The sequence below is a fragment of the Pongo pygmaeus genome, chromosome 3, assembly GCF_028885625.2.
Source record: "Pongo pygmaeus isolate AG05252 chromosome 3, NHGRI_mPonPyg2-v2.0_pri, whole genome shotgun sequence".
NCBI lineage: Eukaryota > Metazoa > Chordata > Mammalia > Primates > Hominidae > Pongo > Pongo pygmaeus.
Window position 1 is genome coordinate 140,030,245 of NC_072376.2, and position 144,179 is coordinate 140,174,423.

Here is a 144,179-nt window from a genome sequence, read left to right on the forward strand (position 1 = left end):
AAATGAGAGTAAGTTTAGATTACCTTCTCAATAAGCTAGAATATTAAAAAGAGGCAATAGCAAAATGGAAAACAGGTTTTAGAGAGAAGTTTATAATATAAAATAGTGAGTGTATAGTAAAGGGGTGGGACCCTAAGCTCTAAGGTTTATGAAACAAGACCACAAAAGAGCCAGGAGCCTCCACTGGAAAGAAGTAAGGAGAAAGGAATATAACTGATATTTGTTGATTTTGGGCTGGGTTCTGAGCACTCTGCTTTGTACCTAAATGTATTATCTTATGTAATCATCCCCATCAGACTGGTAGTATGCTCACTTTTCACATGAGGACACTTATACTGTAATAATTCAATGACCATGGCCTTCAACTACTAAGTACCAGGGCCATGATTCAAATTCTGTCTCCATGATATAAAAACACGTGGTCTACACTGCATTACCCCTTCCTCTAAAACAGAAGAAAAGTATCAAGACAGACGTATGTGAAAATGTGATATTTAGGAAGGAGGAGTGGTGACACTGGCACTGTGAACCTCTGATAATCACAATGTTCTCTGAGAAACCTACCAAAAGGGACTGGAGTAGTGGTGGAATGGGGATTCATGAAAGCTGGAATACTGCCTCTAGTTTTCCGAGTTCAGACCAAAGGACAAAGCAGTTTAGAATGTGGCTAAGAGAAATGGGGAATTTGTATTGACTCTAAACCTCATCATTTCAAAATGTTTTCCCCTAGTATTCAGAAACTCAGATGTGGGGGCTAAAAAGGTGAAATATCATGTACCAAAATACCTCAATAAAATTTGAAAATAAATCACCTGTTGGAGACAGAGAGATAATGCTTGAAGGGAGGTTGCTGTAGACAAAGGAAGAGCTGGTGACCCAGGCATGAAATATTATTTGAGCAACATTCAATAAGTAAGTCAGAGGCATGGCTGGTAATGCACAGCTACTGGAGAGTGAAGAGCTAAATGAGGAACAGAGGGTAATTAGTGTGATACTCCCAGTGGTTTCCCTCTTTTAACCAGCAGAAGAAGGAACTTGCATATTGCCAGGAGAGCTGAGTAGCTGACCCATTAGAAAGTGGCCTCCTGACCATTTTGCCAGGCTGAGAGAAGCAGCTAAGAGGGTGAGACTCCTTCAAGGTTGAGGGATCTTGGGATATACCTAGAGGAAAAATAAATGAGTAAAAGGAAGGGGTAGGGCTCACGCCTGTTATCCCAGCACTTTGGGAGGCCAAGGCAGGTGGATCACTTGAGTCCAAGAGTTTGAGACCAGCCTGGCCAACATGGCGAAACCCCACCTCTACTAAAAATACAAAAATTAGCCAGGTGGTGCTCACCTGTAGTCCCAGCTACTTGGGAGGCTGAGGCAAGAGAATCACTTGAACCCGAGAGGCAGAGGTTGCCGTGAGCCAAGATCATACCACTGTACTCTGGCCTGGGTGACAGAGTGAGACTCTGTCTCAAATACATACATATATATTGTACGTATATATATTCAGCAGAAATGAACATGATATTTGCTAGTATTTCAAGTAGCATATACGAGCTTTAAGGGAAGACTCATAGTCTTTCATTCCAGGATTCTCCTACAGGCAACTTTCCCCAGTGTCTGGTTTGTTTCAATAGTGACTTTCTGTTTTTAAAAAATTCCAAATTGAATGTCAAAAAATAAAAATTCAAAAATAATTTTTAAAAAAAGGAGGGGTAGAAGGAAGAAGAAATGCTGGAAAAAATCAGAGTTGACAATTCAGGCAAATTGGGAAGGAGAGAATACAGACCATAAGGTCATGAAAAACTGAAGAAGTTTATGAGTGTGGTTCTATATCAAAGTTTCTAAACTTTCCTAAGAGCTTTGTTGATTTTCTTAATACCATATTCCTGCTCTTTCAGAGTACCTGGCCTCTGGGGATCTTCAGATCCCTAATATTTAAAGGGTATCCCAGTTTTCCCTTCCATGCCCAGTTGCTTTTCTCAAAATTGCTTAAGACAGAAGTCCAAAGGATAAGACAGAACTCAACAGAAACAAAATAGACAACAGGAGCATTGCTGGGAGTAGGGAGTATGGTTAGTCTTTGACAAGACAGAATGAAAGATGTTGACAGGCCTATGAGAAGATATAACTGAACGTGTATCCATATTACATAACAAATTTAAATAGATAAACATGTGCCCCAGGGCCTAGGTTAAATATAGAATAAAGAAGAGACTATAACAGCTATATGCAAAAGGGTTGCTAGTAATGGGGTACCTACATAGATCAAAGGAAGATCAATTATGTGGGGAAGATTAAAATATATACTCACCAATCTCTGCAGCTTGAAACTTTGTGCTTAAATACAGCTCTACTTTCACCAAATTACAAACTATATCAAATACTATCACAAGTGCATTAGACTCTATCAAGCTTGGTACTAAAATTGTGCACTCTTTCAAAGTATCAGAGTGGTTATAAAGCAAAAAAACTTGCTTTAAATGGGAAGATTAATAACCAATTTATGTTGCAAACAAGATATAGGCAAAAAAGGTTCTGTAACCACAATCAATTTGGCACTCTCCAACAATGACATATTAGGAAAAAGGGGCCAGATCCTATGCAGATAAATGCAGGTGCACCACACATGCCAAAACCCAACAGGCTGAAAAGTCTTAACTACAGTAATTTAGAGCTATGTTAATATGAAGAGGAAAGTGATTGGACTGGAACAGTGACAGCCCTAAGATTTTTATATACAATGGGCTTAAAATAATCCAGAATATTGAAGTGGAGTATATATAACAAATACTCTGTACTTAGATGATATGTTTATATGAGTTGGCTTGTTGGGCAAGGGCTAATAGAATTCAGAAGAGTTAAAGCCCTTTTCCTAGCACCATTTGATACAACCACAAAACTAAAACTAGTATTAGCAGAATACTGTTATCCAATATATGTAATAATTTTTAACTTTTAATCATCAACATTCACTTTCCCTTCTGAATAAAACAAAGATTTCAAGCCTCAAGCCCCAAATACTTATTGGCTACATCACTATGCTGAGATGGGATGTGGAGGATGCTTACATTATTGAGTATTAAATGGTTCATTGCCTCAATGCTTGAAACTCACATTAAAGCTACAAACAATATGGGCCAATCTACACAAGTGGCTAATTATCAAGCCTCTAAGGAAAGAAGTTCCCACTTGGAGCCCCATAATAATGTCTAAGCAACACTATTAGAAATAATACTTTATTTTGTAATCTCCATGTTTAACAGCAAACACTGTTTTTCTGTGGTGGTGTCTGAAACCTATTAACTGCCAATGACACCACCAGGATTAATTTCTCAGTAGTACTGCATTAAGAAACAATTGTATCCAGTGTTTCCCTAATATCTTGTTATTCCATATGACTCAAGGAAGAGCAATAGTAATATATGAAACTTTATAATATATGAAATTCAAAGGCCCACATCATCAGTGGTAGTTGCCAAGGCCCACGTGAGTTAAAGTTTTTGGGACTAGCAGTGAATCAGAGATACTAAACAGCCCTGAAGATTGGTGTGAGCACCAGCCCCCAAGATGCCTCCAGTGTACTGACCTCCTGGTAGTCACACCAGTTTGTAGTCCCTACCACATTTAATCATGGCTAGCCTAAGTAACCAATAGAATACCTACAGAAGTGCAGGTGTAATACTTTCAAATCCAGGTCATAAAAGATATTAGGGTTTCTGCTTTGGCCTCTTCTAGAACACTAACTTTGTGAGAAGCCAGTGTCCATGTCATGGAAACACTCAAGCAGTCCTGTGACAAGACCTTGGTGGGAAGGAATTGAGGTCTCCCACCAACAAACAAAACATACTTAAAAGCTGTGTGAGTGAACCACCTCGATAGCAGATTCTTGGGCTCCAGTCAAATCTCCAAAAGGCAGTAGCCTGGGCTGGCATCTCAACTGCTACCTCATGAGAGACATCTGAGCTATAAATACCCAGCTAAACATTCCCAAATTCCTGAAGCGGAGAAATGGTGAGAAAAGGGGAAAAATGCTTATTATCGTCTTAAGCCATTTTGTTTTATAATAATTTGTGACATAGTAATAGATCACTAGTACAAGTGGGTTCTATCCTTTTCATTTTGACATCCTAGAATCTGAGTTAGGTAATCCTCTTCTGTGTTTCAACAATATCCCAGACTTATGTCTGTTTTGTCATTTATCATCCTTTATTGTAAATGTTTCCTTATCTGCCCCCTCTAGATTAAAGGCACTTTGAAGGTAAGCACTGTGTTTCCTCAGAGCGTTTCAGGGGTACAATAAATGTTTGGTGAAAGTATTTATTATCTACAACATGCTAGTTTTGTGGGGCTGAGTATGTAAAGGTAGTGAACAACACATGGTAGCACATTAGCTATTAAATGTCAAGGAAGACATAAATATTGACAAACCAGTGAGACCTAGTAAAATCAAACACTTCAAGCTGGTCACAAGTTTCAGGAGCAGTCTCACAACAGCAGTAGCCTTTCCAGAGATCAATTACAGGACAAATTTGGTTCCAATCCAAAGGAAAGTGCCTAGCACTTAAAAAATAGGCTCAAAATAAAGGTTACTTTAATGAACATTTACTGGACAAATCAAATAAGTTGATCTTAGATGGTTTTGGGGGAACCACCTCAGATTCCAGTCACTGTTGAAGCATAGCATTCTAAAATGAAGAACAATATATAAAATGGTTATTATTCACATGAAATAATAATTTTATTAAAAACAACAATCACTCAGAAGGGCGGCTGCTTACTGTAGCAGGCATACCAATAGTGTCTGTCTATTGAACCACCATATCCCCAAAACCAGGTATAGCCCTGATGCAGAATAGGTGCAGAGTCAGGTTTTGTAGAAGGACTCAAAGAATCTGAAAATGTTTTCAGTTTCCTTCACTAAGTTTTTTCCATGTGATTGGAATGAAATTTTATCCAGGCTTCCAGAACAATCACTAGGTTAATTCCATAAGTAGTGCAGTAACAGACCTGGACCACAGGATTGTCGTTGACACATTCTGATCACAGTCCTGTCTGAATATTCATTCTAATGACAACCTAATATTACCCCTGCTATAATCATACCTTGGTTTGGGAATCTACGAGATCTCTGATTTCCAACAGGCAAAAGCGGATTTTACACCTCTCAAAAATGACCCTATTTCCAAAAGGCTACATGCAATCCTCAGACCAGTAAAGAAAGGGTTAGAGATAGCACTTCAGTGTCTGATTCTAGGCATCCAGGCCTGACATGTCTGACACTGTGAAGCCCAGTGCCACCTCAGGGCCTTCCCCGGTCCTTCTCCCAGAATCAGATACATCTAAAGCAGGATGTCCATGAAGGGAGACATTTTAAATGATAATTGCATTTTATTTAAGTATCTTTTAATCCTTCATTGGGGATAAAAGCTGAAAAATCACCACATGCTCATCATTGTTTTAAGCCATTTTGTACAATCAAAGATTATTTTTGGCTTTAATTGCCAGGCCACTGAGGAGCCTCATTCATTTCTCTCTGCAGCACCTAGTCTCTACAAAAACGAATGTTTTGTCATCATTCAGAGCTGTTGCAATGGTTAAGAATCATAAAAACTGAACATGCTCACTTAATCCCCAAATCCATTATAATTTTATTGTGCCAAATTCTAGTTCTATGTAATGCTCTCAAAATTTCCCCTGAGGATTGTATAAAATGAGAATCAAGTCTGATACTCTGTCTGAAACATAGGAACTTTCATCTAAGGATTTCAAAGCATTTTATAACTGAGGTTAAGTGAGTTACTGAAGACCACCCAACAAATCGGCAGATTAGGCCCAAATTACCTAACTCTAAATTCTACCACTTTTTTTAAGCATAATACTCTGAGACTTGATATGTCAGTGCTAGAGGAACTGTATGCTGTACTCATAGGTCAGATATTTGTTCTTATCCGTTCTTATTAAAAGAATGACCACATACAATCTAACCTCTCCACCAGAAGTAAACAAATACAAATATTTTTTTCTTTTAGGAAAAAAAAGGCAACAGGATTAGTCTAAACCTACTGCATAGCAAATACCATCTCAAACAAAATTGACAGGAACATGTTAAAGTAGAAAAATAAATTCTTTACTTGAAACCCAATCTAAGTAGATTTGTTTCCTTTCATACTGAGAGAGTTGCTGTATTTGAGTTCATTGATACTCATAAGTAGGGCTGTCTGGTGCTCTCAGTTTGATATACAGCTACCTGATAGCTGCCTTGACATAAAGCTAAACGATTTAATTTTAAATTGCTATCAATAAAACTTGGAGGAAGGTATTAGACATGAAATTTCACTCATTACATATAATTTTCTCCAAAATAATAACTTGTAGCATTAATTATATCTTCTCTTTGAAAATGCAAAGTTGTCACTAATCCAGATGGGTAACTCTTCCAGATTCCAGATTGCAGTTTTTAAAACTTATTTTCTAACAGAGTAATATAGAGCCAGCTGGTTCCAAAGAGCTGGATCATCTGGTAAAACATGTATTTAAAAGAATAGATTGCAACTCTGAACATCTTGGAAAAAAAAATGGTGCTGGGAAAACTGGCTAGCAATATGTAGAAAGCTGAAACTGGATCCTTTCCTTACACCTTATACAAAAATTAATTCAAGATGGATTAAAGACTTAAATGTTAGACCTAAAACCATAAAAACCCTAGAAGAAAACCTAGGCATTACCGTTCAGGACATAGGCATGGGCAAGGACTTCATGTCTAAAACACCAAAAGCAATGGCAACAAAAGCCAAAATTCACAAACGGGATCTAATTAAACTAAAGAGCTTCTGCACAGCAAAAGAAACTACCATCAGAGTGAACAGGCAACCTACAAAATGGGAGAAAATTTTCATAACCTACTCATCTGACAAAGGGCTAATATCCAGAATCTACAATGAACTCAAACAAATTTACAAGAAAAAAACAAACAACCCCATCAAAAAGTGGGTGAAGGATATGAACAGACACTTCTCAAAAGAAGACATTTATGCAGCCAAAAACACATGAAAAAATGTTCATCATCACTGGCCATCAGAGAAATGCAAATCAAAACCACAATGAGATACCATCTCACACCAGTTAGAATGGCAATCATTAAAAAGTCAGGAAACAACAGGTGCTGGAGAGGCTGTGGAGAAATAGGAACACTTTGACACTGTTGGTGGGACTGTAAATTAGTTCAACCATTGTGGAAGACAGTGTGGCAATGCCTCAGGGATATAGAACTAGAAATACCATTTGACCCAGCCATCCCATTACTGGGTATATACCCAAAGGATTATAAATCATGCTGCTATAAAGACACATGCACACGTATGTTTATTGTGGCACTATTCACAATAGCAAAGACTTGGAACCAACCCAAATGTCCAACAACGATAGACTGGATTAAGAAAATGTGGCACATGTATACCATGGAATACTATGCAGCCATAAAAAATGATGAGTTCATGTCCTTTGTAGGGACATGGATGAAATTGGAAATCATCATCCTCAGTAAACTATCGCAAGGACAAAAAACCAAACACCGCATGTTCTCACTCATAGGTGGCAATTGAACAATGAGAACACATGGACACAGGAAGGGGAACATCACACTCTGGGGACTGTTGTGGGGTGGGGGGAGGGGGGAGGGATAGCATTAGGAGATATACCTAATGCTAAATGACGAGTTAATGGGTGCAGCACACCAGCATGACACATGTATACATATGTAACCAACCTGCACATTGTGCACATGCACCTAAAACTTAAAGTATAATAATAATAATAATAATAAAAAGAAAAACTATTCTGTCCATCCCTGGAATTTGAGCTTTCAAATCAACCTATCCAAAAGGACTTCAGTACATGTATCAATCAAAATGTCAAGACAAAATTATAACAATAGGCAAGACAACCCTAGAATAAGATGAATGCTCACAATTTCTAAGCCCTGAAATTTCTTGAATTCACCAACAGTTTCACACTCAGTCAACAACCTATATCAATCAATTTTTTAAAAATAGAGAGCAGGCCGGGCGCCGTGGCTCACGCCTGTAATCCCAGCACTTTGGGAGGCCGAGGCGGGCAGATCACGAGGTCAGGAAATTGAGACCATCATGGCTAACACGGTGAAACCCCATCTCTACTAAAAATACAAAAAATTAGCTGGGCGTGGTGGCATGTGCCTGTAATCCCAGCTACTCGGGAGGCTGCGGCAGGAGAATGGCGTGAACCCAGGAGGCAGAGCTTGCAGTGAGCCGAGATCGCGCCACTGCACTCTAGCCTGGGTGACAGAGCAAGACTCCGTCTCAAGAAAAATAAAATAGAGATCAGGCCAGGTGTGGTGGCTCACACCTGCAATCCCAGCACTTTGGAAGGCCAAGACGGGTGGATCATCTAAGGTCAGGAATTCAAGACCAGCCTGGCCAACATGGCGAAACCCCATCTCTACTAAAAATACAAAAAATAAGCTGTGCATGGTGGCCGGTGCCTATAATCCCAGCAACTTGGGAGGCTGAGGCAGGAGAATCACTTGAACCCCGCAGGCGAAGGTTGCAGTGAGCCGAGATCACACCATTGCACTCCAGCCTGGGCAACAAGAGCAAAACTCTGTCTCAAAAAAAAAAAAGAGAGAGAGAGAGCATATATTCAAATATAAATGGATTTTTGTCATCCAGATATTCCTCAATAGATAGAACGAAGATGTGTTCTATACATGCATCTGTTATATAATTCTTATTGACAGTAAATACAGCAAAGTCTTTCTCAGATAGTTTTGAGAATTTGGTGCCAGTTCCAATGGGAATGTAAAAAAATGTGTTACTGCTAATGTTTCTTACATCTATGATGTGTCACATTAAATTCGCAATAGCTAATGTGTTTGGTTCTCAAATGTTCACATAAAAAGTAATGGTTTAAAAACATATAGGCAAAATTGAAATGAAAAGCCTAATAATTTAAAAAGTGATGGTATCTTGACAGATTATTGCAACCAGATCTTACAAAGTTTATGGAGGCACCCAGGAATTAAAGAGAAAAGTATAGTTTTCAACTAGAATGACTCAAGTCATTGAATCTTTACAGACCAGGCTACCCATGCTACACTGAGTTCATGAAACTAAAACCATCTTTTCCGCTGAAGTACCTTTTCAATAATAGAAATAAAAGCACTTAAAACAGAAATTTGGTGAGACAATATTTTTCATCCAAAACAAATGTTCCAGTTTTATATTTGTTTCAATTAGCTTTTACTTGTATACCAAATAGTCCCAAAACTTAATGACTTAAAATAACACTCATGTTTATCTCCTGTAAGTCTGTGAATTGACTGAGCAGATCTTCTGGTCCTCACCAACTTGGCTGGGACTGAATAATCTACTATGGTCCCACTCACATGTCTGAGGGTTGGCAGGCATGTTGGTTTAGAGAGACCTGAGCTAGGTCATATGTGTTCCATATGTTCTCTTGTCCTCTAGTACAGCAGTGTCCAATCTTTGGGCTTCCCAGAGCCACACTGGAAGAATTGTATTGGACCATACACATAAAATACACTAACGATAGCTGGTTTTTTAAAATCGCAAAAGAATCTCATAATGTATTCAGAAAGTTTACAAATTGGTGTTGGGCTGCATTCAAAGTTGTCCTGGGCTGCCTGTGGCCTACAGGCCGTGGGTTGGACAACCTTGCTCTAGTGGGACTTTCAGAGTTTCTTTACACAGAAGTCTCAGGGTTCCAAAGAATACCAAGATAGGGTAAGCTCCAACATGTAAGTGTTCATCACACTGGCCTCTGCCAGTGTCCAATTAATCAAAGTAAGTCACATTGTCAAATTCAGTTGCAAGGGTAAAGAAAATGGACTCTATCATTGGGGGATGGTTAATGGATACAAAAAAATAGTTAGAATAAGACTTACTATTTGATAGTACAACAGGGTGACTATAGTCAATAATAACTTAATTGTACATTTTAAAATAACTTAAAGAGTGCAATTGGATTGTTTGTAAGACAAATGATAAATTCTTGAGGCAATGAATATCCCATTCTCCACGATGTGATTATTTCATATTGCATGCCCATATCAAAACATCTAATGTACCTCATAAATATATATACCTACTATGTACCCCAAAAAATGGAAATAAAATAATGTTTAAGAAATAGACTCCATCGAGGGCAGCCAAGATGGCCGAATAGGAACAGCTCCGGTCTACAGCTCCCAGCGTGAGTGATGCAGAAGACGGGTGATTTCTGCATTTCCATCTGAGGTACTGGGTTCATCTCACTAGGGAGTGCCAGACAGTGGGCGCAGGACAGTGGGTGCAGTGCACCGTGCGCGAGCCGAAGCAGGGCGAGGCATTGCCTCACTCGGGAAGCGCAAGGGGTCAGGGAGTTCCGTTTCCTAGTCAAAGAAAGGGGTGACAGACGGCACCTGGAAAATCAGGTCACTCCCACCCTAATACTGCACTTTTCCGACGGGCTTAAAAAACGGTGCACCAGGAGATTATATCATGCACCTGGCTCGGAGGGTCCTACGCCCACGGAGTCTCGCTGACTGCTAGCACAGCAGTCTGAGATCAAACTGCAAGGCGGCAGCGAGGCTGGGGGAGGGGCACCCGCCATTGCCCAGGATTGCTTAGGTAAACAAAGCAGCCTGGAAGCTCGAACTGGGTGGAGCCCACCACAGCTCAAGGAGGCCTGCCTGCCTCTGTAGGCTCCACCTCTGGGGGCAGGGCACAGACAAACAACAAGATAGAAGTAACCTCTGCAGACTTAAATGTCCCTGTCTGACAGCTTTGAAGAGAGCAGTGGTTCTCCCAGCACACAGCTGGAGATCTGAGAATGGGCAGACTGCCTCCTCAAGTGGGTCCCTGACCCCTGACCCCTGAGCAGCCTAACTGGGAGGCACCCCTCAGTAGGGGCAGACTGACACCTCACACGGTCGGGTACTCCTCTGAGACAAAACTTCCAGAGGTACGATAAGACAGCAGCATTCGTGGTTCACGAAAATGCACTGTTCTGCAGCCACCGCTGCTGATACCCAGGCAAACAGGGTCTGGAGTGGACCTCTAGCAAACTCCAACAGACCTGCAGCTGAGGGTCCTGAATGTTAGAAGGAAAACTAACAAACAGAAAGGACATCCACACCAAAAACCCATCTGTACATCACCATCATCAAAGACCCAAAGTAGATAAAACAACAAAGATGGGGAAAAAACAGAGCAGAAAAACTGGAAACTCTAAAAAGCAGAGCGCCTCTCCTCCTCCAAAGGAACGCGGTTCCTCACCAGCAACGGAACAAAGCTGGACGGGGAATGACTTTGACGAGTTGAGAGAAGAAGGCTTCAGATGATCAAACTACTCCGAGCTACAGGAAGAAATTCAAACCAAAGGCAAAGAAGTTAAAAACTTTGAAAAAAACTTAGATGAATGTAGAACTAGAATAACCAATACGGAGAAGTGCTTAAAGGATCTGATGGAGCTGAAAGCCAAGACTCAAGAACTACCTGAAGAATGCAGAAGCCTCAGGAGCCGATGCGATCAACTGGAAGAAAGGGTGTCAGCGATGGAAGATGAAATGAATGAAATGAAGTGAGAAGGGAAGTTTAGAGAAAAAAGAATAAAAAGAAACGAACAAAGCCTCCAACAAATATGGGACTATGTGAAAAGACCAAATCTACATCTGATTGGTGTACCTGAAAGTGACGGGGAGAATGGAACCAAGTTGGAAAACACTCTGCAGGATATTATCCAAGAGAACTTCCCCAATCTAGCAAGGCAGGCCAACATTCAGATTCAGGAAATACAAAGAACGCCACAAAGATACTCCTCGAGAAGAGCAACTCCAAGACACATAATTGTCAGATTCACCAAAGTTGAAATGAAAGAAAAAATGTTAAGGGCAGCCAGAGAGAAAGGTCGGGTTACCCACAAAAGAAAGCCCATAAGACTAACAGCGGATCTCTCGGCAGAAACTCTACAAGCCAGAAGAGAGTGGGGGCCGATATTCAACATTCTTAAAGAGAAAAATTTTCAGCCCAGAATTTCATATCCAGCCAAACTAAGCTTCATAAGTGAAGGAGAAATAAAATCCTTTACAGACAAGCAAATGCTGAGAGATTTTGTCACCACCAGGCCTGCCCTAAAAGAGCTCCTGAAGGAAGCGCTAAACATGGAAAGGAACAACCAGTACCAGCCACTGCAAAATCATGCCAAATTGTAAAGACCATCGAGGCTAGGAAGAAACTGCATCAACTAATGAGCAAAATAACCAGCTAACATCATAATGACAGGATCAAATTCACACATAACAATATTAACCTTAAATGTAAATGGGCTAAATGCTCCAATTAAAAGACACAGACTGGCAAATTGGATAAAGACTCAAGACCCATCAGTGTGCTGTATTCAGGAAACCCATCTCACGTGCAGAGACAAACATAGGCTCAAAATAAAAGGATGGAGGAGGATCTACCAAGCAAATGGAAAACAAAAAAAGGCAGGGGTTGCAATCCTAGTCTCTGATAAAACAGACTTTAAACCAACAAAGATCAAAAGAGACAAAGAAGGCCATTACATAATGGTAAAGGGATCAATTCAACAAGAAGACCTAACTATCCTAAATATATATGCACCCAATACAGGAGCACTCAGATTCACAAAACAAGTCCTGAGTGACCTACAAAGAGACTTAAACTCCCACACAATAATAATGGGAGACTTTAACACCCAACTGTCAACATCAGACAGATCAACAAGACAGAAAGTTAACAAGGATACCCAGGAACTGAACTCAGCTCTGCACCAAGCGGACCTAATAGACATCTACAGAACTCTCCACCCCAAATCAACAGAATATACATTTTTTTCAGCACCACACCACACCTATTCCAAAATTGACCACATAGTTGGAAGTCAAGCTCTCCTTAGAAAATGTAAAAGATCAGACATTATAACAAACTGTCTCTCAGACCACAGTGCAATCAAACTAGAACTGAGGATTCAGAAACTCACTCAAAACCGCTCAACTACATGGAAACTGAACAACCTGATCCTGAATGACTACTGGGTACATAACGAAATGAAGGCAGAAATAAAGATGTTCTTGGAAACCAACGAGAACAAAGACACAACATACCAGAATCTCTGGGACACATTCAAAGCAGTATGTAGAGGGAAATTTATAGCACTAAATGCCCACAAGAGAAAGCAGGAAAGATCCAAAATTGACACCCTAACATCACAATTAAAAGAAATAGAGAAGCAAGAGCAAACACATTCAAAAGCTAGCAGAAGGCAAGAAATAACTAAAATCAGAGCAGAACTGAAGGAAATAGAGACACAAAAAACCCTTCAAAAAATCAATGAATCCAGGAGCTGGTTTTTTGAAAGGATCAACAAAATTCATAGACTGCTAGCAAGAATAATAAAGAAGAAAAGAGAGAAGAATCAAATAGACACAATAAAAAATGATAAAGGGGATATCACCACCGATCCCACAGAAATACAAATTACCATCAGAGAATACTACAAACACCTCCACGCAAATAAACTAGAAAATCTAGAAGAAATGGATAAATTCCTCGACACATACACCCTCCCAAGACTAAACCAGGAAGAAGTGGAATCTCTGAATAGACCAATAACAGCCTCTGAAATTGTGGCAATAATCAGTAGCTTACCAACCAAAAGAGTCCAGGACCAGATGGATTCACAGCCGAATTCTACCAGAGGTACAAGGAGGAACCGGTACCATTCCTTCTGAAACTATTCCAATCAATAGAAAAAGAGGGAATCCTCCCTAACTCATTTTATGAGGCCAGCATCATCCTGATACCAAAGCCTGGCAGAGACACAACCAAAAAAGAGAATTTTAGAGCAATATCCTTGATGAACACTGATGCAAAAATCCTCAATAAAATACTGGCAAACCAAATCCAGCAGCAAGTCAAAAAGCTTATCCACCATGATCAAGTGGGCTTCATCCCTGGGATGCAAGGCTGGTTCAATATATGCAAATCAATAAATGTAATCCACCATATAAACAGAACCAAAGACAAAAACCACATGATTATCTCAATAGATGCAGAAAAGGCCTTTGACAAAATTCAACAACACTTCATGATAAAAACTCTCAATTAATTAGGTATTGATGGGATGTATCTCAAAATAACAAGAGCTATCTATGACAAACCCACAGCCAATATCATACTGAATGGGCAAAAACTGGAAGCATTCCCTTTGAAAACTGGCACAAGACAGGGATGCCCTCTCTCACCACTCCTATTCAACACAGTGTTGGAAGTTCTGGCCAAAGCAGTTAGGCAGGAGAAGGAAATAAAGGGTATTCAATTAGGAAAAGAGGAAGTCAAATTGTCCCTGTTTGCAGATGACATGATTGTATATCTAGAAAACCCCATTGTCTCAGCCCAAAATCTCCTTAAGCTGATAAGCAACTTCAGCAAAGTCTCAGGATACAAAATCAATGTACAAAAATTACAAGCATTCTTATACACCAATAACAGACAAACAGAGAGCCAAATCATGAGTGAAATCCCATTCACAATTGCTTCAAAGAGAATAAAATACCTAGGAACGCAACTTACAAGGGATGTGAAGGACCTCTTCAAGGAGAACTACAAACCACTGCTCAATGAAATAAAAGAGGATACAAACAAATGGAAGAACATTCCATGCTCATGGGTAGGAAGAATCAATATCATGAAAATGGCCATACTGCCTAAGGTAATTTATAGATTCAATGCCATCCCCATCAAGCTACCAATGACTTTCTTCACAGAATTGGAAAAAACTACTTTAAAGTTCATATGGAACCAAAAAAGAGCCTGCATCGCCAAGTCAATCCTAAGCCAAAAGAACAAAGCTGGAGGCATCACGCTACCTGACTTCAAACTATACTACAAGGCTACAGTAACCAAAACAGCATGTTACTGGTACCAAAACAGAGATATAGATGAACAGAACAGAACAGAGCCCTCAGAAATAACACTGCATATCTACAACTATCTGATCTTTGACAAACCTGAGAAAAACAAGCAATGGGGAAAGGATTCCCTATTTAATAAATGGTGCTGGGAAAACTGGCTAGCCATATGTAGAAAACTGAAACTGGATCCCTTCCTTACACCTTATACAAGAATTAATTCAAGATGGATTAAAGACTTAAACGTTAGACCTAAAACCATAAAAACCCTAGAAGAAAACCTAGGCATTACCGTTCAGGACATAGGCATGGGCAAGGACTTCATGTCTAAAACACCAAAAGCAATGGCAACAAAAGCCAAAATTCACAAACGGGATCTAATTAAACTAAAGAGCTTCTGCACAGCAAAAGAAACTACCATCAGAGTGAACAGGCAACCTACAAAATGGGAGAAAATTTTCATAACCTACTCATCTGACAAAGGGCTAATATCCAGAATCTACAATGAACTCAAACAAATTTACAAGAAAAAAACAAACAACCCCATCAAAAAGTGGGCGAAGGACATGAACAGACACTTCTCAAAAGAAGACATTTATACAGCCAAAAAACACATGAAAAAATGCTCACCATCACTGGCCATCAGAGAAATGCAAATCAAAACCACAATGAGATACCATCTCACACCAGTTAGAATGGCAATCATTAAAAAGTCAGGAAACAACAGGTGCTGGAGAGGACGTGGAGAAATAGGAACACTTTGACATTGTTGGTGGGACTGTAAACTAGTTCAACCATTGTGGAAGTCAGTGTGGTGATTCCTCAGGGATCTAGAACTAGAAATACCATTTGACCCAGCCATCCCATTACTGGGTATATACCCAAAGGATTATAAATCATGCTGCTATAAAGACACATGCACACGTATATTTATTGTGGCACTATTCACAATAGCAAAGTCTTGGAACCAACCCAAATATCCAACAATGATAGATTAGACTAAGAAAATGTGGCACATATATACCATGGAATACTATGCAGCCATAAAAAATGATGAGTTCATATCCTTTGTAGGGACATGGATAAAACTGGAAATCATCATTCTCAGTAAACTATCGCAAGGACAAAAAACCAAACACCGCATGTTCTCACTCATAGGTGGGAATTGAACAATGAGAACACATGGACACAGGAAGGGGAACATCACACTCTGGGGACTGTTGTGGGGTGGGGGGAGGGGGGAGGGATAGCATTAGGAGATATACCTAATGCTAAATGACGAGTTAATGGGTGCAGCACACCAGCATGGCACATGTATACATATGTAACTAACCTGCACATTGTGCACATGTACCCTAAAACTTAAAGTATAATAATAATAAAATTTAAAAAAAGAATAAATAAAAAAATAGACTCCATCATTGATGTTTTTTCCAACTAACCATACTATCATCAACTTTCAGTTAAAGATCAATAGCCTTGTTTAGGGTTTGAGATATAGGGAAATCTTTCTTATGCCAGTGATAATATTGCTTCTCTACTTCTGAACTGATGCTATAAGCTCTCTTCCTGTTTTATAGTCTTTGTTTATTTTCTTCTCTTCCAGCCCTTCCTAGAAGGTGGACAAGTAAAGAAAGCTGTTAATCAGGTAACAGAAAATATCAAGATTAATGTGAGAGAAGAGAGGACTATTATGTATTCCTTAATATCTCAAGCCAAGAAAAAAAATCCAGAAATTTTTAATTTGCTTTATGTCCCATGGATGTGACTTAAGCATAGCTCCAGACTTCAGGAAAAAAAAATGATAGTGGTAGTTAAAATTAATAAGACAGAGGCAATTTGAGATCTAGAATGGGTGATTTATTTTTATCTCAAGTAATGGAAAAATGAGGTTTTTCTCAATATTGCAAAAAAAAAAAGGTAAGTTATCCTTAGTATGGAAAACTAAGGTAGTTTAATTTTTATAATACTATTTAGAGGTAATAATTCAAGAGCTAATGCCAAACATAATTCAGCTTGCTTTGCTAACATTATTAAAGCAATGAAAATCTAGTTTTTAGAAAGGGCAATAATATAATGGCAGTCATTTTTTCACACAATCTGATCAAGAACACTTCATCAGGTGTAAGTGACAAGAAAGAGTTTCATTACCATCTTAATGGCAATTAAATAACCACTGACATCATTGGTAGGAAATGTCTTTCATCACCATTTCAGATTTCTTGAAATAGCAGGAAACGTGATTTTGTTATTGTAGTGTTATGCAGTTAGGGGGTATAATGGTCCCATAAAAGTAAAAACAGAGCATGAGTTTTAATGACAACCACCATCACTTTCTTGTTTAAGACAAAGTGAACTCTACGCATTTGATCGAAACCCCAACTAGACTTATAAGGCATCTTTTTCTTGTCAGTGAAATCATTTTTACTCCATTATAGAATTGGTTATTCCAACCTAATAATATAGGCAGTGAGCTGTGGGATTTAAAGTAGAGCTATGCATGTGGAAGTCAGAATAATCCAAACATTTTTCCACTGCTATCTTAAGATATCACATTTCTTACTTTTGCCTTTAAACCCACTCCTAACCATTCTTCTTTTATTTGGTCAATATATAATAGAATCTTCATGAAATGTTTTTACCTTAAAAACTCAAAATGCAAAATAACATATAATTTTGTGATATTTCATTCAACTCAATAATTGTTTCCATATTTTTTGGCTCTCTCTGGCCAGTGTCAAACTGTTTTGATTATTAGCTGATGAAAATGAGAATTTTTCCCCCTGTACACTGCTATTCAGCTTTCATTTAATAGCAGTTATTTCCTCTGATATCACAGCTTGCAAGCACTGCTTAACCATTTAATTCATGTGCTTCAGATTTCTGACTTTCCTGCAAAGTAATCCTGTATGGAAGTCTATCTGTACTCCCAGAAGAAATTTTATCCATTGGCAGCGATGGTATCCTTCAGAATTTAAAGAAAAAGAGACCACCATGATTGCAAAAATATTATGTGCTCTTGTTCTCTTGAAAATATAAAAATTCACAGACAAAAGAGTGGACAGCATACTGCAGTTACTCTTCTTAAATTATGGTAGAGTAAAATATTTTTACCAGGCTTAAAAAATCTCCTTACCCAAAGAATCAAGTAAGTTAAATATGACCAGAAATATTTTATACTTTTGTTTGTATATTTATTTATATTTGGTTTTGTTCCAAAAGTCTACAGTAATAAGCACATAAAATTTTATGGTATCTCAAGTAGACTTCAACTCCTTAGCGAGGTTTAGCAGAGTTAGGAATTTTTCAAACTTCCACAAAAATTAGATTCAGACTACAACTGACAAAGGTTCCTGGTACAAGAAGGTTTATGGCCCAGAAGATACCTCAAATCTCATCTGGATCTAAATTTGACTCTCAAGTGGCCTATGGCAGAACCACCACTGGATGTGTTTACTCTTAGCAATTAACCTTCTACTCCCTTTCCTTCTCCCCTCACCTCAAGAGCTAATAGCATTTAAAGTCAATTTTAAATGAAGACTCAAAGGAAATTACTACAACAATCCCACCTTCTTAATTAAGTCTCCTCACTCATACATATACATACACTTGACCGAGAGCTGAGGCCACTGCAGCTTACTCTTAGAAAGCTTCATCCCTGTCATCCAAAACCAGCTGCACACAGGCATGGTTGGTCAGTTTATGCCTGTGCTGGCCCTAATCTGTAAGAGACTATTGAGCATCTTGGCCGCTTCCAAAGTGACCTCAGAGTTTTTGCCAGATGAGTATTCCTGGATTTTTCCTCAAAGTAGACCTAGATTTCTGGAGTCAGTCCTGCCACCCACCTGAATTTCAGGGGATCTTTTGACCTAGGAATATCCCCAGGCCAAAGCAGTCATCCAAGGCCCATGGCCATCAAAAATCTGCTGCTCACACATATTAATAGCTTGTAAGAAATCACAAATATTAGGAAAAATTCAATGGAGCATCCACCTCAGACGCACATTCCATGAACAGAGAAAAAGGAAGAGGTTGGTAGAAGAAAATTAAAGGTTCTTATTTTTAGTCTAATATTAAAACCACCTACTTGTACAGTTTCTAGGTGTCAAGGTACAATGTCAGTTTGATGTACATTGCATGTTTTAATTCTATTTTTAACTCTGTGCTGAATGAATTCCACTGTATCTTCTTACCATGGAGAAATATGGTAAAATGGAATCATAAAAGGTTTATCCCTTTCCATCTATCTTATTTCCAGTAAAAGGGGGATATAAATATCATTATGGAGAAAAAAAATAATGAGACAAAAAGGAAAACAATTTTTTATATGTAAGAGTAAAGAAGACACTAAAACATTGAATGACCCCTAAGAAAGACTTGTCTGTAAGTAAAATCTACCAAGTCTGAGAAAACCAAGCTTAAATTGTCATTTCAAATCCAAAAATTTTTAATGATTTTTAAATGAGGGTATCTTCATTCTTTCCTGATGTTTATGTGTACTCTGAAAGAGAAGTTAAATATTGTGATCTTTCAATGTTGTTTTGCTAGTGTTTTGGTCGAAAGAGTTCAATTTACTGAACTTGCCCTGAAAAGTATGTGTTATCCCCACTTTACTGAGCATAATTTGGTGTGTGTGAGGAACTGGAAGAGATTATACGAAAACCACAAGACATAGTTCTCTTCTGGCTATTATTATTATTTGGCAACAGAACTTGCGCCTGAAAGGTTTATTTCCGAAAAGTTCAAAATACATCTTGTGTGCACTATGTAATTATCATATTATATATTATACTTTTTACCTCTTTGAGGGAAATTTGCTCTCCTAGTTTGGTTCCCAGATGTCATAATTCCCTATGTCTATTTTATGTGTGTGTGTGTGTGTATGTGTGTGTGTGTGTGTGTATAAATACATCTTAAAGCATATACATAATACATGTGACTGTCCTCCAGACAAGTCTTCAGCTGGCTCTCACTTAGAACAAGTCAAAAATCATATTGCTTGGCCCTCAGCAGGTTTGCTGTTCGTGTCCAAACTTCTGTCTTTAATATTCACATAATCTTTAGCCAGTTTCTTGCAGCTTATCTTCTTGGGCCACGTGGCAACACTACCATCTAGTGGAGATTGCCTATCCTTTGGTGAGCATTATCACGAAACCTTAGCAAGAGAGTCTCCACTTGTGACTGGGCTAAGTGGCCTTCTCCAAGAACTTCATTCCCAAAAGTATTCCTTCCTATGGCAAATGCCAACCAACAAGCTTCCACCTGTTAAGAAACTCCAACATTAGATTCATTTTTTGGAAAGTTAGCTGTCAAAGATGGTAGCATTGTTTCCCACAGATTGCTATTTTAAATACACCTAATACCCAGGAAGGACAGGAGAATACTTCCTACAATTTTCTCAAATTTATAGTTTTTTTTACTTAATAACTAACTGAAAAGGCATTTAAATGTAAAAGTGTAGTTATGCTCAGAATAACTGGGCAGAACCAAAATATTACAGTGATTACCTCTGAAGAATATAGATGAAAGTGAAGGGAGGGGCATGGCATGGTGTTTTTCTTGGTTTTTCAGATTTTCTGTATTGAGAAAGTACTTTTGAAATTAGATAAATAAATGCTAATCCTTTTTATACACTAGCTAAGCAGAATGAATCATAGGAAGCAATTTTCAAGATGGTAAGGTACAATACCCTTTTATTACAGATGAGGATGCCAAGGCTCAGATAATTTAACTGACTTGTCTAAGGTAACTGTGATAGTAAATTTTATGTGTCAACTTGATTGGGCCACAGGATGCCCAGATAGCTGGTTAAACATTATATTTCTGGATGTGTCTGTACGGGTGTTTCTGAAAGAGATTAGCATTTAAATCAGTAGACTGAGTAAAGCAGATCAGCTCTTACCAGTATTGGCAGGTATCATCCAATACATTGAGGGCCTGAAATAGAACAAAAAGGCAGAGGAACATTAAACTACTTGAGCTGGAACATCCATCTTCTCCTGCCCCCTATGCTCCTGGTCCTCAGGACTTTGAACCCATACTGGAATCTACCCCATTGGCTCTCAGGCTCTGAGACCGTCAAGCTACATCACCAGCTTTCTGAGATCTTCAGCTTTCAGACAGCAAATTATGGGATTTATCAAGCTTGATAACTGTATGAGCCAAAACCTTATAATAAATACAGTCAGCCTGCACCTGTACCTGCAGGTTCTGCATCCATGGATTCAACCAATCACAGACCAAAAATACTTTTTAAAATAATTTTTAAAATACAACAATAAAATATACAAACTTACAAACAATACAGTATAACAACTATTCACACAGCATTTGCATTGTATTAGGTATTATAAGTAATCTAGGGATAATTTAAAGTATATGGGAGGATATGCATAGGTGGTAAATGGCAAATACTTTGCTATTTTATATAAGGGACTTGAGCATTCATGAATTTTGGTATCTGTGGGGGGTCCTGGGATCAATCTCCCCAGGATATCAAGGGACAACTGTATCTTTAACTGGATGGATGGATGGATAGAGATAGACAGACTGATTGATCATATTGGTTCTGCCTCTTTAGAGAACTCTCATACAGTACCACAACTATCTGCTGGCATAATTGCAGCTTCCTGGCTTCAGTTCCAGTACCTATTCCACTATATCATGATGCCTCTTCTCCATCACCTCTCTTGTTGGATTTCTTATATTTCTTCTTTCCAGTGTTTAAACCACTCTTATTGTTATTTTCCTGTGAACAATTTAAGCTCCGGTATTTTTGTATGAAAGTGGAATAATAGTACTAGGAGCAATGAATGTCTTCTGTGATGATGTGCTACATAAGTGACAAGAACAGAGTATGATCCTATTGTGCATAAAATAGTGTGCCACATTTAATTATCTCAGTTGATGAAAATACGCCAAATAAGCTAGTAATACTGGAATACTAAATTTTTCAGTTTCTTATTAAAATATTCCCAAATCATGTAAAATAAGTATGATGTATAAAATAAAATACCCAAAGCTCTAACAATAGCCTGAAAAATCTTCCTGAGATATTGAAAAATTAGTCATTCTACCCTAACACTAACTTGGTAAAGCCCCTAAGAGGTTCTCTTTTGTTTCTTAGACTCCCTCTTGGCCTGTTTGCAAATAAGCAGTAAATATCCTTTTAAAACTGTTGACCAAGTAAACATAGTGATCATTTCTATTCATTTTCAGTTCACACACACAAACACACAGAGACACATTCCAATCTAGCTTTTCTCAGTATTCCTTGCTAACATTTGTTGAGCACTTGCTACATTCTAGGTGCTCTGTAAACATCTCTAATTCTCACAATAAACGTACAAGATAGCTGTTGTTACCCCTTGCTTTAGAGGCGAAGAGACTGGAACTCTAAGACCCACCAGTCCAAGTAACTCACACAGCCACTTACATTTCTCTCCTCAGGAAGGTTAAATATTTATGCCTATAATTGCACTTAAGTGCTTTCTATGCTAAGAGCCAAGTTATATCTAGGATCTTGTTTACGATTATTTAGGTCACCAAACCATTTCTGTGGGCCATGTCACCCACATTACAGACATCTTCCTCTGCAGACAAAAGTACATAGACATGAAATTAATTAACTACTCCCTCTTTAAGAAGTTGAGTCTACTCAAGGATGTAGCAGGAGGACTATATGAAAGACTCCTTGGAAAGAGAAAACACTTAACCTAGTTCTCTCCTGGAATTTCCGAAGGGGGAAGTAAACCACCCAGTCTCCCAGAACATCAAAACTCCAGTTAAAAATGAGCCAATCTTTCAATCAGCTCCACTGGGCTCTCTGGCAGGAGGCAGAGCTTGGACAGTCACAGTCTGTTGTGAGACAACAGGATTTTCTTCCACAGTGCTATTATTTTGGCAACTTTCACAAGCAATAAATCCTTTAAAACTTAACAAGTAATTGTTGAGAGATTTAAACTAAAGCAGCTATAGTTGCAAAGCTTTTAATGTGTCGCTGGAGTAAAGCATCATGTTCACTGTTCTGAACAGGAATGTAGAGGGTTATTTTTTTTTTTACCACCTGCTATATATCTGGCACTGTGCTAAAAGCTACAAGGAATACACACACACACACACACATATCCAAATTTCTGTCCTCAGGAAATTTAATGTGAGAATTAAGAGGCACGCTATTTATAAATAATAAATACAATTTTTAAATGAAGCTTTTCTGGCTTATTAACAAGAACAGATTTAGAGTTGGGGCATTCCAAAATTGCCAAATATTAATGTAAAGTTATAGAAGCTTGTATGGGTTGCAGTTCCATGAAAAAAAAAAAAATCTCCCCCAGATAGTTCAAGTGAAGAAAGACCTATAAAGGGACCTAGGACAGGGTGTAGGAGAGATTGAGCTAAAAATGAGAGATGCTAAGACACCCAGAGACCACCCATGGGAAGCATTACCACTCATAGGGCTGAAAGTGGACAGGGAGGAAAGAGTGTTTAAGAAGCCCAGTGAGAGTTGGAGCTGCAGAAACGGCTGCCTACCAGGGGCTCAATCACAGAGGACCACATCTATTGCAAGAGAAACAGCTACACAGAAGCAGGGAAGAAGCAAGGAAAAAAGAACCACACCTATTTTGCCTTCTATCCACCATGACTTTCCAATCCTCCTAGGGCTGAATCCATCTGCAGGTCACCTGAAAAGGGGGCTGAGGTAATGCTGTTCGCAATCAGCAGCCATCTTCCCAGACACAAGGTGAGAGAGGGAGGGAGAACAAATGCAGAGTACTGGCATCCATGCCAATGAATTTTTATAGTTATTACAAATAACAAATAGCGCACGTAAAGAATTTACTATGCCAGACACTGGTCTAAGTGTTTTACACACATTAAATCATTTAATCCTCACAATGAGGAGGATGATTATGAGTTAGGACTATTATGCTCAATGCAGAAGAGGAAACTGAGGCACAGAGAGGTTAAGTAATTTGCCCTAAGTCTCACAGGTAGTAAGTAGTAGAATACAGTTGTAACCTCGGTAATCTGGCTCCAAACTTCATGGCCTTAAACATTATGTCCCACAGCCTATCCTAAACCTAAAAACCCCCACTCCACAAAATGGCTATTCTCTAGCAGCATCTCTGAATAAGAAATCAACAAAGTAAAATCAAATTTGCTGCTTCAAGAGCTCCCTAAATAACTTTTTTAATGAACACGGCAATGGTATGGACACTCCTCTACATACAAATAAAGAAAATTAGGTATTTATTTAAAATTTGATTGTGCCTTTAATTCTCATAGATTCCAGAATTCTTGGAAGAGTAGTGGGAAAATAATCAGAAAACACTCCATTGCAAAGGAGGAAACCAGTGGTGGAGAGGAAAAAGACATGATTTAAATCCCAAAGAGAGAAGTATTTTCACAAAGAGCAACCACGGCCATTGCTTCACCTCTGGTTCATGCTGAATGTGGAGAAATGTTGATGTTCTTGAACTAGTAAAATTGTAAAGCTCCTCAGAGACTTATTTCTTGGAGGCAGGAGAAAACTGATTAGCCATTTAACCTGAGGTAGGTACAGAACACAAGTTTAAAAGGAGCCAGGCATAAAGAAGGACTTATTCAAACAAGCCTGCAATAGTCACCAGATTGTTGTTGCAACTCATCACATCCTTCCTGGAAAATATGGAAGAAAGACTAAGCTTTCCCTGGCCCATAATAAATCACTCAGGAGCTACCACTCCCAGGCTAAATCTTCCGGTCCTCTCTCCTTTTTTTCCTTCATATTTTTCCTCTCTTACATTTCAGATCTCAGTTAAGTAGCATGAAAAGAGAATGACAGTAAAAGTAAACCATTTTTGCTCCAATTTTGCTCTAACTATCTGAGAAAATGTTGCATTATGGATCCCCTGCTCCTGCTTTTGCTCAAAATTTCTGCATCATAAATTTGCATTTGACAAGTGTCCACCAGAAAGGTATATAATTTTGGCTTTGTATTGAAAGAGAGCAGGTGGTCACTCAAAAAGATACAAGTTAAGACTGATCAGAAGACTCTGTTGTCCAGACCATTTCTCCCATTATCCTATACCAAGACCTCAAATTTCTGGAAGATTTACTTCTTTGAAATATCATCAATTATCAATTAAAAATATTAGCATAAATGCATATATTTAACACATCTCAAAGCACATTTGGAAGCATTGCCTATTTGATCTGCATAACACATCTATGATTCACGGAACTTGCTTACTTCTATTTATGACACCACCATTGCTTATGAGGCCTTTCTAAATTTGAAAATTAAATGAAGGAAAAAGTACACTGTAGATGGGGGCAAAATGAATAACTTTACAGTGGAGAAATCTGACAAACCCTACTTCAGCCAGATGATCAAGGCCATCAGTAAGAGGATAAGGCATGTTTATAGTCTGTACTCTTGATATGATATGGTGAAAATGGCACTTTGCCTCTGTGGTCCTCTTCCTGAAAATTCATAACCCCAATCTAATCATGAGAAAATCAGGCAAATCACAAATGAGAGACATTCTACAAAACAGCTGACCACCACTTTTCAAAATGTCAAGGTCATCAAAACAAGGAAAGTCTGAGAAACTGTCACAGCCAAGAGAAGTCTTAAGAATGCATGGCAACTAAATATAATGCAGTATCCTGGATGGAAACCTGGAACTGAAAAAAGACAGGAGGTGAGAAATATGAAAATGTGAATTAAGTATGGAATAAAAATATCCATAAAGTATGGACATTAGTTAACAATAGTGCATGAATAGTGCATCTTATAGTGCAACTATAAGATGTCAATAAGGGGGAAAGTGAGTATATAATATGTAGTAACTCTCTGTACTATCTTCACAATTTTTCTGTAATTATAAACCTGTTCTAAAAAATAATTTCATTTAAAATAAAATAAGGTAATATACAAAAGGTATTTTGTAAACCATGGTCATATATTGTTAGGGTGATGATGGTGGTAATAATTAGAGCTGCATTTTGGTGACAATCTGTTGGTAGCTGAAATGAACTGGTGCTATATTCACAAAGAAGTTTTCTTGGCTCTAATGTCTACTGCAGTATTCACGGTTTCAGTTTTTGAAAATTATAAATTTTCAGATACATAACCTCTGAAAGTGGTTCCACTTGTAATCTGATGAATTTCAGAAATTATTCAGTAGTTCCTTAATCACTCTGCAAGTCATTTTTTACTACTCATCATGTGCCAGGTACTATCTCAAGTAAGGAAACAAAAAGAAACTAGCATTTATTAATGGATCATAGTATAGCAAGAACTTTACCTACATTACTTCATGCCATCTGTTGCGGGAAGTCAGGGATCCCAAACAGATGGACCGGCTGAAGCCATGGCAGAAGAACATAAACTGTGAAGATTTCATGGACATTTATCACTTCCCCAATCAATACTCTTATAATTTCCTATACCTGTCTTTACTTTAATCTCTTCATCTCGTTATCTTCATAAGCTGAGGATGTATGTCACCTCAGGACCCTGTGATGATTGCATTAACTGCACAAATTGTTCGTAAAGCATGTGTGTTTGAACAATATGAAATCTGGGCACCTTGAAAAAAGAACAGGATAACAGTGATGTTCAGGGAACAAGGGAGATAACCATTAGGTCTCACTGCCTGGGAGCCGGGCAGGACAGAGTCATATTTCTCTTATTACTGAAAATGGGTAAGAGAAATATTGCTGAATTATTTCCCTAGTAAAGAATATTAATAATTAACAGCCCTGGGAAAACAATGCACTCCCAGTGGGAGACCTCTAAAATGGCCACTCTTGGAGTGTCTGCCTTATGCAGTTGTAGATAGGGATGAAACATGCCCTGGTCTCCTCCAGCACCCCCAGGCTTGCTAGGATTAGGAAATTCCAGCCTGGCGAATTCTAGTCAGACTGGTTCTCTGCTCTTGAACCCTGTTTCCTGATAAGATGTTTATCAATGACAATGCGTGCACAGTGGGACATGAAACTTCATCAGCAATTCTAGTTTTGCCCTGGCCTCATGACCTTGCCCTGCCCATTTGCCTTGTGATATTTTATTGCCTTTGAAGCATGTGATCTCTATGACCCACACCCTATTCATACACCTCCTCCCCTTTGAAAATCGCTAATAAAAACTTGCTGGTTTTGCACCTCAGGGGGCATCATGGAACTTGCCGACATGTGATGTCTCCTGGACACCCAGCTTTAAATTTCTCTCTTTTGTACTCTTTCCCTTTATTTCTCAGATCGGCTGACACTTAGGGAAAATAGAAAAGAACCTATGTTTGAAATATTGGGGGCTGGTTCCCCTGATATCCATCCTCACAGAAATCTAGAAAATCTTCCACTGTGGCCTGAGTGTAGGGCATTCACTTCCATAGCATCCACTTCTTATTCCTATCCTGGAACTTATCACACAGGGGAGCAATTGCCTACATGCCATCCATATCCCCACTAAACTGTGAAGTCTTTGAGTACAAGGACTTGTTCAGTGTTGTCACTCCAACATAATAAAGCATAATACCTGTCCATAATTGGTAGAGTGAATGAATGAAATTTAGTCAAGACTCTCATTTGCAAGTGATAGAAAATTAAAGCACAAAAGAAAATTTATCAGCTCAGGTACCCAAAAAGAATAAGGGAAACTTCTGGTGCTCTGAATTCATGTGTTTATTTCTTCTGCCTAAGTAACACTTCCTCCTCACTCATCCTGTGGAAGGAAGATGGACTTAAACAACTGATGTATTCAGAAGTGGGTACCGCTGAGCTCAGTCTCTTCTGCTCCCTGACTTAGGGATCTGCCTCCCTACCTCACTACAGAGAGTGTTCCGCTTTGCTTTCTACCATGTGCTAAGCTTCCCATGCAGGATTTGGCTCTATAAACCCAATTCAGGGGAAAGTACTAGGAAATCCACTGTGCCTGCACATCTAAACTATGTTTACTAATTCAGCTTTTATTAGCATTACAGCTAATACTTTGATCTCCATCTGTCTAACTCTTATTGGTATCATTCAGTTGGTTCCAAACATGAAGGGGGGAAAAATGAAAGCCGTTCATCATCCTCTAAAAAATACAGGAGTACTGGGCCACAGGCATGACAGAATTCAGGAGCTCAGATCCTGCCAGAAGAAATCAGATTGTCCATCTCTCCATTCCACTCTTGTGTGCATGACTTCACTCTTAGGTTGTCTTTCTTCAATGTGACAGTGCCTGCTGGTTCCAGGCTTATCACTCCTCAAGCTTAGCAAGTAGGGAAAGTGAGCTGCTGCTTCTCAATTCTTCAAATAAAAATCCTGGGATTTACTCTGCTTCTTTTGATTTAGGCCCTGTGTCTATCCTGAACCAATCACTGTGACCAGGGTGTCAAGAGCCCTGATTAGCCAGGCCTGGACCACAGGGAACGAAGGGTGGGGCTGGCACCTGTTGAATCACATGCATTTACAGTGGGGGAGGTGTGGTGCCATTATGGGAATAAGGGGGAAAGGTCAAACAAAAAGAAAAGACTGCAACAGCTATGACTAGCTCTTTTACACAGAAAAGAAAACTGAGGGCACACAGCTTGTATGGGGCAGATACGGAATTTTAAATCACATGTGTTTTAACCCCATGTCTGCATGCTTTCTTCTACATCAGAATGCCTCCCGAAGCTTCTACCAACAAATCTCATCACCCTTAAGCAAATTATCTAGCTGAAGAAGTGATAGAAACCCTTAAGAAGGTTTTAGACCATATTGGTAGAAGACGACTGCTGGATTTCTTGTCATTGAACATGCCACTCTGTGCCCCACACTCCTAGCAAGAGGTAGGAATCACTCCTGCTAAATAATGGGGCAACACCTCAATGTTTTTCTGGAACACCTTAGCTCCAATTTAACACAAGTCATCTAAGACAAACTGGATCACATTTGGAAGGCTTCTTAATATGCTCCATTTCTTTGCTAGCTTTCATATTGTTGTTTATAGTGCTAGAAAATCTACGTAATGGGTTCAATATAAGAGGCATGCTTTTTTTTTAAACTCAACTTACTCCTTACTCCACTTGATAGCAGGAAACTTAAACTCATTAATTTATGGTAAACTCGGTTAACTTAATGCTATCTCTGTCAAATCAGAGTAAACTCAATATGGGGTTCTCTCCTCCCTTCCCACATCTAAGTTCCAGTTGGCTTAGTCATGGCATCAGGAAGATGCACCTGCCCCTCAGTCCACACTGGCTTCTACTGAAATGTACCTCATTCCACCTGACTCATGGAAGGCGTCACATCTCCATTGTGGCATCTGCTGAAAAGGACACTACCTATCTGGGCTGCTTTCCAGTGTTGGCCCCAGCTTCTCCACAGCTGCCTGCCTTTGGTGCCACATCTACACCACTCTTGGCTGTACTGGAAAAGATTTGGCTCCTCCTCACCCCACATGTAAGCACATGGAGATTCTCTAGGAGGCCCTTCTCCTGGTAACCCTGTGCTGTCTCCAACTACTCCGCTGCTCCATGAGTAAGGACTGTAGCACCTAGACAGCCAGGCAGAGATTGGGGCACATGGGCCCTCTCCTCTGAGATCACTTGGCCCCAGGGCTGAGACTGTCACTGAGACAGATGCTGGGAAAAGCACAGGGAGCCTTGCCAGCATCTGACACCATTCTTTCCAACTTTGTTTCCACATCATGAGGAATCTTTATCAAGTCAAGAAAAGGAAAAAAATGTCTTACATTATCATCCATTCTTGCTGATCTTCCAAACCTTTCTTTCAACTGCTATCTCTACCAGGAGTTTTAAACTCAGAAGCTGGCATCAACTGTTTTGTTTTTAATTGTTCTGCCCGATCCTTTTTCTCTAAAATAGGGAGCTCAGGCTGCCTGAAATGAGGGTAAAGCCCATTTGAAAAAAAAAGAAAAGCAACTAGTAAAAAGGAAAACAATGATTAATGGAAAAACTCCCCATGATGTAACTTGAACCAGTTGAATTTCTGTATTTGGGGTATTGAGACCAGGGCCACAGAGTGTAGAAAGCAGATGGGAAAGAATAGCTTCTCAAGTTAAATAGACTATGAATACTTGCTTTCAGAGTGACCTGGCCAACTTCTCCATGGCCATTTTTGCGCTATCCTAAGAAATGACCTGAGCAACCAACTGTCTGGCATAGCCTTTAAGTGCTTGTTAACTGTGATGGCTAATTTTATGCATCAACTTCACTGGGCTAAGGGATATCCAGATATCTAGTAAAACATTATTTCTGGGTGCGTCTATGGGGTGTTTCCAGAAGAGATTAACATTTCAATCAGTAGACTGAGAAAAGAAGATCCGTCCTTCCCAAAGTGAGTAGGCCTCATTCAATCCATGGAGGGCCAGAATAGAACAAATAGGTAGAGGAAGGGCAAATTTCCTCTCTCTGTTTGAGCTGGGAGGTCCATCTTCTCATCTTCTGCCCTCAGAAATCAGTATATCTGGTTATTGGGTCTTCAGACTTAGATTGGGACTTACACCATCAGCTCCCTGGTTCCCAGGTCTTCTGACTTGTACTGAATTACACCACCAGCATTCCTGGTTCTCCTGCATGCACATGACAGATTGTACGGCCTCTCAGCCTCTGTAATTGTGTGAGCCAATTCCTATAATTGACAGACAGACAGACAGAGAGACAGAGAGATAGATCTCCTATTAGTGCTGTTTCTCTAGAGAATCCTGACTAATACATTAAGGCAGGAGGAGAGAAAATAATCACATGTTTAACAATCAGAGACTTTATAACAAACATCAGCAGAATGTCCAGGAAAAGGACCAGTCCAGGGTACAAACCAGATGCACCACTCTAGACCACAGCAAAGATCCAGAGGATGCTACGTAGACAAAAGTTCCCAGCTTCACTCATCACCATGAAATCACCTTCAGATTCCATCTTGAAGAAAAGCACGGAAAGGAAATAGAAATCTGAAGGGCCATGAATTTAATCTAAAACACACTGAGCCATCAAAAAGCAACTAAGCCAAAAACGAATGTAAAAGATTATAAACTGCAAAACATAAAGTTTATTTTTTCTTAGCTACCCAGTGAGACTGTCAGCAATAAGGAAAGAAAAAGGCCAAAATGCTGTATTTTTCTTGCATATGTGACTGTGGTAAGAGTGACTACTGCTCTGCTATCCAATCCTCCAAAATCCATCTTTCCAACAGCATATACCAAAATGGAATGAGGCAAGGCAGTAGCAAGTGCTCCCAGGTACCAAATCACAATAGTCCAGCTGTCAAAAAGGCTTGTACTCTAGTTAATACTTTGGCTGAGTTGTGGATACTGAAGTGATTAAAAGAGAGGAAAAGAAGGAAGGAGGCAAGGAGGGAAGGAGGGAGGGAGGGAGGAAGGGAGGGAGAGGGAAATAAAAAAAGGGTTGGGGGAGAGCAACAAAAATGATCTGTGTTGTATATAATAACTCTATGGTAAAATCATTTCCTCAACAGGTTATGAGTGAAATGAAAGCTAATGATAGTGACAGATTGTTCAAATAAGTAATGCTTTAAAAACCTCTCTTCAGTATATCACCAGTGAATTAGGAGCAAATACAAAAGGCTTCTTACTTTTACCTATCCTCATAGCTTGAATCTCTTCTGCAGAAAAACTTGAAGATTCTCTACAGAGAATAAAATCATCTATTTATGAAATCTTATTAAATGCTGCTTTTACAATGAATGAATGAAATAAAAAAGAGAGAGAGAACCCAAGGGAGAGAGGAACAGAGGGAGGTGGGGAACAAGGGAGGAGGGAGAAAGAAAGAAAGAAAGACAAGCATAGAGGGAGAAGAGGAAGAAAAAAAGCATAAAGCAACCTAAAGTCCTTGAACATGAATGTATTAATGATTTTTATCAATGTCTCCATATCTTCATGAGGAGATTCAGCTAAGTTATAAAACCCAGACCCATTTACCAACTGATGTTCTGTGGTACTGCTTGTAAGTGCAAAAGATACACTCCTCTCAGCAGAGTTGTAACCCATTTACCAGACTACACTGTAAATGAGCCTTCTTTCCTCCTAGGCTTCCCAGAAAGTGTGTAATGGCAAGTCCAGCCACTATAATTGTTCCACAAATCCCTTCAAGGAGATTTGAGAAGACCTGAAAGCCCACAAAGCTTATTCAGTTATATAAAGAGTGCACAAAGGAGTTTTATTTTCAATTCCAGTTTCTTAATTTTTTATTATATTCCCCAGCACAGAGCAGTCTTTGTACCTTTGGATCTCCCTAAATGTTTACATCCCAAAGTACACAGAGGTGTGAAAAATATGACTCATGTTCTTGATAAATTCATATTATAAGACATGGCCTTGAAAGTGAAAAGCTAATGAAATCCTTCTTTCCTCTAAATTTTCTTTCATGTCAAAGGTTAGTCTTGCTTATTCAACAACTTAGACCTCAGCACTTGAAAAATAATGAGTCTATCCAAGTGGTATCAACAGCTAAGGTTTTAGAAACATGAAAAGAAAGTCTTTAGAAAACTAACTCAGGGTTAGCAGTTAGAGAAGAGTTCACAGTTTTACTAGTCCAGAGATAAATTACTGCAAACTAAGTAACTGATATAACATACTCATTTGCTAACTCCCCCATAGCCTACCAGAAAAGGTTTAAAATGAGAACTTTTGACATAAACTGCCTTGCTCACTCTTAGAACACACTAAAATCTCAAGTATTTACCCTATAAAACTGTCAAGAATGTAACAAGTTTTTAAAAAATTCATCTCTTTTCTAAGAACAGTATAAGAATTATACCTATATTTTAAGCCAACAACAAATCCAAGCTACAGATTATCCATTGAATAGAACATAAATTTTTGTAATAAACTTATTATTTGTTCTTTCTTTCCCACCATTTTCAGGTTAGTGAGAGCAAACCTCTGACAGGCCACCAAAGAATTTAGCTAGAAAATAACTTTGCCTATCAGTCATACCCCATTCCATTCTGGAAAAGACTGGGAATTCTCTTTGTGTTTAGTTTGCACATGGAATGTTACGACGTGAGTAAAACTAGGAAGGCCACAAAATTTGCCTGCCCCAGTGCCCTTACTTAGGCTCTGTGTCATCACAGACTATCTCTTCTACTCTATGACATCTTAGTCTGTATTAAGGCAAAAATAATAAGTAACAGGTAGTGAGTGCTTACTCTGTGCCAGGCACTGTTTAAAGTACTGACAGAAATTAACTCAAATAATATTCGTAACAATTTTTCCTTCCCTTGGAAGAAAAAAAGCAAAACCAACTGAGAATATGGGAAAACGAAAAGTCTAATTTATTTGGATGGCTAAATTATGAATTAATGTTTTCTTTCATTTTGATTGTCATTAATGTTATTACTATACTCACATACTCACATAGTAAATACCTATGTGAAGTTTCTTTGAAACCTCTTCCAAATGCTATTTTTCACCTGGAAAATGAGGATAATAACAATACTTTCCTCATATGGCTGCTGCATTAGTTTTACATACTGCAAAAATCTTTCCAAAATGCCGCTTGTGTTCATATAATATTCAACTGCTTACTGGATCTCATCAGACTTCTTAGCTGGTCATGGAAGTCTTTTATCTTGTTGCTTTACCATATCACCCTCCACCCCAATTGGGCCCACGGCCACACCTAAGTCATTCCCAGCTCCCTATCTTAACTCACTTTCTCCCTCCAATCTCTTTGCAAATGTCCTCATCACTCCTCTCTGCTAATCATGTCTTCCCCATCCTTCATCATCTCATTCACATTTTCCTCCCTCTTTTTATGTCTTCCCCATACTACATTGCATTAACTGACATGCACTGAGTGCCTATGATGCACTTGGCACCTTTTGGGTGTTATTTAATCCTTTCAGCAATCTTAGAGACAGTTAACAGTATCCCTATTAGACACATAAGGATTAGAGAGACTATGATTTATGCAGGGTGGCAGAGCCAGGGTTCACTCTCAGTTATCCTAATCTATCCTGCACTTAAGAGCTTGCTCCACATAAATGAACTCTTAAATTTATATTTTCTGGTAATGTTCTCTTAATTGTTTAAGATGTATGAAGTCTGTGTGATCTCCTATGGTCTTTGAGGTCCAAATCTCATGCAGGGCACACCGTAAGCTTAGTTAATACTGATAACTTGAATTGGAAAAACTGATGTGAAGTTCCAACAAAAAGTTACTCTTTAAATATTAAATCATCCCCAAAATTTTAAAAGAACTGTGAACTACCAGATGTCTCAAACAGCCTGGTAGAGGCATCAGGAAAGCAACTTCATAGAGAAACACTCACTGGATGTTTGAAGATGATAAAAAAATCTCTTTAGGGAATTGGATCTTTGACAGAATGAAGCAGAACTATCAGAGGAAGATCCAAGCCCTGCAAAACATAATGCATACAGACATTTAACTTCCAAAGAGTTTATGTCTTAGGAAGAAGTGGGAAAGATAAATAAGGTGCTTCCTTCTATCACTTTCATGTTCCAAAGCATTTCCTTTTTTTTCTTCTTTTTTTTTTTTTTATTTTTTTTTTTTTTCACCCTAGAGGTCCATGTCAGCTGAAACAAAGTTTTTAGAAGACAACTAAATTGGGCTGTTTCACTACCACTAAGTAAATTCTGACATAATTCTTTGTCCTCTGTCCAGAGGCCATGATTCAAATATAAGGAGATGGAACAATGCCTGGACATATCTCAGCAATTATTCACCCAACTCTACTCTGGAACCACAAAGGAATATCTAGTCAGGTACCCTAGACTGTCATCTCTGTCCCTTATACACCAGGCACTGCAACTGTACTACAGAACTTTCAGCTCTGCTGGTACCCAAGGGATGGAGCTATAGTCCAAGAAGCCCATAGCCACAGAGCTATTAGGAGAAAGCAAATCATTGATATCCATGAGTTTCAATACTAGCCTGTCACTGACTATAGAGATGGGCCCCAACTTACAATGTTTCTACTTTACTATGGTGTAAAAGCCATATGCCTTCAGTAGAAAGTGGTGCCATACTCTCTCACACTGCTGGGCAGTGGCAGCAAGTCACAGCTCCCAGTCAGCCATGCCATCACAAGGGTAAACAACCTCTATGGGGTTCTGTGCTGCCGGATGACTTTGCCCAACTGTAGGCTTAGTGTTCTGAGCACATTTAAGGTAGGCTAGGCCAAGTTATGAAGTTCCCTGGGTTAGGTATATCAAATGAATTTTTGTCTTGCTATATTTTCAACCTAGGAAGGATTTATTCAGACATAACCCCATTATAAGTGGAGGAGCATCTTCACCTCCAAAAGAAAATTCCTACCAACACCTTTTCAAGCAGTCTCATTGGCAACCTTTACATAGTAATATTTTCCATCACCATGGCCCTTGCTGCTTCTTAACAACTAGTGCTTTGGAAACAGAACAAATTAGCAGCTAAAAGCTTCTAGCTCCTCAGCGCAGTCTTGCATATGCTGCATCTGAGTTTCTTTGTGACTTTTATTCAGAGCATGAGGTAGCTGGAGCGCAGCCGAACTCATCCTTCAACAGCCTCGCTCATCTGGTTTCAGGGGCTAGAGACAACACCCCAGCTGCCAGTTCCATGCCCAGTGACAGGGTGAACGATCTTTTCTACAGAAAGTCAAGGTTAATAAACAGTCTGGATCACAGGCTTCTTATTCTCTCTTCTCTTCTCCCCTCTGCAGTGACAAGGGACTTCCCTCAGTTTTTTAATGCCTTCTGTCATCAAACAATTAAGCCCATTGCCAGGCACCCACCCCTAGTGCCCTGTTTGTAGAAAATACTTATGTAACTAGACTGGGCCCAACAGAGCAAGGGGGCATGATCTCTTACTGAGATGAAATTTGTTCACTAGCACATTCACATTCTCAAAAATTGGTTTAAATACTTCTAAAAAATTAATAAAGCATTATTAACTACTTAAGTTTCCAGGCACGTTTACACAAAACACCCTACCAGCCAAGAATGTATTTGCTTTGGGTTTTTCTTTTAAAGAAATTGCTAGGCTATCATATAAAAGCCTCCAAAATATAAGTGTATATAACATACACACATAAAATATTTCTATATTATATATTTATATATTGTTATATATATTAGATATTGTTATATATAAATATACAACCTCAAATATTTTTAAATGTATATTTATGTATATAGCTACATAATATTTATATTTTGAATTTTATATATATTTATATTTATAAATTTATGTATAAGTATAAAAAATTATATAATATATACATGTTTTGGGAAAGTAGATATTTTATATAAAATATATTAACATAAATATATGTAACACAAATACTTCAAATAACATATTTATATAAAATGTATTTTATATATAAAACGAATGTTTCCTAAAATACAAATTAAAATACAAATACAAATATATGTATGTATATATGTATGTGTGTATATATATATATATATATATATATATATATATGCCCTTACCCCAAAAAAGACCTGTGAGAGTCTTTCAAGTCCTATACTGAAATTTCTTCCACTCCTTATTTTCTTTTTTTGTTTGTTTATGTTATGAACAGGGAATGTCATGACAATTACAGAATCACATCTAATGAAGTCTGGCTCTGCTATTGGTTCAAATGAAAACTTCAACAGTTCCACAACCTTGAGGTGTCCTCACAGTTTACAAACAACCCTCTCATTTTTAAGAGGAAGATAAGGGGATTATAAGTAAAAGTTTCATTCCAAAATATTGACTAAAATGCCAACCTATTATTATGGATTTCACAGGTCAATATAACTAATCTGAACTAGAGACTAAACCTGAAGAGAGAAAGTGTTTCAATGGAGGTGAAACAATGACAGCATTTATTCCCAAATACAGAAATAATTATCATGACATAATATAGTCTCAAGGCTTGGAAAACAGGAGCTCCATCAGTTGCAAAACATACCTAACTCACAAGGAACGTATGAGTATGAGAAAGCTCTCAATGCAGAGTTCCTCTTGGTTTATCTTGTATTAATTTACTTCCCAGTCAACTAATTTCATGAAAGCATTTGATGCAGAATTCCTTTCTAAACTACAAAAGACTGCTAGTGAGAGGTGGTGAAACAGGATTAATTGGGCTGCTGCTTTTCCTGCCTTCCCCAGACCAGGCTCCTACACAACCAGGGCAGGGCTGTCCTCCCACATTCCCCAGATTCAGAAAAATAAATAAACAAACATTTCGCTATCTGGCACTATGTCTGACTTTTAAAGACATTCCATCAAACGTTAACGATAAATAATTCTATGGTTTATGTAGACAACTTGCATTGTTTATAGCAATTATGAAGGAAGAAAGGCAGAGCAAGAGGAAATATTTTCTTCTGGCATTTCAAAGCAGCTTCTGACATAACAAGTTATTGCATTTTAAGAATATAAACTGCCTCAGTAAATTCTATTCCCCTCAGGAACTGCCAAAATTGCATTCTGCAAACACTAAAAAAGAAGAACAATGACACTGCTGCCAAATACAAAGATATCTATCAGCCAAAGAGTTAAGAGAATGATAGAGCGCTATAATAAATTTCCTTTTCATTCCAAGTACATTGTAAATGACCTTAGCAGCTCAGATAGATGAATTTAGCACCTCATACCTTAAAAACAATTTATGAATTTACTAAAAATGTTTACTATCAATGCTACAGCACTTTTCTCAAACATTTTGTACCATGGAATTTTTGTTTCATCACATACCTACTGAAAGTTTGTCAAATACTAATATTCCCAGAGCATTGTTTGGGAATCACTCACACAGCATTTAATAATGTATTATCCAACAATACAGATAATAGAAATATACATACATGCTAACTTTAGAGAGTATAAAAATATGTATAGATACATTAGAGCATGTTTCTTAAACACTATACTCAATAGTCTTGGCTTCTACTTTCACAACACCTCTCATCCATTCTTATTCATTTTCTCAACTTTCTATTTTCCTAATTTTAGTTCGCAAAAATAAAATTGACTATTTGAACCAATCTTTACTCAATTTGTATTCATAGGTAAAAGAAAACCCAAATATAACTAAGAACTATATTGTGCCAATCTAAATAATACAGCAAACAAATACATTATTAAAATGACAATAAACATATGACTTAAATCAAGATGTTTCTCTTTTCAGAAACATTACAGTTTTAGATAAATATGATAGAGAAAAGCTACAGTATGTGTAGAATAACTAAAAGGAAACAAAGAAACTTATGCTAGCAGTTGACTAAGGAAAAGTCTAGAGGATGTTTGTTACCACATATTCTTTGCTAGCATTTGAATTTTTCATCATGTATATGTATTGCTTTTTCAGACAATAAAAATATATACTAAATTAAAAATTTTAAACAATAATGATAACTAGAATCCACATAGCCAACACAAGAATAAGGTGGGCTTATCTTGGGTCATCTACCTCACACACATGGATTTCATACTTAATTGTCAGACTAGATATGACAATTATTTGTTTAAGTTTTACAGCTGACAAAAAAAATCAGGATCCCTGGAGAAAAAAAGTAATGAAATAGTTATCCAAAACAAACAAACAAAAAAGCTGATGCTGCTGTGTTGGGGTTGGTTTAAACATCTGACTTTTTATTCAACGTCAGTAAATCCTCAGTGGTATGTGGCCTGAAATAAATACCTAAGAAATTAAAATTATTGGATTCATAGTCAGTGGCTAAAAAACAAGCATTTCAAACTATAAAAGACTTGGAAGACAAAATATTAAGCTTTCTGGGCATTTATACAGTGAAACAAACAGAAAATCCTCAGAGAAACAGACTTAAAACTTGATTCAGACATAAAACAAAGCTTTAGAGGAAAATGATTATATGAATATTGAAAATATAATCCATGAGAAGAAAAACCTTATGTATTAAGGCATTCATTACAGTTTTATTTTAAGATGGTAAAAAGTGGAAATAGCCTAAATGTGTATTAGTAGAGGAAGTGTTCAAAGTTATAAAACACCCCTTCAATGATTATCATGAATTTTCATCACAAAAACTGTAACAACATGGAAATTATGTTTATCTAATGCTACATGGTGAAGCCAGAATATACAATTACATATATGCCATCATCAGAAATATGTTTGTGCCATATTTGTGGTAATTGACTGCTTCAGCATCAAGAGCTTGGAAAGAAACAAGCTAAAGGTCAGGACTCCTAATGTTTAAACATACAGACACACACACACACACACACACCTCTACCACTCCATCAGAGAGCCTGTCCTTTCTTGGGGTCTCAGCATAGGAGTGGACATATATTTCTGTCGCATGAAAAACACCTCCGAAAATACTGTCCCCTTCCTCAACCTTGAAGAAACTCCCCAAAATAATCCATATTTTTCCAGGATTAGAATTTTTCTATCTCATGTCCTCCTTGCCAGTGTGTAAGGGGCGATATTGGGAATCAGATAGTAAGTTGGGAAGGAGAATAAATTTAGTTGAGGAAATTCTTTTCATATGTTCATTCATCCAACAAAAATGACCTTAGTGCCCAATATATTCCAATTATGGAGAATACAGCAGTAAACAAAAGAAACACAGTTGTTCTCATCTGGGGCAATTAATGATGAGTTCTCTTTTGGATATACTGAATTTGAGTTACTTCCAGGATTACCTAGTAGAGATGCTTGGAGATAAACAGAAATATGGCTTTCAAAAAAAGTTCAGGCAACACTCTCCACAGGCTTAGCTTTGGACACTAAGCACAGAAAAATTGAAGAACGAGGATTTGGAGGGGTTAAGTGAGTGTTTCACTGAAAATACAGCACAAGCTTGGTGGAACAGGCAATAAACAAGACATCAATTCCACAAATTTTGGAGACTTCAGAGGTGGAAGTTTCCTGGCGATGAATGAGGAGGTCTAGAGTATAATTGAAGTGGATCAGGACTAAGATGGGGTGGAGATAGGAGTCAGAGATCTCAAAGAGAGCCAGGACCATTAAGTTGGAGGACTGGAAAAAGATCATTTTCATTAAAGTTTTTTCAGCATATAAGCAATTTAAACCAACACAATAGAGCTTGGGATACACTTTAACGATATTTGCACAGATAGTTATTCTGAAGGAAAAGGAAAGTTTAAAGGAGGTTGACATGCCTCAAGAGACCTAAGGTGGGATAGAATTCTCATGAATATAAACAATAAAATGGATTGGAGATGAGCTCAAAATGAAGAAAAATTTTAAATTGTAAAAGCTAAGTATATGACTCATAAAAAATATATTCATAGTGGGGAAGTGGGGAAAATGTTTAAAAAATTACAACTTCAAAGAGCATTGGAAAACTTGGGGAATTGGAGATGAGGAAAACACAAAAGATCAAACAACTATATTCAACGTGGCTCAAGAAATGATGCCAAGAACTTTTATTAAAATGATCGATACCATCAAGATATAAATACTTTGTAGCCACTAGTGACCTAATCCTCCCTTCTCCCACTCATGTTGCAAACGTAAACAATAAACTACAGATCTGGAGTCTATGAAATAATAAAATTAAAAGTACTCTTTTGGGAGGTAACATTGGATAATACTGCTTCATCCACAAAAAAATGCAGCAATAAATGAGCCACTCAAAAGAATAAAGATCTCCAAATTCTCTACATTGATAGAGAAAATGTTTGGTTAATGTTGCTATGGCATTTAGAATAGCATAATTGGGCAGGAGGTGCTTTTCAGATGTTTTTAATAGTATTTCAACATTTCTTCTCTGACATCAGTTTTTAAAATTATGAAACTCCAAAGCCTGTCAGAGAATTTAGTAATTATGTAATTTATTAACTTGGGAGGGCTGAGGACAGGTAGTTTAGTGTTTCATTTCAAAAATAATTTTCAAGAGCTACAATTGGTTGAATCTGGTGAAGTTTTCCATATTTTCATGAAGATAAAATGCTACTAAGGTCTACAAACAAAATGTATTTTTATTAAAATTACTAATGTTTAGTGAAAAATTCAAAGGCTGGGAAAGAAGCACTAAAAAGAATTTTTAAAGCAACAGTTCAATTCACTTGGTCACTGGAAAAGTCATTTTCGGAGTTAACCTTCAGGGCTATCCAACAGCTGGGAAAGCAGCTTATTTTATTATGTAGTTAATAAATGTCATCCACTCTTCTTAAAAGAGTCAAATTATGTTACCCTTAAAGACTGAAAATGAATCTATAAAAGCAGAAAAGATATACAATAGATTTAACACAAAATATGTATATTAAAAGATACTTCTCAACTAAATGCAATGTATGGTCCTCAATTGGCCCATGGGTCCAGAAAAATAATAAATAAAAGGCTATAAAAAACAGTTTTGTTATAATTGATGAAATCTGAATACAGAATCTATATTAAATTAATATTATTGATTTAAAGTTGAGTTTCTTGGGTGTAATAATGTTTTCAGATTTAGGTGGAATGTTCTTGTCCCTTAAACATTCATGCTGAAGTATTCAAGGGTGAAATGTCATGATGTTTGCAACTAATTTTCCAATGTTTTTATTAAGTGTGAATGTCCATGTATGTGTGTATGAGTACACACATAGAGATAAAGCAAATGTTTCAAAGCATTAAAAAACAGGAAATCTAGATACAGTGTATATAAGCATTCACTGCACTATTTCAACTTTTCAGTAAATTTTAAATTTTTATAAACAAAAAGCTAGGAGGGTGGTCAAGATATCTCAATTGGACATTATTAGAAATTAGAATCTCTACAGAGAGCCAAAGCAGAACTAGGTAGCAAAACATTACCACAAAAACAAATTTACTTAACATCTAAATACACATGATACACTGTATCAGATGTTATAACGACATCAAAAAAACTAACATAGTCACAGGCTTCCAAGAACATACAATCGAAGGCCAACACTGCCAACAAACATAAAGAGCACTTAAACAGAAAAAAGAACACCTATATAAACTTGAACAATAAAGTAAGCATAAGTTCTAATGATCACCACTTTTCTGACCACAGAAGGAAAAGCTGTACAGATTGGGCAAAGCTCATTCCATACTTTAAGGTTCTATGTACATTGGACCATGTCACTCAGGCTCACAGGGATATAGAAAGTTTAACCAGTGTCACCTTTTCTTCCAAGAAATTAGAGTGGCCATTTAAGAGGGACTTGATTTTATGAGGAAAAGAAGCTTATGTCTGTTCATAAGACCAGCTTAGAAATTATATCAGAGTATTTTGTGTTAAATTACAAATTTGCCCTAACCCCTGCTTTCCTCCCTGAATCAGTTTAAGAATTCTTTCTTAAAAGCATTTTCTGATTGCCCTGCTAAGTTAGATGTCTTTCCATGTCCTGTCCTTGTATGTATTTCATGGCATTATTATCACTGATTGTTTTTTTTGTTGTTCACACTGACCTAGCACTTGCTAGGTGCTTGAGATACAAGAATGAATAAGACAATATGCCATTGACAAGTTTATATCCTGGTGGTAGAGACACTCATGCAAAGAAATAATGACGTGTATCATCTACTCTTATGCTATCCACCGAGTTGTTCAACTCACAAACCTTGAATTCCTCTTTTGATTTCCCTCTTTTCTTCACTGACATCTAGGCCATTGGCAAGTTGATTCTGCTACCAAACGTCACCTGAACACACCTATTTCTTTTCATTTCCACTATTACTCAGATTCAGATACTACCTACTCTCACCTGAATAGCTCCCATGAAACACAATTGGCCTCGCATACATGGCCTTTCCCTCTTGACTTCCTACAGTTTGTTTTCCACACAGGAGCCAGAGTGATCTTTTAAAGCATAAAACAGATCATGTCAATCTCCTGTTTAAAGCCTTCCAATGGTTTCTATTTGGAATAAAATCCAAATTATTTACCATGGCTACCTACTAGGTTCTATATAATCCAGACCTGTCTGTTTCTCTGGCCTCATCTTCTAATTTGCTTCTTACATAGTATGCTTCAGTCACATGGCCTTCTTTCTATTCCTCAAATATACCAATGTGTTTCCCCTTACACTTTTGCACTAGTGGTTTCCCTCTGGCTGGAATGCTATGGATATTTGCATCACTGGCTCATTATTATTAATATCACGCAGGTCTTGATTAAAATGTTATTTCTCAGCAAGGTCGTTTCCTACCACCCAATCTAAAATTGCCACCTGACCACTTTCCTTATATCACCCTACTTTAGCTTTATTATAACACTGATAACTACTGATGTTTTCTTATTTAAGTTTTTACTGGCTGCCTCCCTCTTCTAAACCAAGCTTTCTCAGGAGGATTTACTACTGACCTTGCAGAAGTAAAAAAAGAATTATAAGAGAATACTGTGAGCAACTGTATGCCAACAAATTAATAATTTACATGAAATGAACAAATCCCTAAAAAGACAAAAACTACTAAAACTGAATGAAGAAAAAATTAAAAACGGATAAACTGATAACTAGTAAGGAGATTGAATTAATAGTTTTAAACCTTCCCATAAAGGAAAGTCCAGGGCCAGTTGGCTTCACTGATGAAAGTTATAAAGTTTCCAGCAAACTTTATTTTTAAAATGAATACAAATTTTTTAAACACTCTTTCAAAAAATAACGAGGAGAAAGCAGTTCCCAATTCTTTCTATGAGGCCAGCATTACTATGACAGCAAAACCAATACAATAAAAAAATACAAGAAAAAAAGCTATAGGCTGATATTGCTTATGAATATAGATGCAAAACTTCTCAACAAAATACAATACTAGCAAACTGGACCATTAACATACAAAAGGCATTTTATACCATGACCAATTTATGAAATAACTGTGTCAATAGGATAACGGACAAAAAACACATGATTATCTCAATAAATGAAGAAAAAAGTGTTTGACAAAATTCAATACCCATTCATAATAAAAACACTGAACAAAGTAGGAACTGGGAATGTGCTAAGCCTGATAAAGGGCATCTGGGGAAAAACCCCGTATTAGTCCGTTTTCATGCTGCTGATAAAGACATACCCAAGACTGGGTAATTTATAAAGAAAAAGGGGTTTAATGGACTCACAATTTGACATGGCTGGAGAGGCCTCACCATCATGGTGGAAGGTGAAAGGCACATTTTACATGCCAACAGACAAGAGAGAATGAGAGCCAAGTGAAAGTGGAAACCCCTTATAAAATCATCAGATCTTGTGAGACTTATTCACTACCATGAGAACAGTATGGGGGAAACCATCCCCATGATTCAATGATCTCCCACTGGGTCCCTCCCACAACCCACGGGAATTATGGGGGCTAAAATTCAAGATGAGATTTGGGTGGAGACACAGCCAAACCATATCACCCACATACTTGACCAATAATGAAAGATTGAATGCTTTTCCCCTAAGATCAGGAACAAGAAAAGAACGGCTACTCACAGCACTTCTATTTAAAACTGTATTGGAGGCGGGGATTAAGGGACCATGGCAGACAGGAGGCAGGACTAGATTGCAGCTCCAGATAGAGCAGCACGCGGAGGCTTGTACTGTGAATTTTAGCTCCAGATCGACTGCAAGGACAAATCAGCAATCCTGAGAGGACCCACAGACTCTCTGAAGGACGCAGGCTGCTCCTGCAGGACCCAGGAGACACCCCAAATACTGCGAGTGCCCCAACTGCAGAAGTGGGAAAAGGAGACCCTTCTCTCCCGAACACACACCCCTACTGGAGAAGCTGAAGGCCTGTTTGCAAGAGAAGTTCTCGAATTCACCTGGAGGTGAGTCAAGTTAGAGAGTGGAGCTGAGCGAAATACAGGGGTAGATGAAGCAGCAGAAAGGCCCTGGGAGCTCGCTGGATCCCCAAGCAGCCCGTTCCTGCCTGGCACCACAGGGATCCACCAGGAGGGAGGCCAGAGGAGCAGGGGGTAAAACTCCACTAGGAGAAGGACTTCGCTAGCAGAATTTTGTAATAATTTGAACACGGAGAGAAACCTCCTAGCCAGAACTCAGGGGAGGGCGCAAATCCAGCATGCAGACTACACAGGTGAGGGAAGAACTAAAGCCCTCTTCTTTCACAGCTGGGAGGCAGAAAGCCTCAGGCAAATTTTCAAGCCTGACTCGCCCTCTACTTGGAAACAGACTCAGGGCCACTGGGTGGGGGCACAGTGGGAGTGAAACCAGCCCTTCAGTTTGCGTGGGAGCTGGATGAGGCCTGTAACTGCTGGCTTTCCCCCACTTCCCTGACAACCAGCATGACTCAGCAGAGGCAGCCATAATTCTCCTAGGTACACAACTCCAGTGACCTGGGAATCTCACCCCATCCCCCACAGCAGTCACAGCAAGACCCCTGCCAAGGAGAGTCTGAGCTCAGAAACACCTAGCCCAGCCCCCACCTGATAGTCCTTCCCTATCCATCCCGGTAGCAGAAGACAAAGGGTATATAATCTTGGGAGTTCTAGGGCCCCACCCACCACTGGTCACTCTCCATACTACTACAGCTGATGCTTTCTGGAAAGTGCCACCTCCTGGCAGGAGGCCAACCAGCACAAAAAATAGAGCATTAAACCACCAAAACTAAGGACCCCCACAGAGTCTACTGCACTGTCTGCCACCTCCACCAGAACAGTTGCTGGTATCCATGGCTGAGAGACCCATAGATGGTTCACATCACAGGACTCTGTGCAGACAACCCCCAGTACCAGCCTGGAGGCAGACAGACTCACTGGGTATCTAGACTAAGAAGAGAAACAACAATCACTGCAGCTCGGCTCAGAGGAAGTCACGTCCACAGGAAAAGGGGGAGAATACTACATCAAGGGAACACCCCATGGGACAAAAAATCTGAACAACAGCCTTCAGCCCTAGACATTCCCTCTGACAGAGCCTACCCAAATGAGAAGGAACCAGAAAACCAACCCTGGTAATATGACAAAACAAGGCTTGTAAACACCCCCCAAAAATCACACTAGTTCACCAGCAATGGATCTGAACCAAGAAAAAAAATCCCTGATTTACATGAAAAAGAATTTGGGAGGTTAGTTACTAAGCTAATCAGGGAGGGACCAGAGAAAGGTGAAGCCCAATGCAAGGAAATCCAGAAAATGATACAAGAAGTGAAAGGAGAAATATTCAAGAAAATAAATAGCTTTAAAAAAAAAAATCAAGAAACTGTGCACACACTTTTAGAAATGCAAAATGCTCCAGAAAGTATCAGCAATAGAACTGAACAAGTAGAAAAAAAATTCAGAGCTCAAAGACAAGGTCTTCAGATTAACCCAATCCAACAGAGACAAAGAAAAATGAATAAGAAAACTTGAACAAAGCCTCCAAGAAGTCTGGGATTATGTTAAATGACCAAACCTAAGAATAATCAGTGTTCCTGAGGAAGAAGACAATTCTACAAGCTTGAAAAGCATATTTGGGGGAATAATCAAGGAAAACTTCCCCAGTCTTGCTAGAGACCTAGACATGCAAATACAAGAAGCACAAAGAACACCTGGGAAATGTATCACAAGAAAATCTTCACCTAGGCACATTATCATTAGGTCATCCAAAGTTAAGACAAAGGAAAGAATTTTAAGAGCTGTGAGACAGAAGTACCAGCTAACCTATAAGGAAAACCTATCAGATTAACAGCAGATTTCTCAGCAGAAACCCTACAGGCGAGAAGAGATTGGGGTCCTATCTTCAGCCTCCTCAAACAAAACAATTATCAGCCAAGAATTTTGTATCCAGCAAAATGAAGCATCATGTATGAAGGAAAGATAGTCATTTTCAGACAAACAAATGCTGAGAGAATTCACCATTACCAAGCCACCACTACAAGAACTGCTAAAAGGAGCTCTTAATCTTGAAACAAATCCTAGAAACACATCAAAACAGAACCTGTTTAAGGCATAAATCACACAGGACCTATAAAACAAAAATACAAGTGAAAAATCAAAGCAAAAAATAAAACAAGTACACAGGCAACAAACAGCACGATGAATGCAACAGTACCTCACAGTTCAATACTAACATTGAATGTAAATGGCCTAAATGCTCCATTTAAAAGATACAGAACCACAGAATGGATAAGAACTCACCAACCAAATATCTGCTGCCCTCAGGAAACCCACCTAACACATAAGGACTCACATAAACTTAAAGTAAAGGGGTGGAAAAAGGCATTTCACGCAAATGGACACCAAAAGTGAGCAGGGGTAGCCATTCTTATATCGGACAAAACAAACTTTAAAGCAACAGTAGTTAAAAGAGACAGGGACATTATATAATGGTAAAAGGCCTTGTCCAACAGGAAAATATCACAATTCTAAACACATATGCACCTAACACTGGAGCTCCCAAATGTATAAAATGATCACTCAATTACTAATAGACCAAAGAAATGAGATAGACAACAACACAATAATAGTGGGGGACTTCAATACTCCACTGACAGCACCAGAGAGCTCACCAAGACAGAAAGCCAACAAAGACATAATGGATTTAAATTATACCTTGGAACAAACGGACTTAACAGATATATACAGAACATTTCATCCAACAACCACAAAATACACATTCCATTCAATAGCACACAGAACCTTCTCCAAGATAAACCATATGATAGGCCATAAAACGGGCCTCATAAGTCTAAGAAAATTGAAATTATATCAGGCACTGTCTCAGACCACAGTGGAGTAAAACTGTAAATCATCTCCAAAGGGAACCTTCAAAACCACGCAAATACATGGAAATTAAATAACTTGCTCCTGAATGCGCATTGGGTCAAAAATGAAATGAAGATGGAAATTTAAAAATTATTCAAATTGAGTGACAATAATAACACAACCTATCAAAACCTCTGGGATACAGCTAAGATGGTGCTAAGAGGAAAGTTCATAGCCCCAAATGCCTACGTCAAAAAGTTTGAAAGTGCACAAACACACAATCTAAGGTCACACCTCAAGGAACTAAGGAAACAAGAACAAACCAAACCCAAACCCAGCAGAAGAAAGGAAACAACCAAGATCAGAGCAGAACTAAATGAAACTGAAACAAACAAACAAAAAAATTCAAAAGGTAAATGAAACAAAAAGGTGGTTCTTTGAAAAGATAAATAAAATTGATAGACCATTAGCAAGATTAACCAAGAAAAGAGGAGAGAAAATCCAAATAACCTCACTGAGAAACAAAACAGGGGATATTACAACTGACACCACTGAAATACAAAAGATTATTCAAGGCTACTATGAACACCTTTACACACATAAGCTAGAAAACCTATAAGAGATGGATAAATTCCTGGAAAAATACTACCCTCCTAGTTTAAATCAGGAAGAATTAGATACCCTGAACAGACCAATTACAGGCAGTGAGATTGAAACAATAATTTAAAAATTACCAACAAAAAAAAAAAGTCCAGGACCAGACGGATCCACAGCAGAATTCTACCAGACATTCAAAGAAGAATTGGTACCAATCCTTTTGACACTATTCCACAAGATAGAGAAAGAAGGAATCCTCCCTAACTCATTCTATGAAGCCAGCATCACCCTAATACCAAAATCAGGAAAGGATACAACCAAAAAAGAAAACTACAGACAGATATCCTTGATGAACACAGATGCTAAAATCGTTAACAAAATACTAGCTAACTGAATCCAACAACATATCAAAAAGATAATCCACCATGATCAAGTGGGTTTCATACCAGGTGCAAGGATGGTTTAACATACATAAGTCAATAAATGTGATACACCACATAAACAGAATTAAAAACAAAAGTCACATGATCATCTCAATAGATGCAAGAAAAGCATTAGACAAAATCCAGCATCCTGTTATGATTAAAATTCTCAGCAAAATCAGCATACAAGGGACATACCTTATTGTAATAAAAGCCATCTATGGCAAAACCACAGCCAACATAATACTGAAGGGGAAAAGTTGAAACCATTCCCTCTGAGAACAGGAACAAGACAAGGATGCCCACTCTCACCACTCCTCTTCAACATGGTAGTGGAAGTCCTAGCCAGAGCAATCAGACAAAAGAAAGAAATAAAGGGCATCCAAATCAGTAAAGGGCAAGTCAAGCTGTCCCTGTTTGCTGGCGATATGATCATTTACCTTGAAAACCCTAAGGAGTTCTCCAGAAAGCTCCCAGAACTGATAAAAGAATTCAGCAAGGTTTCCAGATACAAGATTAATGTGCACAAATCAGTAGGTCTTCTATACACCAACAGCAACCAAGCAGAGAATTGAATCAAAGACTCAACCCCTTTTATAATAGCTGCAAAAAAATAAAATACTTAGGAATAGACCTAACAAAAAAGTCGAAAAACCTCTACAAGGAAAACTACAAAACACTGCTGAAAGAAATCATAGATGACACAAACAAATGGAAACACATCCCATGCTCATGGATGGGTAGAATCAATATTGTGAAAATGACCATACTGCCAAAAGTAATCTACAAATTCAATGCAATCCCCAACAAAATACCGCCACCATTCTTCACAGAGTTAGAAAAAAACAATCCTAAAATACATATGGAACAAAAAAAGAGCCCACATAGCCAAAGCAACACTAAGCAAAAAGAACAAATTTGGAGGCATCACACTACTTGATTTCAAACTATACAATAAGGCCACAGTCACCAAAACAGTGTGGTACTGGTGTAAAAATAGGCACATAAACCAATGGAACAGAATAGAGAATCCAGGAATAAACCCAAATACTTACAGCCAACTGATCTTCAACAAAGCAAACAAAAACATAAAGTGGAGAAAGCACACCCTTTTCAACAAATGGTGCTGGGATAATTGGCTAGCCACATGTAGGAGAATGAAACTGGATCCTCATTCTCAGGTTCTACAAAAATCAACTCAAGATGGATTAAGGACTTAAACCTAAGACCTGAAACTATAAAAATTTTAGGAGTTAACATTGGAAAAACCCTTGTAGACATTGGCTTAGGCAAGGATTTCATGACCAAAAACCCAAAAGCGAATGCAATAAAAACAAAAATAAATGGCTGGGACCTAATTAAACTACAGAGCTTTTGCACAGCAAAAGGAACAGTCAGCAGAGTAAACAGACAGCCCACAGAGTAGGAAAAAATCTTCACAATCTATACATCTGACAAAGGACTAATATTGGGAATCTACAACGAACTCAAACAAATCAGTAAGAAAAGAAAACAATTCCATCAAAAAGTGGGCTAAGTACATGAATAGGCAATTCTCAAAAGAAGATATACAAATGGCCAACAAACATATGAAAAAAATGCTCAACATCACTAATGTTCAGGCAAATGCAAAGCAAAACCATAACGTGATACCACCTTACTACTGCAAGAATGGCCATAATCAAAAAATCAAAAACCAGTAGATGTTGGCATGGATGAGGCAATCAGGGACTTCTACACTGCTGATGGGAATGTAAACTAATACAGCCGCTATGGAAAACAGTGTGGAGATTCCTTAAAGAACTAAAAGTAGAACTACCATTTAAACCAGCAATCCCACCACTGAGTATCTACCCAGACAAAAAGAAGTCATTATTCAAAAAAAATACTTGCACATGCATGTTTATAGCAGCACAATTCACAATTGCAAATTGTGGAACCAACCCAAATGCCCCCATCAATCAATGAGTGGATAAAGAAACTGTAATATACATATATATATTACAGTTATATATATAATATATATATTACAGTTATATATATTATATATATTACAGTAATATATATATATAATCCACACATATATATGATGGAATACTATATATATATAGTATTATTCTAAGTGAAATAACTCAGGAATGGAAAACCAAATATCGTATGTTCTTACTGATCTGTGGGAGGTAAGCTATGAGGATGCAAAGGCATAAGAAGGATACAATGGACTTTGAGGACTTGGGAAGAGTGGGAGGGGGACAAGGGATAAAAGACAACAAATAGGGTGCAGTGTATACTGCTCGGGTGATGGGTGCACCAGGATCTCACAAATCACCACTAAAGAACTTATTCATGTAACCAAATACCACCTGTACCCCAATAACTTATGGAAAAATAAAATAAAATACTAAAAAATTTTAAAATAAAAATAAATAAAACTGTATTGGAGGTTCCATACATGGCAATTAGGAAAGAAGATGAAATAAAAGACATCCAGAAAGGAAAGAAAAGAGTAAAACTATCTCTATTTGCATATGACATGTCCTTCTATATAGAATATACCAAGGAATCCACTAATAAGCCTATTGGAATTAAGAAGCAAGTGAAGTGATGTTGCAGGGTATAAGACCAATATACAAAAATCAGTTGTATTTCTATACACCAGCAATGACCAATCCAAAAATGAAATTAAGAATATCCTATTTACATAGCATTAAAATGAATAAAATACATAGGAACAAATTTAACAAAACAAGTGCAAAACAAACTCTGAAAACTACAAAATACTATTGAAAGAATTTAAGAAAATCTAAACTGGAAAGACCTAAGTAAATGTTCATGGATCAGAAGACCTAATATTGTTAAGATGGTTATACTCCCCATGTTGATCTACAGATTAAACACAATCCCTATCAAAATCCCAAATGGCTTTTTGGGAGAAATGGACAAAGTTTCTCCCAAAGTTTATATGCAATTTCAAAGGACTCAAAACAGCCAAAGCAACCTTGGAAAGAAGAACCAGTAAGAGGACTGACATTTTCCAATTTCATCAATCAAGGCAGTGTGGTGCTAGCATGAGGATAAACATATAGATCAATGAAATAGAACTGGAAGTCCAGAAATAAGCCCTTATATAAATGTGTGTGTGTGCGCGCATGTGTGTGTGTGTTTGATTAACTTTTTAAAAGTGTACCAAGTATTCCATGGTGTATATATGCCACATTTTCTTAATCCAGTCTATCACTGTTGGGCATTTGGGTTGGTTCCAAGTCTTTGCTATTGTGAATAGTGCCGCAATAAACATACATGTGCATGTGTCTTTATAGCAGAGTGATTTATAATCCTTTGGGTATATACCCAATAATGGGATTGCTGGGTCAAATGGTATTTCTAGTTCTAGATCCCTGAGGAATCTCCACACTGACTTCCATAATGGTTGAACTAGTTTACAGTCCCACCAACAGTGTCAAAGTGTTCTTATTTCTCCACATCCTCTCCAGCAGCTGTTGTTTCCTGACTTTTAAATGATCGCCATTCTAACTGGTGTGAGATAGTATCTCATTGTGGTTTTGATTTGCATTTCTCTGATGGCCAGTGATGATGAGCATTTTTTCATGTGTCTTTTGGCTGCATAAACGTCTTCTTTTGAGAAGTGTCTGTTCATATCCTTTGCCCACTTTTTGATGGGGTTGTTTGTTTTTTTCTTGTAAATTTGTTGGAGTTCATTGTAGATTCTGGATATTAGCCCTTTATCACACACGGGGGCCTGTTGTGGGGTGGGGAGAGGGGGGAGGGGGGAGGGATAGCATTTGGAGATATACCTAATGTTAAATGACGAGTTACTGGGTGCAGCACACCAACATGGCACATGTATACATATGTAACTAACCTGCACGTTGTGCACATGTACCCTAAAACTTAAAGTATAATAATAAAAATAAATTAATTAAATAAAATAAAATTAAAATTAAAAAAAAGTGTACCAAGATAATTCAATGGGAAAAGAATGGTCTTTTCCGCAAATGACGGGGGGACAGCTGGATATCTACATACAAAAATAAATAAATGAATAAATTTAGATCCTTTCTTCATTTCACAGACACCAAAAAATAACTCAAAATGGATCACAGACCTAAACGTAAGAGCTAAAAGTTTCTGGACCTTGGATTTAATAATGGTTTCTTAGATATGATAACCAAGAGCATAAACATCAAAAGAAAAGATAAATTGGACTTCATCAAAATGTAAACCTTTTACACTAGAAAGAATACCATCCGAAAAGTGAAAAGACAATTCACAGAATGGGAGAAAATATTTGAAAATCATGTCTGACAAGAGACTTCTGTGTAGAATATATACAGCACTCTTATAACACAAAAAGAATAAAATAACACAATTTAAGAATGGGCAAAAGCTTGAGAACCAAAATGCCCACTTTCACCACTTCTATTCAATGTAGTACTGGAAGCCCTACCCAGAGGAATCAGGCAAGAGAAAGAAATAAAAGGCATCCAAATAGGAAAAGAAGAAGTCAAACTATCTCTATTTGCTGACAATGTGAGTCTATACCTAGAAAACCCTAAAGACTCAGCCAAAAGGCTCCTGGAACTGATAAATGACTTCAGTAAAGTTTCACGATACAAAATCAATGTACAAAAATCAGGAGCATTTCTATACACCAATAACATTCAAGCTGAGAGACAAATCAAGAATGCAATCACATTTACAATAGCTACAAAAAATAAATAAAATAAAATAAAATAAAATACCTAGGAAAACGGCTAACTCAGGATGTGAAAGATCTCTACAGGAGAAGTACAAAAGGAAAAGTACAAAACACTGCTGAAAGAAATCAAAAATGACACAAATAAATGGAAAAACATTCCATGCTTATGGATTGGAAGAATCAACATCATTAAAATGGTCTTAGAGACCAATGCAATCTAAAGATTCAATGCTATCCCTATCAAACTACCAACGTCATTGTTCGCAGAATTAGAAAAAAAAATTCCAAAATTCATATGGAAACAAAAAAGAACCTGAATGGCTAAATCAATCCTAAGCCAAATGAAGAAAGACAGAGGTATCACATTACCCAGCTCCAAACTATACTATAAGGCTACAGTAATCAAAACAGCATGGTGCTGGTACAAAAACAGACATAGTCCAATGGAACAGAATAGTGAATTCAAAAATAAAGCCATACACTTACAATCATCTTATCTTTGACAAAACTGGAAAAAATAAGCAATAGGGAAAGAACTCTTTATTCAATAAATGGTGCTAGAAACTGGCTAGCCACATGTAGAAGAATAAAACTGGACCCCGACCTTTCACCACATATGAAAATTAAGTCAAAATGGATTAAAGATGTAAATGTAATACCTCAAACTATAAGAATTCTAGAAGAAAACTTAGGAAACACCATTCCAGACATGAGCCGTGGGAAGTAATTTATGACTAAGGCCTCAAAAGCAGTTGCAACAAAAATAAAAATTGACAAATGGGATCTAATTAAAGAGCTTCTGCACAGCTAAAAAAAAAAAAAAATCTATCAACAGAATAAACAGACAACCTACAGAATGCAAAAAAAATAGTCACAAACTATGCATCTGACAAAGGTCTAATATCCAAAGAAAAGGGAAATACCCAGAGAAAAGGGAAGGCTTATACACTGTTGGTGGGAATGTAAATTAGTTCAGACCCTGTGGAAAGCAGTTTGAGGATTTATCAAAGAATTTAAAACAGAACTACCATTCAACCAAGCAATCCCATTACTGGGTATATACCCAAAGAAAAATAGACCATTATACCAAAAAAACACACGAACTTATAAGCTCATCATAGTAATATTCACAATAACAAAGACATGGAATCCACCTATGTGCCCATCAACAGTGGGCTGGATAAGAAAATGTGGTACATATACACCACGGAATACTATGCAGTCATAAAAAGAGAATGAAATCATGTCCTTTGCAGTAACATGAATGTAGCTGGAGGCCATTATCCTAAGCAAATTAACTCAAAAGTGGAAAGCCAAATACTGCATGTTTTCACTTATAAATGGGAGCTAAACATTGGATACTCATGGACATAAAGATGGCAACAGTGGACACTCAAGACTACTAAAAGGGGGAGAAAAGGTAAAAAAAAAAAAAACTAACTATTGTCTACTGTGTTCACTTCCTGGGTGGTGATGGGTTCAATCATATTCCAAACCTCAGCATCATGCAATATACCCTTGTAACAAACCTGCATATGTACCCTTGAATCTAAAAAGTTGAAATTATTAAAATTAAATGAATAAAATACACAAAAATAGGCAAAGGGTCTGAATAGATATTTCTCCAAAGAAGATGTAGAAATACTCATCACTAGTCATTATCAGCCATCAGGGAAAAAATGCAAATAAGAACAGTTCTTTTAGTGGTTTTGAGATACCACTTCACAGCTACTAGGATGACTCAAATCAAAAAAGAACAGACAATAACAAGCATTGAAGAAGATGTGGAGAAATCAGAAACCTCATACAAGGCCAGTGGCAATGTGAAATGGTACAGCCACTTTGGAAAAGGTCTGGAAGTTCCTCTAGAGGTTAATCATAGAGTTACTACACAATCCAGCAATTCCACTCTGAGGTATATACCCAAGAGAAATGACAACATATGTCTACACAAAAGTTTTCACACAAATGTTTGTAGCAGCATTATACTTAATAACCAAAAAGTTGAAACTGGCCTAACTGGCCATCTATTGATAAATGGATAAGTAAAATGTGATATAGCCATGTAATGGAATTAAAAGAAACAAAGTAGTGACACATGCTATAACACGGATTACCTTGGAAACATTATGCTAAGTGAAAGAACGCAGTCATAAAGATGATATATTGTATTATTCTATTCACATGAAATGTTCCAAATAGGACAATCTATAGAAACAAAGAGCAGACTAGTGGTTCCCAAGGGCTGGGGAAGCAGAGGTTGGGAGGAAATGGGGAGTGACTACTACTGGGTTTGGAGGTTCTTTCTGGGGTGATGAAAATGTTCTAAAATGGATTGTAGTGGTGATCATACAATTCTGTGAATATACTAAAAATTATTGAATTGTACAAGTTAAGCGAGTGAATTGTATGATATGTGAATTATGTCTTAATAAAACTGTTATATATATTTTTAAAGATCATTTGTTGTGTGCAGATGACATGCTTTCATTATAGTGAATACAAATACAGTTAATAGACAACTGGATCTTGTGGCTAAATACTTCCCACAAGGAAGGCAACAAATCAACATATGTAAAACCAATAAATATTTTTGATAGCATCCCCTAAATGTGAACTGGTTTATTTCTATATATTTATAGTTAACATATCCATGTAAGGATTCACATCATTCACTTTTGTGGCATATTTGTGAAACCCATTTTTCTTGGAGAGTAATACTAGAAGTCACATTGCTCAAAGACATTCTAATGGAGTTTTATCGATAATTTTGTTATGGCTCAAGGAGGGTGTTCGGTTATAGCTGCTTTAAAACTATTCCAGGTTACTGTGGTTATAATCAATGGCCAAGAATTTTGAAGCTTCTTTCACCCATTCAAATGTGGATGAAAAGTTGCCCAGAACTCTTGAAGGGAATCTTGGTACTGTTCACAACTTTCTTAGGTACGTGTTCTTGTCAGGCTGCTTGATTTTATACTATACTGCCAATCCCAAGTCAGTTGACTGTTAAGGCTCTGCACTTGATTAAAAATATAAAATATATATGAATCAAGCCTTTGTCAGGAAATACATTCTCTTCCTGACAAATATATATTGTGTCACATTCACAGCAAACTCAGTGGAGAGAAATAATATTTATGAAGGATTATCTGAAGAAAATGTCATGCATCTATAATTCTTAGCCTATGCCTAGATCCCACCCAAGATAAAAGGATCAGAATTTGTGGGGATGGGCCTAGGCATACATGTCTTTCAAAAGTACCAAAAGTGATTCTAATGTGTAGGCAGGGTTTAGAAATACTTTATTCTAAAAGTTATACTTAGATTAAGCCAGAGCATCATAAAACTGAGTATCCAGAATTCATTACATTATACTCTCCACCACACACACATTACAAAATTCATTTTCTTGAATAGTGATTTGAATCAATGTCAGGCTATACTGGATGATTTTATTTAAATCCCTATGAAACTCACCACTATATTTATCATAAATATGATTATGAAGACATTTGTTTTTACCATATTTCATAATGTCTTCATAGTGAAGTCTCATGGGAGATGTTTTTCTCTGATCTCACTATCAAAAAGAATAACAAAAACTCTGGAATATTTTTACATCATGAATACTGTGAACTTTGTAACTGATCCTGTTTTTTATTTTGGGTTGGGTTTATTTCTGGGTTTATCATACAACTTAAAGTAAAAATTTAGTTCCATCTCTGGTAGAACAGTACCTCCCAGCACAAGCTTCATGTACTAACCTTACCCTTGACCTCATCTTATTTTTTCATCAAGCACCATGGTGATGACCCTGGATCTATTCCAGTAACCCCATGGTGACATACAAATATTATAGTTTTTATGTTCGCATGATATTAAAAAATGTTGAGAAGAACTGCTTTAGGGTGTCAATGATACATAAAAGTCTGTGGTAAAGTGGGAGAAAATATTTCTCCTCTCTTCATTTATAAGAAAAATGGGATCTAAGTCCTGCTGATATCAATAATAGTTTACAGAGATTTCTATGAAACTGCTCTTCCTCTTTTTACATCCTTGTTAAGCCTCTTCTCTCACAGTCTTATATAATATGCAAACATGAAATGTTGGGCCAGAAGAAAAATCCAAGTACAAGATATCATTCAAATATTAGGATATACACATTACTCAGATGATCAAAAAGTTGTTTCCAGGGAGGCTTCTTGGTATCTCTGTAAATAAAATTTCTGTTCATTCTTTTGAATCAGCTCCCCATGCATGTCTAGAGTCCAGTTAGACCCAGATGAGACCCACGCTACCCTGGTGTCCACGTATTCTATACTCAGGCACTTAAAGTAACTTATCTCATTCAATTCTTAAAACAACCCTATTCATAAGGCATTATTGTTCTGTTTTACAAATCAGTAAACAGTTTCAGAGAAGGGGCAAAGACTTATCTGACAGCTAAATTTGGAAACAATTAAATGGGTGTATTAGTCTGTTTTCACATTGCTATAAAGAACTGCCTGAGACTGGGTAATTGATAAAGGAAATAAGTTTAATTGACTCACAGTTCAGCATGGCTGGGAAGGCCTCAGGAAACTTACAAACACGGCGGAACATGAAGGGGAAGCAAGGTACCTTTTTTACAAGGCAGCAGGAAGGAGAAGTGCCGAGCAAAGTGGGAAGAACCCCTTATAAAACCATCAGATCTAGTGAGAAGTCACTCACTATCACAAGAACAGCAAGGGGGAAACTGCCCCCATGATTCAATTACCTCTACTTCTTCTCTCCCTTGACACATGGGGATTACGGGGCTTAGGGAGATTACAATTCAAAATGAGATTTGAGCAGGGACACAAAGCCTAATCATATCAATGGGCATGCTCTGTCTAGCTTCAAGTCACATATTTTTGGAATCTGGGATGCTTTGAATTCTGTAAATCATTATTACTTTAGCCTCCACTGTAACGTTATTGCCACTCTAGCACAACCTCCAAATAATTTTCTAATTGTATGCACTAAGGACAAACTGCCACTTTGGTTAATTTTTAAGAGCTTCAGTGCATTAAAAATATAGAACTTATGGGTTCTTTAAGTCTCTTAAGACTGTGAATTCCCCAATGTACAAATATCACTACACCAACAACAGTCACACCAAGAGCCAAATCAGAAAGACAATCCCATTCATAATTGCCACAAAAAGAATAAAATACCTAAGAATACAGATAACCAGGAAGGTGAGAAATCTCTACAATGAGAATTACAAAACCTTGCACAAAAAAATCAGAGAAGACACCAACAAATGGAAAAACATCCCATGCTTATGAATAGGAAGAATCACTATCATTAAAATGGCCATACTGCCCAAAGCAATTTGCAGATTCAGTACTATTCCTATCAAACCACCAACGACATTATTCACAGAACTAGAAAAAACTGTTTTAAATTTCATATGAAACCGAAAAAAGAGCCTGAATAGGCAATTCTAAGCAAAAAGAACAATGCTGATGGCATCACTTTACCCAACTTCAAACTATAATACAGGGCTACAGTAACCAAAACAGCACGGTACTGGTACAAATACAGGCACATAGACCAATAGAACAGAACACAGAGCCCAGTAATAAGGCTGCACACCTATGACCATCTGAACTTTGACAAAGCTGACAAAAACAACCAAAGGGGAAAAGACTCCCTAGTCAATAAATGGTGCTGGGATAACTGGCGAGCCATATGCAGATGATTGAAGCTGGACCCCTTCCTTACATCATATAATGAAATCAACTCAAGGTGAACTAAAAACTTAAATGTAAAATCCAAAACTATAAAAACCCTGGAAGACAACCTATGCAATACCATCCTGGGGATGGGAACAAGTAAAGGTTCCATGACAAAGACACCTAAAGCAATCACAACAGAAACAAAAATTGACAAATGGGATCTAATTAAACTTCAGGGCTTCTGCACAGCAAAAGTTACTATCAACAGAGTAAACAGACAACCTACAGAATGGAAGAAAGTATCTGTCAAAGATCTAACAGCCAGCATCTATAAGCAATTTAAATTTACAAGAGACAAACAATCCCATTAAAAAATGGGCAAAGAATATGAAAAGGCAATTTTCAAAAGAAAACATACATGTGACCAATAAGCATTGGAAGAAAAGCTCAACATCACTGTGAAGGGGTGGCCTGCCCCTCCACACCTGTGGGTATTTCAAGTCGGGTGGGATGAGAGACTGAGAAAAGAAATAAGACACAGAGACAAAGTATAGAAAAACAACAGTGGGCCCAGACGACCGGCGCTCAGCACACTAAGGACCTGCACCGGCACTGGTCTCTGAGTTCCCTCAAATTTTATTGATTATTATTTTCATTATTTCAGCAAAAAGGAATGTAGTAGGAGGGCAGGGCGATAATAAGGAGAAGGTCAGCAACAAACATATGAGCAATAGAATCTATGTCATAATTAAGTTCAAAGGAAGGTACTATGACTGGACGTGCACATAAGCCAGATTTATGTTTCTCTCCACCCAAACATCTCAGTGGAGTAAAGAATAACAAGTCAGCATTGCCACAAACATGTCTCACCTCCCACCATAGGGCGGTTTTTCTCCTATCTCAGAATTGAACAAACGTACAATCAGGTTTTATACCGAGACATTCAGTTCCCAGGGGCAGGCAGGAGACAGTGGCCTTCCTCTATCTCAACTGCAAGAGGCTTTCCTCTTTTACTAATCCACCTCAGCACAGACCCTTTATGGGTGTCGGGCTGGGGGATGGTCAGGTCTTTCTCATCCCACGAGGCCGTATATCACATGGAGAGAAACCTTGGACAATACCCCGCTTTCAAGGGCAGAGGTCCCTGAGGCTTTCCGCAGTGCATTGTGCCCCTGGTTTATTGAGACTAGAGAATGGCAATGACTTTTACCAAGTATACTGCTTGTAAATATTTTGTTAACAAGGCACATCTTGCACAGCCCTAGATCCCTTAAACCTTGATTTCATACAACACATGTTTTTGTGAGCTCCAGGTTGGGTCAAAGTGGCTGGGGCAAAGCTACAAATTAACAACATCTCAGCAAAGCAATTGTTTAAAGTACAGGTCTTTTTCAAAATTGAGTCTCTTATGTCTTCCCTTTCTACATAGACACAGTAACAGTCTGATCTCTCTTTCTTTTCCCTACATCACTGATCATTAGAGAAATGCAAATCAAAACCACCATGAGATACCGTCTCACACCAGTCAGAATGGCTATTATTAGAAAGTCAAAAAGTAACAGATACTAGTGAGGTTGCGGAGAAAAGGAAACACTTATACACTGTTGATGGGAGTGTAAATAAGTTCAACCATTGTGGAAAGCAGTATGGTGATTCCTCAAACAGCTAAAAGCAGAACTACCATTTTACCCAGCAATCTTTTTCCTGGGTATATACCCAGAGGAATATAAAGCATTCTACCATAAGGCACATGCACATGAATGTTCACTGCAGCACTATTCACAATAGCAAAGACATGGAATCAACCTAAGTGCCCATCAATGACACACTGGATACAGAAAATGTGGTACATATACACTATGGAATACTATGAAGCCATAAAAAAGAGTAAGATCATGTCTTTTGCAGGAACATGGATGGAGCTAGAGGCAATTATCCTTAGCAAAGTAATGCAGGAACAAAAAACGAAATACTGCATGTTCTCACTTATAAGTGGGAGCTAAATGATGAGAACACATGGACGCAGAGAAGGAAACAAGAGACACTAGGATCTACTTGAGGGTGGAGAGTGGGAAAAGGAAGAGGAGTAGAAAAGATAACTATTGGATACTGGGCTTAATAAATGGGTGATGAAATAATCTGTACAACAAACCCCCATGACATGAGTTTACCTATGTAACAAACCTTCACATGTATCCCTAAGCCTAAAATAAAAGTTAAAAAAAAAAACACTACAGATTTCCAAAACCAAAACACCAATACAAAATGAAACAGCCAAATTCTGGGCCATCAAGTAAACTCTTTTGAAAAGGACCCTACTCCCTTTGTATGTTGCACGGCGAGAGCTACTTTTACTTATTTATCCATTTGTTGATTTATCCAACATTTACCCTGTATGTGCTCTGCAGCAGATATTCTGTGTGGCACAATAATGGAAAGATGATTAAGATGAGCCCACTCTTAGGCAACTCACAACTCAGTGAATATATTAGATAGTATTCGTGTCTCTAGAAAGAGAAAAAGATCTCACTAGTCTCTCTCTCCCTCCCTCTCTCTCTCTCTCTCTCTCACACACACACACACACACACACACAGTAGTTTGCTCCTTTCAGTCTCTGTGATGGTTAAGCTTATGTGTCAATTTGATAATTTAATTGGGTCACAGAGTGCCCAGATATTTGGTCAAATATTATTCTGGGTATGTCTGTGAGGGTGTTTCTGAACAAAATTAACATTTGAATCAGCAGACTGAGCAAAACAGATGGCTCTCTCTAACATGATGGGGCCTCATCCAATTAGGTTAATAGAAAAGAAAATGCTAAGTAAGAAAGAATTCCTCCTGCCTGACTGCCTTGAGCTGGGACATCATTTTTTTTTCTTTCCTTTGGACTCAAAGTGAATTATCAGCTCTTCTTGGGTTGTTAGTTTCTCTAACAGTAAATTGATTCATTCTGAAATCTTGTTTAAAATGTAAAATTAGTTCTATACCACAAAACTAGGATATCTTCTTTGTTAAGAGTAGTATGCTTGAGAAACAACCAGGAGGTGAAATTTGCAGAGCAAAATAACAGTTGGAGAAGTTAATCTGAAAAAGGCTACATAGTGTGCGATTCCAACTATATGACATTTGGGAAAAGGCAAAACTATGTAGACAGTAAAAGGATCAGTGGTTGCCAGGGGATTGGCGGGAGGAAGGGATGAACAGGCAGAGCACAGATGATTTTTTAGGACAGTGAAACTATTCTCTATGATGCTTTAATGATGAATGCATGTCATTATACATTTGTCATAACCCATAGAATGTACAACACAGAGTCAACCTTAGTGTAAACTATGGAATTTAGTTCATCACAATGTATCAATATTGGGTTCATCAACTGTAATAATGTATCATGCTAATGCAAGATGTTAAGAACAGGGGGAACAGGGCAGGTACGGAGGAGAAAGGTGAGAGGCTCTCTGGGAACTGTACATTTTGCTCAAGTTTTCTATATATCTTAACCTGTTCTAAATAAATAAAGTCTATTAATTTAAAACATCTAAATCAATAACGGTTGATAGACTTTAGGTGGGACCAGGGCTTTTTAGTAAGTGGCAGAGCATTTTGAGCTTGGTACATGCTATGGTCTAAATATGTCCCCACAAAATTCACATGTTGAAACTGAATCACCAATGTGATGGTATAAAAGATTAGTGGTCTAAGAGGTGTGAGGAGCTGTCTGCTTCTCTTCCCTCTGCCACGTAAGGAGGCAGCAAGAAGGCTCCATCTTTGAAGCGAAACACAGCTCTCACCAGAGGCTGAGTCAGCCAGTGCCATAATTTTGGACTTGCCAGCCTCCAGAACTCTGAGAAATAAATTTCTGCTCTTTATAAATCACCCAGTCTAAGGTATAAGACAGCAGGAATGGACTAAGACAGTAGCACACAACAGCATACAATTGGCTACTGGCCAATACGAGGCTCAAAGGGATACATTTTGATAGGGATAGGTTTCAATAGTGCATTGACAGATTTTCACTGAGGTGCGGTAAAAAACACCTCAGGGGGAAAAACACCTCACTTAAGACTTTGGTGAGTAGGGCTGCCAGCACTGAAATTTTTAAACTTAGCTGGAAGACAAAAACAGCCACTTTCTGAGGACTGAAGAAGCATACATAAATGTTTTCCTTCTCCAGATTATAGTAAATCAATGGTGACAAAAATAACTTCTTGATAAGGGATTTCTCCCAGTTAAGCTTAAACTCACTGGTCATGGATTCTAGATGTCTGGCTTCACTCGCATCCTAGTAAGATTGAATTGAGATTTTTTTCTTTCTTCGTTTTATCCTTTTATCTCCTCAGTTACTATGTCAGATAGCTTTCTTCACTTTGTACCTCATTAATGGGCTCCTGTGCTTCCAGCTGGTTCAGAAGAGTCCAAGGAGGGACAGAGTGAGTTGAACTATTTCCTCCCTAGGCTCCTGCCTGCCCTTATCAGGAGGCCTCTCATAGTCATCTCCTTGTCAGGATTCCACTTGTTCTCTCCTTTCCTTCTTCAGGCCCAGCCGTAGTAACAGCCTCCCCATTACCAACCCCAGGAGTTTACACTACTCCCTGTGGCTTCTTTATATTCTGCCTACACCCTTACTATGTTTTCCTCAAATTATCCCAGGTAGAAATGTAATATGCCACCTACTTCAAGGCCCTTAGCTCAATAAATATACCACCAATCTTCCTGCATGCATCTTTGGAAATACTAAGGACAAGGTGTGGGGGAAATAATTTTGCCTGGGATAACTGTTCTGGGGACTAAGATTACGTGAGTGAAAAACCAGTGCTGTGGTCATTTTAGATGGCTTGTTGACCTTTTAGAATCTTTTTTAAAAATAAGGTTTATCAAAGATTTGGTTCAGAATCAATACAACTTCTGGAACCTTGAAGAAATTTTACTAATTCCAGTGAGAAATAGCACAGGACACAACTGCAGAAAGAAAAGCAATTCTAGTCAGACATCAAGAAATTCTATCTGAGACCAAGCATAAGAATTTGGAGTTAGAACAAAACTTCAATTCTGGGGAATTTTTAACTCACAAATCCAAAAGAATTTGGACTTTAATTCTTTGGACTTTAGATTAACTTGAATTCTTCCAGACTCTTAACTTGAAAAGGGGCAGATCTTTGAATATTTTTCCCCAAGAAATTTATAATGGGAGAGTGTTTGTGATGGTTAACATTACATATCAATTTGACTGTGCTAAGGAAAGCCCAGATAGCTGGTAAACATTATTTCTGGGTATGTCTGTGAGGGTGTTTCCAAAAGACATTAGCATTTGAACCATCAGACTGAGTAAAGAAGATCCACTCTCCCCAACGTGGGCAGGCCAGGCATCATCCAATCCACTGAGGGCCTGAATAGAACAAAAAGGCGACAGAAGGACGAATTCATTCTCCCTTCTATAGCTGGGATATCCATCTAGTCCTTCCCTGAGACATCAGTGCTCCTGGGACTCAGACCTTTAGACTCTGGGAATCACACCAGCGGCCTCCCAGGTTCTCAGGTCTTAGGACTCAGACTGAATTACAGCACTGGCTTTCCTGGTTCTTCTCCAGCTTACAAACAGAATTATCATGGGACTTTTCAACCTCCATAACCATATATGCCAATTCCCATAATGAATCTCCTCTTATGTATCTATAGATATAGATACAGATACAAATATAGATATAGATATACATACAGATATAGCCTATGGTTCTGTTTTTCTGGAGAACCCTAATACAGTTTCTATATTCAAATTTAGGGCATCTTTTTTAGTTTTAGAACATCTTAATGTAGTTATTTCATTTCATTTTATAACTTCTAAGTTACACTGGACAAGTTGGCAGGTCATGGTTTTTTATGGGAACTGGACTATGGGATGAAATTTCTGTCCTGGAAATTACTTTGGAATTTATTTAATTAATGGCTATTCTGACCCATTTCAGAGCCTACTGGAACAAAATCTATGTTGTCATCAATAGATCGGAGGATCCACAAAGAAGCGATGGTTTGCATTGAGACAGTGAACTCAGGAAGGCAAAGCAGGATAGTTCTTAGCTGAGTGTTGATCTCTTTCCCAGCCCATGAAGCAGACAAAATCCAATGGGCTAGGCTCAGGGTGTCTCTAGGAGGTTAACTGGGACAATTCTTCCTTTATAAGGGAGACAATGTTATTGGGACAATTCTTTCTTACATTTCTCAGTTAATCCAAAAACATTAACAGAGGAACATTATTTACTGAACCTCCTGGAATCCAAACAACTACCATGATCCTGACTATCTACTAACTTAAATCTCCTGCTAATCTAGATTTCTTTCCCTGTCACACACATCCTTCTTTAATAAAACTTTTCTGTGCATTGTAAGATCTGTAGCATCCTTAGCCCCAACCCACTAAACATCATCAGTATACTGCAATCACTGCTACAACCAAAAACTTTCCTAGAGGAAGATAACAATCCTGGTTTATAACCACTGGGTTAAAACAATAAAAATTTCAAAAAACACTTCTTTCCGCCTCTTGATGTTTACTTCCATGTAAAGGGGACCCCATTAAAGTAACATTCATGGGCTCCTGCCAAAACTTTACTCCCTCCTCCCCAAGAGAGACATACAGACTTACTGACTGAAAATTTCAAGAAAAATAAAATGGCACATTTGGCTGGTTTCCCCATTTTCTGTCTCTTGGAAGCAAGCCGCCAGCAGAAAATAAACATTCAGTGCTGCAAAAAGTAGTACAGGGCAGTCCTAACCCTGCAGAGGAGTGCCTGCCTTGTCCTGTGCTATCTGAGACATGGTGGGGAAGGCTGCTTAGCTCTGGAGTCTGTTTAGAGGAAGCTCATTATTTTTACCTACAGTTACACTGCGATCTCCAACATCAGCTTTACAAACATCTCCCATCTGCCCTACTTCATTTCTCAGTTAATCCAAAAACATTAAGAGAGGGACATTATTTACTGAACCTCCTCGAATCCAAACAACTACCATGATTCCGTCTATCTACTAACTTAAATCTCCTGCTAGATCTACTCCTAGATTTCTTTCCCCATCACACACATCCTTCTTTAACAAAACTTTTCAGCATCTAAAGCAAGCCCACATTTTTCAGAGGCCTGTTCTCCTCACCCACTCCCATTTACGTAGAGTCTGTAATGGCTAAGAAAATGCAGACACCTAAAAATAGTTTGGTATTCAAAGCATTGGGAAACACAATGATAGTAAATGCCATCTAGCAAAACCTTAATTCCCAAATATTCTTCCTCAAATATCTGCCTATTTTTCCCTCTGTCCCTAAAATTTCTGAACAGATCAATCTATTTCAAAAGAAACTTCAATAAAATAATTTCATCACTAAGGCTAATGTTTAGAAACCATAAAATTCATTGTTAAAGGGAAGTTTATTACCTCTCATTCTTGTATTAGCAGTACTTTTATTGCCAGAAATATTTTCCACAAAGATGTCCCAACTCGAGTCTTCTGAGCTACTCAATTGTTCAACTATTTGGGGTTTGGAAGGAAAAAAATAGACAGCATTTTTTTCAGCCACTTTTTCCTCCTAATCGCTAAGCATGTACATTTTAAGAGAAACCTAATCCAGCTACTTCTGGTTTGTTTCCATTTAAATCATTAAAATTTATTTTTTTAAGTCATTTGTTGTCCAAGAGACTTTAAAAATTAGTTTCTTTGCTTAAAAATCCAAATTGGCCATAAGAGCATGAGCTCTGATGCCAAAAGTTTCAGGTTTGGAACAAAAGTGTGAGCCCCAAGTTGGAAATCAGTTTTACATGCCGGTTATGACATAAAGGGACCATGTAGACTACTTCCCCGACTCACTGAGCCTTCTGTGGAAGCAAACATTATAACCGAGGTTACCAGAAGGTCTTCAAAATAAATCCTGCATTCAGTAGTCAGTCAGAGCTTCTGAAAATTCGAATTTATGGCTTTGTTTTATGTTTGTGCTAATCTTGTGTGATTTCTCCTCTACACTGTTGAAGGCGGGAAATGCTTTCAAATAAATTTTAATTCATAATATAACACAATGCGTTAACTCCTTTTTTAATGTTTATGGTTTTTCATCTTCTTTTAAAACTAAGAAAATCCATTCAATTAGAGGCAAATTGAGTAACACCATTAGTTGAGCTCATTTTACTTCCTGCTATCCATTAGAAAAAACTCTCTATCCTCCACAAAAGTACCATTGCTATTGATGGTAGATTTCTGTGCACTTCTGATGCTGCATCACAAGTTAGGAAAAGTACTTCCAAATATAAAATGAAGTACCAAACTGTCATATAACACGGAGGGAGAAAAAAAGAAAAAACTTCTGGAAAGTTTTCTGCATTGCTTATTGGTTAAAATAAAAATTAGAGCTTAATTTTCTGTACAGGTTTCTGGGTCTTCCTAACAGGAGGCGTGAACTTCATTAATTTATTTATTACTGACTTTATTGTGTTCGAAATATATAAAACTCACATTTTCCTAGCTTCTCCAAAACAATCAATCATAAAATATATTTCTACATATTCTGAAGATTTGAGAAATGAAAGCAACAGTTTTCAAAGATAACAAAAATATTTTCTTGTTTGTATCTTAACATGCAGACAACTGAAAGAGACAGTTAAAATAGTAACAGACAGAGAAGGAAGTCCACAGGTACAGACTGAAGATACAGCTTGACTTAGGGGCATATCATTAGAGGCATATCACCAGTTTACAGGATACTGGGTTTTGGTGAAATAAGTAGGAGGCATTCAATAATACATATAGTTTTTCACATTATTTATCAAACAATAATTGATATGTCAGTTATTCACTGGACAGTCTGCAGTTATTTACAATGATGTCTTAATTACAGTCACTGGTAGAACCAAATATAAAAGATGTATAAACTTGTCAAACTGAAAATTCTACAGTAGCTTAACTGTAAAAGTTTTATAATTTATTATTCTTACATTTTTAAACAGTCAAAAGTTACCCTTATTTACTGCTGCAATGTGTGCTTTTAAATTGATCCAGTGCTGCTACCCTTCATTTCCTTATCTATGATTCTATAATATAAATGACACAAAATAAACTTATAAATGACAGATATAAGGAGATGATTGCTGATTAATAATAGTAAAAAGTATAACTTTTCTGGGTTCCTCAAGTACTTATCAAGCTCTTTGCATAGCTCAATGCTGACATTTGCAGAAAAATAATACTTTGCTCAGTAAAGAAACTATAAGCTTTTTCATCTTTTACATGAGACACTTCTAAAGGTAGACAGACTACATAAATAAGTTTATTTTGTGAATCTGCAACAAGATGAATGGTTTGGCAATTCCAAACAAGGGTCATTGTATATTGTTAAAAAAAGAAGCCACATTAAAAAATGGTTTAAACTACTTTAGACATTGCTCATTATTCATTGCAATGAATAATAATGAATAATAAATGTTTAATGCTTACATTTTAATATCATGGCCCATATTTTGAAAGGTATTCCTTTTAATCTGAAAAGTTCTAGAATATTTTAAACATTGGAAATTTAGAGGAGGTGAATATAATTGTACATTCATACCACCTCCTTGAAAACTGAGTAAAGGAAAACAAAATCACTGGTAAAAAAACAGACAGATCATAGGAAGTGTCATGTCTCAGCTTTTCTACTTACTACAGAGCATGAGCAGTATTACCAATGTTTAAAGTTATGAATATGATAATTACCCCAATTTGATCACTATACTATGTATATATGCATTGAAACATCATATTGTATTCCATAATTATGTATAATTATCATTTTATTTGTAATTGTTAATTACAAGTAAAAATGAAATTATAAATAAGTAAATCATACTCCTTAATGGCATAAATAAAAAGTGCCTCACTTAAATTAATAAAATTTTCCTGAAAATAACTTCTATGATTTTTTAAGGGTTTTCAGTTTCTGTTAGGTTTCACCTTTTTGCTTCTAGAAAGAACTGAGAAAATAATGACTATTTTCCCTTTTGCATTTTTTTCTTTTCTTATTAACACTTTTATTTTCTCACAGTTGAAATGCCTAGACTTTTTGTATTGTGTTTGTATGGTACTCAACAAATCCCACTCAACATTTGGCATAGCTAACACTAACCTATCTACAATAAGGCAGTAATCCCTTTCCTCAGAGGTGCTGCATCATTCTGACAATCATGGCACTGGGGTAATTTCCTCTGCCAACATGACAAAACAGGGAACACTTTGCACTGCCTCATAAGCACCAGTCCAGAGACCATGGGCTCAACTCTCTCAAAGCAGAATATCATTGTGAGAAAATAAAGAGGTCCATGTAGTCATTCTTGAGTTTTGCAGGTTCCCTGTGAATTTTAGTGATTAAATTTTCTTCTCATTTAGAATAAAAATTAATGCAAGAAACTTATCCTTTTATATTATGCTCTTCATTTCAAAACAGGCTACATGGACTGTAGAACACCTGCTTGACTTATTCTCCAAATCAGGATAAAAGTGACATCTACTAACAGGCCCAAACAAACTTTCTATTTCCAAGAAATGAAGGAGAACAAATATATAAGAGAATTCACTTTTTTGCTGGATATAACTACAACAACAAGAAAGGCTGGTTCCAGCAACACTAAACTTGGCTCAGTCATGCAATGGTCTCAGTGTTGGACAGAATTGAATTTATAATGTATGACAGAAGGAAAGTTGTAATGTACAATCATATAATTTACTTGAACAGTTGCTTTCCATATGGGAAGTAACAGATTGCCCAGTTGCATTTTGGCTAAGACTAAACCTACCATTATTCAGGGTAAAACAATTTTGTTGAAATCTGGAAATCCTGCAGAAAGCACCTCTAAGTCTCTCTGATGACTCTTGATATTATTTCTTTTTTTCTGGGAATAGTATACAGCTTTATCCTGCTTTCTGAGTGTTCTTGACCCATGTTTAGCACGTAGTATTTTCTGGAGAATATAATTATGTCCTACAGATTTTACAAATGAAATAACCATTCAGGCCACTCGACCAGATTTTTATGATGAAACCAAAACATAAAATTCACAGATGAAGAAGGAATCAAAAAAACAATAAATCTTTCTCTGCATATTCCTTTCTAAACATTTAAAATTACAAGGAAAACATACTATGAAGGAAATGGGTCTTTTTCTCTCTAATTTTATAGTACCAAAAAGTATATCTCTGTTGAATACCAAAGTAGAACTCCTACATATTTAATAATATTCCCTCACGGTTAAGTTGTACTCCAGGAGAAGTATTTTATGGGGTGTGGAACATTCTTATTCATGACCTTAACATTTTAGAACAGTCTGATGGATAAGCAATGCATTTTCTACATTGATGCATAAATAATCTACATCCCAAAATGTATCTTCAAAGTTTGAAAACTTACATTGTCCAGTAAAAATATGTCATTATCACCCCTTGAAAAAGTCTTGAAATTGCAACTATCTGTGGCCAAATATCATTTTCAGAAATCTGTCCCCCTGTGCATAGATTTATGAGTCCCATGGTTAGACAAAGGGAAATTATCCAAGGCAAAGTTGTTCAAATAGGCAATTATCCAACAGACTGGAGCCAAGACAATACTCTGGAGGTAATTATACAGGTTCAACTGCAGCTGCGTGGGAAGTATGGACACCAATCACCTCTCTAGAGTTTGCGTGTCTCCAGGAAGACCAAACTAGGAAGATAATGTTTGTGTCCTAGGCTTTTGGTTTATACTTAAAAGGAGAAAAGTGAGATGAAGGCTTAAAGCATTTACATATCTGTAATATCTCTACCTCCAAAGAATTACATTATACAATAATATAATAAACTTTTTTGCAGCCCTGTAATATTCAAACAGCAAACCAAATAATGGAAGCAAGACTGGAAACACAACACAACAATATTAGACACTTCCATGCAGTGCCTGCAGAGAATAATAACAGTAGACTTACATGTGCAAACTAGCTGCATATATGCAATCTCACTTGTTCCTCTGGACAACCCAAGAGGGAAGTTACTATGATCTTTCTTTTACAGATGAGGAAATTAAAGCTCAGAAAGTTAGGTACATATTCAAAGGCACCCAGCTAGTAAGTGAAGAGTAAGGACTCAAACCAGGTGTTTGTCAAGAACCAATGCTCTCTCCATACATGCCTTTTAGGACAAGTTCTTTATGGGTAAATGGTGGGTAATGTACTTACAAACACAGAAACAGATCTTTCTCCCATCTCCCTCAAAATTCCTACCATTTCCACTCTTACCACTGCCATCCTAAAAAAATAAGTTCTTACTGAGAAGTAGGCATTAAATTCTACTGAGTCTTACTTTATGATGAAAGCATCCCTGGTAGTTTTTAACATTTTAAGTTAATACTCCTTGATATGAATTATCTAGTTTTATCAGATCTCCTTTATATTCCTCAGAATGAGAAAGTCAGAATTGACTATGTCTGTAAGATTAACAGAGCAAAAGGAGAGGGTAGTGAAAAACACAGAAAGGTGAGGGATCTTAAAGTTGAAAATGTTTATTATGGTTGGCCTATTTTTAAATTATCCAGTGAGAAGTACCTAACTATATTCCACTTTTCCCAATGTCTTTGAATCCAAGCATGATTTAGAAGACATTTCTTATAGAATGAAATTAGCTATGCTGCCATACATTTTGAGTCCATCACTTAATCAGAGCAAATGTATTTATGTTCACCTGTTTATTAAACCCCACTATGTGTCAGATGTTGAGCTAAGTCTGAGATTAAAAGTACAAACAAGACAGTATCCCTGCATGCAAGAAACTTGTAGTGAAGCAAGGTACACAAATGACATCTGACACTATATCCTCTATCAAAATTCAATTTGTTGAATGGCAAATAAAAGAATTAATCCAACAATATCAATCATCCCTCCTTAAAAGTCTCTTCCATTTGCTTATATGACACCAAAACAGGGTGCTTTCCCCTGTTACCTGTCTGTTGGCTTTTACCGAAATGCTTTTGTGGTTCCTTGTTTTTCTACCCAGCCCTACAAATGCCAGTGTTCCTCAATAATCCATTTAGTTGCTCTCTTCTCCTCTCATGCTGCAGCCTCTGCCTGAGCTCTCTCAGATCACTTCAGCTGACAACTCCCAATCGAAGTTTTCAGCATATCTCCCTCTCCTGAGACCAGTCCTATATTCTCAACTACATACAAGACATCACCACATGGATATTTCAGACACCTCATTCCCAAAATGGCTCCACTTCCTGATCATTTTCCCAGTGAATGGAAACATCAGCCAATCAGGAGCTCAGACTGATACACTGGGAGAGGTTTGTGTCCCAAATTTTCACTTACTCTATACATTTAATTGATTAGAAATCATTTCATTGATTCACTTCTTCATTCGGTCCGGTATTCAGTGTCTATTTAGTACCATGTAGTGTGCCACACATTAAGGTACCATGCTGACCTAGTCACTGCCCTTCCAGAGTTTTTAATCTAATGAATAACACACATAACAGGAAGATGAAATACAGATAATGAGTAAGAGTTAGAGAAGTAAGACTGGGAAGAAAAGAACATGTGCAAAACTGTGAAAGCAGGAGAACAGAATACCGAAAATGCACTGAAAGAACTTTAGGATGTCTGGTGCTTAGAATAAAAAGGGTTAAGTGGTGAGTGATGCATGTAAAGAAGTAGACAGGGCCTTATAAGCCATGCTTAAGAATGTACATTATAAGACTCACTAGCAGTCAGGGATTTTAAACAGGAAATAATATAATAATATATGCATTTGAGTAGATTAAAAGAGGGAAAGATTAAGGCATGGACATGAAATAGAAGACTTTCGCATTAATCCAGATGACAAGTAGATGTCAACTCAAACCAGAAAAATAGTAATAGGAATAGAGAGAAGTTTGCAGATCAGAGAAATATTTAGAAGGTGGAACAAATAGAATGTAGTTATCTTTAGATATGGAACACAAGGGAGAGAGAGAAGTCAAAGATGATTTCCAAGTTTCTCCCTGAAATAACTGGATGATGTTATTTAATGAGATTGGAAACAATGGAGGATAAGAAAACTAGAGGGAAGAGATAATATGTTATTTCAAAATACCAATAAGATAGCCAAGTGAAAACATCTAATGGGCAGTTGAATATATTGATTTTGAGTTCGAATGTGATTGTTGTGAAGGAATCATTCACTTGGGAATCATCAGCATATGGTTGATACTTCAAGTCACAGAAATAGATGACCTATTACAACAACTGAAGAATGAAAAGAGAAGGCTGTTAGAAAGGCTCCTAAGGGAGAGAAGCCTACAAAGATGAATAAGAAAGAACACCCAAAAAGGTAAAAGGAAACCTCATATGTCATGGATGTCAAAGGAAAAAAAAGTGTGTCAAGATCCATAGTGTCAAATACTAGAAACAGATCAAATAACATAATGACTGAGGCATGTCTCTTGGCTTTAGCAAGATCACTAGTGACTTCAAAGAGAGGAGTTTCAGCCAAGCCAAAGAACTAACACAGAGTGGTGGAGGTAGATGTCATATCTCAGTGAGTTTAAAAAGGAATAGGAGGTAAAAGAGGAGGCAGTAAGTGTAAACAACTCTTTCAAAATGGTTGATTGCAAGGGAGTGGAGAGAAATCAAGAGTACTCAGAAAGGGATGAGAGATTTAAATATGGCTTGTTTACAAAATGGGAGACATTTTTAAATTCTAATCGAATGTGTCAGAAGGAGAGAGGGAATAATTCATTGAGCCAGATTGCTGAGAAAATGATAAGAGATGAGATCCAGAGCTCAGGTAGAGAGATTATACTTAAACAAAAATTATAATAGGATGGAATGAATAAAAGATGGACATAGTGTAGATTTTCTTTGTAAAGTAAAATACATGTGATTCTGTTAAGAGAAGAGTGGTTGGCAAAGGAGGATGTAGATGGCAGGAGTCCAAGAGAATAGAAACATTGAGCTTCTATGTAGAACTAAAGAAATAAGCTAAAAAGATGACCAGGCCATGTAAAATGTAAGGAAGTTTAGGAAATTGCTTAAAGACTAGTTGAAATGATGAACCACAGAAATTAAACTGGGTAATATAAAAAATAAAGACGGAACAGGTGGCTCATGCGTATAATCCCACTTTGGGAGGCAGAGGCGGGTGGATCATCTGAGGTCAGGAGTTTCAGACTAGCCTGGACAACATGGCGAAACCCTGTCTCTACTAAAAATACAAAAATTAGCCGGGTGTAGTGGCGCACACCTGTAGTCCCAGCTACTCCGGAGGCTGAGGCAGGAGACTTACTTGAACTAGGGAGGCAGAGGTTGTAGTGAGCCAAGATTGCACCACTGCACTCCAGCCTAGGTGACAGAGCAAGGCTCCATCTCAAATAAATACATAAATAAATAAAATAAAGACAGGAAGTGACCAATAGGCAGAATGCAGACAGGTTTAAAAAAAAAAAAACTGGAGGTCCGAGGGGAAAAACAAACAAACAAACAAACCTGTGTGGTTGAAGTAACAGAATGAACACTCTGAAGGATAGGAAGTTGTAGAATGGTTTATTATTTCTTAGGAAGAATTGTTAGGTTATGACAAAGTCCAGGTTGTGGTCATGGAAAGGAGTGAATAAGTAGAAAGGAAGTAAAGTTGTCTGGAAACAACAAAGAAGATGAGAGATGTTAAAGAGCTGTAGACATGAACACTGTAGACACCTAAGATGATGTCACAACTAAAAGAAGAAAGGACACAATGAATAAGGATTGTTGAGTCTTAAGAGCCTCAAATGCCAATGCTCAAGCAAGAATTATATTCAAATTCTCTCTTTGTTCTAGATGAACACAGACTGCATTAGATACCAACCCTGACTATTTAAGTTTGTAATTCAAGTGAAATAAATCAATTCTTAATCTCAAAAATCTATTTAAAACTTCTTGAATTTGGCTTAAGAAACATCTAGATACTTGGGGAAACAGATTATTATTGCTATTTCTCCAGTGGATTTAAGTATTTGTGGGGTTTTTCCTAAATATATGTGAAAATATTATTTTCAGTTGTCACTTTTTTAAAAATTTCTAAATAGCATTCTTATTTTCATAGAATAATATTTTTTCACCAAGCACAATGAAGCACATTGTAAAAGGGGGTTTGAGTAAGGTTGTTTAATTCTTGTCTCATATTGACATTGATCCAAGAATCCATTGAACCCATTCATCATATTCTCAGTTAGGAGTGATTTTAGCTGCAAGTAATAGATGATCTGACTAACAATCAATAGGACAAAAGGGGTTTATTTTACTCATATAAGAAAAGATAAAGAGGCTAGTGTTGGAGGGAATATTTTAAGATCCAGGATCCTTCTATCTACTTACTCCACCATTCCTGGACTAGTTTGTTGCCTCATGATTACAAAACGGCTTCTACATCTTTGCTCTAGTTCTTCGTGCAGGGCAGGAAGAAGAAAGCAAAGAGCAGTAGAGCAGTAACAGCTACATCTATCCTTTCCATTAAGAATGCTTTTTCTGAAGCCCTTATAGCTGACTTGCCTTAGGTCTCAGTGCCCCTAAGTGGATCACAGGGCTACATTTAGCTATGTGAAGTCTGGGAAGCAGAATGCAGGAATGTCATAATTAGCTTACACCACTGATTCTCAACCAGTAGAAACATCACTCTCCCCATCCTCACAGAATGTCATAATATTCATGAGAATATTTTGATTATCATAATGATGGTGTGGATACCCATAGTGCTACTGGCATTTAGTGCATAGAAGCCAGTGATGCCAAAAGCACTGAAATGTTAAGAATAATATTTTACAATGAAGACTTGTACTGCCCAAAATGTCACAGTGACTCCATTGCAGCACACTGGCTTAGACAATTTATGGCCCATCACTGGTGGGGGCACATTGCTATTCCAAACAAAATCTGTGTCTGTTAACAAAAATGTGGATATTCAGTAGAACTGACAGTGTCTACAGCATCTCCTCTGAGCCTTCAGGTGTTTGTAATAATTTTCATTTTTATTTTTCATTTCCTTTGTCAGATGATTAGGCTATTGAGTGAAAGAATGAAAAACCAAAAAAATCCAACAGAGCTATGATTGATTCTTCTAAAAAAACAAAAGAAGGGAAGAGAAAAATCTAAGAGGGAAAAGAAGCCAGTATGGCTGAAGAAACTATTTGGGAAGAAGTTGGAGGAAAATGTGATATGGATTATACCAGGAAAACAATTGTAAGAAATTTAAAAGGGGACTTTTAGTAAGTTTTATATGTAGTATGTAATGTAAATTATTCCTCTCTCCCTTTGAAATCTTCAGTAAAATTTCCCTTTTTCATTAACACAGGTAAAGAAGTGAATATGTTTTGGGGAAGCCTTGTAACGCTGAGTCCTGCTTTAAAATAGTCTTCCCAGAAAAATTTCATTACATTAAAATTATATTTACACGTATTCAAGGATTTCTTTTTTTTAATGTATCTCATTTTCCCTCTATTATTTATATCATGCAAACATATATGAGTAAAACTTAAAGGAAATAAAGTCTCCTAAAATACTATCTCCAATAATGAACCATACAAGCATTTCATTGATTTTTTTCCTATGCAAATACAGTTCATCCTTGAACAACATACATTTGAACTGCATGGGTCCTCATATGTGAATTTTATTTTTTCTCTGCTACCCTGAGGCAGTAAAAACAACCTCTCCTCTTCTTCCTCTTCCTCAGCCTACTCAACATGAAGATGATGAAGATGATGACTTTTATGAAGATCCACTTCTACTTAATGAAGTAAATACATTTTTCTCTTTCTGATGATTTTCTTAATGATATTTTCTTTTCTATAGCTTACTTTATTGTAAAAATACAATATATAATACATATAATATACACAATATGTGTTGATCGACTGTTTATGTTATTGGTAAGGCTTCCAATCAATGTTAGGCTATTAGTAGTTAAGTTTTGGGAGGGTCAGTTACATGTGGATTTTTGACTGTGCAAAGGGATCAGTGCCTCTAACCTCTGCATTGTTCAAGGGTCAACTGTATACATACTTTAAAATACTTACCAAAAATTGGAGTATTACAAACATGTAATTTATAATATGTGAAAAGGTATATCTTCAAAGACAGTATTGTTCCATTAATAGAACAAGAAAAACTGTAATCCATGTTTTAAAAATTTAAAATTTCTCTACTGCATTGCAGAAAGGAGTACCTTAATGTTATTAAATAATAGCTTCTTAAAGAAAAGCTATTGATTTATAATGAATGTGCATTCCTAAAATAATAATCAACTGTAGAAATTGGCCTCTTAAATAACCATCATCAGTCCTGAGAAAATACTCAGAGACACACCAAAACAAATCAAACTCTATCTTTTGGTATGGTTGTTTTAGTGCTGTTTTATTTTGCTTTTTCAGCAGTTGATATGTAGGTTGCTCCTAAAACAAAATACTGATAACCATTTACCAGTAGTTTCATCCACACATTTGCACTATTTTGTTTTTAAATGAAAGAAAGAAACATTGGGAAATCATGAATTAAATAATACATAGAAATGGAATTATAAAGAAACATGGTTAAAAGTAACTGAGAACCAAGTAAAAAATGAAAGTTAAGTCAAACACAGTAACTTACACCTGTAGCTTCAGCTACTTGGGAGGCTGAGGCAAGAGAATCGCTTGAGCCCAGGAGTTCGAGAGTTCAGCCTGGGAAACAGAGGATGATCATATCTCTTAAACAAATAAATTTTAAAAACCTCATATTTTCTGAAATTTTAGTGGGGGAAGTGAGCTAATACCATTACCCAGTCAAATAATATTAATTATAGGCCAATCACGAACTTCTTACACATTTTTAATCTTGAAATCATAAAATCATAAGAATAATCCAAAATTATAAAATAATCTGTGACTCCGAGCAACCTCTTGCAAATTCTGTAGTTTATCTGAGCTATACAGACAGGGTCACTTAGCCATCATTCACAGTACCTAATGTACTGTTCTAGATACAACAATTAAGTAAAGATGGTCTCTGGCCTCAAGGAATTCAGACTCTAGGGGAGAAGACCAACATGTAAACAATTAAATAAAGAAACTTTTATAGTTGAAATAATAGAAGTATAAAAATAGTCAAGCATATTCAGAAACCAAAAAAGAGCTTCTTAAAGGAAATAAGTCTTTTTTTAAATTACACTTCAAGTTCTGGGGTACATGTGCAGAATGTGCAGGTTTGTTACATAGGTATACATGTGCCATGATGGTTTGCTGCACCCATCAACCCATCATCTACATCAGGTATTTCTCTTAATGCTATCCCTCTCCCAGCTCCCCACCACCTGACAGGCCCCGGTGTGTGATGCGCCCCACCATGTCCATGTGTTCTCCTTGTCCAACTCCCACTTATGAGTGAGAACATGTGGTGTTTGATTTTCTGTCCTTGTGATAGTTTGCTGAGAATGATGGTTTCCAGCTTCATCCATGTCCCTGCAAAGGACATGAACTCATCCTTTTTTATGGCTGCATAGTATTCCATGGTGTGTATGTGCCACATTTTCTTTTTCCAGTCTATCATTGATGAGCATTTGGATTGGTTCCAAGTCTTTGCTATTGTGAATAGTGCCACAATAAACATACGTGTGCATGTATCTTTATAGTACAATGATTTATAATCCTTTGGGTATATATATCCAGCAATGGGATTGCTGGGTTAAATGGTATTTCTAGTTTTAGAACCTTGAGGAATCACCACACTGTCTTCCACAATGGTTGAACTAATTTACACTCCCACCAACAGTGTAAAAGCATTTCTATTTCTGCACATCCTCTCCAGCATCTGTTGTTTCCTGACATTTTAATGATCACCATTCTAACTGGTATGAGATGGTATCTTATTGTGGTTTTGATTTGCATTTCTCTAATGACCAGTGATGATGAGTGTTTTTTCATATGTTTGTTGGCCACATAAATGTCTTCTTTTGAGAAATGTCTATTCATATCCTTCGTGCACTTTTGGATGGGGTTGTTTGTTTTTTTCCTGCAAATTTGTTTGAGATTCTGGATATTAGCCCTTTGTCAGATGGATAGATTGCAAAACTTTTCTGCCATTCCGTAAGTTGTCTGTTCACTCTGATGAGTTTCTTTTGCTGCACAGAAGTGCTTTCATATAATTAGATCCCATTTATCAATTTTGGCTCTCGTTGCCATTGCTTTTGATGTTTTAGTCATGAAGTCTTTGCCCATGCCTATGTCCTGAACGGTATTGCTCAGGTTTTCTACTAGGGCTTTTATGGTTTTAGGTCTTAACGTTTAAGTCTTTAATCCATCCTTAGTTAATTTTTACGTAAGGGGTAAGGAAGGGATCCAGTTTCAGCTTTCTGCATATGGCTAGCAAGTTTTCCCAACATCATTTATTAAATAGGAAATTCTTTCCCCATTGCTTCTTTTCTCAGGTTTGTCAAAGATCAGATGGTTGTAGATGTGTGGTGTTATTTCTGAGGCCTCTGTTCTGTTCCATTGGTCTATATATGTGTTTTGGTACGAGTACCATGCTGTTTTGGTTACTGTAGCCTTGTAGTATAGTTTCAACTCAGGTAACGTGATGCCTCCAGCTTTGTTCTTTTTGCTTAGGATTGTCTTGGCTATGCAGGCTCTTTTTTGCTTCCATATGAAATTTAAAGTAGTTTTTTCCAATTCTGTGAAGAAAGTCAATGGTAGCTTGATGGGGATAGCATTGAATCTATAAATTACTTTGGGCACTATGGCCATTTTCACAATATTGATTCTTCCTGTCCGTGAGCTTGAAATGTTTTTCCATTTGTTTGTGTCCTCTCTTATTTCCTTGAGCAGTGGTTTGTATTTCTCCTTGAAGAGGTCCTTCACATTCCTTGTAAGTTGGATTCCTAGGTATTGTATTCTCTGTGTAGCAATTGTGAACGGGAATTCACTCATGATTTGGCTCTCTAGTTGTCTGTTATTGGTATATAGGAATGCTCGTGATTTTTGCACATTGATTTTGTATCCTGAGACTTTGCTGAAGTTGCTTATCACCTTAAGGAGGTTTTGGGCTGAGATGATGGGGTTTTCTAAATAAACAATCATGTCATCTGCAAACAGAGACAATTTGACTTTCTCTTTTCCTAATTGAATATCCCTTATTTCTTCCTCTTGCCTGATTGCCCTGGCCAGAACTTCCACTACTATGTTGAATAGGAGTGATGAGAAAGGACATCCTTGTCTTTTGCCAGTTTTCAAAGAGAATACTTCCAGTTTTTGCCCATTTGGTATGATATTGGCTGTGGGTTTGCCATAAATAGCTCTTATTATTTTGAGATACGTTCCATCAATACCTAGTTTATTGAGAGTTTTTAGCATGAAGGGCTACTGAATTTTGTCGAAAGCCTTTTCTGCATCTATTGAGATAATCGTGGGTTTTGTCATTGGTTCTGTTTATGTGACAGATTATGTTTATTGATTTGTGTATGTTGAACCAGCCTTGCATCCCAGGGATGAAGCCCACTTGATAGTCATGGATAAGCTTTTTGATGTGCTGCTGGATTCCGTTTGCCAATATTTCATTGAGGATTTTTGCATTGATGTTCATCAGGGATAATCACCTGAAATTTTCTTTTTTTATTGTGTTTTTGCCCGGTTTTGGTATCAGGATGATGCTGGCCTCACAAAATGAGTTAGGGAGGATTCCCTCTTTTTCTATTGATTGGAATAGTTTCAGAAGGAATGGTACCGGCTCCTCTTTGTACCTCAGGTAGAATTCGGCTGTGAATCCGTCTGGTCCTGGACTTTTTTCGGTTGGTAGGCTATTAATTATTGCCTCAATTTCAGAACTTGTTATTGGTCTATTCAGGGATTCAACTTCTTCCTGATTTAGTCTTGAGTGTGTATGTGTCCAGGAATTTATCCATTTCTTCTAGACTTTCTAGTTTATTTGCTTAGAGGTGTTTATAGTATTCTCTGATGGTAGTTTCTATTTCTCTGGGATCGGTGGTGATTCCCCTTTATCATTTTTTATTGCGTCCATTTGATTCTTCTCTCTTTTCTTCTTTATTAATCTGGCTAGCAGTCTATTTTGTTGATCTTTTCAAAAAACCAACTCCTGAATTCATTGCTTTTTTGACAGGTTTTTTGTGTCTCTGTCCCCTTCAGTTTTGCTCTGATATTAGTTATTTCTTGTCTTCTGCTAACTTTTGAATTTGTTTGCTCTTGCTTCTATAGTTCTTTTAATTGTGATGTTAGGGTGTCGATTTTAGATCTCTCTTGCTTTCTCATGTGGGCATTCAGTGCTATAAATTTCCCTCTACATGCTGCTTTAAATGTGTCCCAGAGATTCTGATACATTGCGTGTTTGTTCTCGTTGGTTTCAAAGAACATCTTTCTTTCTGCCTTTATTTCATTATTTACCCAGTAGTCATTCAGGAGCAGGTTGTTCAGTTTCCATGTAGTTGTGTGGTTTTGAGAGAGTTTCTTAATACTGAGTTCTAATTTGATTGCACTGTGGTCTGAGAGACTGTTTGTTGTGATTTCTGTTCTTCTGCATTTGCTGAGGAGTGTTTTACTTCCAATTATGTGGTCAATTTTAGATTAAGTGTGATGTGTTGCTAAGAAGAATGTATATTCTGTAGATTTGGGATGGAGAGTTCTGTAGATGTCTATTAGGTCCGCTTGGTCCAGAGCTGAGTTCAAGTCCTGGATATGCTTGTTAATTTTCTGTCTCGTTGATCTGTCTAGTATTGACAGTGGGGTGCTAAAGTCTGCCACCATTATTGTGTGGGAGTCTAGGTCTCTTTGTAGGTCTCTAAGAACTTGCTTTATGAATCTGGGTGCTCCTATATTGAGTGCATATATATTTAGGATAGTTAGCTCTTCTTGTTGCATTGATCCCTTTACCATTATGTAATGCTCTTCTTTGTCTCTTATGATTTTGTTTGTTTAAAGTCTGTTTTATCAGAGACTAGGATTGTGACCCTTGCTTTTTTTTTTGCTTTCCATTTGCTTGATAAATATTCTTCCATCCCTTTATTTTAAGCCTATGTATGTCTTCACATGTGAAATGGGTCTTCTGAATATAGCACACCAATGGGTCTTGACTCTTTATCCAATTTGTCAGTCAGTGTCTTTTAATTGGGTATTTAGCCCATCTACATTTAAGGTTAATATTGTTATGTGTGAATTTGATCCTGTCATTATGATGCTAGCTGGTTATTTCGCCCATTAGTTGATTCAGTTTCTTCATAGCATCGATGGTCTTTACTGTTTGGTATGTTTTTGCAGTGGCTGGTACCAGTTGTTCCTTTCCATGTTTAGTGCTTTCTTCAGGAGCTCTTGTAAGGCAGGCCTGGTGGTGATAAAATCTCTCAGCATTTGCTTGTCTGTAAAAATCCTTTACAGGCTAGCAAAATCCTTTCTCCTTTGCTTATGAAGCTTAATTTGGCTGGATATGAAATTCTGAGTTGAAAATTCTTTTCTTTAAGAATGTTGAATATTGGCTCCCACTCTCTTCTGGCTTGTAAGGTTTCTGCCAAGAGATCCACTATTAGTCTGATGGGCTTCCCTTTGTGAGTAACCCGACCTATCTCTCTGGCTGCCCTTAACATTTTTTCCTTCATTTCAACTTTGGTGAATCTGACAATTACGTGTCTTGGCGTTGCTCTTCTCGAGGAGTATCTTTGTGGCATTCTCTGTATTTCCTGAATCTGAGTGTTGGCCTGCCTTGCTAGGTTGGGGAAGTTTTCCTGGATAATATTCTGAAGAGTATTTTCCAACTTGGTTCCATTCTCCCTGTCACTTTCACGTACACCAATCAAACGTCAATTTGGTCTTTTTGCATAGTCCCATATTTCTTGGAGGCTTTGCTCGTTTCTTTTCACTCTTTTTTCTCTAATCTTGTCTTCTTGCTTTATTTCATTGAATTGATCTTCAATCTCTGATATCCTTTCTTCCACTTGATTGGTTCAGCTATTGATACTTGTGTATGCTTCATGAAGTTCTTGTGCTGTGTTTTTCAGCTCCATCAGGCCATTTATGTTCTTCTCTAAATTGGTTATTCTAGTTAGCAATTTGCCTAACCTTTTTTCAAGGTTCTTAGCTTCCTTGCATTGGGTTAGAACATGCTCCTTTAGCTCAGAGGAGTTTGTTATTACCCACCTTCTGAAACCTACTTCTGTCAATTCATCAAACTCATTCTCCATCCAGTTTTGTTCCGTTGCTGGTGAGGAGTTGTGATCCTTTGGAGGAGAAGACACGTTCTGGTTTTTGGAATTTTCAGCTTTTTTGTGCTAGTTTCTCCCCATCTTCATGGATTTATCTACCTTTGGTCTTTGATGTTGGTGACCTTCAGATGGGGTCTCTGACTGGATGTCCTTTTGTTAATGTTGATACTATTCCTTTCTGTTTGTTAGTTTTCCTTCTAACAGTCAGGCCACTCTGCTGTAGGTCTGCTGGAGTTTGCTGGAGGTCCACTCCAGACCCTGTTTGCCTGGGTATCACCAGTGGAGGCTGCAGAACAGCAAAGATTGCTGCCTGATCCTTCCTCTGGAAGCTTCATCCCAGAGGGGCACCTGGCAGATGCCAGCCAGAGCTCTCCTGTAGGAGGTGTCTGTCAACCCCTACTGGGAGGTATCTCCCAGTCAGGATACATGGGGGTCAGTGACCCACTTGAGGGGACAATCTGTCCCTTATCAGACCTCAAACACTGTGCTGGGAGATCTGCTGCTCTCTTCAGAGCTGTCAGGTAGGAATGTTTAAGTCTGCTGAAGCTGCACCCACAGCCACCCGTTCCCCCAGGTGCTCTGTCCCAGGGAGATGGGGGTTTTATTTATAAGTCCCTGACTGGGGCTGCTGCCTTTTTTTCAGAGATGCCCTGCCGAGAGAGGAAGAATCTAGAGAGGTAGTCTGGCCACAGTGGCCTTGCTGAGCTGCAGTGGGCTCCACCCAGTTCAAACTTCCCAGTGACTTTGTTTAACACTGTGAGGGTAAAAACCACCTACTCAAGCCTCAGCAATGGCAGACGCCCCTCCCCCCACCAAGCTTGAGTGTCCCAGGTCAACCTCAGACTGCTCTGCTAACAGCAAGAATGTCAAGCCAGTGGATCTTAGCTTGCTGGGCTCCATGGGGGGTGGGACCCGCTGAGCCAGACACTTGACTCCCTGGCTTCAGCCCCCTTTCCACAGGAGTGAATGGTTCTGTCTCTCTGGCGTTTCAGGTGTCACTGGGGTATGAAAAAAAAATTCCTGCTGCTAGCTCGGTGTCTGCCCAAACAGCTGCCCAGTTTTGTGCTTGAAATCCAGGGCCCTGGTGGCATAGGCACCAGAGGGAATCTCCTGGTCTGCCAGTTGTGAAGACCATGGGAAAAGTGCAGTATCTGAGCCGGAGTGCACCATTCCTCCCAGTACAGCCTCTCATGGCTTCCCTTGGCTGGGGGAGGGAAATCCCCTGACCCCTTGCACTTCCTGGGTAAAACGACACCCTACCCTGCTTTGGCTAGCCCTCCAGGGCCTGCACTCACTGTCCAACCAGTCCCAAAGAGATGAACCAGGTACCTCAGTTGGAAATGCAGAAATCACCTGCCTTCTGCATCGATCTCGCTGGGAGCTGCAGACTGGAGCTGTTCCTATTCAGCCATCTTGCCAGCAAAAAAAAAAAAAAAAAAAAAAAGACATAAGTCCTAAATGGAAAATAGGTGTTCAACATATGCACCAAGAGAAAATGATATTTCAAGCAAAGAGACTGAATAAAAGCAGAGGTATGACATAACATGCTACTTTCAAGATCCTCAAGTAGTTCCGTGTGACACCATAGAATACAAAGAAGGTAAGGCATGAGATGATATGAGAGAGGCAAGATGCAGCTCATGGAGGACCACAATGAGAAGTTTTTACCATATCACATAATTAGAAGCCATTGAAATGTGACAATAAACATGATCACATCTTAGAAAGATTTATCTGGTAGTGGTACTGAGGAGTCACTGAAGCAATACAAAACAAGATAAAATGGTTAAAAGAGTCCAGGCCAAGTGTTGATGGGCTGAACTATACATCCAGCGCAGAGGGGATGGAGAAGAGGGGGACATATCAGTGATCTTCACAAAGGAGAATCACTTGGTCCTGTTACTATGTATGATCTTGGTTCAGACCTGGCTTTCCCACCTACCAACTGTATGACCTTAAATAATATACGTAACTCTCAACTGGAATGTTTCCCTGACTGTAAAATAAAAACAGTAATAGTTTCTAACTCATAGAGTTGTTGTAAGGATTTGATATTACAGACTCTAAAGCAACTCCATCTTAGATGTTAATCTGTCATATTGACTTCTGATTAACCCCAGTATGGGGATTGCTTCTAAGGTTTCTACTTTCATGTATTTACGATAAATTTTGCCCTTAGTTCAAAACAATCATGATATTATTGTTGTTAAAAGAAAAACTTTGGACTAATTAAACTTAACAGTTTAATTAAGCAAAGCACGATTTGCAAATCAGGCAGCCCTTGAACCAGAATAGGTTCAGAGAAGCTCTGGTGTAGCTGCCTGGTCAAAGATACATGGACAGAAAATGGAAAGTGACATACAGAAAACAGAAGTGAGGTACAGAAACAGCTGGATTGGTTACAGTTCAGCATTTGCCTTATTTGAACAGCTGGTCACCTTCGATGGACCAAAACTCAGTGATTGGCACAAGAATCGGTTATAGCCTGTTAACACATCCAGTTTAGGCTACTGTTCACCGTGTAGGAAGAAAACTTGAGGTTAGCCTTAAAATACATAAGAAGGCTGTTTTACGTTAAACTTAATTTAGCATTGTAAATCACATACTTGCCATAAAGCCTGCACTTAGGCAAATTCCCTATGCTATATAAGCCCTGGGTTTGGGAGATAAATGGGGAAGGGATCCACCATCTCCTCTCCCAACTGCCCAAGACATGGCTTCTGTTTGTAAGTCCCTATTAATTGTTTCTTTCTGAGAACCTGGATTTGTCAGCCTCTGTCTTTGGCCTCAGCTTCTTTGGCATTTTGCTGGTAGGTTTACATAGAATAGATCTGTTCACCATGGAACAGATGAGTTAATGAAATATACTAATATGTTAAATGCCTATCACTGTGTCAGACCAATATTTTTATTATCATTAACATCAAGGAAATGAGGAGAAAACTGGTCCTGGGTTTCTGTTTTTGTTATCTGGAGATAAGTGTTTATGGAGATAAAATAGAAAATGAGTAGAATGGCAAGTTCTGGACATGTTAAGTACCTGGTACATATTAGGTCCTCAATAAAAATCCATTGAGTGAATGAATAAATTAATGCATACCATGTCTACCAGACAACTGAAAGGAGATCTCTGCTCACAGGTATCAGAAATTCAGGAGATGGCCCTGGACTACAACTATAAATGTGGGAGTCACTAGTGTTCAGATATTCTTTGAAACTATATGACTGACTTCAATCAAGTAAAGCATGAGGACAGATGAAGAACAAAGGAAGAAAAAGAAACCAACATTTTTAAGACCAGACAGAGGGGAGTCAAAAAAGCATTCTGATAGTTATTTCCCATTTGCCATATTTATCGTTTAGCAAAGGAAACTTATTTGTAACTTGTGATATTTATATTAAATAGCACAAGACTTTTCCTGGACATTGTCATAACCTTCATGTAATAGTATGTGAGATTATAAAGGGGAAAAAAGACAATAAAACCTGTAAGATACAAGGAAGCCTCTCTTTTCCCTTCCCTTTATTGGAATTTTTATGAAGACACTTCTTTTTTAAGTTCTGAGAGTATATATCCCAGATACTTGGTTAAATATAACAGACACATATGATAGGTAAGGGGGAAAGGAGGGTAGTGTTTCTCCTACTAAAAATTGGAAAGGGAGATACTGGCTAATGCAAATGCTGAATACCAAATATAAGTTACAAGGGCTTCAGGACATTTCCTATTTTCATGGCTAATTTATTAATCTCTAATAGCCATATGCTCTTCAAACACAATATTCCATAAATACGACTTCTTTCAAATATGATTTTTTTTAGTCATACCAAAGAATAATAAAAGAGAAATGGTTGTATATTGAGTACCCCTTGGTCTGTAAAACAAAGACTTTCAGTCCACACAAGGGGTAAATGTCCACCACAGAGAGAGAGAAAGGGAGAAAACGAGCCTCAAAATAATTTAATAATAATAATAATAATTTGCATTATTTTTCCTCTGGCAAAATTTATACAATACTTAAGAAGCCTCATTATTATTTCCTTTTCTTCTCAATTTGCATTAAACTTGCAAGGATAATGTGGAAAAATTATACTAGTTAAAGCCTAGCTCCAGTCCACAAAGTCTTTTTTGTTTTTTTGTTTTTTTGTTTTTTGAGACAGAGTTTCACTCTTGTTGCCCAGGCTGGAGTGCAAATGGCTCAATCTCGGCTCACCGTAACCTCCGCCTCCCAGGTTCAAGTGATTCTCCTCCCTCAGCCTCCCGGGTAGCTGGGATTACAGGCATGCACCACTCCACACCCAGCAAATTTTGTATTTTTAGTAGAGACAGAGTTTCTCCATGTTGGTCAGGCTGGTCTCAAACTCCCGACTTGAGGTGATCCGCCAGCCTCGGCCTCCCAAAATGATGGGATTACAGGCATGAGTCACCGCGCTCTCAGGCCACAGAGTTTTTAAGAACAATTCTCTTCACTTAGGAGCTGACAGGAAATCTCCAAAGATGCTGTACACTGTTCTTCTGGAGGAAAAACAGTGAATTGTGTAACCTAGATCCAAATACCTCTTTTTTTTTTTTTTGGAGACGGAGTCTCGCTCTGTCACCCAGGCTGGAGGACAGTGGCGCGGTCTTGGCTCGCTGCAACCTCTGCCTCCAAGTTCAAGTGATTCTCCTGTTTCAGCCTCCTGAGTAGCTGGGATTACAGGCACACAACACCACGCTGGGCTGATTTTTTGTATTTCAGTAGATACAGGGTTTCACCATGTTACCCAGGCTGGTCTCGAACTCCTGAGCTCAGGCAATCCGCCCACCTCAGCCTCCCAAAGTGCTAGGATTACAGGCGTGACCCACGGCACCTGGCCTCCAAACACCTCTTTTTAAATGCATGTACAGATATCAAATGATATAGAATAAAAATGTGTTTTTCTAAAGATGAAAGTTACCATTAATCTTAACTTTCCTTCTCACATTATTATAATTCTTAAGGGTTTTTTTTAACACATGGTTCTTTACATTTACAATATATTGCATAATTATTTTTTCCACTTCATCCTGTGATATTATATACATATAAAGCAGCCTCTCCTTTTTTTCCAATTTCTTCTCATAACCTAGTTACCATTATAAAGGTCCTATCTTTGTATGGGAGAGCCCACAGACCAAGCTGACTTTTACTTCATTTCATAGATATGGCAGTCTATCTACTCTTTAAGCAATCATGTGTAGTACTGAATTCAGGCAAAATACATGTGCTTTTCCCCTAATATATAAAACTTAAATTGAGCATAGCCAGATGCTATTTTATACTAAGAGTCTTCTCAGCCTAAGCTAAATTAATTCTCTTCCAAGTTCTTTTTATTCAGTGCTCTCAGCCTGGGCACCATGGCTCTAAATTCCTAATTGCTATAAAATAATTGTATTTCCCTTAGCTACGCCTGGAATATGGCTCTCAAAGATGACCTCCAGAATGTAATTTGCTATGTAAGGGCCCAGTCTGAGAATAATTTTACATACTATAACTGAACCTAATAGAATTCACAATAGCATCTCTCCTTTGTCAGGAAAGTAAAAAGGCAAAGATAGGCAGAGCTTAAAATAATATTTCTAAAATAAACCTTTCCTCCTAGTTATCTATCCTTCCATCTTCACATATTCCTAGCAAACATCATTGTCCAAGATTTCAAACCCAAAATCATTTCCCTTCAATATCAGGCAAATTGAGAAATTTGAATTTTGTTGGATTTGTTATAGGAAGGGTATACTTTGAGATCGGGGAAGGGGAGGAATATGTTTCCCTTTTTAGTGCCTGCTTCATTCTTTAGAAGTAATTTCAAAATATTCTTATGGATTCTTATTTAAATAATCAAATCAAACCTAAAATATAGAAATTAGCTGGAACTCTTCTTAAATAATTACCACTAAAACTAGCCATTTATTTATTCTAGAGTCATTTCCTCATCTAGATTAAAGTCAAGGTCAAAAATACAACTATGTTAGTAAAATTCACCTCAAGGTTTAAAAATACTGACTATAGACAGAGACACCAGTCATAGAGAGTAAAGCGCATCTTACGTTGAAGACATAGTATAAAAATAAACAGAAATGTTTCAAAAACATAGTAAGAATAAACTTTTCACTAGTAAAAGGAGCTGCCTTCTCTATATAGGTGGGGAAAGACAGATTCTTAGCAGAGCATGTTCTTACAGCTGTGGATATTCCTCATGGTCATGATATATTAACCCCAACAAAACCACCCTCCCTCTTCTTTCTACCAAGAACATTTATTTAAGACTTGGCTGCAAGATTACAGAACACGGTTTGTCGTGGTTCTGGAAATTTTTTCCAGTAAGACTGCTCATATTAATTAGTTCTCAAAAATATTCTCAATATATAGAATTACAAGCTACTCTGCCTATTGCTTCCTAATCCCAATTCAATTTATGAACGAGGCACTGATTCACAGATGGAGCAGAATATATACAAGGCAACAGAGTCTCTGAGTACTTAATGGTGGCTGCATTGCTAAAAAACTTTCCCAAAATGCAAGCATGACTGAAAAAGAGGAAGCCTGATGTACCCAGGAGAGGTATAAAGGAGACAGTTGCGGCAATAAAGAGGCCAGAAGAAATATTTGAGAAAAGAAAGGAGGAAGGTGAAGAGTGCAGTCAAGTTTTAGCCACCGAATATGTGAAGCATTGGGAAATTTTTCAAAACAAAGCATAAAGTATAATTGGGACCAAAAATTGCACATACGATATAACCCCAATTTTGCAATACAATTGTGTACTTTGTGGAAGAAAATACATCAAATATTAATAGGACTTGCGGTTCCCTGCCCCAGATTAAGCTTAACTTTTTCATTCTACTCTTCTGTTTTTAAAAACACACTGTGCTTTGTGAGACTGCAAAGTACATACTACACTGAAGTGTTTCGTGAAAATGTGGCTCCTTTCGTAGCTATAACTGATACAATGTGGCTTTCAATGCGCACGCTCAGTGAAGTTAGGAAGAAAAGTAAACCTGTCAATTAAGGTCACTCCTGTTTTTCCTGATGTAACACACACACTCCTATGTAAGAGTAACTTCTGGGTAATCGTGGGCACCTTGGGGCACTGGCCGATTCTTCGAGAGGATCAGCAGGTGACATACCCCTCTCTTGGGCCTCCTACACAGCACTCGGCCGCCATCTCTGGCCTTGATCTCTGTGCTCGGGAATCCACCACTGTCGTGCTGGGCTCACCCGGCATTTGGGCCCCAGCAGGGTCCCCCAAGGTTAAACAGGAGACTTCTAGGGTGTCCTTTATGCAGTGGATTGCCAGTCCCAAACTGAACCCCACCATTCCCAGGCTCCCCTGCACCCCGGGAGCCCGCAGCTAATCCCCTACCTCGGACCTGCGCAGTGTCAGCTCTGCACAGCATGGCTTCTGCAATGTGCCTTCGCAGCGCGGAGGTCCGCTCTTCTGGGAGGTGCCCCACGTGATCAGTGAGCCTGCGCAGCACGGTCTTTCCAGTGCCTGAGCTGCCTCACGCAAATCCTGCAGGGGTGTAAATTCCTTCCAAGCCCATTAATGAGGCTTCTTGCTTCCCCTCCTCGACGTCAGGTTTTCCCCTGTAATGTGGTCCAAAATCCCTCCGCTTTATCACCTATGTCACCTGCCGAGGTTTGCCCCTTTGGGAGAAGCCTCGACAAGCTTGTCTGACCATTCGCTTTGCTTACTTGGTCTTACCTAGGCTTCCTTACAATCATTTTCCTCCTCCCCAGGTAGTGTTTCCTTCTCAGGAATCATAATCGTGGATTGGCTGCAAGGAAACTAATTTCTGGGGGTTTGAAAAAACAGGTGTTTAATATTTTAAGAGACCCCCATCACATATATTCTACTTCCATAATCCCATCCCCAAAATATTATTTTTTAAGTGTAATGAAGGAAAACCTAGAGTCATTCTGAAAGTCACTGACATCCAAGTGATTCTCAGTTACTGCCTGCAAGATAACTTTTCTGGAAATATGTTCCATTTTGGATTTTCAAAGAACACGTTGTTAGTCCTGCTTAGGCCAATAGAGTTTGACGAAGACCTCTATGCACCCAATAATGTATAGGAAGTGCTTAGCCTACATACATATTGATAATAATGTTAGCTATTATTACCATGTTGCAGAAAGGGGGCAGAAGCAGATTTTATCTGAGTGCCAAAGTAGGAAAAGAATTGATATTTAAAGTAGTGAGCCCCATATCTGCATGGGACCATTAAGAGGTAAACAGGCCACTAATACCAGAGGCAATTTCAGTGCTAACTCAGTCTAGGAGACAAACAGCACACCCATCCTCGCCCTTATTTCACTTTCCATCAGTCATACTGTAATACTGATATAGAGGGGACGATTTGCCACCACTGTTAAAAATCTTCTACCTTACAGTGAAAGGAATGAGCCTTTCAGATACAGAAACATGACTTGAACCCAACATATGTACAGTAAGATGCTATATTGCAAGGTTTGGATATTTTTGGAAAATGTCACTCTAGAAAGAAAGATAGTAAATGTACACACAGTTGGAGACCTAGAGCCCTACGGCCTGTTAGAGTAATTATTGAGAGAAAGAAGGAAGGGAGGAATTAAATAATCTAGCCAACATAAACTCTGAATTCAGGGAATGAGGGAACAGAGCAGGTGAACCATTGTGGAAGATGAATTTGGTTAGTAAGTAAAAAAATCAATCCATCTGGATGACTGATTTGCTGATTTTTTTAAGGGAGGGGTTCTCCCTATGTTGCCCAAGCTAGACTCGAATTTCTGGGTTCAAGGTCCTCCCGACACTCCCGCCTCAGCCTCCCATGTAACTGGGACTACAGTGATTTTTTTATAGATTGGCTCCCAGAGAGGAGGAGGAGGAGAAATTAAGAGTCTTTTTATCTTTTTTTTTTTTAAGGGAAGAACCCAGCATCAGGTTGTTAAAAATTTTATAAGACCCCTCCTCAATTAAACCAACTCCACTTAATAAGGCTAGAACAAACTCAAACTTAATGATTCGCAGATATCTTTCCTCAACAATCTACTACAAGTAGCAAATATATGAAAGAGAAAATTTGGTAAATCATTTGCAGTTTAACAAATTAAAACCAGCAACTACCATCTCAAATGTTCTTGGATTTTTATGTTGTGTAAATGGAAATCATAGTTTAAATTATTGTTAAAGATGCTACTTGATACACTACTTAGTATGTAAGTACTTTAGGAAGTTATTTTGAAAGGTAAAACAATTCTATTAACCAGTTTTGCTAACTTGAACCCAGGCTTAGCAGTCAAGTGGAAAATATCGTCATGGGCACAAGAAGAGTTTTCTTTTTAGCACAATATTTAACAGAGTAAAAATAAGTATGTTATTGAAGCTATTCAGGTACATTCTGAAGTACCTGCTAAAGGCCCAGGTCACTTTGTGGGGAAAGAATCTATTATATAATGGTTAACAGTGCTTTAAAATCACTATAATGTGGAGCCAAGATGGCCGAATAGGAACAGCTCCAGTCTACAGCTCCCAGTGTGAGCGACGCAGAAGATGAATGATAGCTGCATTTCCAACTGAGGTACCGGATGCATTTCACTGGGGATTGTCAGATAGTGGGCGCAGGACAGTGGGTGCAGTGCACCGAGAGTGAGCCAAAGCAGGGCAAGGCATCGCCTCACCTGGGAAGCGCAAGGGGTCAGGGAATTCCCTTTCCTAGCCAAGGAAAGGGGTGACAGATGGCACCTGGAAAATCGGGTCACTCCCACCCTAATACTGTGTTTTTCTGACGGTCTTAGCAAATGGCACACCAGGAGATTATATCCCGTGCCTGGCTCGGAAGGTCCTATGACCACGGAGCCTTGCTCATTGCTAGGACAGCAGTCTGAGATCAAACTGCAAGGCTGCAGTGAGGCTTGGGGAGGGGCACCTGCCATTGCAGAGGCTTGAATAGGTAAACAAAGTAGACGGGAAGCTTGAACTGGGTGGAGCCCATCACAGCTCAAGGAGGCCTGCCTGCCTCTGTAGACTCCTCCTCTGGGGGCAGGGCATAGCCAAACAAAAGGCAGCGGAAACCTCTGCAAACTTAAATGTCCCTGTCTGACAGCTTTGAAGAGAGCAGTGGTTCTCCCAGCGCGCAGCTTGAGATCTGAGAATGGACAGACTGCCTCCTCAAGTGGGTCCCTGACCCCTGAGTAGCCTAACTGGGAGGCACCCCCAGTAAGGGCAGACTGACACCTCAGACGGCCGGGTACTCCTCTGAGACAAAACTTCCAGAGGAGTGATCAGGCAGCAACATTTGCTGTTCACAAATATCCGCTGTTCTGCAGCCTCCATGGCTGATACCCAGGCAAACAGCGTCTGGAGTGGACCTCCGGCAAACTCCAACATACCTACAGCTGAGGGTCCTGACTGTTAGAAGGAATACTAACAAACAGAAAGGACATCCACACCAAAACCCCATCTGCACGTCTCCATCATCAAAGACCAAAGGTAAATAAAACCACAAAGATGGGGGAAAAAACAGAGCAGAAAAACTGAAAACTCTAAAAATCAGAGCACCTCTCCTCCTCCAAAGGAACGCAGCTCCTCACCAGCAACGGAACAAAGCAGGACAGAGAATGACTTTGACGAGTTGAGAGAAGAAGGCTTCAGACGCTCAAACTACTCCGAGCTAAAGGAGGAAGTTCGAACCCATGGCAAACAAGTTAAAAACCTTGAAAAAAGATTAGATGAATGGCTAACTAACATAACCAATGCAGAGAAGTCCTTAAAGGACCTGATGGAGCTGAAAACCATGGCACGAGAACTACATGATGAATGCACAAGCCTCAGTAGCCGATTCGATCAACTGGAAGAAAGGGTATCAGTGATGGAAGATCAAATGAATGAAATGAAGCAAGAAGAGAGGTTTAGAGAAAAAAGAATAAAAAGAAAAGAATAAAGCCTCCAAGAAATATAAGACTATGTGAAAAGACCAAATCTACATCTGATTGGTGTACCTGAAAGTGACAGGGAGAATGGAACCAAGTAGGAAAACACTCTGCAGGATATTATCCAGGAGAACTTCCCCAATCTAGAAAGGCAGGCCAATATTCAGATTCAGGAAATACAGAGAATGCCACAAAGATACTCCTCAAGAAGAGCAACTCTAAGACATGTAATTGTCAGATTCACCAAAGTTGAAATGAAGGAAAAAATGTTAAGGGCAGCCGGAGAGAAAGGTCAGGTTACCCACAAAGGAAAGCCCATCAGACTAACAGCTGATCTCTCGGCAGAAACTCTACAAGCCAAAAGAGAGTGGGGATCAATATTCAACATTCTTAAAGAAAAGAATTTTCAACCCAGAATTTCATATCCAGCCAAACTAAGCTTCATAAGTGAAGGAGAAATAAAATCCTTTACAGACAAGCAAATGCTGAGAGATTTTGTCACCACCAGGCCTGCCCTAAAAGAGCTCCTGAAGGAAGCACTAAACATAGAAAAGAACGACCAGTACCAGCCACTGCAAAACCATGCCAAATTGTAAAGACCATTGAGTCTAGGAAGAAACTGCATCAACTAATGAGCAAAATAACCAGCTAACATCATAATGACAGGATCAAATTCACACATAACAATATTAACCTTAAATGTAAATGGGCTAAATGTTCCAATTAAAAGACACAGACAGGCAAATTGGATAAAGACTCAAGACCCATCAGTGTGCTGTATTCAGGAAACCCATCTCACGTGCAGAGACACACATAGGCTCAAAATAAAGGGATGGAGGAAGATCTACCAAGCAAATGGAAAACAAAAAGACCGGGGTTGCAATCCTAGTCTCTGATAAAACAGACTTTAAACCAACAAAGATCAAAAGAGATGAAGAAGGCCATTACATAATGGTAAAGGGATCAATTCAACAAGAAGACCTAACTATCCTAAATATATATGCACCCAATATAGGCGCACCCAGATTCATAAAGCAAGTCCTTAGAGATCTACAAAGAGACTTAGACTCCCACACAATAATAATGGGAGACTTTAACACCCCACTGTCAACATTAGACAGATCAACGAGACAGAAAGTCAAAAAGGATATCCAGGAATTGAACTCAGCTCTGCACCAAGCAGACCTAATAGACATCTACAGAACTCTTCACCCCAAATCAACAGAATATACATTTTTTTCAGCACCACACCACACCTATTCCAAAACTGACCACATAGTTGGAAGTCAAGCTCTCCTCAGCAAACGTAAAAGAACAGAAATTATAACAAACTGTCTCTTAGACCACAGTGCAATCAAACTAGAACTCAGGATTAAGAAACTCACTCAAAACCGCTCAACTACATGGAAACTGAACAACCTGCTCCTAAATGACTACTGGGTACATAATGAAATGAAGGCAGAAATAAAGATGTTCTTTGAAACCAACGAGAACAAAGACACAACATACCAGAATCTCTGGGACACATTCAAAGCAGTGTGTAGAGGAAAATTTATAGCACTAAACACCCACAGGAGAAAGCAGAAAATATCTAAAATTGACACCCTAACATCACAATTAAAAGAAATAGAGAAGCAAGAGCAAACACATTCAAAAGCTAGCAGAAGGCAAGAAATAACTAAGATCAGAGCAGAACTGAAGGAAATAGAGACACCAGAAACCCTTCAAAAAATCAATGAAATCAGGAGCTGGTTTTTTTAAAAGATCAACAAAATTGATAGACCGCTAGGGAGACTAATAAAGAAGAAAAGAGAGAAGAATCAAATAGACGCAATAAAAAAATCCTAGACAGGATATCCCCACTGATCCCACAGAAATACAAACTACCAACAGAGAATACTATAAACCCCTCTAAGCAAATAAACTAGAAAATCTGGAAGAAATGGATAAATTACTCGACACATACACCCTCCCAAGACTAAACCAGGAAGAAGTGGAATCTCTGAATGGACCAATAACAGGCTCTGAAATTGAGGCAATAATTAATAGCTTACCAACCAAACAAAGTCCAGGACCAGAGAGATTCACAGCCGAATTCTACCAGATGTACAAGGAGGAGCTGGTAACATTCCTTCTGAAACTATTCCAATCAATAGAAAAAGAGGGAATCCTCCCTAACTCATTTTATGAGGCCAGCATCATCCTGATACCAAAGCCGGGCAGAGACACAACAAAAAAAGAGAATTTTAGACCAATCTCCTGATGAACATCGACGCAGAAATCCTCAATAAAATACTGGCAAACCTAATCCAGCAGCACATCAAAAAGCTTATCCACCATGATCAAGTGGGCTTCATCCCTGGGATGCAAGGCTGGTTCAACATACGCAAATCAATAAATGTAATCCAGCATATAAACAGAACCAAAGACAAAAACCACATGATTATCTCAATAGATGCAGAAAAGGCCTTTGACAAATTTCAACAGCCCTTCATGCTAAAAACTCTTAATAAATTACATATTGATGGGACGTATCTCAAAATAATAAAAGCTACTTATGACAAACCCACAGCCAATATCATACTGAATGGGCAAAAACTGGAAGCATTCCCTTTGAAAACTGGCACAAGACAGGGATGCCCTCTCTCACCACTCCTATTCAACATAGTGTTGGAAGTTCTGGCCAGGGCAATCAGGCAGGAGAAGGAAATAAAGGGTATTCAATTAGGAAAAGAGGAAGTCAAATTGTCCCTGTTTGCAGATGACATGATTGTATATCTAGAAAACCCCGTCATCTCAGCCCAAAATCTCCTTAAGGTGATAAGCAACTTCAGCAAAGTCTCAGGATACAATATCAATGTGCAAAATTCACGGGCATTCTTATACACCAATAACAGACAAACAGAGAGCCAAATCACGAGTGAACTCCCATTCACAATTGCTTCAAAGAGAATAAAATACCTAGGAATCCAATTTACAAGGGATGTGAAGGACCTCTTCAAGGAGAACTACAAACCACTGCTCAATGAAATAAAAGAGGATACAAACAAATGGAAGAACATTCCATGCTCATGGGTAGGAAGAATCAATATTGTGAATATGGCCATACTGCCCAAAGTAATTTATAGATTCAATGCCATCCCCATCAAGCTACCAATGACTTTCTTCACAGAATTGGAAAAAAACTACTTTAAAGTTCATATGGAACCAAAAAAAGAGCCCACATCGCCAAGTCAGTCCTAAGCCAAAAGAACAAAACTGGAGGCAACATGCTACCTGACTTCAAACTATACTACAAGGCTACAGTAACCAAAACAGCATGGTACTAGTACCAAAACAGAGATATAGACCAATGGAACCAAACAGAGCCCTCAGAAATAATGCCACATATCTACAACTATCTGATCTTTGACAAACCTGACAAAAACCAGCCATTGGGAAAGGATTCCCTATTTAATAAATGGTGCTGGGAAAACTGGCTAGGGATATGTAGAAAGCTGAAACTGGATCCCTTCCTTACATCTTATACAAAAATTAATTCAAGATGGATTAAAGACTTAAATGTTAGACCTAAAACCATAAAAATCCTAGGAGAAAAACTAGGCAATACCATCCAGGACATAGGCATGGGCAAGGACTTCATGTCTAAAACACCAAAAGCAATGGCCACAAAAGCCAAAATTGACAAATGGGATCTAATTAAACTAAAGAGCTTCTGCACAGCAAAAGAAACTACCATCAGAGTGAACAGGCAACCTACAGAATGGGACAAAATTGTTGCAATCATCTACTCATCTGACAAAGGGCTAATATCCAGAATCTACAATGAACTCAAACAAATTTACAAGAAAAAAACAAACAACCCCATCTAAAAGTGGGCAAAGGATATGAACAGACACTTCTCAAAAGAAGACATTTATGCAACCAAAAGACACGTGAAAAAATGCTCATCATCACTGGCCATCAGAGAAATGCAAATTGAAACCACAATGAGATACCATTTCACACCAGTTAGAATGGCGATCATTAAAAAGTCAGGAAACAACAGGTGCTGGAGAGGACGTGGAGAAATAGGAACACTTTTACACTGTTGGTGGGACTGTAAACTAGTTCAACCATTGTGGAAGTCAGCGTGGCGATTCCTCAGGGATCTAGAACTAGAAATACCATTTGACCCAGCCATCCCATTACTGGGTATATACCCAAAGGATTATAAATCATGCTGCTATAAAGACACATGCACACATATGTTTATTGTGGCACTATTCACAATAGCAAAGACTTGGAACCAACCCAAACGTCCAACAATGATAGACTGGATTAAGAAAATGTGGCACATATACACCATGGAATACTATGCAGCCATAAAAAAGGATGAGTTCATGTCCTTTGTAGGGACATGGATGAAGCTAGAAACCATCATTCTCAGCAAACTATCTCAAGAACAAAAAACCAAACACTGCATGTTCTCACTCATAGGTGGGAATTGAACAATGAGAACACATGGACACAGGAAGGGGAACATCACACACTGGGGACAGTTGTGGGGTGGGGGGAGGGGTGAGGGATAGCATTAGGAGATATACCTAATGTTAAATGATGAGTTAATGGGTGCAGTACACCAACATGGCACATGTATGTATATATGTAGCAAACCTGCACATTGTGCACATGTACCCTAAAACTTAAAGTATAATAAAAAAAATATATAATCACTATAATGTGAATGCATATTTCATAAATATTAATGTCATGTGTTGACTTAAGTCATGCTTAGAGATACAACTGTAAAATAAAATATTCCAAAGTGGAAAAGCAATGAGAAGTTGCTAGCTCAGAATACTGTCCGGAGCTGAAAAGGTAGATCAAAACAAACAATTTTCACATTTTAACAACTCCTATGACTTGGATTTTCCTGTAACCAAAAAGTGTAACCTCCTGATCAGCTCATACACAATCAGGTTCCATGCACCCCTCAAACTCTTCATATTTGACTATACTTCTCTGGATGCCAGAGAAAATCTCACTGAAATAAAAAATACCTTTTGGAGAATTTTTCAAACAGGCAACCTGAGAACTTGAAGAATCACAGTGCCCTCTAGTGACCCATTGATAAGAACCATTTTTATTTCACTTTCAGAGAACAATAAAGTTTAGGTGAATATTATGCATTTTCAGGGAGTTTTTTCCTATAAATATTTATAAATGCCAATTTCTGTTTCTGAAAGTGAAAATGTGTAAGTTACAAACAACCACGTAGCACACTGGAGAATAATGACTCCTTTATTGGTCCATTGCTCTCACAGTTACAATGTTGCCAGAGGGCAAAAAAAGTCTTTACAATCAGCCCTACAAAACAAGGTGCATTAAAATGTACAAATATAAAATTCTTAATATGTAACTGTGATAAGGGTAAGTTTGTGGAGTGGTGTATCTGTATTCTAGTCCCAACTCTCTTGGTGCCTGGAGGCCTGTGCCAAAGAACTTGATTTTGTTGTACTTCATTTTCTTCATCTAGAAATGAAAAAAGTTGGCAGTGTTGGTAAGGATGTAAGAAAGTGGACTCTAAACTTTCTGGTGGGAACATTAATGCTACAGCCTTTCTGGAGGGAAAATTCACAGTAACTCTCAAAAAGCCTCAAATGTACACTGCTTTAGTGCCGGAATAATAATAGCCAACATTTAACTCCTACTCTGCCCCATACATTGTTCTAAGTGCTTTTTGTATATTAGCTTATTTGATCTTCACAACAATCCTATGACATAGGTACAATATTTAACCCAGTTTTACACATGAGGAAACCAAGGCACTAAAACTTGCCTAAGTTCACACAACTAATAATTGGTAAAACCTACATACAAATTCAAGCTGTATGGCTCAGAGTCCATGCTCGCAGCCATCATGCTATATTTCCAGAAATTAAACTTCTGAGAAGGGAAGGAAATAACCAAGGATGTATACAAATAATTTTCAATCAGGCTATTAATTCAGCATCACTTATAGGAGTAACTAAAAGGAAAATAACCTAAGTTACCAACAGTAAGAAAATCATTACGATAATTGTGTTAAAGCTGAATCGTTGACTCAGTAACCTTACAGAATTTCTAATGATATGGAAAATGTTCTCAATATATTAAGTGAATATAGGTTATAAACATACATATATATATTTACATATATGTACAGTGTGCTGCCATTTTTTAAGATATATATTTTTAAGAGTAAGGAAGGAAAATTACCAAAGCATAAGTATAGTTATGTGTAGGGGGTGAAAATAGGAAGTAAAGATTTTTTCTTCTTTTTTCTTTTTTATATCCATTTTTCATTTTTAGCACTTTCTATAATTCTAAAAATGTTTTATTTTTAATGAAGGGTTTAGTTTAAATATGATCTAAGAGACTTTGTAGCTCTAAATTTCTAGAAATGTGATTGAGAATAGTCATGAAATTTTAGAACTACAGAGGGGAAACAAAATCTTATGGTCTCTTTAGTAGTTCCCAAATTGGCCTGCTCCTCGGAAATCAACTGAGTAAAGTAAAGTATAAATTCACAGCTTTACCCCTTTCCCAGTCTGGATCTCTAGAGAATGAGGCCTAGGTAACTCTTATGATTTGACAGTTTGGGGAACTACTAATGTATCCCCGATGCACCATTTTAATCCTCGCTAGCACATAAACCAGCACTCCTGGAAACCAAATGCAGACCAGGGCCATGATCTACTGCTGACTGTTATAAGAAATCCAATTGATATGGACAAATTTGTATTTCAAATTCAATTTTTTAATTTTTTCAGAAAAAAGTGCTTCTTAAAATGAGTAAGAAATATACTAATAAAAATTTTTTAGCTGTAGAAATAATGAAAGTCAGACCCACCAACACTAAGCAGAATGTATTCTCACATTCATTGCAAATGGCTTGTTCACATTTCTTAACTACATGCTATTTAAAGAAACCAAAATGTGTTCCTTTGTGCTCACAGGTTTGCAAAACACAAAATCAGACCCAAAAGGAAAGAATATATTTGATACTGTATAGGGTGGGGGGGGGGGGGTGTATCAATTAATGCAACAAGAAAGTTGTGTTTTAAACCAAAGGTTGTCTAAATAGTCCTGGTTGCACAGAGTAAAAGTAAGAAAAAGCCACTCTGGACACATAGTGAAAGCATTTATAAGGAGGTGGAGAAGGAAAGTCTTCCTTGGAGTTTCGGAATTTAAATTTTGTTACCTTTTCTGAAGCCACTTGGCATATTTTTATAGCAGCAATTTTTGTGGTATAGTAACTTTCATGAGTCTCAAATTGACTGTAAAGAAAGAGATGAAGTTACCTAACTCACAGGGAGCTGCACAACACTCAGAGTCTATCTTTTCTAGGGCACAGACCCAGATGAATGATACACCCGTGTCACTTTGTGCATGAAGAGATCTTCCACAAGGTTTATCCCAGTAGAAAACGGGGCTAGCCACTGATCTAAAACAGGATAGGTAAATAAAAATGAAAGGCAATTTCTATCATTCAAAAAGAAATACACCCTGATGTAGCAATCTCAACAAAAAGCATATATACACACACCCACAAATATTTAAAAACAAAAACTAGGACCAAGTTTGAATTGAAAATCTCCATGAAAAATAGTCTGGCAATAATTGCCATTGAAGCCACATGAACTGTGGGTAGCCCGTGCTGTTGGTTTGATTGCTTGGGTAAGTCACCAGATGACCCCTTCCCCCAAGCTGTAACTGCAAATTCTGCTTCAATTCCCTTACCTGAGCTTTCACTCTGCTTTCTTATAGTCCTGGAAAATGTTCTACTCAAGGCAGCAAGTACACACATAGCCCAGATGAACTATAATTAAGGTGGCAAGAAACCAAGGAAAAGAGCAGGCAGTGTTAGTTCGATTATTTCCTTTGCATGGGTAGCAGATGGACTCAAAAGTCTAATAACCCTTTTGTACCTCAGCTAAGGCTGACAATACATCATTATACTCAGATGGGAGCAAGGAGAAGGTGCCTAGCAACTAGGACTTGGAATGCTTGGGCTTTTGTCAATTTACGTCATAATCTTAATATTAAACAGGCTTGTTCTCATTTGCCAGTCATCACCTCATTTTATGTTTTTCAAACAAAAGAAGATTAAAAAGTCTTTCCTGAAAGTACTTTAGCCCCTTAGATATAGAACAGTAGTAGTATTTAAGAGTCTCCCCTTACAAATGCATTCATAAAACTGCCATGAGCCTTGATGGAAATTATATCAGTAAGTTGCGGGACCTACCATGGGTAATATTTTCATTAGTTATAGTATGCAACATAACCCAGCCTGTTTCTGAAAATGAGTGAGACAAAAGACTATTCCTTGCACTGCATTACTCTTGTGCTTTGAGTTGTTTATATATAAAAGAAGTTACTGAAACTTCTATTTCTATTTAGTTTTATCTTTTCCTTTTTAACCTCTATTTGTCTATAATGCAAACAAAATATATGTTTCTGGTTGTGTGCTCAAAACATCTTAGATTGCTATGTCACAGTATGTGCTCAATTAATAATTAAGGAAGACAAGAAAGAAAGAATGTAGAAAGGACAGAGATCTGAGAATGAATCAAAATCAAGAGACAGTTGGTGGACCATGTATTCTCACAGCACGGAACAGCACAGGAAGAGAATTTTTAGTAATAGATAATTAGAAGAATGGAAATCTCCATTTTTCTCCAGCATACTAGTGTGATGTCTGATTACATCAAACTAGGGGGAAGGAAACTTGTTAATCTTTAATTTTACTGTATAGTGAGGAAGATGCATATTGAAAAAAAGTTCATATCTCTCAGGATATTCAGAAATATGAATTGGGGATGTAAATCACATAGCCAGACCTCAGGTCCCAGATAAACAACTTAACATATAATTCACATTCTCCTGCCTTTCTCATTGCAGAAGCCAGTGAACAGGAAGAATATTACATAGACCATAAGTCAGAGTCATCATTGAATTCTTACAAATCTGTTTGACAACAACAACAGAAAATAGAATGAGGAGAAAGCAGAAATATCATTAATTATGATGATAAATATATAATCATTTGTGTTATTCATAATAGGACCCATTCTCCGCAGTAGATATTTTAGAGTCTGAAGTACTTCAAAGAGGGAGAGAATTAGAAGATTTTATGGACCATGTAGTTCCCACCCCACTAGGGAGGAGAGTAAATGTCCCAGTCCAAGCCTGACTTAGAAGAGGAAATTTTCCTAACATTATATTGACAAATATTGGCCTAATATCATAATATCTTCTCCACTCTTCTTCCAATGCTACACTCTCCTGCCATCCAACAACATCCAATCAAAACAGTTTGGAACGTCTATCTCATCTTGACCCGCCTCCTATCATCCTATGGTAAACAACGATATATTTGGAAGCTAGCAAGTGAAGTAAATATCACAGTGGGCCATAAAATAGTATGGAGAAGAAAAATATGAAAAAAAAAGCTGAATTGTAAAACAATCAGTAGAGGCAAAAAAGAAAAAAAGAAAGAAAGTCACTGAAGCCAGGCCATTCAAGGTCTCTCCCTTGAGTGAATAATGTCATATTCTTGATTCAAATACAAAGAGGGAGTTAAATGTTTTCTGCCTTATCTCTCACAGCCATTCCATATCTGTTGAACTGTCATTAGACCTTTTCAAAACTGTGTTAAACCTCTTCAAACTCTAATATTTTACAATTCCTTACATAAAAAAGTTAAAGTAACCAGAGTTCCTTCTCCAAGATCCTACTTTTAGCTGGGAGGGGCTAACCTCATATGGAGCCTTGAGAATGTTTTTTTTTTTTAACCTTTCCAGGTCAAGGATATGGCTTCCTCATTGGTAAAATTAAGCAAAATTATCTTCCTATACTTTCTTCATAAATTATTTTGAGATCCAACAAAAACACTAAGAAGTTTTAAAACATTGTGTTACTTTTTTCCTCCAAAGATAAAAAGGGACCATCCTTCCAATGAGGAAAAGACATGAAATCTACAGGATTAAGTCATCTTAGATGCTTACATGTGCAGCATTCTTAAAAAAGAGCCTCAAACCTTCAGCTCTGGATAACCTCTCACAATGGAGCTGCTGTTTTAATACATTCTTATAATGCCAAGGTTTTATAAAAGGAGGGTAAAAATACCTTCTTTGGGCAATGTGTGTGCAAATGGAATGGCTTATTAAAGATTCCCTCAATGAGAATGTGTAAACACTGGTCTTGGCCACAAAGAAACAATTTCCTGGGGCAAACTTCATGGTCTGACTTCCCAGAAATACCCTGGAAACTGAACAAAAGGAAACGCCTTATACTGTTTTGTCTGTAGCCACAAAATATACACATACGGTCCCACCCAGCCTGAATTTAACCCTGGGCCCCCATAAAAAACAGAAATAATAAAAAGTCCCATTATGAGGCCATTATACCTAAAAATAGTCTCCACGCTACCTGCACAAGAAAGCCAATATGATTATGGTCCAAGAATCTGACCACGCTTAAGGGTGGCAACATGAACAGGTGCCCTGTGCTAGGCAAGAAACCACCCTAGTTGCCTCCATTCCCCTCAGCTCTACTAAGTTTAAATCCATCATAGGGAGGAGTAATAGGATAGTATTTGCTAACTTACCCAATTTAGAGTATTTGATAGATCTAAGTGAATATTTACAAGAAAACATCCATCAATTATTAATTTTAAAAAATGTTATTATCATAACTGTGGTTCTAACAAAAAAAGGCTTAGAACAAATCACTCAGACAGGGAAAACTCCATTCTTACATTGCTAACTCTATCTCTACTACTATTTTAGGTCCAAAATCAGGTCTCTTCATGTCTTTCTATTCCTGCTCCCGTTCAATCAAACCAGCTTACTGACAAGATTAACCACTTCTGTTGGCAGATTGGAAAGACAGAGTTAACATCAACTTCTCCCTCTGCTTTTTTCCTTAAACTCAATCACCATTCCTTTAAATATTTATTATAAACGCCTCTCCATTTCCTCTGCCACTACCATGGTCCAGGCCCTTGGCATCCTGCCCTGGTTGCTTCCAACCTTGCCTTTCCTACCACTGGTTCTTAGCACTAGCTGCGCTGTAGAGTTACCTCAGAAGATTTGAAAAAGACCCCCAAACCTTCTATACAAAAAATCTCTAGCCAGTAAGTTCTTGATGCTTCCCTGTTTCACTCAAAATAATAACATTTAGTGTAGAGGTACATGCATTTTATTTCTTTATTTTTGCTAAATTGAAATACTTTATGGTAATAATATTTATGCATATTATCAAAGTAATAGTATGCATATTGTCAAAGGACATGCAAGCATTTCTGATCCCAGAGTGTAAAATGCCTGTGCTATTCATTTTGTAGAAGAGATTTTTCTCCCCCCAAAATTACCAACAGTTTACAAGCTACTGTAACTGAGTTGAAAACTGTTATTACTATTGTATAATGTAATTGAAAGGGCACAGGACTAGGGATTTCAATTTTAGTTCTGATTTCTTGGTTGAGTTATTTTGTTCTGCTGAGCTTCAGTTTTCTTTTAAAAAAAAAAAACGTGACTAGTAGTATTGTCCCTACCTACCTCATACAATTATTGTCAAGATTAAATGAGATTCTGTGTGTTTGTGTGTATATATGTATACAACTACAAATCTCAAAATCCTCCTCTTGAGTATATGCATTTTATTTCTAAACATACTACAAACCCTTACATTTACTCTAGTAAATATCACAATATAGGTAAATTTTGCAAATTAAGCAATATTCTACAAAGTAGAAAAAGCATTTTTTAACAGAGTTATTGTCTCTGTAATCATTTATGCCCATTAAATACCAGAGACAGCCTTCTCTATTTATAGAAACTACAAGTGAGAGTATGTGGAAACCCACTCTCAGGCTGCCAGCACTTTCTCCCTCATCTGTAATCATGCTCTGTTGTCCTTGGAAATCCTCCCTAAATCTGCAAATAATTCCCACCCCCTAATTTCAAAGACAAGAAAAAGCAAACCAATCAACAGGTAAACTACCAGCCATGTCTTGCTTCATCAGGCCTGGTTATCCCCTAAACTCCACTAAGAAGTGAGACGGGGAGAAGTATAGGAAAACTTGCTGCAGAGGGTGAGGGTGCTTGGTGAGGGCACTTGAATCTAGTGAGGATGCCTCCTCAAGTGTTTGTCTATGAGAAACAAATAGTGTGTTGAAATGTAAATTAACAGGATATGATTCAATGAATGCAAGCGGAAGGTAGAGGGCCAAGACTAGTTTCAGGCCAAACCATATTACAGACACCGGAACATTTGAATCTGCTTCAGAGCTCAGGTCCCCACTTGAAGTGTAACACAGGCTATCTCTTAATTCAGGCACCATAAGAATAATTCAAGAGGCCTGAAGAGGTTTCTAATTATATCCCAATATACCAGATAAATCCCAATTAAAGTTACAATCCCACAGTATCTTAGCCAAATAACAAGTTCTCATAAAATATATCAAACCTTCTTATCCTATATATTTAGAAACATTAAAAAGTTTTAACAACAATCCAATGCATGATTCTGAACATGAACTTAGACAATTCTCCAATTAAACTGTTTTTAAATGTAATATTCAAATTTTTTATTCAGTTGATTATTTATTGAGGAATTATTTATTACCATGTTAAAGGTATTATACTAAAATTTCCATTGACAAAATACTTTTTTTCAGAGTTTATAATATAGTATATAGTATTGTTATCAGCCATTTGTGGTTATCAAATATTTTGATAAAAGATATAGCTACTCTTACCAGAAATGCACAAATACATGTAAAATTTGCATTGATTTCAGTGGTTGAAGATTACCTAAAGCTTATTAGAACCCTTAATGTTGAAGGAAATATAGAAATGAAGAAAATATAGAGTTATATAATAGCCTTCTCCCCATTAAAGTAATAAGATTGGTGATAAGAGTTCAGATGAAGGAGCATTCATGTGGATGTAAAATAATTAGATAAGAATTCATGACAGAGGACACTTTTGGCCTGACCTTGAAGGATGAGTAGAACTTTGCCAGACAGAAGTGGAAATGAAGAGACAACACTCAAGGTTGCAGGAATGACAAAACAGAGGAATCAGATAAAATGTATGAATATCTGGCATGTCAAAACAAGAAAAATTTAAGTATCACTGGAAAAATTGGGCTTCATTCTATAAATGATGCCAAGTCATTAATGCTTTTTAAGCAAGGGAGGGACATAATCAGAATGGTATGTTGAAAAGCTTCTTCTAGTGACAGTAAAGGACACATTGGTGCCAATAAGGATTGAAAATAGGGAGAAGGCTATTGAAAAGGTAAGCAAGAAGTAATGAGTCAGTGGCAGTAGTTTGATGAACAACATTTCAGAGGTAGAAACAAGTAAAACTGGCCATCTATTAGAATGTGGAGGATGCAAGAAAAAGAAAAAGTATAGGTGACTACAAATATATGCCTTTTTAAATGGTAGGGAACATGGAAAATTGGACACATTTTGAGTGGAAGATCAGTTTATTTACAGCAGATTAAGTTTGCGCTATTAGTTATTCCTGAATATAAATGTAACATATTATGAATCTATCCCTCAGAATACTAATAGTATTAATAACTATAATATTAAAAGAAAACAGACTAAAACAAATATCTTGAGATTCTATCAGGAAATTGCTCAGTCGTTCAAGAGAATTTTCAACCCTTATGCAAACAGGTAGGAATTCAGTGATTAGTTTGCAACTCACATCCCATTTCCAAATCATAATCTCTTAGTTTTAGGCTTTGCAACACAAAAAAGGACTAATCTATAGTGTGTAAAAAAAGAAGGTGTGTGAATACTTAGTATAAGCAATGTTGCCAACCTCATCAAAAACATCGATTTCTTCCAAAGAGAAATAGCCTCATCAAAGGGGTCTGGTTGGGAGGCTGAGGCAGGGGAATTGCTTGAACCTGGAAGGCAGAGGTTGCAGTGAGCTGAGATCGTGCCACTGCACTCCAGCCTGGCGACAGAGCAAGACTCTGTCTCAAAAAAAAAAGGAGGGGTGGGGGTTGGTCTATAGATACTTGACAATAGCAGGCAATAGAACTAAATCAGAAACCACCTCCTTGCCTCAGCCTCAGCCCTCTCAGACTAATAGACTGAAAACTAAATGGGATCCAAGAAATTACCTAGTGCAGCCTTCCTTGAGTAAACAAAAAAACCCTAATGTCCAGAGACATTAAGGAAGTCACTTTGCTAATAAATGACAGAACTAAAGCTACAACTTTTGTCACCTGATGCTCATTCCAGGTGTGCTTTCCTCAGCCCCATATTTTCAAATGTTTCATTGGTCATGAATTAACCCATGAATTAATCCACTGACTTCAAGTTAACCTAAGTCCCACAGAGCAGGCCTGGGGAAAATACTGAGCTGCCACACTGATGGATGGTTGGAGTTGCCTCCAGCTGTTTGGGCAGAACCTCTCAAGCAGCTGGCTGTGGTGAGGGATGAGTGAATACACATACATGTCTGTGCTTAATAAGGAAAGAGTTAGAAAGGTGTAACAGCTTCCTCTTAGATGCCCTTTGCCCTCTTTCTGAATTTCTTTTCCAATTATCTTAACTGCCCAGTGGCTGCTAAGAGATCTGATATCCAAAGACTCCAATGGCCTCCACTCTCCAGCCTGCACTTCTCTCTCATTGAGCCTCACACTCCCAAAGTATCTATACCTGTTCCTTCCTTGAAAGAATGCTAGTGCTTAAAAATCACTACTCTTTGAAACAGAGAAGCAATGTGATGAAAATGATATCCGAATTCAGAATTTGGGAAGATACAGTGAAAAGTCCCTTTCTCCACACTATTACAGAAGCCAAAACCAAATGCTTTATCCAAAATGGCTAGAAAAATCAGGCTTTCTGGGAGCAGAACCTAGGAATCTATTCAACAAACTCCCCCAGGAGATTCTAATGGTCAGCCAGGTTTAAAAACCTCCAGTATAATGTGTATACAAATTGTTTTCCCTGAAATTATGTTTGGGGTGTTCCAGTTCCATAACTAAGACTCTTTTTTTAATTACTAGTAATATACTTTAAGTTCTAGGGTACATGTTCTCAATGTGCAGGTTTGTTACATACGTATACATGTGCCATGTTGGTGTGCCTAATGTAATGATGAGTTAACAGGTGCAACTAAGACTCTTAAATAAGAAAAAAGCAACACAGAACTGCTGGAGGTTGAATAAGACACAGCAAGTACTGGAGCTAGAAGGTTTTGGAGACTTCATCCAGCATCCTGTCTCTCATGCAGAAGAATGCCTCATGGGTTGCACAAATTTCCCATTGTTACACATGAAAAGGAAGATTGACTGTTGTTTATTTTTTACAGATTACAGATAGACAGTAAAATTACAGATTACAGATAGAAAGTAAAATTCTAAAAAGAATATCAATTTCAATATATTTCCTGAAGGAGAAAAAAAGAAATTATGTGTAGACAAAATCTGATAACCAATATACCTTTCATATGCTAAATCATTAATGCATTTTCTGCTTAAATGCCAAACAAAGATTAACATGCCCAAAAATATTCAACTTACTTGACACTTTACATAAGAAAAAACAGCAGGCCTCTCCCTTAGTGAGACTCTGCTTCATGGGTATTTATAGATGGAGTAGAAAAACAAATCATTAGGACATTTTTGAGAGGGGAAAAAAGCATGAATAACTACACTTATTATATTTCATGTGTCAGTCTACTATCTCAGCATTTATAGAGCCCACAGGAGGAATTTCTTGATATTTCTTCTCAGTTAAAACCAGATGGTAAAATTTATAGTTTTTCTGGTTCACAGAAAACTATGACCTTTGTACAGGAAGGGTGTTGGGCTTTTAGTAAGTGGAGAATAAATGATATTACCAAGAAATATTACTTTTCAACTTATTTTATACTAGCTCTATGCCACAGTCTAACTTCGATGCTCCCCAGTATCTTCTAAAATCTTAAAAAAGAAATTATATTCATCTTACAGAATGACAATCTCAAGGGAGGAACAATTTTCTAAGTTAGATAAAGTTTCTTTTAGATAAAGCCAGGTTGTGCCTGCACACAAATATCTCTTAGCAAAACATTACACTTGCTAGCCAAGGTAAAGCTTACTAGCGAGTTCTAGTATATGTTGCTCCACATCAACATTTAATATTTTTCCAAAAATATGGACAGCGGAAAATATAGAGAAAGTGGATAATTTGGATTGTTTATTAAGTGACGCATGCAGGAGACCAAAGAATAAGATTCAGAATATTTGAGGTGCATTGAAATTACACTTATTGTGATGAGATGAAGATTCTTACAGCAAGAGTGTTTTAAGCATGAGGGAGGATTCTGGTGGATTGGCAATGTTCTGTTTCTCAATGTGGATGGTTATTTTGTGAAAATCAGTGAATTTTTTTTGCACTTTTCACTGTATTTGTTATATTTCACAGTAAAAAAAAAATTAAACAAAAAAAGAACATCACTCATTTCGTCTCCCTGCTGCAAACACCTTAAAATTACATTGAAAGGATTTTTTAAAGTTAGAAACCAAAGAACAAAGAGAATAGGGGGGATAAAACAGAAAAAAAGAGAGATGTCAATTAAATTTTGGAAGGTGGAAATCACATAAACTTATAATGACTGACTTAGAAGACAAGAGAAAACTATATGCCTGCAGGAAAAAGACAAGATGCAAGCCTTAAAGAACCAGGAAAAGGCTCCAAAGTTGGGTCTATCAGATACGCCTAAAGTTGGGGTGCTAGTGGGACTAAAAATGGAAGAATTGGTTATCAGTCTGTATAAAAAACAGCTAAATTCTTAGATGCCCTCTATCACCACAGCAAAAGACTATAGAGGTTGAACCATAGGAACTTTGGACTAGGAGTTGTCCAGCACAGTCGAGGCCAGTGAAGCCATACTTCGTAAAATTCTAGACTACTTGAGCCCTCCCTGACTTGACTCCTTGTGTGCTGGCAGTGAGCCTTGTAACCTCTAGACAGGAAGGTAAACAATTTCCATCTGAGAAAACTGACCATGTATAAAGAAAAGAACCACACAAAGTTAAGTATGAACAACAAGGCAGCGTGCTGCCCACCAAAACAGCCTAAAGAGAAGACCCTCAATTGGCAGACCCTTCAGGCACACACAAACACACACACATACACACACGCACACGCACACATGCATACAAGCAGCTTTCATTCATCTCTTTAAGCCCTCATTCTTAACTAAGAACAGGAAAATTTACCAGATATTGGAAAATATACATATATTTGATATGGATGATTATAAAAAAAATTAATAAAAACAGAGCTCAGAGGAAATAGTCCATACACAGAAAAAAACAAAACTTTTAAACAATGAAATTAATATCCTCAGAGATAAGAGAAGATATTAAATTCATTAAACAAGAATAGAATATAATAAAAAAGAAACATTAAAGGAGAAAAAAACTTCTGAAAGATTAAAATTATGATTGCAGAAATTAAATATGAATTTTTAGATTTAAAAAAATTTTAGTACTGGGGATCAATGAAAAATTTGATGATACTAAGAATAAAGAAAAGATCCTAAAAGCCTCCAAAGAGTAAAACAGATGCAAACAAAAAAAAAAGGAAATTAGAATGTCATCAGACTTCTCAATAGCAATACTTAACTCTAGCAAAAAAATGGCATAGTATCTTAAAATTCTGAGGGAAATTAACTTCCAACCTAGAATTCTATAACCATCCAAGTTTGAAAGCAAATAGGAATGTAGAATAAAGGTATTTTCAGTCTGATAAGTTCTCAAAACATGTACCTCTCATGCATCTATTCTAGGAAGCTACTAGAAGATGTATTCCACCACAACTGGAGAGTAAACCAAGTAAAGGAATATAAGAGGCCCAGAAAACACCAGAGAGTGAAGAAGTAAGTGTGTAGAATATTAGTTAACAGAAATCCCAGGACAACAACCATGTAGGAGAGACAAAGACAGCAGCTTGTCTACATTGAAAGAGGAGGAAGGAAAGCTTCAGAAAGGCTGGCCCTAAGGAAAATATTAAACTGAAAGATTACATGATGTGTCTGAATATATGGAGAGGAAATTCACATTTCTAACATTAAATTTGAGAATAAATTAGTGATAAGTACAAAGAAAACTAAGGAAACCAGTAAATATTTAGTGAAGAGAAAGAAAAAGTTTACAAAAGAGACCTTCAGCTTCCAGTCAAGATGGATTGACAGAGACTAGGCCTCTTACTCTACCACCTGAAACAAACAAAAAAAGGTAAATTATATGAAACAATGGTTTTCAAGACACTGGACATTAGGTGGCAAAACACAGCAATCTCTGGGAGAACACTCCATCCAACAAAAGCATAAAGCATAATACATATTCTTTTCAAGTGCACAAAAACACACCATATTATGGGCCATAAAAAAAGTCTTGATGGCAAATAAGCATATGAAAAGATGTTCAACATCATACAACATTCAGGAATTGCAACTAAAACAGCAATGAGATACCACTATATACCTATTAGAATGGCTGAAATCCAGAACATCAATACCACCAAATGCTGATGAGGATATGAAGCAACAGGAACTCTCATTCACTGCTGGTGGGAATGCAAAATGGTACAACCACTTTGGAAGACAGTTTTCAGTTTTCCACAAAACTAAATATATTTTTACCATACAATCCAGCAATCATGATCCTTGGTATTTATCCAAATTAGTTGAAAACATGTCTGCACAAAGATTTGTGTGAAAAAGTTTATAGCAGCTTGATTCATAATTGCCAAAATTAAAGCAACCAAGATGTCCTTCAGTAGGTTAATGGATAAATAAACTGGTACGTATAGACAACTAGAATACAATTCAGCAGTAAAATGAAATGAACTGTCAAGTCCCAAAAAGACATGAAGGAAACATAAATGCATATTACTAACTGAAAGAAGCAGAAGAGGATGAACTAGGAATAAATCTGATCAAATATGTGAAAGACTTGTACACTAAAGACTTCAAAATATTCTTGAGAGAAATTAAAGACCTAATTAAGTAAAGAACTGTATCTTGTATCAATTCTCCCAAATTGGTCTATAGATTAATGAAATTCAATGAAAAATCTGACCAGGAATTTTTAAAGAAATTTACAAGCTGATTCTAAAATTCACTGTAAAGGCAAAGGACCTAGGATAGCAACAACAATTTGGAAAAAAAACAAAGTTGATAGGCTAATAATTCCTGATTTCAAAACTCATCATAAGGCTATAGTAAAATGCTTGGCTGAGAGTGCAGCCTTCTATTGCCTCAGCCCTGCTATGCTTCCCACAGCCACACAGAACCCAGGCCAACCCTGTGGGGACAGCAAGGAGGCTGGGGTTAGGGGAGCGAGATGCCCATCAGGCCTCTGATGGACTTCCTGATGCAGCTGGAGGATTACACATCTACCAATCCACAGGCAGTAACTGGTTACTACCTAAGCCATCCTGGCTTTGAGGCCTCAGACTCACAAATAATTCAGTTTAGCTCCTTAGCTGCCCAGAAATTCATCTCAGGTATTGCCAACTATGCCTTATAGGACCACAAAATGAAGGGCAAAGCCCCTAACAGCTCATGAAACAAGAGCAAAGACCACACATATACCCGAACCATGGAAATCTTGACTCCTGCCCTTAGGAAGTATGGAAGCAATATGAAGAAGCTGTACTACTTCTCCTGAGTCACCCAACCAAAATGTATTTGTCTGTTTTCTTGTCCCCACACCAGCTTATTTTCATAATAAACTTTGTTGTGACAGGCAAAAAAAAAAAAAAAACACACACACACAGTAAAGACAATATGATATTGGTGTCAAGATAGATAAATAGATGAATGGAATAGAATAGATAGCTAGAAGTAGACCCACATTTATACAGAAACTGATTTTTTATTTAAAAAATGGAAAGGAAATTCAGTGGAGAATAGAAAGTCTTTTCAACAAATAATGTTGGAACAACTGGCTATGGTAGGGGAGAAAAGTAATACCTTTCTTCACCCATCGCTAGGCTCACAGCTGAAACCTCTATAACAACAGACAGATTAACAGAAGAAAAGCATAAAAATTTTTATAAGTTCTATGTGACACAGGATCCTTCAGAAATGCAGTCCCAAAGAAATGGGGAAATCTGTGTATTCTTATGAAACCTGTGCATTTATGGACAGTCATGCAGAAGATGATTGAAGGACAGAAGGATATGGTCTAATGTAATAAACTGAGGGAAACTTAGCAAGGCCTGTTTGTTAGATTGTTATTGATGTCTCTGTGTCTTCAAAGATAAGGACATTCTTTTTTTCTGGGTATAGGGAGAACCCCTCTGGAATCAGATATTATAACATATTTTCAGAGAAAGTCAGCTAAGTTTATGGCCTGCTTCAGGGTAGAAGGAGTGAGGGTAATTCTTTCTAGTTTCTGTGGCCTGGTTCTGCTGTTTCATCAAATGGCATAGTGCCATATTTTAGGGTAGCCTGTCCTATAGCCCATCATTACCCATATGCAGAAAAAGAGCTTTGATTTATATCTCATACCATATATGGGAATTAATCCAAAATGAATCTTAAGCCTAAGTGTAAATAAAAAGCTATAAAACTTCTACAAGAAAACATAGGAAAAAAATCTTTGTGATCTTTACTTAGGCAAAGATTTCTTAGATACACCACCATAAACACAATCTATAAAAGAAGTAATAAAATGGACCTTATCAAAATTTTTAACTTTTGCTTTTCAAAAGTTTTTCTGAAGTTAAGAGAATGAAGACAAGCCACAAACACAGCTAAAATATTTCTAAATCATAGATCTCATAAATGACTTGTTTCAGAATATATCAAGAACTTAAATCTCAACCATAAGGAAACTTTTAATATCCAATTATTTAAATGAGCAATTTCAACATACAGTTTACTAAAAAAGATATATAGATGGCAAATAACATGAAAAGATGTTATCATTAGTCATTAGGGCAATATGAATTATATAATATATTATATATTACAAATATATAATTATTTATAAGTAATATATTTGGAAATACATATTTGTAAATATATAGTAATATATATTTGCAAATATTTGTAATATATAAGATAATATATATTGCAAATTATATATTGTATTATATCATTAGTCATTAGAGCAACACAAATTAAAATTGCAATGAGATACAAATACACACTGATTAGAATGTCTAAAATTAAAAAGACAGAAGACTGCCAATATGAAGTGTTGGTGAGGATGTGGAAGAATCGGAGCCCTCCTACACTGCTGATAAGAATACAAAATTATACAACCACTTTGGAAAACCGTTTGGTAGTTTCTTAAAAAGTTAAACATCTGCCTACCATATGATACAACCATTTCACCCCTAGGTACTTACCCAAGAGAAATGAAAACATACGCCCATACAAAGATGTGTGCGTGGATGTTCATAACAGTTTTATTTGTAATGGCCAAAAACAGGAAACAACCCAAATGTCCAATAGGTGAATGAAGGGATAAACAAATTGTAGTACATCCATACAATGTAATACAATTCAGTAATTAAAAAAATAAAATTACTGTGAAGTGCAGCAACATGGGGACTACATACTCTGTGATTTCATTATGCAAAATTCTTGAAAATGCAAGCTAATCTATACAACAAAAAGCATATCGGTGGTTGCCTAAAGGGTGATAGGCAGTAAAGAAGGATTACAAAAGCAAACAAGGAAACTGTTGAGGGATTAGTATATTCAATGTCTTCATTGTGATAATAGTTTCATGGGTGTAAACATATATCAAATCTTATCAAGTTTTCCACTTTAAATGTGCAAAGTATTGTGTTATATATTATACCTCAATAAAGCTGTTTTTGAAAGCTGTGAATCAAATAAAAATAATCATAGATGTGAATATTTATATACTCATAATAATAAAAGCACTGGCTATTAGTTTAACCAAAATTGTGACATATTTTTGGTGGGGAAACCAGAGGCTGGGTTGTTTCATTTGCTGGGTTGTTTCATTTGCATTTTTCTGATTTCTAGTAAGGTTTTGCATCTCTTCATATATTCATTGGTCATTTGGATATTTTTTCCCTTCTGTGAATTGTTTATTCATGCACTTCGCCTGTGTTATCCTTGCTGATTGGCAGGAGTTCCTTGTATATTCTAGATATTAATCCCTTTTTAATTATATATGCTGCCCTATCTTCGCTCAGGCTATCCCTGACAGTTAACATTTTCTAACTCCTTTCCCTTCTTTGAAGGCCACCTAACCTTCCCTGTGCAAAGCACTAGGCAAGTCATAGTGTCAATTTTCTTTATCCCTCAGTACTGTCCTTAAATATAATATCCTGAATAAACTAAAAAATATCCTCAAAGGTTATATGAGTCTATAAGATAGAGCTCTCATTAAAGAGTTTTCCTGAAGAATAACTGCCCCAGCCAGAGAAATTTATACCTGGCTTTAGAAAACTGCAAGCTGTGTCAAATTGGAGATAAAGAAAATAATGTGTTGTTAAACTTGGTCCACCCTCCCAAATTTCCCCACATCCACTTATTTGCTTACGAAGCAGTAAAGTACAGTGGTAAACCTTTGGAGTCTGATAGACATTATTTCAAATCCCAGCATCTTCATTTTCTAGGTAAAAATGAGGTTGGTAATACCTACCTCACAGGACTGTTTCCATGCTTAAGTATGATAGTGTGTCCGGAATTTATTCCTTCCAGTGGGTTCTTGGTCTCACTGACATCAAGAATGAAGCCCCAGACCTTCATGGTGAGTGTTACAGCTCTTAAAGATGGTGTGTCTGGACTTTCTTCCTTCATATGTTCAGATGTGTCCAGAGTTTCTTCCTTCCAGTGGGTTCGTGGTCTCGCTGACTTCAGGAGTGAAGCCGCAGACCTTTGCAATGAGTGTTACAGCTCTTAATGGTGGCATGTGCGGAGTTGTTGGTTCCTCCCAGTGGGTTCGTGGTTTCACTGACTTCAGTAATGAAGCCGCAGACCCTCACGTTGAGTGTTACAGCTCATAAAGGTAGTGTGGACTCACAGAGTGAGCAGCAGCAAGACTTATTGTGAAGAGTGAAAGAACAAAGCTTTCATATCACCGAAGGGCACCTGAGCAGGTTACCGCAATGGCTTGGGTGGTCACTTTTATTCCCTTATTTGGCCCCACCCATGTCCTGCTGATTGGTCCATTTTACAGAGTGCTGATTTGTCCATTTTACAGAGTGCTGATTGGTGGATTTACAATCCTTTAGCTAGACACAGAGTGCTGATTGGTGCATTTTTACAGAATGCTGATTGCTGCATTTACAATCCTTTAGCTAGACACAGAGTGCTGATTGGTGCATTTGCAATCCTTTAGCTAGACAGAAAAGTTCTCCAAGTCCCCACTCGACCCAGGAAGTCCAGCTGGCTTCACCTCTCAATAGTGCATGGAAGTGTTTCCTTAACACAGTATCTAAAGCACAGTACACACCCAGTAAATGATACCATTATTATTACCTAGACTGCCTGTATTAGTTTGTTCCTGCAGTGCTATAAAGGAATACCTGAGGCTGGGTAATTTATAAGGAAAGGAGGCTTAATTGGCTCATAGTTCTGCAGGCTGTACAGGAAGCATGGAGCATGCATCTGCTAGGTTTCTAGTGAAGCCTCATGAAGTTTTCAATCATGGCAGAAGGCAAAGGGGGAGCAGGCACGTCACATGGCGAGAGTGGGAGCAAGCAAGAATGCAAGGGTGGGGGAGTCCTAGACTCTTAAACAACCAAACCATTCATGTGGAATCAATGCCCATGATCCAGTCGCCTCCCACCAGGTTCCTTGGGAATCACATTCCTACATGAGATTTGGAAGGAACAACTGTCCAAACAGTATCACCACCTTTCCCCAGTCCACTCTCCCTTTTATCCTGGCAAAAACCCTTCTATTATTTTGTTGCAAGAGTAATTGCAGTTTTTGCCCTTTTTTTAATTTTCAATTTTTTAAAAAAGTAATGGCAAAAACCACAATTACTTTTGCACCAATCTACTTATCCTGTAAATCTCAGTTCAAAAGCCATCTCTTCCATGATAAAGGGCACTCGGGCACAGCTCTTGGCACAGCTCCACTGAAGCACCTCTATCACTGACTGAGGCTCATTGGGTCATGAATGACGAACCACCTCCTCCTGCCGTTCAAGCATATGGGCCTATTACATAAAGGGAAGAAAAATAAAAGAAGAAAATGGCTAAATTTGTGATCCACCTTGCCATCACTGCTGACTCCAGTGGTATCTGTGGCTTATCAGGGAACTGGCTAAATATGAATACGTGGGGGACCAAGTAATATTAACTGAAAAAGATCTGCTAGAGGGTGGTTTCAGAGAGCATCCCTTCCACCACTGTGTGGTTGCAGAGATGCCCAAGAAACAATGGACTCTGGAAAGAAAGAATTACTGTTGGTTTCACCATGTACTATTGTACCTATGACCCTTGAATTGGCAAGCTATTGTATTTCTTTGGATGAGTAATGAAAAAGGCTTTGGCATAAATCAGAAATTCTGAAGAATTTAAGCCAGGTCGCAATGAAGTATCACTGTAGCACCATGCACTTCTTAGTAGCAGAATGGAATGAACCATCTGTTAACCTCTACGAAAGAAGAGGTGCCCAGGGAAGACAGCTGGAGACCCTTCAAAACCGACAAGGAGTACTTGCTAAAAATGGCAGAAGAGGAGTGAAGCGGGATGTAGATGATGACAACATCCATTCTACTTTAGAACAAATCCTCCACTTATCTTGCTTTCTCTCCTGTTTATAGTCAAATAATAGAATGAACACTCATTTCAAAATTTCATTACCAGTGGCACTGTTGCATGTTTGGAATGTCGTCTCTTTAAAATGACAACACTGTATGCAATTTGGAGTAGATTTCTCCTTGAACAACTTTTGATAAACTAGGTAGTATGGTCTTAATATATATGAAAAACTCATTCTTTTTTCTTTTTGTTTTTTTTGAGAAAAAGTCATTCTTGTAAATCATTTAAATGGGTATGATGTACACACTGGTATTTAGAGTTTCTGTTTTAATTCTTTCTAAATAAACTATCATTTAATCTTTTTTGTTGTTGTTGTTCTTAGTGTAAATTTTATTATTTTTCTCAATAGTTTATAATATATATATTGTTAGGGTGATTAGGAATTTAAAGCCAACACTATTCTTCATATAGCAAATGACAGCAATTCCTAGTGCACAGGGTGATTAAAGGGTTAAATGAAATAAATTGAAATTATTTGGAATAGTGCCTGGCATACAATAAGTTTTTAGTAAATTATTTCCTTTATGATTACACATACAGTCAAAATTAACTATATATACTACCTGTTCTATTTTCTCTGAAATAAACAAGTGCAACCAAGAAGCCTTATTGACTGATCTGCTGCCTAAGGTATTTGAGTACTTTGGTTTAGATCTTACCCTCTACCTCTCAAATTTTTATTTATTTTTTTTTAATTTTTTTTTATTTTATTATTATTATTATTATTATTATTAGACTTTAGTTTTTATGGTACATGTGCCCAATGTGCAGGTAAGTTACATATGTATACATGTGCCATGCTGGTGCGCTGCACCCACCAACTCGTCATCTAGCATTAGGTATATCTCCCAATGCTATCCCTCCCCCCTCCCCCCAACCCACAAGAGTCCCCGAAGTGTGATGTTCCCCTTCCTGTGTCCATGTGTTCTCATTGTTCAATTCCACCTATGAGTGAGAATATGTGGTGTTTGGTTTTTTGTTCTTGCGATAGTTTACTGAGAATGATGATTTCCAATTTCATCCATGTCCCTACAAAGGACATGAACTCATCATTTTTGATGGCTGCATAGTATTCCATGGTGTATATGTGCCACATTTTCTTAATCCAGTCTATCATTGTTGGACATTTGGGTTGGTTCCAAGTCTTTGCTATTGTGAATAATGCGGCAATAAACATACGTGTGCATGTGTCTTTATAGCAGCATGATTTATAGTCCTTTGGGTATATACCCAGTAATGGGATGGCTGGGTCTAATGGAATTTCTAGTTCTAGATCCCTGAGGAATCGCCACACTGACTTCCACAAGGGTTGAACTAGTTTACAGTCCCACCAACAGTGTCAAAGTGTTCCTATTTCTCCACATCCTCTCCAGCACCTGTTGTTTCCTGACTTTTTAATGATTGCCATTCTAACTGGTGTGAGATGGTATCTCATTGTGGTTTTAATTTGCATTTCTCTGATGGCCAGTGATGGTGAGCATTTTTTCATGTGTTTTTTGGCTGCATAAATGTCTTCTTTTGAGAAGTGTCTGTTCATGTCCTTGGCCCACTTTTTGATGGGGTTGTTTGTTTTTTTCTTGTAAATTTGTTGGAGTTCATTGTAGATTCTGGATATTAGCCCTTTGTCAGATGAGTAGGTTGCGAAAATTTTCTCCCATTTTGTAGGTTGCCTGTTCACTCTGATGGTAGTTTCCTTTGCTGTGCAGAAGCTCTTTAGTTTAATTAGATCCCATTTGTGAATTTTGGCTTTTGTTGCCATTGCTTTTGGTGTTTTAGACATGAAGTCCTTGCCCATGCCTATGTCCTGAATGGTATTGCCTAGGTTTTCTTCTAGGGTTTTTATGGTTTTAGGTCTAACATTTAAGTCTTTAATCCATCTTGAATTGATTTTTGTATAAGGTGTAGGGAAGGGATCCAGTTTCAGCTTTCTACATATGGCTAGCCAGTTTTCCCAGCACCATTTATTAAATAGGGAATCCTTTCCCCATTTCTTGTTTTTGTCAGGTTTGACAAAGATTACATGGTTGTAGATATGTGGCATTATTTCTGACGGCTCTGTTCTGTTCCATTGATCTATATCTCTGTTTTGGTACCAGTACCATGCTGTTTTGGTTACTGTAGCCTTGTAGTATAGTTTGAAGTCAAGTAGCGTGATGCCTCCAGCTTTGTTCTTTTGGCTTAGGATTGACTTGGAGATGCGGGCTCTTTTTTGGTTCCATATGAACTTTAAAGTAGTTTTTTCCAATTCTGTGAAGAAAGTCATTGGTAGCTTGATGGGGATGGCATTGAATCTGTAAATTACCTTGGGAAGGATGGCCATTTTCATGATATTGATTCTTCCTACCCATGAGCATGGAATGTTCTTCCATTTGTTTGTATCCTCTTTTATTTCCTTGAGCAGTGGTTTGTAGTTCTCCTTGAAGAGGTCCTTCACATCCCTTGTAAGTTGGATTCCTAGGTATTTTATTCTCTTGGAAGCAATTGTGAATGGGAGTTCACTCATGATTTGGCTCTCTGTTTGTCTGTTATTGATGTATAAGAATGCTTGTGATTTTTGCACATTGATTTTGTATCCTGAGACTTTGCTGAAGTTGCTTATCAGCTTAAGGAGATTTTGGGCTGAGACAATGGGGTTTTCTAGATATACTATCATGTCATCTGCAAACAGGGACAATTTGACTTCCTCTTTTCCTAATTGAATACCCTTGATTTCCTTCTCCTGCCTAATTGCCCTGGCCAGAACTTCCAACACTATGTTGAATAGAAGTGGCGAGAGAGGGCATCCCTGTCTTGTGCAAGTTTTCAAAGGGAATGCTTCCAGTTTTTGCCCATTCAGTATGATATTGGCTGTGGGTTTGTCATAAATAGCTCTTATTATTTTGAGATACGTCCCATCAATTCCTAATTTATTGAGAGTTTTTAGCATGAAGGGTTGTTGAATTTTGTCAAAGGCCTTTTCTGCATCTATTGAGATAATCATGTGGTTTTTGTCTTTGGTTCTGTTTATATGCTGGATTACATTTATTGATTTGCGTATATTGAACCAGCCTTGCATCCCAGGGATGAAGCCCACTTGATCATGGTGGATAAGCTTTTTGATGTGCTGCTGGATTCTGTTTGCCAGTATTTTATTGAGGATTTTTGCATCAATGTTCATCAAGGATATTGGTCTAAAATTCTCTTTTTTTGTTGTGTCTCTGCCAGGCTTTGGTATCAGGATGATGCTGGCCTCATAAAATGAGTTAGGGAGGATTCCCTCTTTTTTATTGATTGGAATAGTTTCAGAAGGAATGGTACCAGCTCCTCCTTGTACCTCTGGTAGAATTCGGCTGTGAACCCATCTGGTCCTGGAATTTTTTTGGTTGGTAAGCTATTGATTATTGCCACAATTTCAGCTCCTGTTATTGGTCTATTCAGAGATTCAACTTCTTCTTGGTTTAGTCTTGGGAGGGTGTATGTGTTGAGGAATTTATCCATTTCTTCTAGATTTTCTAGTTTATTTGCATAGAGGTGTTTGTAATATTCTCTGATGGTAGTTTGTATTTCTGTGGGATCGGTGGTGATATCCCCTTTATCATTTTTTATTGCATCTATTTGATTCTTCTCTCTTTTTTTCTTTATTAATCTTGCTAGCAGTCTATCAATTTTGTTGATCCTTTCAAAAAACCAGCTCCTGGATTCATTTATTTTTTGAAGGGTTTTTGTGTCTCTATTTCCTTCAGTTCTGCTCTGATTTTAGTTATTTCTTGCCTTCTGCTAGCTTTTGAATGTGTTTGCTCTTGCTTTTCTAGTTCTTTTAATTGTGATGTTAGGGTGTCAATTTTGGATCTTTCCTGCTTTCTCTTGTGGGCATTTAGTGCTATAAATTTCCCTCTACACACTGCTTTGAATGCATCCCAGAGATTCTGGTATGTTGTGTCTTGGTTCTCATTGGTTTCAAAGAACATCTTTATTTCTGCCTTCATTTCATTATGTACCCAGTAGTCATTCAGGAGCAGGTTGTTCAGTTTCCACGTAGTTGAGCGGTTTTGAGTGAGATTCTTAATCCTGAGTTCTAGCTCGATTGCACTGTGATCTGAGAGACAGTTTGTTACAATTTCTGTTCTTTTACATTTATTGAGGAGAGCTTTACTTCCAAGTATATGGTCAATTTTGGAATAGGTGTGGTGTGGTGCTGAAAAAAATGTATATTCTGTTGATTTGGGGTGGAGAGTTCTGTAGATGTCTATTAGGTCCGCTTGGTGCAGAGCTGAGTTCAATTCCTGGGTATCCTTGTTGACTTTCTGTCTCATTGATCTGTCTAATGTTGACAGTGGGGTGTTAAAGTCTCCCATTATTAATGTGTGGGAGTCTAAGTCTCTTTGTAGGTCACTCAGGACTTGCTTTATGAATCTGGGTGCTCCTGTATTGGGTGCATATATATTTAGGATAGTTAGCTCTTCTTGTTGAATTAATCCCTTTACCACTATGTAATGGCCTTCTTTGTCTCTTTTGATCTTTGTTGGTTGAAAGTCTGTTTTATCAGAGACTAGGATTGCAACAGCTGCCTTTTTTTGTTTTCCATTTGCTTGGTAGATTCTCCTCCATCCTTTTATTTTGAGCCTATGTGTGTCTCTGCACGTGAGATGGGTTTCCTGAATACAGCACACTGATGGGTCTTGAGTCTTTATCCAATTTGCCAGTCTGTGTCTTTTAATTGGAGCATTTAGTCCATTTACATTTAAAGTTAATATTGTTATGTGTGAATTTGATCCTGTCATTATGATGTTAGCTGGATATTTTGCTCATTAGTTGATGCAGTCTCTTCCTAGTCTCAATGGTCTTTACATTTCGGTATGATTTTGCAGTGGCTGGTACCGGTTGTGCCTTTCCATGTTTAGCGCTTCCTTCCAGAGCTCTTTTAGGGCAGGCCTAGTGGTGACAAAATCTCTCAGCATTTGCTTGTCTGTAAAGTATTTTATTTCTCCTTCACTTATGAAGCTTAGTTTGGCAGGATATGAAATTCTGGGTTGAAAATTCTTTTCTTTAAGAATGTTGAATATTGGCCCCCACTCTCTTCTGGCTTGTAGGGTTTCTGCCGAGAGATCCGCTGTTAGTCTGATGGGCTTCCCTTTGATGGTAACCCGTCCTTTCTCTCTGGCTGCCCTTAACATTTTTTCCTTCATTTCAACTTTGGTGAATCAGACAATTATGTGTCTTGGAGTTGCTCTTCTCGAGGAGTATCTTTGTGGCATTCTCTGTATTTCCTGAATCTGAATGTTGGCCTGCCTTGCTAGATTGGGGAAGTTCTCCTGGATAATATCCTGCAGAGTGTTTTCCAACTTGTTTCCATTCTCCCCATCACTTTCAGGTACACCAATCAGACGTAGATTTGGTCTTTTCACATAGTCCCACATTTCTTGGAGGCTTTGCTCGTTTCTTTTTATTCTTTTTTCTCTAAACTTCCCTTCTTGCTTCATTTCATTCATTTCATCTTCCAGGGCTGATACCCTTTCTTCCATTTGATCGCATCAGCTCCTGAGGCTTCTGCATTCTTCACGTAGTTCTCGAGCCTTGGTTTTCAGCTCCATCAGCTCCTTTAAGCACTTCTCTGTATTGGTTATTCTAGTTATACATTCTTCTAAATTTTTTTCAAAGTTTTCAACTTCTTTGCCTTTGGTTTGAATATCCTCCCATAGCTCGGAGTAATTTGATCGTCTGAAGCCTTCTTCTCTCAGCTCGTCAAAGTCATTCTCCGTCCAGCTTTGTTCCGTTGCTGGTGAGGAACTGCGTTCCTTTGGAGGAGGAGAGGTACTCTGGTTTTTAGAGTTTCCAGTTTTTCTGCTCTGTTTTTTCCCCATCTTTGTGGTTTTATCTACTTTTGGTCTTTGATGATGGTGATGTACAGATGGGTTTTTGGTGTGGATGTCCTTTCTGTTAGTTTTCCTTCTAACAGACAGAACCCTCAGCTGCAGGTCTGTTGGAGTACCTGGCCGGCCGTGTGAGGTGTCAGTCTGCCCCTGCTGGGGGGTGCCTCCCAGTTAGGCTGCTCGGGGGTCAGGGGTCAGCGACCCACTTGAGGAGGCAGTCAGCCCGTTCTCAGATCTCCAGCTGCGTGCTGGGAGAACCACTGCTCTCCTCACAGCTGTCAGACAGGGACATTTAAGTCTGCAGAGGTTACTGCTGTCTTTTTGTTTGTCTGTGCCCTGCCCCCAGAGGTGTAGCCTACAGAGGCAGGCAGGCCTCCTTGAGCTGTGGTGGGCTCCACCCAGTTCAAGCTTCCAGGCTGCTTTGTTTACCTAAGCGAGCCTGGGCAATGGCGGGTGCCCCTCCCCCAGCCTTGCTGCCGACTTGCTGTTTGATCTCAGACTGCTGTGCTAGCAATCAGCGAGACTCCGTGGGCGTAGGACCCTCTGAGCCAGGTGCGGGCTATACTCTCCTGGGGCACCGTTTCCTAAGCCCGTCGGAAAAGCACAGTATTCGGGTGGGAGTGGCCCGATTTTCCAGGTGCCGTCTGTCACCCCTGGAAGGGGAACTCCCTGACCCCTTGCACTTCCTGAGTGAGGCAATGCCTCGCCCCTGCTTCGGCTGGCGCACGGTGCGCTCACCCACTGACCTGCGCCCACTGTCTGGCACTCCCTAGTGAGATGAACACGGTACCTCAGATGGAAATGCAGAAATCACCTGTCTTCTGCGTGGCTCGCGCTGGGAGCTGTAGACCGGAGCTGTTCCTATTCGGCCATCTTGGCTCCTCCCCATTTAATCTTAAAAAAAAACTATATGCAGTGGTGTGCTGAAGCTGGCTTATACTTGTTTGTGAGAGCTGGATTTGCATTTAATCTTAAAAAAAAACTATATGCAAATCCAGCTCTCACGAACAAGTATAAGCCAGCTTCAGCACACCACTGTTTAAACTCTATCATCACCCCCAAAATTTTAATCACTCCCTTTTCTGTGGTCTCAAGCACATTATTCGTTTGACTTCTATGTATGGGAGAATACTATGATGAGCTCAATACATGACTATTTCCCACAGTAAAATGTGAACTCCCTAAAGTCAGGAATAATTACCCATGTCACCCATTTTTAACACAATAGTTTTCTTCTTGAATATAGCTAGCAACTAGAGTAAGCACTTTATATAAATACAAATGATAAAGAGATAAGCCAAAGAAAAGGGAAATAATATTGACGAACCATAAAGAAAATGATCTTTTAAAATCACAAATGAAGAAGGGAGGAGGAGAAGGATGAAGAAAAGGAAAACAGGAAGAGGAGAAAAAAGAAGCGAAGGAGAAGGAGAGGAAAAGATGGTAGAGAAAAAGCCCATAGAAGCTTCTGAATATAACAGTGTCCTACAATATGATCCCTTTTCAAAGTATTTAAACTGTGCACACCATGTAAATTTCATTGGTGGCCTTTATTTAAATTGCTATAAATTGATATGTATCTATCATTGATTAAAGGCAAAGTGTCAGCCCCATTTATTTTTATTTTATGTAAAAGAAAATTATGCTCATTTTTCTCAACATGTCATTGTAAAAGCTCACATGGTGAGAAACTTGTGGGAACTTTCGCTTCTGGGTGAAAATTAAATGCTTAATTAAAATGATTCTTATTGGCCCTCTGTAACACTCATCTTTCTGAAAAGGGGTGTCATATATTGCAACACTTACAGTGAAAAAGGCTAATCCTCCAGTCTAAAAATATTTCCATCCTGCTTTAATGATGGTTTCATAAAGAAAGGAACATATATATTATTCAGCATTTAAATAAAATGTGGCTTAACCTTTAAGCAGAATGTTTTCATATTTTTTTAATTTTTTTCTTTGGAACTAAAATAAGACACATTGCATTGATTTAATATTCACATACCTGAAAAAATGTTTGCCCTACTCCCTGGGGGCAAAATCATTTTTAAAATTAGAAATGAGTAGTTATGACTTTACACAGTATTCTTGTCTTTTGAATATGTTCCAGTCATCTACTTCTATTTAAAAACCACTCCAAATTAAAGTGGTTTAAAACAACAACAATCATTTTATTATCTTTTATAGTTTCTTTGGGCCAAGAATTTAGAGTAGGCTCATCTGGGTGGTTCTGGCTTAGGGCCTCTCCTGTATTGCATGTATTATACAAGGACTTAGGACTTTCTGAGTTTTACAAAGAATATTTTAGTCCTATCTAGCCCTTAAATCTTTGTCCTAAAGCCCGTTTTTGAAAACAGTTTGTTGTCTGAAATGACTGCTCTGAACCTTTTCCATTTTCTATAAATTCCACTCAAAATGGAATAATTTGTTCTTTTGTTCATCACCCTCCTTTCATTTTGTCATGGGCAGTAAGAAGCCAGATTGATCCTTCAACATTCCACCTGGAAATCTCATAAGCTAGAGAACCACTGAGTTCATTAGGCACATGTTCTATGTTCTGCATTCATACAGGCAAGAATTTTGCTAAATTTTCTGTCACTACATAACAAGGGTTCTCTTTTTTCTAACTTCCTGTTACATTTTCTTCACTTTGCATTAAGCCCTCACAGACAGCCTTCAAGATCCGTTAGGCTTCTGCTAACACTCTCCTCAAGATCCTTCGAGCTCTCACTGACACCCTCCCTAGGCGCTTTGGGATTTCACTAAGTCTCTTCTAAAGGATTCTGTCCACTGCCCAGTGGACAAGCCCATAGGTTTTGTTATGTTAGCACTCCATTTCTGCATCAAATTCTGCTCCATTAGTCTACTGCTACATGATGAATCACACCAAAAGGTAATCACTTAAAACAACAACTATCATTGTTATCTTTCATTATTTCTATAGGTCAGAAATTCAGAAAGGGCTCCGCTTATGGTTCTGACTGAGAGTTGCTCATTTGCAGTCCACAGTAGGTGGAGCTGGAACAATGGACAGCTGAATCAGCCGGGCTAATGACAGCTAATGTTTCTCTGTCCATGCAGATGCTATGCTTCTCTATGTGGTCTCCCCATGTGGACTAATTTGGACTTCCTCACAGCACAACAGTGCCAGGGCAGCTGATCAGCAAACATAGTCTGACTTCCTCTGGAGGAAGCATCCTAGGAGAGCCAGATAGAATCTTATGGCTTGTTCTGAGTTAGTATCAGAATTCATGCAAAGTCATCTCAACTGCATTCTATTTGTAGGAGCAGTTATAATCCCACCCAAATTCAAGATGAGGGAAAGAATTAAACTCCACCTTTTAATGGGGAAGCAGGACAGGATTTATTTTGCAACCATTTTTTGAAAATATAATCTGCTACATAATTATACTTTTCAACTTTGTTCTGTATGGTTTCATTTTCTAGCTGTTTTTAGGCAAGAAGTAAAATAAACCATTAGTCATTGGAACAGGATCTCCATTGGGGCTGGGGGAAGGGGCCATGTTTTTACCATGACTTCAAGATTATGGATTCATAATCCTGATTGCTAAATGAAATCAGGCTTTCAGTGTATACTTTAAATGGAAACCATGCTTTCTTTTCTTGAAAATGTATATTTATAAATATAATTATTTTGTTATTCTGCCAAGAAATGCTAGAATATAGTGCTGTTATATACCTTAGTTCCTCTACAATGAATGGTATTAAATATCAAACATTTACTTCTTCCCTTATTTGTCATACACATATAAAGCTGTCTTTTAAATAACTTTATCACCATGCCAAATAACATCATTAGTCATATCTGGTTGATGGGGTTAAAAATCATTTTTATCTTTTTCTAAACATTTTTTACATTGACTAAATCTAGTGAAAACTATTACTTTTATTATTGGAATGGAATCCATACTCTTTTCAATTTAACCTTATCTCTCTGTATCGTATGTTAACATGATTACAATTTTGAAGATTATATTTTCAGTGATTCTAACACTTCCAAATGTCAATAAATATTGCCATAACACATAATTAAGAGAAAGATAACTATATGGAAATAAAATTTAATGAACACTTTAATACATCGAGTGCCATACATCCACACATAATTCACTCCTGCACTAAAGAAGTGTGAATAAAACAATACAGTACTCCCTAGAAAGAGGGACCCATCCATCGTACAAAGTGTGATTCATGATTCTGTGGCAGTTTGGGGAAGCAGGCCTTCATAACCTACTTCTACTATCCAAACAAAACCACATTTGCATTTACCACTGCCAAACAGACATAATCACATAATACAAATATCTCTTGTCTCTGCCTCTGAATAAAGTGATCTTTTCTGGAATGGAACATACTCTGAATTTCTTGCAACAGTTCAGTTCTAATCATTGTGTCTCATAAGTATGTTTATATGTCTTAATTTGCATTGGGGAAAATAGTTCCCATACTACAGGTCTTCCATGCTAACATCTCCAGCAAGTCCTATGCCAACACACAACCATAGGTCCAGGCGAAAATTTAACTCAGCATCCTCAAAGTAGAAAGACCATAGATTTTGGAGTCAGAACACCAGTGTTCACATTCCTACTGGATCACATATTTTCCCTGGGATCTTTAGAAAATTACTTCTCTCTGAACCCCTTTCCTTGCTTGTATAATAGTATATGGTATAATATACCTACCTCAGAGACTAGATTTGGGGAATCCATGCAAGGATATAAGGTGTATGATACATGAGTTATCTAGAAGCTGGTTTTCAGTAGTGAAGGTTTAGCTTTATTTACTTGGATTCTTGCAGGGCTCTAAGAAATGGCAAGAAAAAAGAGAAAGTAGAAGTATAAATGAGGTGGAGAGAGGGTTTTTTCTTGAAATAACTTTATTTGCCTTCAAAGCAATAGTTTATTTCCCCAAGAAACAAAGACTCCTTGGAACTCAGGCTGCTAAGGGACTGTTTTAGCTCTATGAGAACAGGACCTGGATTCCAACCCTGACCTTTGTACAGCTGACTAGTTAGAGGTTCAAACCCATTCTAATGCAAACACATGAAAACAATTAAACAGCCAAATTCCAGGCAGACTTCTCAATACTATGGCTTATTTAGCTCTTAGCAGGGGATACTGCTGTGGCCAAAAAAACCTGGTTTACCGTAGAGTGATGTCTGAAGAAAATATAAAGTCGTATCAACAAGTTTGTTACAAACCACAATCTTGACAATAGAATAAAGTTTGAATATTCCATTGGTGGTGTGTATGTGTACCTTCTGCATAATGATGTCTACCCTAGAAGATTGAAGTGGAAGATAAAAATAGCCTAGATAATTTGAGCAAGAGGAATAATAATAAAACCTGCTACTTATTCAGGGAGGACAAAAATGTGATTGTTCTAATATTTGAATTTTATTAACTCAAATAGTTTGAACACTCAGTTCTCATTTACAGATAATTTTCTAACCTTCCACCTTCTTTTATCTGTTTTAACACAGCTTGGTATTATGGAATTGGCAGATCAAGATTTTCAAAAGACATTGGCCACTGAGTCTCAAAACTTCACATTAAATCCAACTAAAAAATACAAGTAGTATTTTTATTGCTATTTTATTATTTTTATTGCTATAAACCAAGATAGACTCCTTTCTAAAAGATATAATAGTTGCATCTCCAGATAATCAAAATGGTGATGCATTTTTAATCATATAAAATTAGAACATTTTGTATCCAGGTATCGTGGAGCAATAGGGATATTGACTTAAGGTAAAGTTTATGTCTGCAGAAATAATATGGTATACTTTAAAGCTTTATGTCATATTTGTGACTTTTCATTCATTATAAAGTTACCTGTGTGATATAAGTAAAGTTTGTCTCCAGATTATAAGAAATTACTAAATAAAAATAGAAATGTAAAGAAATGAACGCTATGAATGTTTAAAAAGATAGTCTTTCCTTTAGAAATCTCAGATTATGACAGTTCAACATATTCAAAACCATGAAGATTATTGACTTCATGTAATTTTCATATCATAATCTTTTTAGGTACATTATTTTTAAGATATTATATTCTTTCCTAAAATAGAATAGATAATGTATTCTTAGACATAGTATTTTCTGAGGACAAAAAACAATCAATAAATAAATGAATGAATTCTATGTCTATAAACATCAGGACCTTCAAACAAGAAATGAAGAAAAGGAAAATCAGCCTACCTCTCCAAATTAGTAAACTAAAAATCAGTCTTTGCTCATAAAACAGTAGTATTTACAAATCCTTCTTTTCTTGTGAATAGTGTCCTGCTTATTCCTTCTATCATCATATAGATCACAAATCCATTGGCCTTCTTAAGTTTATTCAAGACTCTTCTATGGGTAGATGTACCCTCTTTATTTTTTGAATTGTTTTTATTACAGTAAAATACGTATAACATAAAATTTGTCATTTTAACGATTCTTAAGTAAAAAATTAGTGGCATTAATTACATATACAATGTTGTGCAACCGTCCCCACTGTCTATGTGATGGGCCCTCTTTGCACAGAGGAACACAGAAAAGCCGAGATGTTTCTTAGAAAACAGTGCTACAGAAATTAGCACTGTATTTTAATGTTTTCTCTTCATTTTTTGAGGCTCTCAAATCTCTGCTCTCTCTGTTATTGACTTACCTAACTACATGTTTGGAGAGTGTGAAACATCATGCTTTCCAAACATACCAAATGTGACTCCCAGTTTTAATTAGAAAGTAATTTCAATTAAGACTCTCATATGATACCGCTTTTAAAAAAGTAATTTCAAGACTTTGGGGTACTGGGAGATCTAAAACCTATATGAGTTAGAAGTCAGAACAGTTATCTCCAGTAATCCTTTCTCTACAGAAAGAAAATCATAAAGAAAAAATGCAGAAAGTGGAATATTTCTTTTTCTCAAAAAAATGCTTTTTTTTTAGAAGACAAAGAAGCTAATTTTCTAATATTTGTAAGAGAATGTCAAACCTATCTTCTGCTCATATGGCTTTGCTCAGTTGATTTCTAAGTGTACGATCTGCTCTTAATCAGAAACACAGAACACATGAACTTAGGTTCCTTGCCAGAAAATGCAGCCTCAAATTGGCTACTGACCAACTTTTATCAAAAGCCTACTTGCAAAAAAAAATAGCATTACTGAAAGGACACAGAATCCACTCATTCTTTGAAAAGCTTTCAATTTTATTCCTGTGTGTCAAGATAATATTGGGAGACATTAAGCCAAGGTATCTGTTGTTTTCCAGTACTCTCCCTTCAACACTGAGGCAGCACCAACAGCTTTCTATATGAACTACCTTTCAGTTAGAGCAGATACAGAAAGAAAAAAAGGCAAAATCTTAAGCTTTTGAGTTCACAAGTTAACTTCTATAAATCTGTAGCATAGTCTTGGCTCTCAATTGCTAGTAAGGTACATGACGTGAAAGGATGTTTTAAATTAAAAAAAAAAAAGAATTTCCTTAAAACAGCAAAATTCAGGCCAGGCGTGGTGGCTCACACCTGCAATCCCAGCACTTTGGGAGGTGGAGCAGGCAGATCACCTGAGGTCAGGAGTTCGAGATTAGACTGGCCAACATAAAAAAACCCTGTCTTTACTAAAAATACAAAAATTAGCCGGGTGTGGTGGTGGGTGCCTGTAATTCCACCTACTCAGGAGGCTGAGGCAGGAGAATCCCTTAAACCCAGGAGGTGGAGACTGCAGTGAGCAGAGATCACTGCCATTGCACCCTAGCCTGGGCGACAAGAATGAAACTATGTCTCACAAAAAAAAAAAAATTCAGAGTCTGGCATACACACCAGAAATAAGGAGTAAGGGAGCATATTTGATAACATGAAATAAAATTTTTGGCCCCCAAAATAAGAAATCCATGAGAAGTGAGGAAGAAAAAGATCATAGAATATGTTACCAGGTGTTAGATGCCAGTTGGTACATTAAAAAACACCCACTACTCCACTCCTCAATCATATTTGAATCTACGAGACAGGTTCATCCCATTGCTGAGTTGTACTGTGAAGGGGGCTGCTGTAGAACTCTCCAGAAGGTTGTTGACCCTGCAGCTACCACCTCTGTAAGTTTACAGCAACTCACAGAGTTGGTGGTGGGCCAGGAGCTGCTGTTGGTCATGAGGGCCAGCAGCTGGGAAGGACAGCTGGAAGTGGAGTGGGGAAGCATGGAGATGAACTGGAATCTGATGGTACTTGGCATCTGTCTTCACTGCTTCTAACCAATGATAACTTTCCAAGTATAATGGCTGCTGCTTTCACTTCTGCTTTCCAAATCTCCTCCAGACTCACTTCTGGCCAACTCTAGTCTAGAAATATACAGTAAAATACAGTTCACCGCGTAAGCTCATAGTAGAAGGTACATGGAGTGAGACTACTGATGGGCAAAATGAGAGTTATAAAATGGGTTAAACAAGGATATATAAAAAGGAATAAAGAAGGTATTGCAGGTGAAGCAACAGAATGAGCAAAGGCACAAAAGTGGAAATAAATATTATGTGGATAGGAAACCAGAATATGTAGGAGAGCAGGAGGACACAAAATTGCTAGATTGGCTTTAGAGGAGCCATATTATGCAAGACACAAGTACCAATTAAAGTATACAAATAAGTACATTCTTGAGGAAGTTACTAAGATGGGAGTTAGGAGAAGATTAGCATAGCATACACAGTGATTCAGAACAGAAAGAGGTTCAAAGGGATCCATAGAGGATTGCTGTTTATGAGATCATGAAAACATGGACAAGCATAGTGGCAATGTGACAGAGAGTAAAGCAAAATCTGAAAGACATACCAATTTACAAATCAACAGAACTTAATGCCTGACCAAAGGGCAGAGCTTCTGGGGAATGAAATATTGGATAGCAAGTTAATAAAAACAATGCTTCAATGATTTATTTAACTATAAATGATTTTGAGCCATAACAACTGAGGTCAGATTTATGCACTATAGCTCTTCACCACCAACTTCTCTAGATTATATAAAGCAACTTCAATAAAGCAGCTTCCCAAGGTGTCTAGAGAGCCCATTGCTCAGGATGGTGCTTGTTATATTCAATAATAGCTACTCTAGTTTAGATCTTCATAGACAATTTCACCTACCCCCAAATGAGAATAAACAAAGGCTATTTATTCAGAGTTTGCCAGTCAAGGGACTCAGTCATCATCACTTGCATTTGGCAAAGACTTAAAGACAAGCCACAAAGTGGGAAAGCTTTATAGTGAACCAAAAGGCTCAGGTATCCCCTGATTGTAGGTTGTTGTCATGGAGAAGCTGGTGTTGGGCTACCTAGAAGTAGAGCAAATTATGTCATTGATTTGGAGAGCACATTTGACTTTCTCTGATTGATCCTCATTTGGAAGCATTCTGTTGCTTTATCTGGAAGCTTGGACATCATTGGCTAAGCCCTGACCGCTCTGGTCCAATTGCTGCAAAGGTTGTGGTTTTGCTTCCTGGGCATGTGGTTCAGAGTTGTATTGTCATATATAGTCTGGTCATTGTCCATTTGCATATTAAGTCTTTCATTGAGAATATTTGAATGATAGTTCATTTTTTTCATTAATTTAGTAACTTTACTGATTCATATGTCTATGGGTTTTACTCTCCAAACTATAAAATTGTGTTTAACTATGTGACAAACACCAAGTATTGTGAGAGTCTCCCAAAAGGAGGGAAAAAAGTAGTTGTCAACCTGGTAGATGAGTCAGCCCACCTTATATTTTACTACATCCATAATAATAGTATAATCTTCCTAGATCACAACTTTCAACATGTCACAACTGAGTTCAAAAGTCTATAATGGCTTCTTGTTGTCAGCCTCCTTTTTGTAGTGTCAAGCCCCACCATCCATTCATTCCTCAAACGGTTATTGAAAGCCTGCAACATGTTAGGCATTGTGTTTAAATATTGGAGATGTAGTCCACGCCTGTAAAAAGTTCAATGTTTAATATGTAATGTAATAAATACCAGTGCAGGGCATTGTAAGAACACAGAGGAGGAACATTAAAAGCAAACAGGATACCTCCCAGCCCTCCACCCAGTGGTGGAGGACAACCCAAGCCCAGGGTCTCCCAGCTCTCCACACCACAGCAGGAGACTGCTGGTGTCTTCTGGCCCTCCACCCAGTGGAAAAGAATGACCTAGATGTGATATCCCCTGACCCTTCACCAGTTGCAGAAAGCAGCCTCAGTAGGCATTTTCCTCCTACAAAAGAACCAGCAGAGATTGAGCACAGGAAGTTTACTAGCACTGTGAATGAAGAGGAGGCCAGGTGGAATGTTCACCATACCGCAGGTCCAGCATCCCCCCACTGCCCACCTAGTGACACGGGGGGAGGCCCAGGGAAGCAACTTCTACCTCATAGGTGCCACCGGCAGACCCCAAATAGGAACCCAAATAGAACAGGAAGAGCAAAGCAAAACAAAATAGTATTAAAAGTCCTCTGAAAACTAATTGCATTTGAACAACAATCCACAAAAGTAAACCAGAAGCTACATGCTAAACCTAAACAGGGTAACTACCTGCTAAAAGAGAAGATTTAAATCAGATCAAGAATCTCTTAACATAATAGCCGGAATGTCTAGTATACAATAAAAAATCGTTCATCATTGCAAACCAAGAAAATCACAACTTGAATAAGAAAAGACAATCAACTGACACCGAAACTGAGATGATTCAGAAATTGTAATTATCTGAGATGGATTTTAAAGCCACCATCATTTTTTTTAAAATGCTTCAACAAGCAATTATGAAATCTCTCAAAATAAATGAAAAATAGAAAAATCTCAGCAAAGTTTTTTTTTTTAAAGAACCAAATGGGAATTCTAGAGCTGAAAAAAAAATAACCAAAAATCCTTCACTGGATAGGCTCTATAGCAGAGTGGAGATGACAGGGAATAAAATCAGTGATTTTGAGGATAGATCAATGGAATATACTCAATCTAAACAACAGGAAAAAAATAGACTAAAAAATGAACAGAGCCTTAGGGACCTGTGAGTCATTAACAAAATATACAACATTTGTATTATTGAAGTTTTAAGAAGGAAAGGAGGAAAGATGTGAGGCTAACAAAAAATACTCTAAGAAAAAAATGTCTGAAAACCTTCCAAATTTGGCAGAAGACATAAACATACAGATTCAAGAGGCTGAGCCAGCCCCAAGTAGGATAAGCTCAAGCACATTTATGCCAAGACACATCATGGACTTCTGAATACACAATTAAAAAAATGAACACAGAGTAAAGACAAAGAAAAAAATTCTTAGAAGCAACAGGAGAGAAACAACACATTACCACATCCCCACAGGGGAACACCAATTCTAATGCAGAAGATTTCTCATCTGAAAGCACGGAAGCCAGGACAGGGTGGCACAACATTTTTCAAGTGCTGAAATAAAACTGTCAACCTCAAGTTCCATATCTGGGAAACCATCTTTCAGGAATTAAGAGAAAATAAAAACATTATTAGGAGAAAGAAAACTAAAAGAATTAGTGGTGATAAGCAGACCAACCCTTAAAGAATGGCTAAAAAAGCCCTCCAAACCAATAAGATATGATTAGAGAAGACTTGAAACTTCAGGAAGAAAAAATTAGAAGGACAAAAATATGGGTAAATATTCTATTTACTATTCTCTTCATGAATTTCTTATATCATGAATTTTCATTTACTATTCTTCTCTTCAAGAATTTATTATATCATATTAGAGGGTTAAAAATATATGACACCATCTGATGTGATGTTCAATGTGTGTAGTGGTAATACTTGAAAATTGTGTTTTAAAAGTGAGCAAGGTAAAGGGACTTAAATGGAAATAAAGTTTCAGCACATTTCCTAAGATGGTAACACAACACCTGTAGGCTGTGGTTCATTTATATATATTTGTTACATATATATATATATACACAGAGAGAGAGAGAGAGAGAGAGTAATGCCTAGAACAACCACTAAGAAAACAATACAAAGTAAGGTACTCCAAAATACATATAATAAATTAAAAATAGAATTCAAAAAATAATGTTCAAATACATTATAGGAAGGAAAACTAATCAGGCTCCAGCCAGGTCCTAGCCAATCCACCAACTGACATGAAAAACATGAGCAAGCTGGTCAAGATCAGCATACCTTGGTCCAGCCAACCCACAGTCTTACAAGAAATAATAAACAAATGTTGTATTAAGCCATTAAGTGTTCTGAATGGTTTGTTGTATACTATACTTACCTCAAAAAACATGCCTTTAAAAAACTGAATTTATCAACCTCATTACTGTGAAAAGCATGCTTTTTCTTTCTAATTCTCTATTTTGATTATTCAATTACTTAAGCTCAAAACCTAGGAGTCACCTGAGAATCTTCCCACTTTTTCATTTGCTTTATTTTGTAGGCAAAGGGGAGTTTCTGAAAGATTTTAAGCAGAGGGAAAACATAATCAGATTAGTACTTGAGAAAGAGGTGTAGCAGTAGTTCTCAAAGTGTAGTCGAAGAAGCCCTGGGGTCCCCAAGACCATTTTAGAATGTTTGCAAGGTCAAAACTATTTCACAGTAAGTAATACTGTTCACATTCATTTTCTTATGAGTGTACTATGGAGGCTTAGAGAGGCTACATGACATGTGATATCACAATAGATTGAATGTAAAAATAATTCATCTGTCGTCTATTAAAACACACATAACAAAGATTTGAAAAAAACAATGCCACACTTCTCACTAAATTTTATTTTATAAAATATATTTTCATGAAAATGTTATTAGTTGATTTCATGCACGTCCATGTGAAGAGACCACCAGACAGGCTTTGTGTGAGCAATAAAGCTTTTAATCACCTGGGTGCAGGTGGGCTGAGTCCGAAAAGAGAGTCAGCGAAGGGAGATAAGGGTGGGGCCATTTTATAAGATTTGGGTAGGTAAAGGAAAATTACAGTCAAAGGGGGGTTGTTCTCTGGCGGGCAAGAGTGGGGGGTCACAAGGTGCTCAGAAGGGGAGCTTTTGAGCCAGGAGAAGGAACTTCACAAGATAATGTCATCAGTTAAGGCAGGAACAGGCCATTTTCATTTCTTTTGTGGTGGAATATCATCAGTTAAGGCAGGAACCGGCCATCTGGATGTGTATGTGCAGGTCACAGGGGATATGATGGCTTAGCTTGGGCTCAGAGGACTGACATTCCTGTCTTCTTATATTAATAAGAAAAATAAAATGAAATAGTGGTAAAGTGTTGGGGCGGTGAAAATTTTTGGGGGTGGTATGGAGAGATAATGGGTGATGTTTCTCAGGGCTGCTTCGAGCGGGATTAGGGGCAGCGTGGGAACCTAGAGTGGGAGAGATTAAGCTGAAGGAAGGTTTTGTGGTAAGGGGTGATATTGTGGTACTGTTAGAAGAAACATTTGTCATTTAGAATTATTGGTGATGGCCTAGATACAGTTTTGTATGAATTGAAAAACTAAATGGAATAAGAGAAGGAGAAAAACAGGTATTAAAGGTCTAAGAATTGGGGGGACCCAGGACATCTAATTAGAGAGTGCCTAAGGAGATTCAGCATAGTCCTGCCAGCAAAGATTATTTGTTTACTTCAAGAGTTAAGAGTGGCAGTTTGGGGATAGCACCAGGAGATATCAGCTGTGATGGCTTGGAGAAACAGGGTAAACCTGCAGTGTAAACAAGAGCAGGGCATGTATGAGTAGTTGAGAACGGTGAATAGGAGTATGACTAGATAGAAGATAGTAGGGATGACAAGTTTTTTGGGGCACAGTCCAAGTTGGTCTGGTGTCTGGAATGAGACTGGGGCTTAATAAAAAGGAGCATCCATACAGGAGCTCAAATGGGCTGTACCCTGTAGCATTCCAAGGACAGGCCTGAATTCTGAGAAGGGAAAGTGGTAAAAGTATTGTCCAGTCCTTTTTAAGTTGGTGGCTGAGCTTGGTGAGGTGTGTTTTGAAAAGACCATTAGTCTGTTCTATCTTTCCTGAAGACTGAGGACTGTAAGGGATATAAAGGTTTCACTGAATACCAAGAGCCTGAAAATATGCTTGGCTGATTTGACTAATAAAGGCCAGTCTGCTATCGGACTGTATAGAGGTGGGAAGGCCAAACCGAGGAATTATGTCTAACAGAAGGGAAGAAATAACCGCGATGGCCTTCTCAGACCCTGTAGGAAAAGCCTCTACCCATCCAGCAAAAGTGTCTACCCAGACTAAGAGGTATTTTAGTTTTCTGATTCGGGTCAAGTGAGTAAAGTCAATTTGCCAGTCCTGGGCAGGGGCAGATCCTCCAGCTTGATGTGTAGGAAAGGGAGGAGGCCTGAACAATCCCCGAGGGGTAGTAGAATAGCAAATGGTACACTGAGAAGTGATTTCTTTGAGGATAGATTTCCAGGATGGAAAGGAAATGAGAGGTTCTAAGAGATGGACTAGCAGCTTGTAACCTACATGGAAGAGGTTATGAAATGATGACAGAATAGGATGGGTCTGTGAGGCTGGAAGGAGATATTTTCCTTGGTCTAAGAACCATTTGCCTTGTGTGGGAAGAGATTGATAGGTGGAAGTTTCAGCAGGGGAGTAGATGGGAGTGACTGATGTGAAGGAGAAAAACTGGCCGTGAGGGACAGAAGTTGGAAAGCTAGCTGTTTGCCTAGCCACCTTATCAGCATAAGCCTTGCCTACAGCAATGGGATCTGACGCCTTTTGATGGTCTTTGCAGTGAATGACTCCAGCTTCCTTTGGAAGTAAAGCGGCCTTGAGCAGAGTTTTTATTAAAGAGGCATTAATGCAGCTTATATAACAGCATGGTGGTGCAGAACATGAAAGGCATATTTACAGTCTGTATAAATATTGACACGTAGTCCTTTTGCAAGAGTGAGGGCTTGAGTTAAAGCAACTAATTTGACTTGCTGAGAGGTAGTGGAGGGGGGCAGAGCGGTAGCCTCAACGATAGATGTGGAAGATACTATAGCATAGCCTGCCTTTGCTGGCGAGTGGCGATTAGGCCTGGCGGAACTGCCACCAATAAACTAAATGTGATCAAGGTGAGGAACAGGAAAGAAGGAAATATGGGGAAATGGGGTGAATGTCAGGTGGATCAGAGAGATGCAGTCATGAGGGTCAGGTGTGGTATCCAGAATAATGTGGGAGACCAGATTGAAGTCCGTGCCAGGAACAATGGTAATTGTGGGAGACTCAACAAAGAGTGAGTATAGCTGAAGGAGCTGGGGAGCAGAAAGTATATGGGTCAGGTATGAGGAAGAAAATAGATTTTGGAAGTTATGAGAAATGTAGAGAGTGAGTTGAGCATAGTTTGTGATTTTTAGGGCCTCTAAAAGTATTAAAGCAGTGGCAGCTGTTGCACGCATACATGAGGGCTAGGCTAAATCAGTAAGGTCAAGTTGTTTGGGCAGAAAGGCTACAGGGTGTGGTCCTGGCTCTTGTGTAAGAATTCTGACCGCATTAACCATGCCTAGGAAGGAAAGAAGTTGTTGTTTTGTAAGGGATTGAGGTTTGGGAGATTAGTCGGACATGATCAGCAGGGAAAGCATGTGTGTTTCTATGACAATTATGCCGAGATAGGTAACAGATGAGGATGAAATTTGGGCTTGATTGAAGTAATGGGGGCTGTCTGTGAAGCCTCGCGGCAGTACAGCCCAGGTAATTTGCTGAGCCTAAAAGCGAAGAGAGGCTGGGATGAAGGGTGCAAATGAATAGTAAAGAAAGTATGTTTGAGATCCAGAACAGAATAATGGGTTGTAGAGGGAGGTATTGAGGATAGGAGAGTATATAGGTTTGGCACCATGGGGTGGATAGGCAAAACAATTTGGTTGATAAGGTGCAGATCCTGAACTAACCTGTAAGTCTTGTCTGGTTTTAGGACAGGTAAAATGGGGGAATTGTAAGGAGAGTTTATAGGCTTTAAAAGGCCATGCTGTAACAGGCGAGTGATAACAGACTTTAATCCTTTTAAAGCATGCTGTGGGATGGGATACTGGCATTGAGCGAGGTAAGGGTGATTCAGTTTTAATGGGATGGTAAGGGGTGCATGATCGGTCACTAAGGAGGGAGTAGAGGTGTTTTATACTTGTGGGTTAAGGTGGGGAGATACAAGGGGAGGACGTGAAGGAGGCTTTGAACTGGGGGAAAAGGTGGCAATGAGGTGTGGCTGTAGCCCAGGAATAGTCAGGGAAGCAGATAAAGTGTCTCAGCCTAATAAGGGAACTGGGCAGGTGGGGATAACTAAAAAGGGGTGCTTAAAAGAGTATTGTCTAAGCTGGCACCAGAATTGGGGAGTTTTAAGAGGTTTAGAAGCCTGGCCGTCAATACCCACAACAGTTATGGAGGCAAGGGAAACAGGCCCTTGAAAAGAAGATAATATGGAGTGGGGAGACTCCATATTGACTAAGAAGGGGATGGACTTACCCTCCACTGTGAGAGTTACCCAGAGTGTCTGTGATGATCCTGTAGGCTTCCGAGGCGATCGGGCAGTGTCAGTCTTCAGCTGCTAAGCCGAGAAGATCTGGGAAGGAGTCAGTCAGAGAGCCTTGGGCCAGAGTTCCAGGGGTTCTGGGAGTGGCTGCCAGGTGAGTTGAACAGTCCAATTTTCAGTGGGGTCCCACACAGATGGGATATGACTTAGGAGGAATCCCAGGCTGTGGGCATTCCTTGGCCCAGTGGCCAGATTTCTGGCACTTGTAGCAAGCTCCTGGGGGAGGAGGTTCTGGCGGAACCCCTGGCAGCTGCGGTTCAGGTGTTTGGAGTTCTTGTGTGCAGGAGATATGGCTGAGGTTTGTCTCACAGTGGAGGCAAGGAATTGCAACTCAGAAATATGTTGCTACTTGGCTGCCTCTACTCTATTATTGTACACCTTGAAGGCAAGGTTAATTAAGTCCTGTTGTGGGGTTTGAGGGCCAGAATTTAATTTTTGGAGCTTTATTTTATGTCAGGAGCAGATTGGGTAATAAAATAAAATGCATATTGAGAATAAGACAGCCTTCTGACCTTTCAGGGTCTAGGGCTGTAAAGCGTCTCAGGGTTGCTGCCAAACAAGCCATGAACTGGGCTGGGTTTTTATATTTGATGAAAAAGAGCCTAAACGCTAACTGATTTTGGGAGAGGTCAGATAAAGAAAAAGGAGCATTAACCTTGACTATGCCTTTAGCTCCAGCCACCTTTTTAAGAGGAAATTGCTGGGCAGGTGGGGGACGGCTAGTCTCGGAAAGAAACTGTAAGCTGGAACAGGTGTGAGGAGCGGAGGTGATAAAAGGATTATAGGGTGGAGGAGCAGATGCTGAGGAAGAATTCCGACCTAGCTCGGCCTGGCTAGGGGGAGAGAGGTCAGATGGGTCTGTAGAAAAGGAAGATTGAAGACTCAGCGATGCTTGGGGTTGGGACTGAGGGGATAGGCAGGAGGGAATGAAGATTTCAGATGAGTTGCATTGGGAACAGAGAACAGGGAGAGACTGATGTGTAAAAGAATGCCTGGACATCAGGCACCTCAGACCATTTGCCCATTTTACAACAAGAATTATTTAGATCTTGTAGGATGGAAAAATCGAAAGTGCCATTTTCTGGCTATTTGGAACAACTAGTCAAGTTTGTATTGGGGTCAAGCGGCATTGCAGAAGAAAATAAGGCATTTAGGTTTTAGGTCAGGTGTGAGTCGAAGAGGTTTTAAGTTCTTGAGAACACAGGCTAAGGGAGAAGAAGGAGGAATGGAGGGTGGAAATTTGCCCATAGTGAAGGAGGCAAGCCCAGAGAAAAGAGAGAGTAGAGACACAGAGGGAAGGGGTTTGGGGGTTCTTACCCTCCAGAAAAGCGGGAAAGGGGTTGGGGCATGGAAATAAGGGGTTGGGGCACAGAGATAAGAGGTCAGGGCATGGAAATAAGGGATTGGGGCACAGAGATAAGAGGTCAGGGCATGGAAATAAGGGATTGGGGCACAGAGATAAAAGGTCAGGTACAGAAATAAGGGATCGGGGGGTTCTTGCCCCCTAGAAAAGTGGTACTTGCTGCTAAGGGTGAAGGAGAAGGGGTTGGGGGTTCTTGCCCTCCAGAAAAGCAGAGAAGGGTAAAGAAACGGAGAGAAGGAGTTGGGGGGTTCTTGCCCCCCAGAAAAGCGGTACTTGCTGCTAAGAGTGAAGGACCAAGGCAGGCATCTCCGCATGGTCAGACACCTCTGAAACGTGGGTGAATAATCAGGCTGGCATCCCCGCGTGATTAAACACCAAGGGAAGACTGTCTTCCAGAGTCTGTGACCGGCGCCAGAGTTTTGGGTCCATGGATAATATGCGTCTCTTTTGTCTCTACCAGAAAATGAAAGGAATTGAAATTAAGAGAAGGGAGAGATTGAAGGGTGACGCCAAGATTGAAAGGAGAAAGTGGTTGAGGGATAGTGAGAGAGGTTGGAAAAGAGAGTAAGAAGAGGCCGCTTACCCGATTTAAAATTGGTGAGATGTTCCTTGGGCTGGTGGGTCTGAGGACCTGAGGTTGTAGGTGGATCTTTTTCATGGAGCAAAGAGCAGGAGGACAGGGGAGTGATCTCCCGAGGGAGGTCCCCCGATCTGAGTCACGGCACCAAATTTCATGCATGTCTGTGTGAAGAGACTACCAAACGGGCTTTGTGTGAGCAATAAAGCTTTTAATCACCTGGGTGCAGGTGGGCTGAGTCCGAAAAGAGAGTCAGCAAAGGCAGATAAGGGTGGGGCTGTTTTATAAGATTTGGGTAGGTAAAGGAAAATTACAGTCAAAGGGGGGTGGTTCTCTGGCAGGCAGGAGTGGGGGTCACAAGGTGCTCAGTAGGGGAGCTTTTGAGCCAGGAGAAGGAATTTCACAAGATAATGTCATCAGTTAAGGCAGGAACAGGCCATTTTCATTTCTTTTGTGGTGGAATGTCATCAGTTAAGGCAGGAACTGGCCATCTGGATGTGTACATGCAGGTCACAGGGGATATGATGGCTTAGCTTGGGCTCAGAGGCCTGACAGTTGATATGTAAAAATGAGATTTAATTTTTAAATTTTTTATTTAATTTTTAAATTTCTCAGTGTTAACTTCTTATAGAGTAAATATTTCTATCAGCATTCAAACAAAAGTTTGTTGAGGTCCTTAATAATTTTTAAGAGTGTAAAAATGTCTTGAGACCAAAATATTTGAAAACTAATGATTTAGACTAAAGGTAATATGATAAATATTTTTAAAAAGTATCAAATTATAGGCAAGAAGTCAGTTGTAGACTTTCAAAGTGATAGGTACACTAACATAAACAATAGCAATGTGGATGGGCACAAAGAGATGGATAAAAGAGATATTAAACAGATAGGCTTACTAGGCCATGAGTGCTAGAAGCATTTGTGGAGGATAAAGGAGTGGGAAGACTCTGGGATAATTCTTGG

The 144,179-nt window shown here is 38.1% G+C and overlaps 1 pseudogene; it reads left to right on the forward strand.

Moving 5' to 3' along the window:
• The first annotated feature begins 118,365 nt into the window (after positions 1-118,365).
• Positions 118,366-118,859, forward strand: LOC129035582 (diamine acetyltransferase 1-like; annotated as a pseudogene).
• Positions 118,860-144,179: the final 25,320 nt, after the last annotated feature.